We start from the raw sequence: 144,179 nt of genomic DNA, 5'->3' as shown, positions 1-144,179 counted from the left end.
GTGAAGTTGTTCTATGAAAGACACACCTTCATTCTAAGGCCTGGTCTACACTACGAGTTTAGGTCGAATTTAGCAGGGTTAAATTGAATTAAGCCTGGACATGTCCACACGACGAAGCCCTTTTTTTCGACTTAAAGGGCCCTTTAAACCGGTTTCTTTACTCCACCTCCGAGGGGATTAGCGCTAAAATCACCCTTTGCAGGTCGGATTTGGGGTAGTGTGGACGGAATTCAATGTTATTGGCCGCTGGAAGCTATCCCACAGTGCTTCATTGTGACCACTCTGGACAGCACTCTCAACTCAGATGCACTGACCAGGTAGACATGAAAAGCCCCGCAAACTTTTGAATTTCATTTCCTGTTTGCCCAGCATGGAGAGCACAGGTGACCCTGCAGAGCTCATCAGCACAGGTAACCATGATGGAGTCTCAGGATCGCAAAAGAGCTCCAGCATGGACAGAACGGGAGGTACGGGATCTGCTCGCCATATGGGGAGATGAATCAGTGCTAGCTGAACTCTGTAGCAGTAAACGAAATGGCAAAATATTAGAATAAGTCTCAAAGGCCATGAAGGACAGAGGCCATAACAGGGATGCACAGCAGTACCGCGTGAAAATTAAGGAGCTAAGGCAAGCCTACCACAAAGCCAGAGAGGCAAACAGAAGGTCTGGGGCAGAGCTGCAAACATGTCGCTTCTACGCGGAGCTGCATGCGATGCTAGGGGGTGCAGCCACCACTACCTCAACTGTGTGCTTTGACTCCATCAGTGGAGAATCACGCAACAGGGAAGCGGGTTCGGGGTACGAGGAAGACAGCTCACCGCAAGGAAGCGGAGAAACTGGTTTCCCCAACAGCCAGGATATGTTTATCACCCTGGACCTGGAACCAGTAACCCCCGAACTCACCCAAGGCGTGCTCCCAGACCTTGGGGGCACACAAGGGACCTCTGGTGAGTGTACCTTTGTAAATATTACACATGGTTTAAAAGCAAGTGTGTTTAATGATTAATTTCCCCTGGCAATCGCGGCCAGTACAGCTACTGGAAAAGTCTGTTAACGTGTATGGGGATGGAGTGGAAATCCTCCAGGGACATCTCCAGAAAGCTCTCCTTCATGTACTCCCAAAGCCTTTGCAAAAGGTTTCTGGGGAGGGCTGCCTTATCCCCTCCGCCATGGTAGGACACTTTACCACGCCAGGCCAGTAGCACGTAGTCTGGAATCATTGCATAACAAAGCATGGTAGCGTATGGTCCCGGTGTTTGCTGGCATGCAGACAACATCCATTCCTTATCTCTCTGTTATCCTCAGGAGAGTGATATCATTCACAATCACCTGGTTGAAATGGGGTGATTTTATTAAGGGGACATTCAGAGGTGCCCGTTCCTGCTCAGCTGAACAGAAATGTTCCCCACTGTTAGCCACGCAGTACAGGGGAGGGGTGAAGTGATCATCCCAGAGAATTGAGTGTGTGTGTGGGGGGGGTAGTTGGGTTTGTGCTGCATGTTAACCCAGAAACCGCTGCCCCTCCTTTTAAAATTGCAAACCCATTTTAAATGGCCAACCCAACGGGTGCTTGGTATGGGAAATGAGGGCGCTACTGTTTGAAACCATTCCCACATGTTAAGAAGGTTAAAAAAGCCAAAAGACTGTGGCTTACCATGGCTGCCTGCAAGCCGAAATCTGTTGCCTGGCACTGCGTGAGTGATCTCTCACACCAAACCGGCAGGTCCTCAATATAAGAGGAAAAATGCGACCTTGTAACGAAAGCACATGTGCTGTGTAATGTGAACAGCAAAATTTAACATGAAAGAGTGTACCCATTGTTCTCTAAAATGTCTTTTTAACCACCTCTCCCTTCTCTTCCACCAGCTGCAAATGTTTCTCCTTCACAGAGGCTAGTGAAGATTAGAAGGAGAAAACGGTGGACTCGGGATGATATGTTCTTGGAGCTCCAGATGTCTTCCCATGCTGAGAGAGCACAGCAGAATGCATGGAGGCAGTCAATGTCAGAGTGCAAAAAAGCACAATATGAATGAGAGGAGAGGTGGCAGACTGAATCGCGGGCTGAAGAGAGCAAGTGGCTGGCTGAAGAGGATAGGTGGCGTCAGCTTGTTGAGAGAAGACAAGAGTCGATGCTCCGGCTGCTGGACCATCAAACTGATATGCTCCAGCATATGGTTGAGCTGCAGGAAAGGCAGCAGAAGCAGAGATCGCCGCTACAGCCCCTGTGTAACCAACAGCCCTCCTCCCCAAGTTCCATAGCCTCCTCACCCAGACGCCCAAGAATGTGGTGGGGGGGCCTCTGGCCACCCAGTCACTCCACCCTAGATGAATGCCCGAGCATGAGAAGGTTGGACTTCAATAATAGTTAAAGTTTTAAACTGCAGTGTGTCCTTTTCCTTCCTTCCTCTCCCACCCATCCTGGGGGATAACTGCCAAGGAAGCCATAGTTGTGTGATGAATTAATAAAGAATGCATGAATGTGAAGTAACAATGACTTTATTGCCTCTGCAAGTGGAGCTCGAAGGGGGTGGGGAGGGTGGTTAGTTTACGGGGAAGTAAAGTGAACTGGGGGGGGCGGAGGGTTCATCAAGGAAAAACAAACAGAAGTTTCACACCGTAGCCTGGCCAGTCACAAAACTGGTTTTCAAAGCTTCTCTGATGTGCACCGTGCCCTGCTGTGATCTTCTAACTGCCCTGGTATCTGGCTGCACGTAATCAGTGGCCAAGTGATTTGCCTCAACCTCCCACCCCGCCATAAATGTCTTCCTCTTCCTCTTACAGATATTGTGGAGCGCACAGCAAGCAGCAATAACAATTGGAATATTGGCTTCGCTGAGGTCTATCCGAGTCAGTAAACTGCGCCAGAGTGCTTTTAAACATCCAAATGCACATTCCACCACCATTTGGCACTTGCTCAGCCTATAGTTGAACAGCTCCTGACTACTGTCCAGGCTGCCTGTGTACGGCTTCATGGCATTAAGGGATAGGCTGGGTCCCCAAGGATAACGATAGGCATTTCAACATCCCCAATGGTTATTTTTTGGTCCGGGAAGAAAGTCCCTTCCTCCAGCTTTTGAAACAGACCAGAGTTCCTGAAGACACGAGCATCATGTACCTTCCCAGCCATCCCACGTTGATATTAGTGAAACGTCGCTTGTGATCCACCAGGGCTTGCAGCAGCATTGAAAAGTACCCCTTGCAGTTTATGTACTCGGTGGCTTGGTGCTCCGGTAGGGATATGGGTTCCATCTATCGTCCCACCACAGTTTGGGAATCCCATTGCAGAAAAACCATCCACTATGACCAGCACATTTCCCAGATTCACTACCCTTGATATAGCAGGTCTTTGATTGTGGTGGCTACTTGGATCACAGCAGCCCCCACAGTAGAATTGCCCACTACAAATTGATTCCCGACCTACCAGTAGCTGTCTGGCGTTGCAAGCTTCCACAGGGCTATCGCCACTCACTTCTCAACTGTGAGGGCTGCTCTCATCCTGGTATTCTGGTGCTTCAGGGCAGGGGAAAGCAAGTCAAAGTTCCATGAAAGTGCTCTTATGCATGCGAAAGTTTCGCACTCACTGGGAAACGCCCCACACCTGCAACACGATGCAGTCCCCCCAGTCTGTGCTTGTTTCCCGGGCCCAGAATCAGCATTCCACGGCATGAACTTGCCCCAGTAACACCATGATTTGCACATTGCTGGGGCCTGTACTTTGTGAGAGGTCTATGTCCATGTCAATTTCCTCATCACTCTCGTCGCGGCGCTGCAATCGCCTCCGCGCCTGGTTTTGCTTTGGCATGTTCTGGCTCTGCATATACTCCAGGACAATGCGTGTGGTGTTCATAGTGCTCATAATTGTCGCGGTGATCTGAGCGGGCTCCATGATCCCAGTGCTATGGCGTCTGGGCTGAAAAAAGGCGCGAAACTATTGTCTGATGGAGGGAGGGAGGGAGGGGCGAGTGACAACATGGCTTACAGGTATAGGGAATTAAAATCAACAAAGGTGGCTGTGCATCAGGGAGAAACACAAACAACTGTCACACAGAATGGCCCCCCCAAAGATTTAACTCAAAACCCTGGTTTTAGCAGGCCATTGATTTCACGGAGGGAGGGGGAAGCAAATGAATACAGAACAAATCTGGTCCATCTATTTTTTACATCTTAAGCTGGCAGCAGATGGTGCAACATGACTGATAGCCATTGGCATCTTCTGGGTGCTTGGCAGAAGATGCTGTACTACGACTGCTAGCCATCATCGTCAAGATGGTTCAATAGGACTGCCGGCAGGACTGAGTCTCCAGGAGATAAAACATGTGTGCCCCGGTGCCTCTGATCAAACTCACTGAGGAATACGATGATGATGGATACCAGTCGTAATACACCATCTACTGCCAAAAGGCAAGGAGCTGCTGCTGTATAGCAATGCAGCCCCACGTCTGCCAGCACCCAGATAGCCGATGACGGCTACCAGTCATATTGCACCGTTTACTGCCAAAAGGCAATTAGCTTTTGCTGTGTAGCAATGCAGTACCATGTCTGCCGGCACCCAGATGACATATGGTGATGGTGAGCTGAGCTGAGCGGACTCCAAGCTTGCCATGGTATGTTGTCTGCACAGGTAACCCAGGTAAAAAGGCGCAAATCGATTGTCTGCCATTGTTCTGACGGAGGGGGAGGGGCCTGACGACATGTACCCAGAACCCCCCTGACACTGGTTCTGCATCATCAGGCATTGGGATCTCAACCCAGAATTCCAATGTGCAGTGGAGACTGCGGGAACTGTGGGATAGCTATCCACAGTGCAACGCTCCAGAAATCGAAGCTAGCCTCGGTACTGTGGATGCGGTCCGCCGACTTAATGCACTTAGAGCATTTTATGTGGGGGGACACACAGTTGACTGTATAAAACCGATTGCTATAAAACCGGCTTCTATAAATTCGACCTAATTTCGTAGTGTAGACATACCCTAAGAAGCTTAAATGGTGTATGGATGGTATGATATCTTGTAACCATTATATAGTGTGGATAATTCAAAAACTGCTCTGTGTAATAGCAAGAGTCTCATTAGTTGCCAATCCGCAAAGGTATGGTCACATTACACTTTTATACATTTGTTTTTCAGATGGAGTGTGCATTTGTGGAAACAGGAAAAAATGTTGTAAGTTACTTTAACAAAACCAAAGCAGGGGTGTGTGATTTTTTTTTCTTTGTTTTTGTGTTTTGTATTTTTGCTGTGTGGGAGGAAAGAGACAAAACCTGCTCTGCTTTTATTGTAAATTGTTTGCGTCAGTTTATACTATGTTTTTTTTCCTTCCCTTAAATAATTCTTTCAGTTTTTCATTTTGAGCCCAAGTCCAGGCCATCCACACTGTGTGATGGGTAGAGGCTGACAAGGTGGATATTTGTACAAAGAAGAAGCACAGAGTGGAACAACACACAGCTGGGTCCAAACAATTTAGCTATGATATGACACTCTAAAAAGCCCACTCAATTCCTAAACAGTGATCTGACAAAATCTTTTATGTCAAAGCCCCCTATGTGGAGATGACGGATAGGGGGAAAAATACCATTTGTTTGATGTGAAGGGGGGAAAATGAAAATTCAGTACCTTTCTGAAGGTATTTTTATAGCATACTGTATACTTACAACAAACTGCCATAACTCTTAGGGATAGCATTAAACATCTTCCCACTCTTTTAAATTAAGAGGATCACACATTAACATTTTAAGGGGAGATGGTACATTTTTAGAGCATGTGCCATCGACTCCAGTCTCAGTACATCATAATTCTCCACACACACACACACACTTGTGTTTTTTTTAAATAACAGAAATAGTAGGTGTGAGAGTCAAAAGAAATGGTGGTGGTGGTGGGAGACGTTAGGCTTTTTCTTAGTTATAAAGGCAGCCAGTGCACTATTGTTACATTTAACGGTTCTGAGTGGAAGGGTTCTCAGGTACAAAATGAATGGGAAATATTTTTGTAGGTTTTCAGTGGGAAAACTGTTACTTACAGTTCTACATGTTCGACTTGTAACTGAAAAGAGCCATGAAACATAAAAGTCCGGAATCCAGGTATTCTAGGACAAATCCAGAAGTAAATGTAAATGCATCCAAAGAAAGGCGTGTGTGTTGATATAGCATAGCCCTTCTTGTGGCACTTCCTTTGAGACACTTTTATATTTCCTCTCAACTCAATCATGTTTACTTCATCTCCCAGGTCCGAATCCTTGGCTGTGTCCAAGAAGGATACACCCAGGGCCCACTTTGTGGGGTGTAGAGGTGGCTTAATGCCATCATGCTGTGGCCAGACCTCTAGAATAGGCACAGGTTGCCAATGACCCCAAGAAGTTGACAAGGCAGTTAGGAGACAGCAAGGAGTAGAGATTTCCCAGCCATATCTGTGTTCCCTGGCTATGTGCTCTATCCAGGCTATCGGAAGGGTGAGTCATATAATACCACTAGAGGATCTTCTTACAGTGGGGTGAACCTCCCTTGACTGTCTGTGCTGGCTTTAGGGTCACAGCACTGCCCAGGATCTCGATTGTGATAGTCATTGCAGCTGCTGTTGAATAGCACTTGATCCTTTGCTTCCACTTACATTTCCACACAGAGAAACATGAAAATTCCGTGTCTAGTTTTTTCATCCCCTCACATGAGTGATTTTCCCAACACAAAGGGGAAAACACTTTGTGATAGGATGGTTCTGATTTTGGAATCTTCTAGTATGATCCACAAAAAAGACAAGCAGAGTGGAATGATTCTCCCACTGTATTAAGCAGGCAGTGATTGGCCCTTGGGAAGCTCTCAGTATATCCTCTTAAATGCCAGAGTGCACAGAAGATTACAGGACAAAAACTGATGTAAAGGTTTAAGCATTTCTCCATGGGACTGAAATACCTTTTATCCTAGAATTTTTCTTCACATAAAGTTACCCAAATTACTTTTGGGAATTCACTAAAACTGAAGCTTTCTCTCCTCCTTTGTAGCTTAAGCTAGCACTTGGCTGAATTTTTCCTGACAGTTCACCAGTATTTCTCTGGATTTATTGAAATGAACATGATTCTCAGTCACTTAACAGCAGTTGGCTTAATTTCTGTGGATAAAATCACGGTAGTGGGCTATAAATATATTGTGTATCCAGAAGCACAGTTTGTATTTTTAAATTTTTATTTTAAAGGCCAAAGATAAAGGCACTTTCTTTCTGGAGTTTGTACCTTAGGTGTAACATGTTTATTATGCTGAAAACAAAACACAAAGGTATCAGTCTCTGAATTAAGCAGGAATTGTATAAGGACTTCAAGGATCACACTACATAGAATGTTAACTTACGGATTAAACATGCAGACCATTTACTAAGGACCGTAGACAGTTAATCAATAATGTTTTGCCCTATTCACCTGAACTATCAGGTTTCAACGGGGAAAACAAAACCCACTCCTGCTTGTTGTATTACTTGATTCATAAAGTAAAATTTAAAAAAAGTAAAATTTGGATAGCTTTTAAATGAAGTTTATATAGCATGACTGCTGGCCATGTCTCTTAGGCTAAAAATTCAGATTCAGGATTCAGAGAGCTCCCTAATGATGTCTGGAAGTCAGAAACGTGCTGTCATCTTGTCAGATCTCACAAACCTGGGTAAGGCTAGGCAAATGTTTGAATGGGAGACCAATAGAGAATGCATAGGTGCTACAGGACACACTGATTTGCTAGATAGAATTTCCTTCTGAAGTTATTGAACCAATGATCTAATACCCTTTGAATTAGACATTAAACTGAGTGTCACTAAGAATCAGAAGGTAGGGATGATAACGCCAAGTTCCTGGCCAATTTCCAGCTAAGCAATTTACATTGTGCCTTCTCAAAATCCCCCTCCCGAGTTACACATGGGTTCAATATTCTTTGCTGCCTGTCTTTTTAAAAAACAAACAAACAAAAAACCTGGGTTGTTTGTTTGTTGTATGCTATGCTGCACTTCACCCCAGAGGTGGCTGTATTTCAGAGGTGTGAACTGATCCATGGCTACACTTCCTACCTTACCTCCAAAGGAGTTTTGAGGCTTAGTTAGGTAAGATACAATCTGACTCTCATTGGGATCAGTGTGAATCTTTTTCCTGACTTCAGTGGACGTTGGATGGGATTGCTAATGTTTTCAAAGCACTTTGAGACGCTCAGATGAAAAATGCTATTGAGAGTCAAAGTATTATTAATATGTACTTATTTTATTATAAAACAGGTTGATAGTGAAGGGATAATACTTGAATGTGATTGAGTATGGTTCATAGAGATGTTACAGTAAACACAGCTACTCTCAACAGCCTTTTCCTTTCAGTATTTTCACTTCTCTAAGTGAATGGAATGTCAATGTCTAGATTTTCTTTAAATGCATGTGTCATGCTGCAGCAAGTGTCCATTTTTCTTCAAGAAACAATGAAAACAATTCTTTACTCAAAAGAGAACAAGACAGAATAAGCCACTGAATATTGGTTTTGATACTTTTACCATTTTTTTTGTTCATTCTATAGGTCCAAAGTTCCTGCAAGCTATAGTATTTGATTAGAGAAACAAACTAAAGAAATGAGTTATGATTTTTTGTGCTAGTAAATCATATTTTAACACAATGGATTTTTATCACTTTCCTTTTTCATTTTTGATTTATCCTTTTCATTTTTTTTAATATAATACATTCTTTGGCTGAAGTTCACACTGAGAAAGCAGATCCACAATTCATAAAAGTTCACTAACGAATCCATTAGAAACAGATATAATTTGATAGTGGATATATACTGATTGTGTATATTGCTGATACAGAAGTATTCAGCATGTTACCATGAATGGCAACATGCTTGAAACATGCCATCTTTGATGGTGATTTGTAAAAATATCAGTGTTGTATTAGATTATCAGAGCACACTACTACACACTTGGGTAGTATCTTTTTAATTCCAGGATCTCTAAGTGCTTTGTAAACTTGGATGCTTTACAAATGGGAATAGTGATGAACATAATGATTAAGAGCATTTTTTTTTAAAGTCTTCACTGAAGTCATGTATGCAGAACAGCTCTTGAGATGGGTGAAAAGAGACTTCACCTTTCACTGAACATCAGGTATTGACCACTGCTGTGGGGAGGACATGAGACTTGATTGACCAATAGTATGATCTGGTATGATATTCTATGTTTATCCCCAGAAGATATCCTGCTTTTTCAGCTGATAGCATGACAGTCTTTCCAGGTTCTTTTTGCCACAGTGGCAACTTAGATGCCACCTGGGGAAGGTTTTTGAGTTTCCTATTTCCCTTGGGTTTTATGTTAACTTTTCCCATCTGGTAACTAAGAATTAGTGTTTCTACTCCGATACTATCCCACCCAGGATCAAACAGGTCACAAGGTACCTAATGTGAAACTGAAATTGATGACTCTGCACACATTTGTTTTCTCCCAAGAGCTCATACAAATGCATTTCTTAGAAGTGTTGCTCACTGGTACACTCTTTGGGCCAATCCATATCTCAGTGAACTTCAGTGGGAGCTGGATGGATCCCTTGCTGTTTTTAACCATGAGTTCTTATACATGAAAGCAGTATCCTCGCTCGAGCGGAAAACCTGCAACTACCTGCTGTGGAACAAGAATATTTTCTCTCTCGATAGTCCCTCTTTAGCAAGTATGTATAAGCATTGTCCCTTTAATTAATGATGGTAGTGTAGTTAGCATTAGTAATTACTCAAGAAAAGGAAGTTCTGCTTTATAATGAACAATGGATGTTGGCTGATTTTTTTTTTTTTAAATAGTATTATTCCCTCTTGTTCCACTCAACATGAAACTTCCATCTCTTAGAGCATTCCCCTTCACCTATGGGACAAGCAAACCAAGGTTTGGCTCTGCTGAATGTAGGAAGTGCTGTGCTCTAATAAGTAGGGCAGCTTTTTGCATTTTGTACTTCAATATGCTGTTTGCTGTTTTTTTTGACACTTGCCAGACTATGTGAAAACTTTCTACAATAAAAATGCATGTCCTATTTGCAAAGGAATGGCTCCTCCTAGAAAGAAAGTAAAGGGCAGCTAGTAAGAGCAAAAAACAGCCATGTCACAGTCAGACATCTAGTGCCAGAGAGACTATTTGGTGTAACTAACATGGCTGTATAGGTCCACTAAGGACTTTAGACCCTTAATTTTAACAGTAATTTAGAAGCCTTTTGTAGACTGGATTGAATGTACAAAAGGCTTTTTTACTGGTGGTGGTAAAGGTGAACTGTGGGGTTAATACACTTTTAAGAGCCAGAAAAATATCTACAGTGTAAATAGAAAAGTATTGGGCCAGATTCCTGGCCCTACCTAAGTCCTCTTTGTGCTGTTCCAGTAGCACAATTGAGACTTAAGGCTGCCAAAACAAACACCTGATGATTTCCCCCCCAGGTGCCTGAGGAGGGAGGCGACAGGGGCTAGTCTAAAGTGCCCATAGCTTTATATCACAGACCTCCCCCTGGGATGTAGGGGCCAGGTCTCTAAAATTATGCTAGTGGAAATGATCTGTAATCCAGAAAATTGAAACAATTGCCTCCCCCCACTTTGCTCACAGCTCAGGATCTAGCTGAAGATTTTTAGGGCTACACTTGTCAATCATGACAATGTTGAAGAATGAGAAGAGCTGGGCACTTCATATAGAAAATCACAAAGGGTCTGTGCATTCAAAAGTACAGCTCCAGAGGAGCTCAGCACTTCTGAAAAACAGGCCAACAATTCTTTCAAAGCTATACATTGTAGTCATCTAATTTACCATGAAAAGTCAGCCACTACTGTGGCAGGCAGGTAACATCCCACAGCTGAAGAGACCTAAGTCTCTTAGGCTAAGCAGTAAAGAAGAATCATGTCCAGTTGAAATGTTAGGAAGTAGGGAATGTAATAGCCAACTTGGAATTTTTCTCGTGACACCAAAATTATTAATTTTTCCCCTCTCATGAAATTTTTTTATGGTGGTTTTAATTCTCCACTAGTACAGTGTCCTAGCTTGCTGAGGGGCTTGTTCAATACTGTCACCTCAAGAAGAATACTGTATAATGAATCACCAGTATCTTTTCCTGAAACAAGTTATTCTCTAAATGTCACCCATGTAAGCACTGAGAAAGCTTAACTCTATTTAGCTTGTAAGAAAGATCACAGCTGGAAGTGGTACGGCTACATAAACAATCTGTTCTGTTCTGCTGCTAAATGTGATTTACAACTATCAACCCCAAACCATAGTAAATTCTGAGATTTCATATTGATCAACAGAGCAAATCTCATTTCAGATGTGAGCTGGCAATAGCTAATTCTTAGTGCCTAAAAACTAAATTAAAAATAACATGATTAGTGAAGTAGGCCCACTTTAATGATGCCACAATATAGATTCATAGCTTATCAGGCCAGAATGGACCACTGTGATCCATCTATTCTGATCTCTTGTGTAACACTGTCCATAGCACTTCCCTGAATTAACTTTTGTTTGAACTAGAGCAGATCTTTTAGAAAAATATCCAGTCTTATCTCCTACTTCCCCTCTCCACCCCCTCTTTCCTTCTAGTTTCTAGTCCTACACAAATCACAAGTAGAACTGGTCAGAAAATGGAAGTCTTCACAGAACATTTTCATATTTCTTCTAATTTTTCTATATTTTGCACAGATTATTCATGAAACTTTCTGCCATATTTTTAGTAAGCAAAAACTACTGTCTTTGAAAATAATTTTGACAAACTGGTAAAAAATAGGGCAGAACATTTTGTGGGAAAATTCAAGACTTTAATTATGTCCAAAACTCTTTCAAGAAAAGTTTTGTTTGATAAAAGATAATTTTTTGATTGGAAAAGCTGTTTGTGAAAAATTTTGACCAGCTGTAAAATACATGCTAATTTGCTGCAAACAAGAAATTTTTCATAAAATATTTTCACTATGCTATGGGATACTCAGCAAGACTTCAGATCTTCATTCATAACCTTATGTATATAACTGGGTCTTCATAGTTCAGATTCTCCAAGTTTCTGAATGAGGCTAGTCTCTGAAATCCAATGACCCAGACAGACATGTTGTATTTATTGAAGTTTTAGTTTTTGTAGAAAGATGAAAAGTTTCTGTTTGGTCCCCAGATCCACTAAAAACAAAGTCCAATAGCACTATATATTCCCTGGTATCGATAGGTTGTCAACTGATTTCCTTCCCCAGCACTCTTTCTTCCCCCTGGCCTAAATCCTCTCCTTTTGATCTGTAATTACATGAAATATTACTGTATGTTGCCAACAATAATGTAGCACCACAGAGAGTGTGTCCGTTCTCAAAATTCCAGGCCAGAGCCTTGGCACTAACATAGTTAAATAAGATGGGGCAGGGTCTGAGACAGCACCCTTTGCAAGTAAGCCAGTACAAAATCTCTGGTCAGACCCCTGGTACAGAGGCAATGAAATAAACCAACCAAAAATCCTGCTATAACTTTGAAGTTAGCATTATGTTAACACATATTATGCAGTTATTTTGTGTGAATGCAGTGAGAATAAATTAATTTAAATTTTTACACCACTCTCTAATATTACAGTGATGCCTCAAGATGAAAAGAAAACAGGATATAATGTCCTAAACAGTCCATAATCCTGGTGGGCCAGCTACTTCTAAATCCATAACTCTTTTCTCTCTCTCTCTGAATCTTTTAAATAGAGAGAGAAGGGTCTTGATCAAATTATCTTGTCTTTATTACAATAACACACATCCAGTTAGGAAACAGTAACAGTAATATGGGACTAAGGTAAGCAATAAATGAGGTAATAAAATGCTGAATAACACAGACACAGAAGAGCACTTTTCCTAAGATATCTGATGTCTGAAATTAGAATTGGTGACATTTCCAAATTTTGATTTTGTTTTTCAACAAAATTTTAATGATTTTCTTAATGAAAAACTTAAACAAAAAAAGCACTACATTTTTCACAATATAATTTTGATCAATGAGCTAAGTCATGAAAAACCAGACATGAAATCCTGCACCCACTGGAGTCAATGGCAAAAATCCCATTGACTTAAGCGGGGTCAGAATTTCACCCCCAAAACTCAGATCCTTCAGTCTGGCCAAGCTGTGCTTTGTGCAGGATGTGTGAGGTGGGGGCAAAGGTATCTTAAAACCATCTTTGCACTCCCCAGGCCTGTTAGAGCAGCTTTATGTCCCATTTCTGTTACAGAGTTCCTGAGATGGAACATATTGGGTGCCAAGGCTCTGGCCCAATGTCCATCTGTGGAGCAATTTTAGATCAGAAAAGATGATGCATCATTGACTAAATTATTAGTCAAAATCAGTGCACTCATCTCTGTACCTTTTATAATTCTTGCTCCTATGATTTGTAAGTTTCCATGTTTATTCCCTATAGAGAAAATAACTAAATTGACAGCTTGATATATGCCTGATAAAATTTTATCAAAGCTCACAATGTTCTTATTATCTTTTGGGATATTACGTGGCTGCAAAAATCCTTGTATAAAGGATTAAAAGCCTAAAAAAGTCCAAATGTAATAGCTTTAGGAATTATAGTTAATTGAATTAGTCTTTGATCTTGGGTACTAACTTTTTTTAAAAGAGGAGTTTAGCAGGCATGAACAGTACTTTTTCTGAACAAAGGCCTATTTCTCAACTAATTGCTAAGCATGAGTCCGGAATGCACCTGAACAATCATGTATATAGTGCCCTATATATATATATATATATTAGCAGTGGAGGCTGGAAAAGCCTCTAGAAAGTTTAACAGCAGCTTTCTAGTCCCCTTCCTATCAAGGAAACCACATTTGTAGGCAACCACTGCAAGAACTGAACAAGTTAGAACTTATCAATACTGCAGGTGAGTCAGCAGCTGTCTCCAAATCAATAGACAGCATTGGCAAGACATGCTGTAAGAAATGGCAAATACCGTGCTGGTCATCAACAGATTATTGCTATGGCCGCTATTCAAAACAGCTGACCCTCTGTACAGTGCCGTGTTGGTGTACCTAAAGAAACTGTCAAGGTAGTTCAAGTGAGTGTTAACAAACGGACAAAAAAAAAGAGAAGATGTTTCTTGAACAAAGGAGCGGAATGAAGAAAGTATAGCTAGCTAGAAGGCTTTTAAAATATGTGAAATTACTACTAAAGAGCTTGCTTACCTGGTGAGGGCAGGATAACTGGATGGGAATGGTGAACTTTCTATTGTCAGCAGATGGGGTCTGTGAGCATTGTTATTATTTAGATTACAACAGCATCTGGAAACCTGAGTTAGGTAAGGTCTGTATTGAGTCCAACGACTCTGAGGTGTAGTACTCCGAGTGTTCATTTGTAACTCTGTTACCATAAAGCTGCATGCTGGGGAGTCAGAGCAGAGAGAACCAGTTTTGTTTTTTTCCCCCAAGTCCTAATTTTTTAAAGCTGTTTTAGTCTACGTCCTTTTCCCACCATTATATTCACCCCAAAAAGATAAATGTCCTAATTTTACTCTCATTTATTTACACCAGAAGTATGGAGTTACTCTGCTGTAAAACTGGTGAAATGGAGAGGAGAGAATCAAGCTGTCTGTACTGTAATTTAGTGCATAGGAAGTAATGAACATACAAAAAGGTCTTTCTAGGTGCCTACAAAGCATGTTCTTGCAAATAACTTTGTCCTTAATTTTTGTTCTTTGTTGTTCAGGAAGGCTATAAAAAACATATTCACTGCTGAGTGAATAGAGTGACTCCCAAGCCCAAACATCTCTGACTGTCAGGTGGTGACATTTTATCTGAACAGGGTTACTATTACTGCAAAAGCAAGCACGAAAGGAATATTTAAAACTTGTTCTTAGATACTTGTGTTTGTCCAAGATTTGCTAGGATACCTGATGGTATCTTAGCAACTTTGACAACCTATTAAAGCATCCTTAATTATATTTCTCAACCATACACAGCTGCCTGTATCTCCAAGTATGTCTTTGCATGTGTATGTGTCTTTATGTGACAGTGAAATTTGCTAAATTCCTGTGCTGTTTGCCATGATAATTAGAGCAGTGAATAATTCAGACTCAGTAAGTCATCCAATGAATTTAGCCTCTCTATTCCACTTATTTAAAAATAGATCACTATATAACCAGACTAATTATTTTTAAATATTCAACAATTTTATTTATTGTCTGTGGATTGACTGCCAACAGTTCTTTCTGAAAACTGAATGTTTTTATAGTCTCTAAGCTTGCTGATTACTTGTGATTGGGCAGGTAAGTTACATGATGGTACTCTTTGTTCTCCAAATCAACAAAATGTACCTATTTTTTTTCCAGCAAAGCATGTATGTACACTCTTAAAGCTTAACATATATTTTAAATGCACTGCTGAATAGATATGGACTTGAGCATGTACCTTATTTTAATAATTTAAATAGTCCTAATCATCCTTCAATGGGAGTACTCAAATGAATAAAGTTAGACCGGTGCCTAAGTACCTTGCTGATTCCTGACCTTAATGTGACTTGTGCATGCAAATTTAACATTTGCTTATTGTGGATCATGTACACATATCTTTTTAAGCCCCTATTCTGTAAAAGTTATGGCAGTAAAACTCTATTCCATGAATATGCTGGGGAGGAGCAAACACAAGGGCATGAGCATGGCTGAAGCAAATTCATTTAAGCAGATATTCATGGCGGGTTTTTTTTTTCCTTCCAATGCTAGCCCAGACTTATTAATTGAAAGTGACAAAATCAGCAGAATTTTAGACCATTCCTATTATAGGATACCCACTCTATGTTAAGTACAAATGTTTGAAACTTAATTTGTAATCTCAATATAAATTGGAATATCAGTAAACATAAAGGGCTAAATTTAGCCCAGACATAAACAGGTACAACTCCCATTGACTGGTACCTGCCTACTTAAATGAGGCTGATGTACTTTCTAAATCAAGGGCATGTTTGTGGACTGTCACAGGGTGAAGTTGGGACTGGCATTACGACTGTGGAAACTACTCTGTCCGTCAGAGTAGAGGATTCTCCTTGGAATGGCTTTACTGCTGCACCATGGCCTTTGCTGGGAGGACTTCTCTCTCTCTCTTGGGTAGGGTAACTGGGTGTGAATTTGCCCCTTGAATAACTTTGATACAAACCCTCTGGGTTTCAGTCTTTCCATGTGGGGGAGGAAGTGAGATTGAAGGACCTGATCTAAACATGTCTTTGGTCATAGCTGATTTATCCTCCACTTGATAGAGGTGAAGAGCTCAGGATTGGCAAATGTAATAGGAGTGTATTTAGGAGAACAGACTCCCAAAAAAACCCAACCAAAAAAAAAACCACAACAACCCTGAGGTCCACCGTTGATGTTATTCTTTCATGGCCTAATAATAAGGTACAGATTTAGGTCCTGAAAGAAAAATCTGGAAACCATCAATCTAGTCCATTACCTATTATGCTGATACTAAAGATCATGGAACAGCTGCACAAAACAGTGTGCATCTGAAACTCCCGCCGACCCCCTTGTTGTATAACCTTTACATTCCTATCATTCAAGAATTAGAAACTCCTATAACAGGAAGCAGAGGTGTCTGTATGTCTAGGTCATGAACAGACCATCCGTTCATTTTTTTTTTACCCCCAACAAGGTCAGAGTTCCTGTCTAACCATATATTTAATAAAATGTGGGGAAAAAAAGCATATTTCAATATCTTGACACACAAAAAGTAACCACCAAAAAATAAGTCCCTATTACAATTTCTAATGCAAAATTAGAAAAGTAAACTAGTGAAACAAGAAGGGCTGTCACTTACGTTGGTCAAAAACCCTCAGGCTGAAAGGCAGTTCACCAAAACCAGAGAATCTCAATTTTCCACATGACAAGTTACCATCTCATTTATAATGATGTTTTAATCATAAGATATCCATCCTTTTTAAAAGGGCGGGGTGAGGGGAAGGAACACGCAGTTCTAATGGACAAGATTTGGAGAGAACAATTTTGTCCCTTCTTCCAGCTGACAGATATTGCTGTTGTATTGCAAAGTTTCATTTTAAGAGAGTTTTATAATAAATGTTTCCAATGTGAACTAGTGAACAGTAGTCCGCTGTGATTATCCTGCAGTTCATTACAATCATACTTCTAACTTACATTGCTGACATCCTATTTCTGAAATGTATTTGAACTGATTAAATTGTTCTTTTCTGATTAGAAGGGCCACATCAAACCAAACCCTTGAACAGATATCTTATAAAAATAGATGGCATGAAGTTTTATTAACTTCTTCAGAGGGCAAATATCTTCATAAATTAAACAAGTGCCAATAATGTTCCAAGTCTTTCCTGTTGTTTAGTGGAGGGGTGCTTAGGTCAGAAGTCTATACATGGTTTTTATCCTCGGGATCAGATTGTTGAAAAAAATCCCACATGTAGGAGGATGAGCAAACAAAGGAATGTGTTTTGTGCATGGTTTGGAAAGTTTAAATGTTTCAATTACATTTGCTGCAGGAAGCAGCCCTGAAATTTTGAGTAATAGAATACTGCAATAAGCAAACTTAATTGTATGCTATCCATGCAGTTCGTGTGAGTATTTAACATTCTCTCCAAGCAAATATATTAACATTAATTAAGCTATTGGATGAGATTTTCAAAAGCACCTATGCCATTTAGAAGCACAAGCCCCACTGAAAATCCCAACCATCACCTTTACATGTTTTTGATAACCTATTTGAGACAAATATCTAATGATACATTTCTGGGGAAAGTTTAACAGATATTGCCATATGACTTGCTCCAGATATTTTTTTCTTATTGTGCTTATTTTCTATTTTGCAGACATTGATTGTGTTATCAATCCTGAAATATGTTGATAATCTAAGTATTGGGATAACACAAACCACATCAGAGCACTGGTGAATTATCTGGGAAGGCTTTATGTAGCTCTAAATGAAGCTTGAATAATAAGTTTCAAGTAGAAAAATTTTGCTCAACATTCATCTTGATTCAAAATGAGGGTAGTGGCATTAATGACTATATCAAAACTGATTATTTCATATTTGCTATTCTAGTTGTGATTGGTCAAGTAAATCACATGGTACTGTTTCAGTTCTTGAATGGATGAGCATGCACACACTTGAGGTATGTTTACATGTGGATAAAAATCCTGCAGCTGGGCCAGGTCAGCTGCTCAGGATCTGAAAAAATGCTGTATAGACATCTGGGCTCAGGCTGGAGCCCAAGCTCTGGGACCTTGTGAGGTAGGAGGTCCCAAAGCTCAGGGTCCAGCATGAGTCTGAACATCTACCCAACAGTTTTTAGCCCCACAGCCCAAGCCCGAGTCAGCTGACCTGGGCCAGCCATGGCTGTGCAGTGGAGCTTTCATCCCTTTGTAGATGTACCCTTGGTGCACAAATATCTGTACATGCAAATGTAATGTGTGTTCATCTGTGAATCATGCACATATCTCTTTGAAATTCATTTAGTGTGACTGTGACAATAAAACACTATTGGATGAATATTTGCATTAAAAGGGAACACCGACAGGGCGTGTGCATGGCAAAAGCATATCCATTTACAAAGTCTAGAGAGCAGTCATGGATAATTCTACACTGTACATGTGCTAGTAATAAGTAAGAGAAATAGTGCAGAGTGGCAAACTTAAAATAATTGTGCTTGTTGAATGTAGAACCATTGTTCACATCGGTGAACATTTACTCACATGAGTAGATCTATTGGTGTCAATGGAAATACTTTTGTAAGTAAGTGTTTCACCAATGTTAATTGTTCTGCCAGAGGGCCCTGAATGACAAATGTAATAATACATGGCCTGAGCCTGGGACCTGACACTAACTCCTTTGTACAACTCCGGTGATGACATAGCATCCCTAAATCTTGCAGTCCCAGCCTACTGAGAATTCTCTGCATATGGGAATTCCTTTAATTCCTATCCCTATACATTTCAGGCCAAATTGGCTCAACTGACAGTCTTTTTCTGTGGCATTCATCTGGGTATTCCCTGAACATTTAAGTAAAAAGTCGTATTTCAGTAACACTCGTAAACTCACAACTATTCCCTCAATATTTAAAGTGAAAAATTCTTGTTCTTCAAATCCTCTGGAAAAGATGTCATTTAATTTATGATTGAGAAAGGATGGGTCTCACCATTGATATATATGTCTTTGATTCTCCTGTAGAAATGGAGCTGGTTAGAGTGATATGTGAACTGGTATTCAGGTTAACTGCATTGCAAAAGTCATTTCTCGTTCTAAAAGAGTGGGAAAAGTATTCAAAAGTTCAGTGGCTCTTCAGCAAAACAAAATTTGGGAAGTGCTTACATTAGAGTAAGTAGACGACAGTGCTTTGTCTACCTACAGCTGGCCTCAGGTTATTTTTAAGATTTTTAAATTAAGTTCTAAATATAACTGAATACTGTAATTTTTAAAATCAATGTCATTTTAACATGCGCCCAAACAACTTTGCTGGAAAAATGTTATGCCAGCCCTAAATACCATCACACACTTCCCTTAATTAGTTCTGTTTGCAAAATATTTAACAACTAACTATCCATGTGATTTTCAACCCATGACAGCTAATGGTACCAACTGAATTCATTTCCAGGCAAACACCTACAGTATATGAGGCAAACTAATGGACTAACACAGTACTCCCTTCTTAGGCAACTTTCACTTTAAATCATAGGGAATTTCACTGGAGAAGTAATAACATAATATATTAAGTTTGTATTTCAATAATTCAGCTGATGATTTCAAAGTGCTTCACCAAACATTAAGGATTATATTCACAGCACCCCTGTTAGGTGGGTGGTGTTATCCCCAGTTTAGAAAGTGAGAAGCTGAAGTGACTTGCCCATGATCACAAAGGGACTTGAGGGATAGAAGGGGTGAGATTCTGTGCTTCACCTCTAAGAGACAAGTGCAACCTGTAGACCACTTATAACAGACGTGCAAACTAATCTGATCTCCAAGCTAATTCTGATCTCTGGCACAATTGTTGGTGCTCTATTAGCAAATCACATAAACCTGCTGGTTATTTTATTTAGATACATGACACTCGCTAAAAAATTGGTCTGGTTTGAAAATACTACATGTATAGTGCCTTACATCCAGGGATCTGAAACTACTGTACAAGCATAGGATAACAAAGCTGAACCACATGGCTGAGGCAGAAAACCATGGATCCTGATCTCTTTGGATGTTAGGTAAAAGTCATTTGAAAGGGCCCTCCTTCAAGTATTGAGGGTAAATAAAGGAAGGAAAGATGGTCCAGTGATTGATACTAATCTGGGCATGCAGAGGACTTGGTTTAATTCTCTGGTCTGCCACAGACTTCCTGACTTAATCAAGTCACTTAATTTCTCTGTGCCTCAGTGTCCCATCTGTAAAATGGGTATAATACCATTCTCCTACCTCACAGGAGCACTGTGAGGAAAAGCACATTAAAGTGTGTAAGCTGCACAGGTACTGTTGCAATGGGAGGCTATACGTACCATAGATATTTCACCTATTGAGGAAATTAAGGCACAAAAAGGTTGACTGGCATTTTCAAAGGACTTTGAATGGGAGTTGAGCACCTAACTTTTTTAGGCCCCTTTGAAAATTCCTCTTAAGTGTGGAGAAGAACCTGAATCAAATCCAGGGATCCAAACATCCCCCAGGCTTTGGATCTGAATCTCAATCCAAATTTGGTCCTTTGGGCCTTTTCCTACTTCAGTGACCTGCCTGATATGTCACAGAAAATCACTGGCAGAGTTGGGTATAGGAATCGAGAGTCTTTATTGTAGCCAATAGATCACACTCATTAGTTATTTTTCAGATCTGGTTGATCATGGCTCTAGGACACTACATCTGGCTGAATGAGTTATTACTTTTAAGTTTGCTGAAATCCATAAATGTTGAATACTTCAGCAAACGATTTCTGATCTAGGAAAAACAAATGACATAGAATAATTGAACTTGTCTTTTCATTGTCTAGAAGCCTAGATTTCCTATAATTTTTGTGTTGATCTGAGCCAAGTTTTACTTTTTTTTTTTTTAATGTTGAATTTATCTCATGATGAATTCCAAAGAATCCAGGAGTTAGAACAGTTAATCTGGTCAATTTTTGTGAGGGAACTTTTCATTTTCTCATTTCTTTTTTTTGTTTTTAAGCGATGTTTGATTAATGACCCGTGATTTATTGGAGTACTGCATTAAAAACCCATTTAGCCATTTCTTTACAGGGAATTTGCCATGTGGGATATGAAATTGTAAGTAGTTGAAGTCCCTTGGGCCTAGTAGACATGATGATTTTATTAGAAATGTGCCGATTAGTGATTTTTATTTTCTACCTTTTTACAGCTGCTGAATAAGTGACCTCTTATCTGAAAGGAGCTTTTTGAGTCCACATTATAACGTTACCTAGGGAGGGTGAATAAATCTTTATAATGTTTATTGTTATTATAAACTAGTTATGTTATCTTTAGCCAATCTGATCCTAAAATGCAATGACTCACATTATTTTTGATCCTTAATACAGTTAGGCAACCAAACCTCCTGGGACAGAACAAGCTTGAAAAAAAGCCTTGATTCAGATTATCTCTATACTAATATCGTTGTTAAATGAGAAGCAGTACAAGGACCTGCAGTTTGCAGGCATCTAAGTGAGAAACAAGAAGATTTGTTGTATAGTGACTGTGTGTTTCTAATTAGTGGATTCATTTTCAGTTCATTGTGTATTTATCCAGAAATGTTGATGGACACTGGGCAGCCAAATGTGAGTCAGATGCATTCCACTGCTACTCAGCCTGTGGCTTGTTAGCTGTAGGACTCTCTCACACCAGTGTTGTTTGACTTTTGTTGAATTCCCCAAATCTGGTACATGTTGCCCTTGTTCTGTGCTGGGCACAGAATGAGTCCAATAACAGAGTCTGAGGAACGTTGACCAAATGAGCCAGCAAGGAGGAAGCTAACTGGAACTAGATTCCCTAGAAAGGGGAATAAAAGGAATTAGTGCCCCACATTCTCCAAGAGCCAAGAGGAGGAAAAAATCCCCTTCCTTCCCAGCACCAGGAAGAAAAACCTCTTTTGCTGGCCCAGAAGAGAGAGACTGAAACTTCCTCCCACCCAGAATGAAGGGAAGTTAGGAAGGGATTGGGTGGAAGGAAAGCAGGGCCAGCTCCAGGCACCAGCCAACCAAGCTCGTGCTTGGGGCGGCACCTGGTAAGGGGTGGCCAATCTTGGGGTGGCGCGGGGGGCAGCGTGGCGTGGTGCTTGGCGGGGGGGTGTTCGGTGGCGTGGCGCTCGGCGGGGGTTCAGCAGCTTGGTGGGGGTGTTCGGCAGCGCGGGGCTCCACGGGGAGGGGTTCGGCAGTGCTCCGCGTGGGGGGGGTGTTCAGCAGCGCGGTGCTCCGCGGTGGGGGCGGGGGTGTTCGGCGGCGTTCCACGGTGGGGGCGGGGGTGATCGGCGGCGCTCCGCGGGGTGGGGGGGTGTTCGGCGGTGCAGCGCTTGGTGGGAGTTCAGTAACTCGGCGGGCGTGTTCGGCGGCGCTCGGTGGGGGTTCAGTAGGGTTACCATCCGTCCGTATTTCCCCGGACATGTCTGGCTTTTGCGTCTCTAAATAGCCGTCCGGGAGGAATTGGTAACAAGGTTAAAATGTCCGGGGAGGTTTTCTCCCTCGCCTCCCTCCCTCCCTTCCATGCAGAGTGTGGCTGCTGATTGGGCGGCTAGGCCGATTGACCCACTCCCATTGGCCTCCAGCAGCCAGTGCCCTCCCCTGCTCCCCCCTCCCTCTCTCTGTAGTCCTGTGTAACACACAAACCAACCCACGTGGAGCCAGAATGGTAAGAGGAGTGGGTGGGGCAGTCAGGGAGCGGGGGAGTATTGGATGGGTCCCCAGCCTCCACCTGCCATCCCCCCTCTGCGCATCCCCCCCTCCGTAGGTCCCCCCTCCCTGTCTGCCTCTCCCTTGTCTGCATGTACTGCCAGAGCCAGCAGCAACTGCTGTCTGCTGCCCCCGGGTCCTAGTGCCCCCATCCACTAATGGGAAGACAGGCTGCCCTTACCCTGCCCTTCCACCCTAGCCCTGAGCCTCTCCAACACCCCAACCCCCCCAACCCCAGCCCTCATTCCCACACACCCTAATCCTCTGTTCCATCCCTGAGCCCCCTCCTGCATCATGAACCCCTCATCCCCAGACCCACAGCCCTCACCCCTGCATCCCCTCCTATCCCCAAACTCCCTCCCAATCCCCCTCCCCCTTCCCACACACCCCCTCTTGCCCTCAAACTTCCTCCCAAAGCCTGCACCCCCTCCCTTTGCACCGCCTCTCACCCCCAAACTCCATCCCAGAGCCTGCACCCCTCACCCCCTCCTGCACACCCACCCCCTGCCCCAGCCCGGAGCCTGCACCCAGCACCCAAACTCTATCCCAGAACCTGCACCCCTAATCCCCAGCCCAGGACCTGCACCCCAGACCTCCTCCCCCCACCCTACCCCAGAGCCTTAGGCAGGTGGGGTGGGGGGTTCTGGGCACCACTAAAATTTCTACAACCCTGCCACCCATGCGAGTGGATAAGGGTCAGGGCAGTCAGGGGGACAGGTAGGGTCCTGAGGGGGGCAGTTAGGGTAGGGGGTTCTCAGCAGGGGGCAGTCAGGGGACAAGAAGCAGGGGGGGTTGGGGTTCTGAGGGGAGCAGTCAGGGGGTGGGAAGTGGGAGGGAGTGGATGGGGCGGGGCGGGGCTGGGGCGGGGCTTCCCCCCCCAAGTGTCCTCTTTTTTGTTTGTGGAAATATGGTAACCCTAGGGTTCAGCAGCTCGGCAGGGGTGTTCGGCAGCGTGGAGGGGGGCGGGGGCTGTTCGGTGGTACGGTGCTCGGCGGGGGGGTTTCGGCAGCGCAGCACTCGGTGGGGGGGTTCGGCAGGGCAGGGCGGCACTGAGGGGGGTGTTACAGCGGGGCGGCACTTTTTTTTGCTGCTTGGGGTGGCAAAAAAGTTAGAGCCGGCCCTGAAGGAAAGACACCTCTCTTCCTCTCCGCTGGGTAAGAATGTCATGGTGTGATTATCTTGGGTCTCTCTGCTACTCCATCCTAAAACAAAGTGACTTCCAGTCGTTAAAGGGAGAATGGCATTGCACTAAATCTTTCAATAGTCAGTTTTCAGCAAAAAAGAAAAAAAAAGTGCTAGACAATGGGAGGAAAAGCTATAATTTATGTTCATCATCAGTGGCATCTTAACTGCATGTGTGCAAGAAGCCGTAGAAAGCTTTAGAAGGATCTGGTTTTTATGCAGCATTCATAGGATTATATGCAGTCTCCCTGTGACTTTCTTTTGAACCTTCACACAAGAAGAGAGATCCTCCAGTCTCAGGCCTCAATGTGCTTTAAGGGATAGTGCAGACACAGCAGGAGGGTGGCACACCAGCACATACCCAGTTTTGTAGGTCACTGGGATAGTAGGGCTAGCAGGCTGATACTTAGCTGGATAATATTTGGGTTTGCATCTGAATACAAACTAAAGACAAGGCCTCCTACAAATCACCGAAATGCAAATATCAGCCCATCCATTCTCCATATTAAACAGAATGGGCCAAATTATTTTTTACACCGAGACTGCTTTTCACTGCCCTGGCAATGTAAAGGGTCTTAAAGTGGACTTAATGTTTACACCCACTCATAGTCCCTTTACATTGCCACAGAAGTGTAAAGCAGCCTTAGTGCAAATGAGAATCAGACCCAATGCCTGATCAGTGAAATAGGAAAGTTCAAGAAGAGCTGGGTTTTAAGCAGCCCTAATAGGATGCGATGAAGTTTCCCTGAGATCTGGTGTTCTGTGTCAGGGACTGAGTGTGTGTCAGTCAGCACTGCTCTAAAGTCATGGTTGTCAAAGGCAAGTAAAGCACTAGAATGGGATGAATACAGCAAGAAAAGATTCATGACGTTTTTCTGACCCTTTTTATTCATGAGCATTCAAGTAAGCAAGTTTTTATTCACAAGAATGTTTGTTTTGTGGCAAGAAAAATGTCACAAATACTCCTGCAAATCTGTATTAATATGCAGACGTACTGGTATTCAAACAATTCAGTAAAAATCACAAGCTTTTCACAGGTAATTTGTGAACAGAAAAGAAGCTAAATTTCCTGAATAAATTTCTATGAGAAATGTTTGCCTTGCTCTGTTCTATACTCCGTAGGACTATTTACCTGGGGCTAAGTGGGCATTTAGCCAGGCTCATATTAGGTGGGGGTTAGGGTGTGGGAGGGGGTTCTGAACTGGGGCAGGGGGCTGGAGTGCAGGTGGGGGTGTGGGGAACAGGCTCTGGGAGGGAGTTTGGGTGTGGGAGGGGGTTCTGAGCAGGGGAAGGGAGTTGGTGTGTAGGAGGGGGTGCAGGCTTCGGGCAGTGCTGATCTCAGGCAGTTCCCGGGAAGCGGCGACATGTCCCTCTGGCTCTTAGGTGCAAGTATTGCCAGGAGGCCCCACAGGCGCTGCCCCCACATCTCCATTGGCTGCGGTTCCCCAGCAGTGCCTGCAGGTGGGGGCAGAAAGTGGATCCTCCCTGCCCACCCCTCTGACTAGAAGCCGGACATGTCGGCTGCCCAGGATCCACACAGAGCTGGGCAGGGAGCCTGCCAGCCCCACTGTGCCACCAACCAGACTTTTACCGTCCCGGTCAGTGGTGTTGACTGGAGTTGCCAGGGTCCCTTTTCCACCTGGTGTTCCGGTCCATAACCAGATACCTGGCAACCCTATTTTAGGCTGGTGTAAATCAGCTGAAACTGAGCATAGAACCAGCCCTAGCACTCCTTAAAGGTGCTTAATTCTGATAGCTAATGAAGACTAGAAAACACACTCTCAAAACTGGCTATGAGTAGATTCAGTGCAAATTTGTGTGTGTAGTTGCATTCTTTATTAATTTTCTGCATTCTGTTAACCTGTGACAAGTTTTGTAACATTCCAATTTCCTTGATTTTATATAATGAAGCACTGGGTGACATGCTGCACCCTGATATAACTTGGCACAATATTATTGAATTATTGAGCATGACTTAATCCTGCAAACAAGCATATGACTATGTTGGTGCATATAACCTATTGCAGTGGCTCTCAACCTTTCCAGATGACTGTACCCCTTCCAGGAGTCTGATTTGTCTTGCATACCCACAAGTTTCACCTCACTTAAAAACTACTTGCTTACAAAATCAGACATAAAAATTCAAGTGTCACAACCCACTACTACTGAAAGATTGCTTACTTGCTCACTTTTACCATATAATAAATCTATTAGAATATAAATATTGTACTTATATTTCAGTGTATTGTATGTAGAGTAGTATAAACAAGTTGTTGTCTGTATGAAATTTTAGTTTGTACTGAAATTGCTAGTACTTTTCATATAGCCTGTTGTAAAATTAGGCAAATATCTAGATGAGTAGATGTACCTCCTGGAAGTCCTCTGTGTACTCTCAGGGTTGTGTGTACCCCTGGCTGAGAACCACTGACCTATCCCACTGAAGTCAATGACACTGCTTACCTGGATCAAGTTAGTGAGGTGAATGTGTGTTTGCAGAGTCAGAAGCCGTGTCAATGTTTTTATTTTTTCATGGTGTAAATGCAGAGTAACTGTGTTTATGGCAATAGAATTATGATTTTTACACTGGTGTAGATCACAGCAGAATTTGCCCCATTGTTTTTAAACCCTTTCCCCTTAACATTTTGGTTTGGGTGCAGGAGATTGTGACAGTGAGCAATGAGTCAGGACTGGAAGAACATATTGGATGGGTATAGAAACTTCATTTTTGCCACAGATGTGGCAAATATTCTATCTAAGTGCACCGCACAATAATTCTGTTACACATACATTTCCAATTTGGAAGGCTGATGCTATGCAATAGTGAAGGTTTATGGAGGGGTTGTAAACAAAAAATGGAAAAAAAAGACAAGGGTTTACATTAATAAATGTAATGGGATGTGCTAGGAAGTGTGTGCAGTCTTTTCCTTAACTGCACTAAGTGCAGCAGACTTGAGATCACTTGGATTGTTCATTGCTGAACTTGGGCTTAGACTTGAGATGTAGAAAAGTTGGGATACAGAGCTGACAAAGTTTAATCATTAATTAAATAATCACAAATGGCTACAATAACTTTTTTCTACTTCCTATAATGTTAATAGATTGCTGTAGTGGCACTGATTCTGGGGGGGGGGGGGGGGATAACTCAGTGGTTTCAGCATTGGCCTGCTAAACCTAGGATTGTGAGTTTAATCCTTGAGGGGGGCCATTTAGAGATCAGGGCAAAAATATGTCTAGGGATTGGCCCTGCTTTGAGCAGGAGATTGGACTAGATGACCTCCTGAGGTCCCTTCTAACCCTGATATTCTATGATTCTCCTCATTTTTCTTCTGGTGTAAATCTGAACTAACGCAATTGAAGTTAATAAAGTTACAGTTTCTCTCTGTGTATCTGTTTGGTCCCAATCTCAATAGCATAGGAAAGCTTTCTTGCTCTTTCCCGTCTCCTCCTGTGAGATTCCACATGAACAGATTTAATTGTAAATGGATGAAGCTGCATGTTTGTGTTAGGGTTGCCATCTTTCTAACTGCACAACACTGAACACCCTAGCCCCTCCCCTTCCCAGAGTCCCTGCCCCCGCTCACTACCTTCCCCCTCCCTCAGTTGCTCGCTCTCCTCCACCTTCACTCACTTTCACAGGGGTTTGGGGTGCAGGAGAGGGTGAGGGATCTAACTGGGGGTGCAGGCTACAGGGTGGGTCAGAAATGAGGGGTTCAGGGTGGGGGACAGGGCTCAAGGCTGCGGCAGGGAGGGGGTACAGGCTCTGGGCTGGGGATGCAGGCTCTGAGGTGGGGCTGGGGATGAGGGGTTTTGGGTGCAGGAGGGGGCTCCAGGCTGGGGTGCTGGGGCTGAGGGATTCAAAGTGCAAGTGGTGGCTTCAGGTTAAGGAAGGGGTTGGGGTACAGGCTCTAGGGTGAGGACAGGGATGAGGGTTTGGGGGGGGGGTCATGGCTGGGGAAGAAGGGGTGGGGCTTGGAGTTGGGATCCGGGCTTACCTCAGGCGGCTACCAGTCAGTGGCACAGCAGGGCTAAGGCAGGCTCTCTGCCTGTCCTGGCTCCACACTGTGCCCTGGAAGTGGCAAGTAGGTCCGACTCCTAGGTGAGGATGTCCAGAAGGCTGTGTGCACTGCTCTTCCCCGCAGGCACCACCCCTAGCTCCCATTGACTGTGGTTCCCGGACAATGGGACTGCAGAGCTGCTGCTCGGGACGGGGACAGCGCGCTGAGCCCTATGGGGACCCCCCCAAGCCGAGGAGCTGGACCTGCTGGCCGCTTCCAGGGGTCAGTGCCATGCCAGGACAGCCAGGGAGCCTGCCTAAGATCCACAGCATGTCCAACTGGACTTTTAATGGCCCAGTCAGCGGTGCTGGGCGGAGATATCAGGGTCCCTTTTTGACCGGGTGTTTTGGTCGAAATCTGGACGCCTGGCAACCCTAGTTTATCTACATGTGTGTGAAAAGCTTATTGTGAGAAACTTAAGGCAGTATTTCAATGGGCTTTCAAATGGATCTTTAAGTGTGCAAATGGCAAAGCCATCATTATTCTTCTGGAATAAGTTGCATAGTCTGAGTCCTGTGTAAATTCTGTCTCCTGTACAAACAGCCTCCTCTACTGGTTGACAGTTTCATTGTTCCAGTGGTCCTTCGGTCTTGTCAGAGGTCTTCATTAATAGAGGGAGAAGTGATATTTCAGGTAGCCAGGTATACTCCCATTAAGGATATCAAGTATCAGGACTGAATTGGACCCTGAATTCAATGTGGAGCCAGTGCATAGCACTAAGTATTTGGATGGTGTGTTCATATGCCCTATATTGGGGGGAGAATAGCTCAGTGATTTGAGCATTGGCCTGCTAAATCCAGCATTGTGAGTTCAGTCCTTGAGGGGGCCATTTAGGGATCTGAGGCAAAAAAACAAAAACACAACACTGTCAGGGACAGTACTTAGTCCTGCTAGTGAAGGCAGGGGATTGGACTCAATGACCTTTCAAGGTCCCTTCCAGTTCTATAAGATAGGTACATCTCCGTATATATAAGCAGATGGGATCCTTTGTTCTGAACCAGTGAGTACATAATGAAACTGAATTAGAATCAGGTCCTGTCTATATCCCAAACACTGAAGTTTGTCAAAAACCTTCTTAGCATCCATCTACAGTTTTCCCAGTCATCACAGAGGTGGAAAACGGAACTCCCAGGTGGAACACCTCCCACTGTCAGGAAGAACCCCACCAAAGAAACACTCTGCCAAATGCCAGCTGGGTGTTCCTCAAGCCAGGGATAGGCTCTGAGGAGAGAAGCTGTTCTTCACAGAGGAAGGGGGAGAGGCACTCCCTTTACTTTACTCTCTGGTTCTATCCTTGGGGCTCTGTAACTTATTAATATACCTTGTCATTAGACAACTTGGATGCTGGACCTTCAACTGTGCTATTTTGATACTGGATCTTAAATGAGACTAAAGGTTTTTGGTTGAATGAATTTTATTTAGTCACTTGTTTAGTTTTATATCAAACCCTACGTTTTTATATGCCTTGCATGGTGTCAAGTATCAGGGGGTAGCCGTGTTAGTCTGTATCTACAAAAACAACAAGGAGTCTGGTGGCACCTTAAAGACTAACAGATTTATTTGGGCATAAGCTTTTGTGAGTAAAAACCTCACTTCTTCGGATGCATAGAGTGAAAGTTACAGATGCAGGCATTATATACTGACACATGGAGAGCAGGGAGTTACTTCACAAGTGGAGAACCAGTGTTGACAAGGCCAATTCAATCAGGGTGGATGTAGTCCACTCCCAATAATAGATGAGGAGGTGTCAATTCCAGGAGAGGAAAAGCTGCTTCTGTAGTGAGCCAGCCACTCCCAGTCCCTATTCAAGCCCAGATTAATGGTGTTGAATTTGCAAATGAATTTTAGTTCTGCTGTTTCTCTTTGAAGTCTGTTTCTGAAGTTTTTTTGTTCAATGATAGTGACTTTTAAATCTGTAATAGAATGACCAGGGAGATTGAAGTGTTCACTTACTGGCTTATGTATGTTACCATTCCTGATGTCCGATTTGTGTCCAAGTTAGCTCTGTAGTGAAGTCAAACACACTGAGGACCTGAATTTTATTTGACTTCCATGGTGTATAGCAGTGGTTCTCAAAGCCAGTCTGCCGCTTGTTCAGCGAAAGCCCCTGGCGGCCCAGGCCGGTTTGTTTACCTGCCACGTCCGCAGGTTCGGCTGATTGTGGTTCCCACTGGCCGCGGTTCACCGCTCCAGGCCAATGGGGGCTGCGGGAAGTGGCGCGGGCCAAGGGATGTGCTGGCCACCCTTCAATGAAGTTATGGTTGTTCCCACTGCACCCCTCTTCCCCCGCCACACAGGTAGTTACACCTGTTTTGGTTTGTTGTTTAAGGGCTGGCGAGTGCAGCCCCTAGAAGGTGAAGTCAGACTGGGCTAGGCACAAGAAAGATGTAGGTGTTCTGCCATGACTGTACCTCTGTACTTTCATGTGCTGCCATGGTTCAGCTCATGCATTTGAATGAAATTTGATATTAGATCAGATTTTAAAAATTATTTGAATTAAATCTGCCCTCTCCCCCCCCCCCCCCCCGAACAAACAATAATTTCCACTAAGCAGTGATTATTTTTTTGTTTTTTTTGTTTTTTGTTTTTTTCCCCCGGACTCTGGAAAATAACCTTTACTTATGAGAGAGATGCTGAAGTATTCAGAATTTTTTTGACTAGTCAGCAATCTTGTGTATGAACAAGTTCATGACCAGCATGGCTAGTTTTTAATCTATATGCAGTGTATAAAATAATAGTGACATCAGTTTTCTCTTTTTAAAATGTATGTTCTTATAACTGATTTTTATTGAAACTACTCCCTTCAGCTGTCTTGCTTGGGTAGTTTTTTCCTTTTTTTTTTTGTATCCATAATTGTTTTATTTCATCTTCAGGTGATATTTATAATTGTAATATCTGTACTGACACATGCAAATACATTTTTCTTTTGCAGATAGTTATGAATTCAAATTGAAGGTATTTGATCTGGAATTAGTAAAACATAATTAAAGTAATGTTAGTTAAATAATTGTCATACATATAGTTATTTTCAATCTCTTCATGTATTGATTTGAAGTAATCTAAATAAATAACACATTAAAATGTTCCATTCCAAAGATGCACATTAAAAATGCAAAGTAACTAGGGCAACAGAAATAAACTCAGCAGACACTCTATACCAGAAAGATGAGAAAAGACCCTATTTCACCTCAGAATACCTCTCCCAGCCTTCAGCTCACCCTCACCTGGGGAAAGAGATGAGCATTGCAGTATGCCTTGAAGGTCAACAGGTAGATGGGGAGGTGAGATAAGTGACTTCTGAAGTCTCTGGGCCCTAATGGAGGAGCACTCTTCTAGCAGCATTCTTTTTGCAGTTGATCGACCTCCACTGATGATAGTATGGGAAGAGAGGAAGTCTTTCAAAGGAGGGTAAACATCCTCCTCCTCATCCCATTTTATAGATGGAGAGACAAAGGCTTAGGGTGATCACCAGGACTAGCACCAACATCATCCTACTCCAATGTAATGTATATCTGAATTCTATAAGGGGGGTAGGTGTGTGTGCGCCCACTATAATTTACAGACGAGCCATTTGGAAGTAATATAAATACAGGCAAATCCCCTGGTTTGGCCAATCTATGAAGTCTACTTGCCAATAAGTGACGGTATATCAGGAAAAAGGTCACTATCTAAAGATATGTTATAGGTATCAGCCTGGGATGTTTCTTGGTCATTTTTACTACATTATGCTGCTGCTCGGTATTAGTGTATGCCATTGTATAGTACTACTCTTTTAAGAAGTTCTGGGATGCTGCGCTACCAAAGCAATGGCCCACCAATACATTTCTCTCTCCCTCCCCCACCTCCCCAAGGAGAAAGAAAAGAGAACCCATGGCCAGTGCTGCACTGTGCACACAGCCTACTTCACACACTGAGCCCCTATTTTTAGCTAGGAGATTTGCTCTTTTGATCAAGCCTCCAGCACAATGGTGCAATATTGAAGGGATATTTCCAGAAGACAAACTGCCTCCTGATATTTCTGAACAAAATGCAAATGCTAATCATGGAAGCTAATAGTCCAACTGTCTATGTTTAAATACCAACAGATAGTGTGCATCCTGGGCATTGCACTACCTGCAGAACTCTGATTCCTGGATCTTTACTTTGATGCATTTTTTAAAATCAAATACAGAGGCTAGATTGATGCTGTATTTCCTAGTGCTATGTTGCACTCAGTCATTAAAAGTAGACTTCCTTTGATTTTTAAGAACAGGTACAATTCTGCATATGGGGAGAAATAAAGACATTAAGCCAGATCTTCAACTGATATAAATTGTCAGAATGCAAATGAAGTGAGTAGATCTCTGATTTACACCAGCTAAAGGCCTAACACATTATTTGCACAAGAGCCTTTACTTCTCTATTTAAAGGTACTTCAGGTGAGGATAAGCAGATCCTTGTGCCATGAAGTTGTTCATCAGAATGTCATATGAATAGGGTTAACCTCCCCCTGATTGCTGATTCTGAACCCGTTTCCACTAGATGTCCAGAAAAATAAGAAACTAAATATTCTCAAGGGGAAAATGTTTCTTCTACACAAGCTGAAAGCTATGTTGCAAATAAACAATTATATTGCACACACTTTTAAAGCTGGAGCAGTGATGGCTGAAATAGGTAAGACTGTAGTGAAACTGCCATGTGCAAACCACAGAATCTCATAGCAGGTCACAATGTGTTCTAGTGGATCATTTATGGAAGGGGGAATCGGAAGATCTAACTTTTTCTGGATTTCCCAGCTACCAGAGTGGGGAGCTCTTGGCATCAAGGCTCCTCTTGGAGTACTGCTAGGGCCTGAGAGAAGGCTGCAGAGGGAGCTGGGAGGCAGTACAGCATTTCTGGGACTTGTGTGGATGGCCTGGGCCTTCAGCAAGAGCCATTCATATTGGGGGGGTGGGGAGGAGGTGAATCTATGGATTTTTGGAAGCTCTGTTCCCTATTCATTCTGCAGGGGAGCAGGACAAAAATCCACATCAGTCAGTTTCCTGTGTGGGGTTTTCTCGGATATTGTATTTAATAGATTTGGTATGGTTTTATCGTGTCTTCTCTATGCTATCCTTTTCTACTTGGAGGGCTTTTTGCAATGAGCCATTGTAATGTACCTAGACCAGCTTCTATACTACACACACAGGAAGGAAAGGCTATCAGGGAAAAGATAATTAGTAGGCTTAGGTATCTCAATTTCCATGTAGGAAAGAGGACATTCAAAAGTCAGGCATTCAAGGATCATAGAGTATGGGCTAGGGAAAAGGAAGAGATAGATGGAAGAAATAGGAGGTAGTAGATTTACAGAAGATCTCTAAGACAAGAAGTGGAATTTTATACTGGATTCAGGGAAAGACAAGAAAGCAGTGAATATATAATTTTTGCAGGTGGGGACATTTTTCAGTTATGAGCATGAGAGATTAGATAGCATATTTTGAATACGCTGATTTTTATTTGGGGCTCAGAGGGGCCATAAAGAAAGGCAGCCTCAGATGATGATGATTGATGGTGATGTTTTATTTCTAGTAGTGCCAACAGAAAAGCTTACATTGTGCAAAACTAGGCATAGCTTTGGTGGACAGGCAGATTCACAAGCTTCGGAGACATTGAAAACAAAGCTTCAGACTTATAAAGTGCTTCATGCTATATATGAGGTGCTGAGCAACATCTGTTTCCGTAAACGGAGTGAAGAGAACTCAGGACTTCCCAGCAGGCATCCAGCACCTTGCAGGATGAGGCACAGAGTGTATTCTTAAAAGAAATAAGAATAATTGTATATGTAACTGGCAGCTTGCCTGTATTGTACTTACATACTAACCATGTAACCCAGCCGATTGGGCAGGACTGTTGGTTATCTGATCAAGAGCTTTGTTATATTTAATTCCTTGTTACTTTTGTTGAAATCTCAGATGAAGTAACACTAGTCCACAAAATTTTTCTCATAGAATGAAGTTTTTATTGTTTTGTTTTGTTTTCCAAATTTTGTGTAAAACATTGAATAATTTTCTGCAGCCAGATCTTGATTTGGGACCATGGCCTAGTCCTATACATTTGGGGTAGAAATAGGGCATTGCAATTACCAGTCCATCCCAAGGTACGGTAGATGCCCACATTTCTGCCAACATATTTGCTATATTTTTAATTACTGGATTATTTTTTGGAATAAAGTATTCAACTTTACATGTTTATAATTCAAAATATAGTCACAACAGTATGTTCAAATCATAGTATGCAAAATGTGTCTCTACTACATGGTAGTTAACTGATGACTTTGAAATATGCAAGCAGGGAGTCTCATTTAGATAGACGGCACAAGAAGTAAGAGGTACCAGTGATGCTGTCTAGTGTATCCTAATCTTTTGAAAACAAAGCTTCAGTTTGCTTTGTACTTGATTGCATTATTTCCTGACAAATTTTGTGATCTGTAGTTATTTTACACTGCTACAACATTGAAACTCTTCACCCTTTAACATGTGCTCTTGAACTAATTGCTTTGAAGTTCCCAGAAGAATTACTCCAATGAAAAATAAATGGTACTAGCAAGACAAGTTCAGTGATATGAACAGCAAGGGCAATGAGTTGCATATACTGTGATCCTTGTAATATAGCAATCAAACTATTACATGCTAGAGAATTTATGTACAGTTAAGGCCATGCTACAACCTAATCTTTTTATGTCAGTTGGGATTTTGCACAAAGGTAGGGTAGAATATGATGCTAAATAACTTTAGCTGTCAGGTTATATGATTATAGCTGCGTGGTAAAATTGGGATGGTAGAGGTGAAAGGCTCCATTTCCCACTGTCAATCCCTAAGCCATCCAGTCTCACCATTTTACTTATTTATATGGGTACCCACTCTTCCACCACAAGTCAGATTTCTAAGCCTTGTACACGGTTTATTTAGTATTATGTGACAAGCTGAAATGAGTCTCTGCTCTTTCTGGAATGTTGTTATGAAACCAAACTTCATTTATCAACATATTGAACCACCCTGGTATATACCCACGTGCCAGTATATACAGATGTACTGCATTATAGCATATAGACCAGTTCAGTGAATACAAAAACTGCAATGAAGAGAGAAATAAAATATTGCAGCTTGTTTAGGTGCTGGCTTAACCTCCCTGCCCCCAAAATACATGTTCTCTCTAGAATTTGTTGCACTACAATAATTCTTCCATGCATATAGGGGTAGTAGACACCTGTATTGTCTTTCAGGCACATTGTACATTAGGGTTACCTGTGTTGATTTCTCTTGTGGATGGACGTAATTTGGGAAAATTAAATAAAAAACAAAGCACCAAATGTTGCTCTGTTATATCAGTTAATTACTCCCCGCAACTTTGTGTCCCATTCAAATTCACGCCCATTGCAAATCCATAGGTGTATTTGCATTCACAATTGAGGTTGTGGAATGCTGCGGAGTTATCTGGTTTCACTCGAGTGCAACATTGCTCTTTGCATAATATCTGATACAAACAAACTAACCTACCTTTCCCACATCACTCCTGTGTAACCTCAAAGCAATATTTATATAGACATTTACTTTAAAAGACAGTTTGCTTGAAGCATTCCACCTAGGGAAAATTGAAGTTATGAAGTGAAGCACACCTCCTGGACAAAGCTCCCTAATTGTTACCTGAGTTTGGAAAACTAGACTTTGCAATATTTCCTAAGGCGGAAATATTTTAAAAAGTGTTTTACTCGATAAAGAGCAGCCTGTGCTAGGTATTAAGCAGAGATAAACCTACTTCAGCCCTGGGACAGCACCACTAGGTAACTCTCAGACATTAGTAAATTCTGTATTTAAATTTCATTACAACATTTCTCTTTCTTTCTGTTGTCTATTTTTAGACTCCTTTTGTTCGTGTTCAATTCTATCCACTTCTTGTTCCATTTTGTTAAACCTCTCTATATTTTTTTCCATTAAAATTTTTAATTGTGTAACTATTGTAATTGGAACATGAAACATGTAAGCTGACATTTGAACCTTCAATGTTGAAGCGCATTATAAATTGGGCAAAACTTTCCCATCTCTATTTCTGACCATGTAAGATTACACAGGGAAACACATTCCCTTAAGTTTGTAAGAGTTAACTAAAACTTGCAGGTTTTCTGACTGTATCTTTAAACCATTTTATCTTTATTTTATTATGCCAGGAAGCATGGGAAGGCAAGGGAGTGCCAAATGTGTAAATGTATGCTTGTGGTTTAAAGACTGTTACTCTCTAAATACTGATTCATTAAACAGCCATCAACACAATACAAACAGTACAACAATATGATTTGCTAGTCCTTGTGGATGGATATAGATAATAGAGGGCTTAGTCATGAATCAGCCTACTCATTGAACTGTGTTCCTATGCATCATACACTGTTATCTCTGAAACAAACATGGTTGAAAGGTTGCATAGAATGAATGTTAGTTATTGTTGTAATTTAGAAATGAATATGGGGTTTTCTTTTTATTGTAGTGTAACTGTAGTTGCACAAATGACAAGGAATATGTTCTACTAAACCCAGTAGAGATATCCGGCACAATCTTCATTAAAGTGGGACAAAGACCACGCCATCTGCTACAACTAGTCCCAGCTCTCACTGGGTTTGTTTTCTCAGTAGCTCTTCCTGGTTAGAGCCACCTGTTCAATTTAATTATAAACACTTTCTTAAAATGTTGCACATTATGAGCTCTATTTCTCTCAAGCAATGGGGAACTAGGACAAAGAATCTGGTAAAATAAGTTGCATTCATGCTTGGGAGAGAATGGTTAGAAAAATTAAACAAAAGGAGGAACTAAATGAAATACAGTTTTCAAGAAAATGAAATTTCACCCAGGGTTTTTTTTTTTTTTCATCACAGATAGGAGACAAAAGGCCTCAGTCTGTTCTCACCGTTTACACCAGTCTAACTCCATCCAATAACTCAATGGAGTTATTTCTGAATTACACCAAGTGAGAGTGATGTAGGCACAAAACATTTTTTATCTGGTGTTGAACAGGTCACAATTTTTTCAGGTGCAAAATTATGAGCTAAAATATTTGAAAGTGCAACAGGTCACTAAGATCTGAAATGTGCCTGTGTATCAGAGACACTGAGGGAACTAAAGTGCAGGGAACAGTAACTGCAGATGTACAAATTGCATTCAGAGTTTGTGCACACAGATGAGAGTCTGCAAATTCAGCCTGAAATATTCTCTGTTCCTATTGGAGCTGGGCAAAACCTATTCAGCAGCATATAATAAATAAGGGACGTTTTCACCCTGAGACTGATTGTAATGTGCTGCTGCATAGAATAAACTGGCATGGGGAGCAAACTTTGAACTTAGCTCTGTTTGAGACCCCTGGCATTTGTTACTATTGCAAGTATATTTCTGGTTGCATTTTATTCTGTTTATTTGCGACAGCATATGTCAAGGCTAATTCTCCACTCTGGCACTTCGAGTGCAGAAGATGGGGGAGCCCTCAAGGATTCTAAAAATTAATACTGGCCACTGTACTTTTAATACTGTCCAATTAGATGGTGCCACCACCCAAGTTCAGAATCCCTTTGAGAGCCCCGGAAGGCGCACTTGGGAATTCCTTCCTGTGGGGTACCCTCAAGCCCTTTCACCCCCGCCCCCTGGGGAAGAGCTGAGAAAGAAGGGGGGGGGGGACAATAAACAAATAAACAAACAACATGTGCACAAACTTCTTATGACACAAAAATCCAATTCTGTTCTTAAAAAAGGTAAATTTTATTTTTTTTAAAAAGGGAAGAAAATATGTCTGGGAACTCAGGCAATTGCTAGATTTTAAAAGAGCAACTACCAGGATTAAGCACCAAGAATAGCTTTCTTGAGGTCCAGTTTAAAGATTACAAGCAAAACAAAAGCACTTGGGGTTAGCACAGAGGAATTCACAAGCTGTAAAGAAATAAAAGGGATAAACCTAATCGCATCTTCCTAGATGTTTCCTGGTCTACTAACATATCTGGGTTTTTAAATGAGAAGTTACTAGGTATGATACTGATGATTTTTTCATACCTGGACCAAGCTTCTTACAGCATAGCTCTGCCCTGTCTGCCTCTCCCCGGCAGAACAACCACAGACAGACAAAAGGGGAGTTGGTTTTCAATTTTAAAAAGTTCTAGCCTTCCCATTGGCTCCTTTGGCCAGGTGCCCATTCCCATACTTTTACCTATGCATAGCAGTGAGACATTTTAACCCTTTTCAGGTAGAGCAATTAGAGAACACCTACTAAGAGGGATTTTATAACTACTGGCTGGCGGGGTGCCCATAAAAGGGAGCTCTCCCCAGCCCTCCTTCATTTAGCACAGCATAGATTAAAAGATTATACTTATCTGGCTGTTCTATGGGACATACGTTAAGCCCATATGGTGGCTTTCCCTAAAGAGGAAGGGAACTTCAAGAAAATAAAATAAGAGGAGATCAGAAACTAATTCACATCTTAATTAAAGCTGGATTTTTAAAGGAGCCTAGAGGAGTTAGGCACCCATATTTACTTGAAATTCCCTTAGTTTCCTTTGCATATCTCATCCTATAATGATTCTTATCTTGGCTCGGCAAGAGTCCTATGGGAAAAAGCCAAGAATATCTACTCTGGATTCTGGAGGCTTTAATAAATATGTAATAATTAAGTTGTCATTCATAGATGGACTGGTTTTTTGTTTGTTTGTTTTTCAGGTACAACTTTGTGCCTATCTTTTGGTACCTGACTGTGCAGTAGAAAAATGTGAGTGTACTACCAGCTATTCAAGTAATTATAATTACTTGGTAACAAGATCTAGATGCCATTATCTCTACATTGTACCCAGTGCTTACTATTTCCTCCATGATATTCATATGAGTTCTGTATATGATATTATGTGATGAAGCTTAGGTGAAACATCTGTTTCACTGTGTATAAACTTTATGAAAAAGCTGAAAGTGAATGCAAAATTTAGAGAATGAGCTTTAAGAACTGTGGTGACTGTGATTATTAGGCTTCTAAACCATCTGTGCAGCAGAGTTCAAAATACTTGTCAGTAGATGTAGCTCACGTTAAAATTGGAGAATGATTTCAAGAATTAGGTGGCAGTGGATGTAATCTTTAAACAAGGACTCCTTCACCAGGATAACTCGATTCACTAGTGTTACTTTTTTTGTTATTCCGGTCCAATTAAAATGACTGGGTCTAGGCCACCATAGCAGTTCTGTGATTGCATAACTCCAGTAAAAGAGTGGTCAAACAGGCCCATTTAAGCTAATTAAGAAGATATATTAGTGTTACTACGTTTGGGAAAATATAAGACAGCCACTGTGCAATTTTGCCTATTTTCACCAAATTTTGTAACTTTACTATAATTTGGTGGATTTTCCTGTATGGATTTTGACCTCACATATGTACATTCATCTTCTATTGAAATTACATGTGCACACCCCTGTGCAGACTTTGCCTTTCCATTTGAAAATTGAGTGGAAATGGAATTGAAACATTTTTCAATAATCAATGTTTGGGGCTGAAATCTGCAGGTCTTTCTTTGACAAAATGCCAATTGTGCTTGTTTTGACTGCCTGCAGATGGGGGCATTATTTAAAAAAAAAAAAAAGAAAAGAAAATTGTAGCTGGACTGAGACACTGGAATTCTGGAAATAGAGAGTTGCTCCTGGATAACTTTATTGCTTGCTTCCCTTGATGTTTCTTCCATTGGTGCTCTTAATTGGTTACCTTTTCTAATGTGTCTTAAAGATAAGAAGCCTCCTCTAACATAAGTGTTTGATATTATCAATAATAGTATCATCATTAAGAATTATTCATTTGCAACAGGAGGAACTTGTTCAGAGCCCCATGTACAAAGGCCTCAATATTCAATAATGCTTTTCTTACCTTTGTTCTCTGCACATCATTCACGACAGTTTCATACAGTAATGAAGGACCACAGCAACTTCAAGAGTGAATGATTCCCTATTGATAACCCAGTGCTGCATATATACTTCATAAAAAGATTTGATTCTTTCTCTCTTCTAATCCATTCTGGAACAGTAATCTCAAGATGTTGCTGTTGTGAATCGTTCGTTTCCTTTTTTAATTACCTCTCCTATTACACTTAATAGCTATTTAGCTTCCTCTCCAGTCATGCTATAGCTATTGTTCTCTTTAACCCTAACACCTCCCTTTTGGGAACTGCTTTAATTTTCTTAGTACTGGGACTCTGTTCTCCATCTGCTGATTTCACTAGTAAATCAGATGTCAATGAAGGTTAGTGTAATAGGTCAAGCAGAGATAAGTCACCAGTTACTTACCATTGGTATTTCTATGAGTTGTGAGTTATCTTCCCCTGAATATGGCAAGAGAGAGAGTGTGTGTGGTACTACCCCTTACTATTGCCAATATCAGTAAATCTGAAACTGCAGTTGAACAGATATCGCTAATAAAATTTGGTTTTATCTGTTCATTGATCTAAAGACTGGATCCCAGTCAGTAAATGTACTGTGTACTTGTGTAAATGGAACTGGGTGTATTCTAAGCTCTATAAGCATTTTCTGCATTGCTATAAATCCCTCAAAAGAATCAGGGGGAAAAAGAGACCTTGGGTATTTCACTCTGAACAGCAAAGGGGTTAGTGGTAGAATGCTCTCAGTGAGGAGCACTCAGCTATGGAATAAACTTCCGACATTGGGCTGGAATATGCAGGATTGACTTTCAGGGCATGTTGTGAGATCTAAATTTCTGGACTGGGATCTGGGCTCTCAAAGAAGACGGAGTCTTAAAGTGGGGGAGACTGTGTATAGGGGGACTGGAGTTTCAGTGAGGAAAGTCCTTTTTTAAAAAATTGTATTGAAGTGGCAAATTTTTTTTTTGAAGGTTTTGATGTTGATTTTTCATAGTACCACTCTTTTTTTAGTACCCTCAAAGCTATCTACAGCAGAAGATTGGCACTTTTTAAAAGCACATTGTTACAAATATAAATAAATAACTCTTTACATGACTCTTGAATACATTAATATTGGAACAGCTAATTGAATAATATTCACAAGTATCCTCTTTGATAAATTTTCTACTTTACTTGCAAATGACTTAATAGACAATTTATTTTCTTCCCTCATTATTAGACCTAGCTCTGTAGGTGGCCAAATACTGTTCCTCACATACACTATACATAATTTTTCCCCAGAGAATTGGCAAGTGATTTATTCATATATACTTATTTAAAAAAATGCAAGTAGCTCTAATTGCTTAGTCCTCCAAACAGCAAAGCACTTATAAGCACATGCTTAACTTTAAATGCTTTCCTAAATCACTGCCTAGTGCTTTGATCCCACAACTGGCTTCACACTGGCAAACCCCTGCTACTGTGTAGAGTGCACTGAAATGTCCACAATAGGAAGAAAGCAGACCCATAATCACGTTGAAGTTCAGATTGCATTGTGTGCAGTAAGATTTTAACACCCATTAACTCTCACGTTAACACATTTTTAAACCCACTTTTTCCCCTATGATGGCAAAATCTGAATGGGCATAGGGATCTGCCCCTGCAGTGTCAGTTGCAGATCATCACCATGATACTGTGCCATTTCAAGTAATCATAAACATTAATCTAAGCTTGATCATCTCAAGTGCCATGGTATTGATCCTGCTTATGTTTTTCATAGAGGCAGATTATTTATTTTGAAAGAGAAGGATGAGACGACAAATATGGTGATACGTCTACATTTAGTAGTTTTGTTGTTGTTTTGTTTTTTAAATTCCCACACATTTGGTTTGGAGGGAAAATGAATAATTCAGTGCTTTGTTTTATTCTTTAAACACTGTACAATGCATACAAATTCAAACAAATTCCCACAAAAGAATGGCAGTAAGCCACCTGACATTATAAGGGAGAAAGATAACATTTAGAATCCTCAGAGTTTATCACCACTGTGTGACTCTCATATCTGAGACCATGAGAATTAAAATGGAAAAGCAAGGGCAACCTGAACTGCAAATCCAGAAGTGTTGATAAGTTAAACCTAATATTTCACCACAAATCATTATAGCCTTTTCAAAACAATAAACTTTGAAGAGTTCTGTGAGCCCCCCAAAGAGAATTTTTAAGTGCTATCCTTTTTTAGATGTTGTTTGGGATTTGTTCCAAGATCAGGCAGAGGGAATAGAGTCAGACTGATGGAAGGAAGAGACGGTTTGGTGCTAAAAATAAATAAAACACATTTTGACACTTTATCATAACATTGTGAAATAGTATACTTTGAAGTTGTTCATGAGCCTCAACAGATTTCTTGTATTGTATGTTCAAATTTGATATTTTTTTGTGTACCAAGACCAGTCAAGGGGATCTAATATTTTGTATCTATCTTGTGTTTTTAACTGTTTTGCTGGTCTAAGATTCTTTTTTTCTTGTGTTTTAGTTTCCCTTTATCTCTGCTCCTCCAGACCCTTGTCTTAACACAGTCAAGTTTTTTTCCAAACTTATGTCCCTCTATATACTTCCCACCTAATCTCTAATACAACACAGAATTGTTTTGAATAACAGCTTGAAATTCCTCATTAGAAAGATTGAACCACTTCTGCAGCTGCTGCCCACCAGAACCTGAATTCTGCACTTATAACTTCCATGGCAATTAAGCAACCACTAAAGGGTTTCTGCATGGGTTAATATGTGGCACGCATGTCCATGAGGGAAGTTCAGATATAAATGAAGAGTATTGCTATGCCCCATGTGCTTCAAATTAAGTAGTAGTCTATCCTACCATCATTAACATAATTATGTTTAAAAAGTGACTGAATAGCTCTGTGTGCAGTCACTGAGACCTGGAGTGTTACGGAACCCCTTATTTGCCGTCAATGCAGTGTGGTGTAGATCAAAGGAGTATTGCTCATCAGAGCATGTGTAATTTGTTCCAGACTAGTGTGTGTTTGAGTGATATGCTTCAGTCTCCTGCTCAATCTCCAGTGGCCCAGTCATTGAATTGGATATACAGTGACATCTGTTTAAATATATTTTCTATACAGTGAAGGACCTGCAGCCTGTGTCAATGCCACTGAGGGAAATCATGGACATTTCCATATAGTATATTAGTCCTCATAGAGAGGGATAATCTAGCATGAGCAGGATCCTACAGAAATCTCAAATAAAATGCAAAGCTTTTCTGCAGTCAGCAATGAATTTGCAACTATTATGATTACCTTCTCTTGCTATCTGCCTGAGGTTTTTTTGTTCTTTCAAGGAATTATAATGCCTCTGCAACTCAGAGCTAGTTGACAAATATCTGTTTGTTAGCTTCAGTACATTGATATAGCTTTTGCCAGCCTGAAATCAAATGGGCAGTTTGTGTGTGTGTGCTCTCTCTGGCATGACAATTATAGTGAAGAAGTAAAAAGGTAGGTTTCCTTTATTTCTGTAGTACCGTGAGGAGAAAAAATTGTGGACCAGATCCTCAGCCAGTGTAAATCAGCACAGCTCCATTGACTTCACTTTACGTATGCCCTTTTACACTAGTGGAGAATCTGGTGTATATTTGCTAGAGAGAAGAGTTAACATGGCTCAGATGGATATGTGGATATGGAGTTTTTAATGTCTATCTTTTCCAAATAGTCTTCTGTAACTCTAGCACTTAGTCATATTTGCTTTCTATGTACTTATCACTCACTATGATTTATTTTCCACCAGTGTGGAGCAAATAGAAAGAAAAGAATCAAGCTACACACTCAATAATCTCATAGGCAATACCAAAGAATTATTGCAGTGTTTCTGTAGCATAGTAAAAAGGGTATACTGTTGATTTATTGCAATAGCATTATAATATTCTCAGTGTTTTCTGTGCAGTTTTTATATATCCTAACATTTAGTTGGCTTCTAGAATAGATAGCTACTGAGCTGTACGTAGTGTGTCTATGGTCTTGTCTACACAGGAGTGATTTGGGGGTTTAACCTGAGGTCTAAATTTAAACCAATATAGTTTTACAATATAACCTCCCCACTGCCATGTAGACGCAATTTTACCAAAATAAGAGTATCCACATAAAGCAATATATTGGTATAACGATATCTGTATCACTGGCAAAAGTTGCCCATATAGGCAAGGCCAATATTAGATTTATACTGCTACTCATCACCTTAGTATCTGAGTGTCTGCCATGTAAAATCAGTAGTAAATAGCAAAGTCCCTAGTGGACTTCATGTAGTCTCTTGTTCACCTCCTTTTTTGAGGTTAAAAACTCTGCTTTGGGTGGAGTTTATTTTCTGTTTGTTGGATTGGATTTATTGACTTGTTTACAGATTTTTAACAGTTTTGGGGGACAGGAATATATGTTTTGGATGGATGGGTTTGTCATTGGAGTGAGTGTAATACTTGCTATGGCAAGTCTATTTTGCAGGGCGTGGTTTTGCACCATCCCCTAAAAATGGTGACTGACTTTCAACTCCTTTGGAAGTTCATTCCACAGCCCTATCCCATCAACCAAGAAAGTGTTGTGACCTGGTGTGACATTGAGAGACCAGGTCTCAGCTCATGCTGAGGCTGTAGGTATCAGAACTGACATAGCTGGAAACCAGACCAGCTCATCTATATGATGACGATGTTCAAGATAAGTGTTAGACTTTTAAGGATGTATTTACTGTTTAGACCAGGGGTCAGCAACTGGTGTGCTGAGTCTTCACTTATTCACTTTAACTTAAGGTTTTGCGTGCCGGTAATACATTTTAACGTTTTTTAGAAGGTCTGTATAAGTCTATAATATATAACTAAACTATTGTTGTATGTAAAGTAAACAAGGTTTTCAAAATGTTTAAGAAGCTTAATTTAAAATTAAATTAAAATGCTGATCCTACGCCGCCAGCCTGCTCAGCCCACTTCCAGCCTGGGGTTCTGTTCACCTAGTTTGGCAGCGGGCTGAGCGGGGCCTGCGGGCCCCCAGCTGGCAAGGGGCCGGCAGCCGGGAACCCAGACTGGGGGTGCAGGTGGGAATGTGGGGGGGATGCAGGAGCTCCCGTTTGGTTCTCAGGGTGGGTGTGGGGATGTGGAGGGGGTAAGAGTCAGGGAATGGGGTGTGGGGGGGCTGGGTATGTGTGGGGGTGCAGTAGTCAGAATGGGGGCTGGAGGTGTGTGAGGGAGTGCAGGGGTCAGGGCAGACAGAGGGCTGGGTGTGGGGGGGGGGTTCATGGGTCAGGGCAGAAGGTTGGGTGTGGGGGGGGGTGCAGGAGTCAGAACGGGGGCTGGAGGTGGTGTGAGGGGGTGCAGGGATCAGGGCAGAAGGCTGGGTGTGTGGCGGGGGTTCATGGGTCAGGGCAGGGGGCAGGGTGAGTGTGGGGGGGTTCAGGGGTCAGGGCAGAGGGCTGGGGTGCTCTGCTCATGGGGGTGCTCACAGCAGGGGGCTGCAAGGGATATGCCCTATCCCCACCCCTTTCCCCAGGGCCCCGTTCCCACCTCTTCTCTGCCTCCTCCCCGGAGCAGCGAGCATGCTGCGGCTTGGCTCTGCTCCCCCTACCCCTTCCCCTCGCAAGGGCGGTTAGCTGATTGGCGGCAGGTAGAGGGAGAGGGGAGGGGCAGGAAAGCACCATGCTGGGGGAAGAAGCGAGGGGAGGGGGGAGCTTGGCTGCCGGCATGACCAAGCTTCTGCCTCCTGCCCCCGCAGGAGAAATTGGTGGGCAGGGGGGCTGACTGGGCCAGGACCCCATCAGGCAGCAGCATGCCATCAAAAATCAGCTTGTGTACCATCTTTGGCATGCATGCTGCAGGTTGCCGACCCCTGGTTTAGACTCTGTAAAATGCTTGTAAATTGCTGCATGCATTAATCTCATTTGTAATGTCTGTATCCCATGCTTTAAGTAATATGTAATTTTGGTATTATAACTGTAAAAATGCCTGCTCTGAAATTGTGAATCAAGGCAGGAGGAGGGATTGCTCTGCCCATCAAGGATGACTGAAAACTAAATGGGCTATTGTGGAACATCACCATACAGAGTCTTGGTTAATGGCCCCCTCACACCTGTGAAGGTGCTATGTGCAAGAAAGCCCATCCCATCAGCTTGAATGCTGGAAGAAACATGGACACAAGAAAATTTTCTATCCCTCTTTGCTGTTTGGACTCTCCTAGGGATGGAGCTAGGAAACAAAAGCAGAGATCCCCAGGGTCAACCTGGGATAACCCTAAAATACTTTCAATGCTGGCAGATTACTACATCTGTCAACTTTTGGAACCATAGACTGTCACTCATTTGTATATATATGGAATCTTCTTTACCCTGTAAATAACTCTTTAGTTACTTTATTATAGGACTGGCTACAAGCATTGTCTTTGGTGTGAGATCTGAGCTACAAATTGACCTACGGTAAGTGACTGGTCTCTTGGGTCTGGAAGCAACCTGTATCTTTTGTGATCTTTGGTGTTTGGCAACCAACTGTCACTCAGTCCAGCTTGCTGATTGGCAAGGTAGACTGGAGTTCCCTGGGGGACTGTCTGTGACTCCATGGTAAGACTATTCTAGTGCTTCCGGAATTCACATTTGTTACTGGGTTGGTGAAATCTATTTATAGAACATATCACCCCTGTGGGGTGTCTGCCCTGCTTCTTGACAGTCTGCCCTGAGGTTGGCACACTCAGTCATGAACCACTGCAGGCATCATGACATTGGCTCTCCCGTACTTTGTCCTGGGTTTTCTGATTTGTGTTTTGGCATCCAGTTCTTTTTCCCAAGTGGTCACAGTTTAGTTATAACACAACCAATGTATGAGTAGTTTTAAATGATACCTTCAGTGCCGTACTCACTTGCATTTGTCAACACTCAATTTCAAATGCCATCATATTGCCAGTTCATCAACCTTTTTTAGGTCTCTGTGGAATTCCTCAGCGTTGTCTCTAATCTTGACTAACCAAAATGTGTCATCTAGAAATCATGCAGTGTCACTGTTCACCTCCTTTTATAGATCATTGATGAATTTTTCATGCAAGACCACACCAGTACGGACCTTTGTAACATTCAACTGTCAACCTATTGTAAATGTAAACTTTATTCTACCACATGATGATTTATTATATTTCCTCCTTTTTAATTAATTTTCCCCACATCAGATGTCAACATCAAGATTTATAAATATTGAATTGATTAGAAAGTGCCAAAAGCATAGAACACATGCCCCCAATTTCCAGTAACACTTTATCTTTTGTTAACTTATATGGGATAAGACAAACTGAGCTCCTGTTACCTCTTGGGCAATGAACAAGAATTTTTACAGACAAAATATGTGCTAGTGTTAATTGGAGATTTCATCCCACACGAGTTCAAGGTGACTCATATATGCACATAAAATTGTATATTCTTCTAATTTATCCACTTTCAATTGGTTATGAGCTCAATTAACACAGTAATTAATGACTTAAGTACAAGTCTGACAACATCACTAGCTAATTAATGTTCTAATTTGTATCAATACTTAAAAGATAAATTTTCAATTTTGCCTGGGAAACAGTAGCTTTTTTTTTTTTTTTGTGGCTCTCTTTTAAAAACTGGATCCTGTTTCATTAAATCTTGTAATTGTATGTGTCCACGGGGTTTTGTCAATAATTAATATTTCATGGCAAGGGAACATTGACAAGGGAAAAGTTTTATATTACCTCTATGGTCAGCAACTGGATGTACTTAGCTGGAGGATGTGATATAACTCTTATAGTAAGGAACAATAGGTATGCAAATCAAAGGACATTCACCTTGATTTCAGAGTGGTAGCTGTGTTAGTCTGTATTAGCAAAAACAATGAGGAGTTCTTGTGGCACCTTAGAGACTAACACATTTATTTGGGCATAAGCTTTCGTGGGCTAGAACCCACTTCATCAGATGCATGAAGTGAAAAATACAGGAGCAGGTATAAATACATGAAAGGATGGGGGTTGCTTTACCAAGCCTGAGGTCAGTCTAACAAGATAAATCAATTAACAGCAGGATACCAAGGGAGGAAAAGTAACATTTGAAGTGGTAAGAGAGTGGCCCATTAGAGACTCTTGACAAAAAGGTGTGAGTAACAGTAGGGAGAAATTAGTACTGGGGAAATTACATCACATGATCCATTGTCTACAGCCAAGCTCTAAGATAAAACCGCATTTGCTCCGATCCCTCAGATAGAGACAAACACCTACAGAACCTCTATCAAGCATTCTTAAAACTCCAATACAAACCTGGTGAAGTGAAGAAACAGATTGACAGAGCCAGAAGGGTACCGAGAAGTCACCTACTACAAGACAGGCCCAACAAAGAAAGTAACAGAACGCCACTAGCCGTCACCTACAGCCCCCAATTAAAACCTCTCCAGCGCATCATCAAGGATCTAAAAACCTATCCTGAAGGACGATCCCTCACTCTCACAGGGAGACAGGCCAGTCCTCACCTACAGGCAGCCCCCCAACCTGAAACAAATACTCACCAGCAACTACACACCACACAACAAAAGCACCAACCCAAGAACCAAACCCAGCTACAAACCCCAGTGCCAACTCTGTCCACATATCTATTCAAGGAACACCATCATAAGACCTATCCATATCAGCCACACCATCCGGGGCTCATTCACTTGGACATCTACCAATGTGATATATGCTATCATGTGCCAGCAATGCCCCTCTGTCATGTACGTTGGCCAAACTGGACAGTCTCTACGCAAAAGAATAAATGGACACAAATCTGACATCAGGAATCCTAACATTCAAAAACCAGTAGGAGAACACTTCAATCTCTCTGGTCACTCAATAACAAATCTAAAAGTGGCAATTCTTCAACAAAAAAACTTCAAAAACAGACTCCAATGTGAAGCTGCAGAATTGGAATTAATTTGCAAACTGGATACCATCAGATTAGGCCTGAATAAAGACTGGGAGTGGTTGGGTCACTACAAAACCTAAACTTAATTTCCCCAATACTAATTTCTCCCTACTGTTACTCACACCTTCTTGTCAACTGTCTGTAATGGGCCACTCTCTTACCACTTCAAATGTTATTTTTCCTCCCTTGGTATCCTGCTGTTAATTGATTTATCTTGTTAGACTGACCTCAGGCTTGGTAAAGCAACCCCCATCCTTTCATGTATTTATACCTGCTCCTGTATTTTTCACTTCATGCATCCGATGAAGTGGGTTCTATCCCACGAAAGCTTATGCCCAAATAAATGTGTTAGTCTCTAAGGTGCCACAAGAACTCCTCATTGTGTTTTCACCTTGATTAGTGAGGAGTGTCTAAAGAAGTGGATATCAAGAGGGCTTTCCAGTGCTTGGCTTGGCAACAGGATGGTGGGGGAACTCCCAGGGAAAGAGGAAACATAACCTTTATATCAGAAACAGACTTATACATTTCCTCCAGACTGAACTCCTAAGCAAGCCCTCATCTGGGGAAATTTCAACATCATCTCACCCTAATATGAAAATGAACTCTAGTAGTTGAGACTTGATCCCAGTAGGATTTCTGTCTGAGTAAGGAATTCAGGATTTGGTCTTTTAATACTATGATTGTTAGTGTTGAGGTGGTTTTATTTACATTTGCAAAGTGTTTGGAGGGTACTGCATTGTCAGTGGTGGTCTTTCTGCAGAGATCCAAAACACCTAGTTGTTTGTTCAAAAAGGGGCTTACATGTCTTCACTGTGGGTGTTTGGGAAGCAAATGGAACTGAGGTTTTGATGCCTTCACTTAATTCAGGCAATTTTAAGGAATAAGAAGTGTTGTTGTTTTTTTTAAAGGATCTAATTTTTATGTATGTTTCTGTGGTCTTAGCCAACAACATTCTCTTCCACTGAGAATGACATTTCCTTACAACATGATCCTGGAATTAACAAGGGGGAAATTTTCATAGCTTTGTGAAATTTCAGTCTACTATGGCTATTTTAGATACATTTTATCTGAATATTGCATTACCATTTTAAAATAATGGCATATTCACTATGCTTCTAACATAGGCGAATGTTTTAATATCTGTAATAGTTTCAATATATGCCTTATATATTCTGATGCAGCATACAAAAATATGAAAATTAAAAAGCACAAAACTTTAATTAAAAACACTATATTGCTTTCTGAAAAATTGCAAGTATTATAAATTTTACAACTGTTAAAAGAATCATCCTTGAATTATTCAATACTAGTACAAGTTTTTATGCTCTGTGTAGAACTGTCTGTTCTGATACAGTATTTTTATAGTTGTTTGACACTTTTTTATGAAAAAGAATAAAAGATGTGAAGCTGATCCATGATGTCAATTTTTTTATCATGTCCAAACAACTTTCTGGCTGTTCATGTTTTTAAATCAAAGTATTCTAGGTTGTTTATTATTATTTATTTAAAACCCTGACCAGAAATAATTGGTTGAATTCAATTTTACACATGGTTATGTCTGGCAAAAGGGGGTGAAAGACTTATTGTTGTGTTGAAAATTTTGTTTTGATATGAGCATATCAATGAACAGATCATTTTGTTTTCTTTATTCTGGTTTGTATTAAGTAGAGAGAGATCTACTACTAAATTCACTTATGAATAACTGCAGTGGTAATTTCAGATACCATGGGCATAAGCATAAACTGAGAGACTTGTATATAAGATGTGTGTTTCTGAGCATGTCAATAACACAAAAAGTAGCCACGTGCAATTATAGCACATAGAAGTGTGAACCAACACTCAATTTGAGGCCCTAACAATATACTATAAAATACCCTGAACTGATGAGTTATCTCTAACCTGATTTTATGGTTATTCTGTTTTGGGTTCCTATTTTTTAGTTGCTAATAACAACAATATTGTGGCTGTAGGTTACAGTATATGCATCATAACTTTGTCATATATTTCCTGTAACAGTTCCTTGTTAAATTTCAATAATCTTGTAGTATTTAGATTTTCTATCACAAATTATATTATTTTATGGAGTAGGGGTGGGATTCCCCAAAAGGACTTGGGCATTGTAATGCTGAGCGTCACAGTGCCTAACTTTTAAGTACCTAGAAAAATCACAGGATCAACACTGTGTGATCCACAAAGTCAAGTCAGATGCTTAGGAACATATAAAATCAATGGGGGGAGAGAGGTATGTTAGAATGTCATCCACAAAACTCAGCACACAAGGTGCTGAAGCTAGCTGATGGGAAAAGCTAAGACCATTATGCCCTAAGCCGTGCCTCCCTATAGCATGGACTTAAGCACCTAGCTCCGTGTAGCAATGCACAAATGGGAACTCCCTGCCTGGAGTCAGGTGGCTTAGGTGCCTAAGATATTGCTTGAGGGAATGAGTTACATGCTTGCCTCACTCAACACGGAGGAGGAGGTTCCCCTTTATAATGTTTAGCTCAATGGTTACAGAACTCTTCTGAGGTTGGAGGCCCCTGTTCAAATCCTTTCTCCTCTTCCAGCAAGAGAGAAAAAATTGAACCTGTGTTTCCCACATCCCAGGCAAGTGCTGTACCACTGGGCTAAAAATTGTAAAGTGGGCCACCACTGCCACCTCTGGATGGGTTTTGAACAGGACCCAATTCAGTAAGCGGACAGAGCACACCTACCAAACTGGGCATTGTACGAGACTTAGGTGGCTGAACGCCTACCTTCCTCTGGTTCATGATTCAATCTAGGGCTTAGATTGTCTAGAGGGAGGCATTGCGTGTGTGCCCAGAGGCAGGAACGTGGGCACTTAGAGCCCTTTTGTCCTGAAAACAAAAGTGCTGAGTTTGTTTAGGCACCTAAAGGGTTCAGTGGGAGTTTGGTGGATTGCAGTGGAGCCAAAACCAGGCAAGCTGGACTTAATGATGGCTGGTTGCTATAAACCAAAGATAATAAAATATTCAGGTTGCTCCCAGTATCAAGAGACCAGTCACTTACTCCAGGTCAATTTGTACCTTAGATCTCATACCAAAGGCAATGCTTGTAGTCAATCCCATAATAAATTATCTGAGGATATATTATCTAACAAAATAAATGAGTTTATTACAAAGTTAAAGCAGACAAACGCATCTGTGTGTGTGTGTGTGTGTGTGTGTGTGTGTGTGTGTGTGTGTGCATATACACATGTGCACACACAGTCTACGGTATCAAAAAGTGACAGAGTTGTAATAATCTGTCAGCTCTGAATGTCTTTTAGGGATAGCTGAGGTTGACCCAAGGGATCTCTACTTCTGCATCATAGCTCCGGCCCCGTGAGAGTCCAAACAGCAAAAGATGAAAATTTTCTTTGTCAGCTAATTTTATTTCCTTCTTCAAGAATACAAGCTGATGGGACAAGCCCTTTTACATGTAGCCTCTTCAAGGCTGTAAGGGGGCAATTAACAAAGTCTTTGTATTGTGATGGCCCATTTCATTTTGATACACCTTCTAAGCAAGAGATGATCCATTCTGACTGGGTTCACAGTTTCAGAACATACATGTTTGTACAGTTACAGAGCAAAAACTTAAATATTACTTTATAGTATGTGATAAAGATACTTATAAATGAGATAAATGCATACAGCAACTTACAAGCATTTCATAAAGGTTATAAGTCCAATACCCATTTTAACCATACTAACAGTAACACAGAGGTGAAAGTCTGGTTTCCAGCAATGAATTTAATGCTGGGCTGAGACCTAAGGAGCTGGTACCTGGTCTGCCAGTGTCTCAGTTCAAATCAGTGGAGGATCTGGTTCCATAATTGTGCCATAGCACTTGAAAGCTAGTGTGCATCTATCATGGTAACAACTTTCATATGAGATCTGTGCATCAGACCTTATTTTCATACTATGGATCACATCCTGCTCACCTTACCCCTATAAACACTCCCATGGTCTGGGAATTTGACCCCTGATGATGTCTTGTATTATACAGAATCATGTCTACTGCATAACTTTCCCCAACAGTTTCCTTAGGTGAATTGGTACATTTCTTACACTGTGAAAGAAGGAATTAAAAAAGTTAATGTCACAGTCTTGCTATCCCTGGAAGTTATGGTGGCTCTTCCATATTAGAACGAGTACTTACCTTTCGCTATAATCATACTGCCTCTCAGTGCATCTTGCTCCTTCTTACTTCACAACATGACAACACATGCTCAGTGTTTCATGTGGTATGTGAATATACAGAGATTAAGCCTGTAGTCATTACTCAAGCAAAACACCCTTTATCTTCAGTAAGTAAAATCTGAGACTATGGTCCTTAGATTGCAGCAGATCATGGATTCCCCTTTTTTTTTTTTTTTTTTTTTTTGGTTTATCACATATGACAACTTCTCTAAAATAACTTCTATATAAGAAAAGTGTACGAGTCTGCTCAGTTGGGGGGGGGGGGGGAATCATTCACTTTTTGATCCAATAGAGCTCTATCCTATTGGGAGTGCAATAGAAACAATTACAAATAGAATGACAAAATGCACCTGCAAGAGAAATTGGCCAAAATAAGTGTTAAACTGTACTCTCCTTTCCCTTCTGAATGAGACAGAGAACTGACTTGAAAAACACAAAGTCAATATGGTTGCCAGCAAATTCGAGAGATGAATTTCCCAGTTTCTACGACAGTCCTGAAAAATATTTCTGGTCTAATGGTAATGCTTTGAGTTGGATTTAGAGTGTTGATTTTTGTCAAGTAGATATTTAAGGGTTTTACAGTTAAGATTGCTAAGGCTATTTAGATCTTTCAGTCAGCAGAGCTCGACTGTTTTAGGTGAGTGGATGTTCTATTAAAGGTTCTGGGCAATATGTGTCACAAGAGTGGACAATGGCTTTATTAAGTCATCTAAAGTTATCTCTTTCTTCTGTATAACCTAAGGATTTAGCATTTTCAAAAGTGGATGTTGACCTAACTCTGCTTACATTGAAATCAATGATAAAACTCTTGTCTTCAATGGGATCAGTTAAACCAATGCTGAAATCTTCTGAAAATCCCAATCTTATACCATGTTCATCAGCTTGGCATTTAAAATCCTTAGGGGAGGTGGGGGAGAGAGGGGCGAATCAGCAGGCTGATTTTTCTTTTCCAGGTATGATGGTTGATTGCTTAGAGTTCATATAATGTTGATTCCTTGGAGCTCATAAAATGTGAGATTCAGACACATGTGAAAAGTATTAGAATATGTAAAGAGTATTTGGCAGTAGCATTATCAGGATAGGTTTTTGATAAAGAATATGTTGATATAACATACAATTTTTTAAAAATTATTTTTAATGTTTAAAGTTACTGTACATATTTTGCCCAGATACAGGAATACAATATAAACCATATAATGCTGCTATATAAAGACAGATATTAAACTTAATTGAAATACTAATATGCAGCTATGATCTAAACAATTTCTATATTATTCGTCCTCTCCCCTACTTGCCTCTCATGCAAAAATATTATAATAATAAGTGTTGGTTGCAACATATATAAAATATTTCAGCCCTATCATCTTGTGAAGTAGAGGTGCATTGAGGTGTACCATCACATTAATCATGCAGTTCTATAAATCAGATCAGTCCACAACATCAAAGCTGTAATTTTTCTCTCTTGAGGCTTCAAAAAATAAAAATCCCTTCATAAACACTTTTTCTATATATAAATCTGTAAGGGACTGCTGTAAGAGACCTTATTGATTTGGTGTATTTATCTCTATGGATGCTGTTGCAATTCTAAATTGCCACAATATTATTACAATAAAAGCTGTAATTTAATGTAGATATTGTTGATTCTATAATAATTGCCTATTTGACTGTCACGCTTGGGTAAAATAACTAAAAAAAAAAAAGTTTTCATAATTCTGGAGTGTCTAAACAAACATTAGTGTCCCCAAGATGTCCTGTTCTGTGTGCAGATGGATAGCTGTGCTCCATACAAGATTGAGCCCTAGGGCCAGCTTCTGATCTCAGCCACAACAGGTGTTGTGTGTGTATGTGCAGTGCTGAATCGAGGGCTTATAATCAGGGCTTGTCTAAACAGTAAATTACTGTGTGGCAAGCTAGAGTGTGAATGTACAGCCCACCAAGTTGCTGTGCAGTAACTCACTGTATGGACACTGCTACAGTGCAAGGAAAGTCCTTCCTGCACTATATCAGTGTCCACAAACAGTGTTGCCCCTTATCTGAGGAAACAGGAGTCTCTGGATTCTACTGTGTTTGAGCTATGCATAGTTGCTGAGGTGGGAGGTTCGCTTAGGGAAAGAAGATGGCAGTGGCAGGAGCCTGCTGCAATCTCCTTTCACCAGGAAGCAGAGGCTAACATGAACCCTCGAAAAGGTGGGATTGACCAAGACAAGGAACTTGTGCAGGCCTGCTGAGGAATGTTCTGATCTAAGAACCACTGAAATAGAAAGGCTTCCATTGACTTAAATGACCACTCAGTCAGGCCCTCAATGCACTGTTTCAGCAATCTTAGCTAGTTTAGGTCTAGTCACACACAAGAGCAGACTCCTCAACCTCCAAGCAAAAAACACTGAGTACCACAATGTTGTCTACCCTCCCTCAAGATGAATCCTTCTGTAGAGTGCTGAGGACTCACTAGATGCAGAGAGATATAATTTACATTCATCTGCATCATCTTCAGTGAATGTTAACCCATTTCTTTAAAGTGAATTTAGAAACTTAGGTTCATTTGCTTTAATACTGGTGTGGTAGGGAAAGTGGAATCTTTGCATCCATAGCAAATCTTTCAATAATCATTCTCCTGTAATATTGTTAGTTGATAAGCATTTAAAACTGTGAATTGCTTTCCTTCCTCTTTGAAAGCATAATGTTTATTAAAGTTACTCACGGTTTTAAGAGTTTTATACTGATGTTTTAGAAATTTGATTTGATTTAATTTGAACACATTTGTGACAAATGAAGGGGGAGAGTGGTAACTCCCTTTTATGGACCAGCTAGCTAGTTATCTATGAAATCCCTTTTAGTAGCTCTTCTCTACTTGCTTTACCTGTAAAGGATTAAAAGTCTCACTGTGATTGAAAGGTTAAAAGAAGTGGCCAAAAGAGCCAATGAGGAGGCTAGAACTTTTTAAAATCGAAACAGGACCCCCCTTTTGTCGGTCTGTTGTTTGTTCTCGGGGAGAAGCAGACATAGTGCAACTAGACTGTAAAAAACTTGGGGCCAGGTATGAAAAAGCATCGGTATCATACCTAGAAACTACTCATTTGAAAACCCAGATATGTAAGTAGATCAGGAAATGTCTAGGAAGACGTGAATAGGTTTCTCTCTCTTTATTTCTTTATGGCTTGTGGACTCCTCTGTGCTAACCCCAAATGCTTTTGTTTTATTTGTAACCTTTAAGCTGGACCTCAAGAACGTTATCCTTGATGCCTAATCCTTGTAAGTGTTTTTTTTAATCTAGCAATAGCCTGAGTTTCCAGATGTATTTTTGTTTTTAATAAAGTTTACCTTTTTGAAAAACAGGATTGATTTTTGTGTGTGTGTGTCCTAAGAGGTTTGTGCACATGTTTAATTAGCTGGAGGCAACAGCTGATTTCCTTTGTTTTTTTTTTTCCTCAGCTTTTCCCCAGGGGATGAGGAGGGGTGAAAGGGCTTGAGGGTACCCCACAGGAAGGAATTCCCAAATGCGCCTTCCTGGGTCCTAAAAGGGGTTTTGCACTTGGGTGGTGGCAGCATCTACCCATCCAAGATCAGAGAAAAGCTGTAACCTGGGGAGTTTAATACAAGCCTGGAGTGGCCAGTATTAATTTTTAGAATCCTCACGGCCCCACCCCCACCCCCATTCAGCACTCAAAGTGCCAGAGTGGGGAATCAGCCTTGACAACATTCAAAGAAAATAGAATCAAATTGAAATTGGTAATTAAGCAAATTAAAAGAAAAAATACCTTTCAGGAATATTTATGGTGAAATAATATAATTTACATGCAAATGTCACTGTCAATGATGTCAATAAAAGGATTTGCTTTTACAGGATTTATAACTAAAGAGGCTTATTTCCACAAGACTTATGGTGTCATTGATGCAAGGAGATGTAGTTTTGTTTAGTAGTCACCAAATGGTGTACAATTGTACAAGGTTTACTTCATGTTAATTGAATAGTTGCAACATTATTGCATCTGTAATTACTTAACTCAAACCAAATGGCAATAGATAATCTTTTGCTACTGAAGCATGGAGGATTTTTTACAGCATAATTTTATGCATGTTATGACTTCTTTGGAAAGAGTACTTGTTTGGTGCATATGTGATCATTTAGGGTTACAGTGATTCCGAGAGTGGTTCCCAAAGACACAGGAGTTGCTGCCAAAGTGCCACCAAAGAGGAAGAGAGGGACTGAAGGACCCGCCGCCGAATTGCCGCCGCAGACCCAGACATGCCACCCCAATAACGGATGGAGTGCCGCCCCTTTCTATTGACTGCCCCAGGCACTTGCTTCCTTCGCTGGTGCCTGGAGCCGGCCCTGATTGACTGCCTGCTAGGAGGAACTCCCAGATCTTTCCAATTGCCATCTAGAGTGGGACAATTTGGAGTCCTCTTAAGCAATGACAGGAGCAGGGTGGCAGGTCACAAACTGGCAAGACACCTTTTTCATATACCACATGCTGGATGATGACAGGAAAAAACTCCATACTGGTAAAACTGTGTACAAGCTCTTCATTAAAACAACCATTTACAGCAGAGACTACTAAACAAAACAATCTCCTTGCATCACTGGCACCATTAATGGGTTTTAGTGGCTGGCAACAAGGGTTACCAATTTTGGTTGGAAGTATTCTGAAGGTTTCATCACATGACATAATTTCTAATTAAACATTAATCTGTAATTCCTGGAGGCTCCAGGACAATCCTGGAGGGTTGGCAACCTTACTGGCAACCGGCATAGCACTTGGAAGGAGAAGTGCCGGAGGGAAGGAGGGAAGAGTTTGGAGGAAGTACAAGGAAGTCAGCTGGAATTCAAGCCATGTGAATACAGACTGACTTCCTGGTGCCTCCTCCAAACCCTTTTCTCAGCGCCAACGTCAACCGAAACCTTCACCTCACATATAGATCTGGAGGCTTGCTCTGGCTTTCATTTCCATGCAATCTTGAACCTACTCCACTGAGCGTGCTCTTCTGCCAGATGCAGCTCAGTGGAGGAAGGTGGCTGCAGTTGCTTGTACCAGTGTCACTTGTGGAATATTGGGTCAGTTCTGCTGATTGATATGTTCTCTGTCTCTCCCTGCCCAATCCCCACCCAGGTTCTGGGGCGGGGAGAAGAGGAAAGTAGACAGGCAGCAGTTCTTGCTCTGTGCATTGCCCGGGTATCCTGCACAGGGAGGTAAGGTGGAAGTGCTTGTTCCTTCTTACACCCCTGCACACACAGTCTAGGTCAGAATCTAGCTCTTATGGAGTATTACATGCAGACTAAAGACTGCAGAATATCACTGCAGCAAATTATTTCCTGTAAGAAACATAACCCTCAGTCAAAGCTGTCAGTCTCCTGCAAGATAAACTACAGCTATTAGGGCAAATACGATCGGACGTTGTTTTTACTGCAGTAACTGAATTTAAACTGGAGGCATACTAAAATAAAATGTGTTCTTTGTATATGAATTAAGAGCAGCCTTAAGCGAAAATAACTCCTTTAGACAACATATAACCAATTAATTCTGCTCAACAGTTTAAAGTAGTGCCTGACTGTTGTAAATTTTCCTTTCAAGGCCTATACATTCCACATATGCCCCAGGAATACATGTGGACTAAGATTTTTAAAGTGCCTGAGGGTTGAGATGCACAACAGTCACTTAAAGAAATGGGTTACGCATCTAAATCTCCAAAACACTTTTGAAAAATTTACCCTGGTCTCCTTCCCTGAAATGGTGTTTCTGTCTGAGTGCCCAGCTGAAAATTGTATGTTTTTCTTTCCCCATCCCTCTGACTTTTTTAAAATATTTTTGTTAATGGAGTTTGGAGGGAAAAAAATCACAATGGTTGTAATTAGCAGTGAATTGACTTTGGCCATGAACATTCAAGCAATTGAGTTTACCTTTAATGAAAGCAAGTGACTTGAATATTTTGCAGAGGGAATGGTATTTTATATAGGATGGAATGCTATTGGATTCAGTCATGGCAAAAATACCCCCCAAACCTCTCTCCAGTGTTGTGGCATGGACAGTGAGCCACACAACAGTCTAACCCTTTGCAATTCGGGTTGCACATATGTCTGTGTGTACGTGTACATGTATTACTCAATATCGAGCTCACTTGCTGCCTGCATCAGGGGCAGTTCAGAGAGGTATCTCCCAGCGGAAGCAGTGGCTGAATTTCTGCCTTAGTCTGCCATGACTTCAACCCCACCTTTGGGGTGTCCTGAATTACAAAGCGAGCCTGTGAGGGAATCCTCATGTAGGGAATCCAAGGGCTGCAATTGTGCCTGACCACTGCACAGAGATGAAAGCAGTAGGTATTTCTTGTGGTCTCCCTTCCTCATATGCTACTTTTGAACAGCCAGGTAAAATCTTGGCCAGAATGAGCACAGGTTCAATATGGAGCAGCTACTACTGACAGGAACGTAGTGACAATTCTGTTTTACAGGATAATACAGTTTTTGAAGAAAAGCTAAGGTTTGCTGCTGCTTTTGCAAGAAAAATCTAAAAGAACAGATGACTATGTCAACAAGGGCCAAAGGATAAGCAGCTCTGGAGTCTAGGGGTGGATTCAGTGTATGGAATCAGTATTTTAAACTTTTGTTCATTTTGTTTTTCATTGCAGTAGTTTTATCAGTAGCAACAATATGCCAGACCTTGCTGAACTGAGTAGCCCTGAAAGGAACATTGGGTTCATGCAATTCAGCAGAGCAATCTATAGATGCTTCAGTCAAGAGGAAATAGTGTGGAAGAGAAAGGAAAGGGGAAAGGAGTGGATCAATTTTAGTACTGGGACTAACATTGTCAAAGGATGATAGACGTGTTGTGTAGGCTTAGGAAAAAAAATGACTTTTTAAATATTTCCCAAAGATCTGTATCAGTTTTCAGTACCACTATATAGGCTTCTAAAGGAGAACTGTGTCATCAGCATAAGTCAGTTACAGCATGGCCCATACTATATAACTTCTGTAGGGTTCTACATAACTAATATTGTGCACCAAACAATGGGTGCAAATTTGTCACTTATGTTAACAGCCTTCTACTTCATCCCACAACTAAGAATGATTGTTTACAAGAATATTGATATTCATTTCCCTGGGGTGGGTTGCGGGGTGTGTGTGTGTGTGTGTGTGAGAGAGAGAGAGAGAGAGAGAGAGAGAGAGAGAGAGAGAGATTGGGTCATGGACACTTAAAAGTTATAAACCTTAATAAATAAATAGACTTTACTATTAAATAAACCTGGATACAAAATTTCAAAGTCTGTATTAGTTATGATTCAGATCGGATATTATTCTTTCAAAGTTTAGGATTTCCTAAACATCCATGAATTATTGTCCTATAAAACTATGAATTTACTAATACTGATAAAGTTATATCTAGGTAATTGTATTTGGTCCTGAAATACTGTAAAGAATGAAGCTAGCTATTCTAAGCAATAAATTGCATATACTTCCTATATTTAATACAGGAATGAACACAGAACTGGAACAGGGTACCCCTCATCTTCACTGGACTCCAAGAACAGACACAATTAAATGAACCAGATGAGCTCTCACACCCTTCATGCAATTATTGTGTGTGTATGCACTAAGAAAAAATGACATTAAAACTCTGCATATTACTCATAGCCCACATTTCCCAAGGAAATGTACCTCAGGCAAGGCCTGTTTAGCTCAGGAAAGAGATGTAAAATTTCTAAATATTCGTAATCTCGTTTGTTTGCTACCTCTCCCTAAATTCCCTACCTCTCCCTGAGAAATAAAAAACCCCAGTAACTTCTTCAAACCCTGCTCTTGACTATAACTATTATTTGGATCAAGTGAATGGAAAGAATGTGATATGATTTATGTGAACACTTACAACAAATCAATACAGCTAGAATTCCAGATGCTCGAACTCCAGTTATGGAGTACTTAGAATTACTCCTGAGCAGTACATAGAGCAAACAAACAAACAAAATAAAGTATCACAACTCTGGAAAAATGTGTTCAGTAAACTTGTATAATGAATGCAGGCAAGGAAATCCTCACCTGCATGTTCACAATATTTACTGTGTGAGTTATTCACACAGCTGGTTCCGGTCATTTAACAGTTCATTTTACCACTGGAAGTGTATTAATGTTCAGTTGTATAGAATTACTGTAGATTAGAAGGGAAGGGGAATAATTACTATATTGATGGTTAATACAGAATGGACTAGAAACCCCAGCTGAGGCCAGTAGGGATGATATTCATGGAGTGATATGGACAAGCAGTTTGTTTGGCCAGTGATGAACCACAGTTGCTCAGCCCCTTAGTGGATGGGGACAGCCTGATTCAGAAACAGATTAGTTTTAATTTCAGTTTTAGTTCTGAGTCGAGGAAGTCCATGATTAACTCCTCCTCACAAAGGGAATCTTTGCACTGCTGTGGGATCTAATACATGGGTCAGGCAGAGATCCAGTCTGGCGCTTACTACTGAGAGCCAGCCAAGACCTCTGCAGGACTCCGGAGCTGGGAGAGGATCCTGCTCCACCCACGGGTAAAGTTTCAGTAACTTTGGCTTAATCTGGCCAGTATTCCCAGTTCTTGTCTCCAGACTCATCCCCAGAGTACCATGTGCCTGGAAAGGTGCCAGAGAGGGAGCATGGGATTGGGTTGCCAGGTGTCCGGTTTTTAACTGGAACACCCGGTCAAAAAGGGACTCTCCCCAGTCTGGTGAAAATGAGCGAGTGAGTGAGGGTGGGAGAAAGCAAGCGACGGAAGGAGGGGGGATGGAGTGAGTGGGGCGGAGCCTTGTAGAAAGGGCAGGGCAAAGGTGTTCAGTTTTGTGCAATTAGAAAGATGGCAACCCTAGTTAGTAGGAGTTGGAAAATATGTTAATATTTCAGTTCTTCTTTCTTAACACTAACCCTTTCCTTCCCAGATCCTGTTTTCCTGCTCCCAATTAAGTCCCCCTTTGTTCTATTGTGTTTTTGGGTGTCTCATTTCCTTGTTGTGGGTTTGTGTAAATGTACTTTGTTTCTTGTGTACTGGGTTTTATAAACCTTGCCAGCAGGAGTAGCATTATTCTTGTGTCTCAGGCACAGTGAGGAGTTGCCTTGAGTGGAGGTAATAGGCATTACAACCTCCCCACCCCCCCCGCATCACCAAAACAATACCCACCCACTCAAGTAGCAAGCCAGGAAGAAGGTTTGAGCCACACCTCAGGATAGGGGCTACATTTGGAATATTACAAATACTTTCAACACTATTTATTTTAAAAAAAAATTAATGAAGGAAGATTATATAAACACAGGTCCCTAAAGATGCTGCTTACTGGTTAGTTGCCTATTGGCAAAAAATAATTAGTTATTAGTGAATGTCTTCTGTTCGTTATTGCAGTGCTGTATAAACATATGAATTTACTCATATGTAATGACAGATATATTTCTCTTCTGCTGTTGCATATGATATACGATACTCATTTCTGTCTGACTCCCTCTGCCGACATATTCTTCTGCACCCAGTTCAGCTAAATTCAGAAAGCAGAAGTTAATGTAAAGCTCTTCTGTAATTCATCAACCCTAAAAAGTAATAGAAGTTGCATGTGCAAGTGTGAATCATGAGACATTAATTGGTTCACTGATTCTCAATCTTTTTACCACAGTCCTTCTTTTATCAAAGGGGTGAGAGTCAAGATGCGAATTGCCAGCCATTTCCTGTTACTATCTTAAGAACAAGGAGAGGCAGCCAGGGAGAAGCATGCATTTCTGTAAACATCAATCTGAAATTATCACCCACACATTAGCAGAGGAGTAGAAGGGAGTTCAAAAGCCAGCCTGAAAAACATGATTTGATGTTCTTTTAAATCTTACTCTCTGGGCCAATCTCATGATTTTTGGGTGACTGACTCATACTGTTTGATCTCTGGGCGTTGGTAATACTGCATATACATGTGCGTGTGGCTGTGTAATATGGGCACCATAGCCTGTACAAGGAGCTATGAGCTGCCTAAAAAAACCCCAGCTTCCTTCGGTGTCAGCTCTTTGTTTTTTTGGTTTTGTAAATCCTGCTTCAATGATTTTGCAGAAATAATCAGAGTGGATTTCAACTGTGCCAAATGTCCAAGTGTGAGGGATCCTGAGGAACTGCACCATGCCGAGGGAGCTCAGGCAGGAGCTTGCTGCTTCTCCATGTCAAGAGGTACAGCTCACTACCCTGGTCAGTCCTGCCTTTTCAGGACTCACAGGACAACCTTTTCTCTGACTCCAAGAGAGTAGGGTGTGAGCAGACTCTGTGCTGCCTTGAGCACTAGGTCTACTACAGTGTTTAGTCCCTACATGAGCAGCCTGGGCAGGGGAGGTGATTACAAAAGATCCTGGTGCCTGTTCCTACAGTAATATGGTGCAGACATTATTTGTTGGTAGTAACCATGCTGCGAATAATTCATTATTGTTAATCAAACAGACTCCAGGTCTTTAAATAAACAGCCCATTTAGATACAGTGAGATATTCCCTTTAGTAGAATTATCTCACTAAGAAGTCCGTTGTAAGGTAAAATAGTTAATTTGAATAACATATTCCAAGGGGACTCTAATACTATATATTTGCCTTGTTAAATTTCTGTTATGGGCTTTCAACAGATGTCTTAAGTAGATGTCCCATTATTAAAGAGATTATTAGACAGATTAAGTCCAGCTCTTCTCTCTGCTTTTAAATTGAACAGGATGAAATAAGTGAATGGATTTAATACATGCAAATTTTCCTGTATGTCTATTATAGCAGAAACAGGATTATTTAGGAAAACAGGTCATAAATAATTATACACAGACACTGTAATCCAAGATGCTTCTGTTTAGTGGATATTTAATCTGTTAATATAGTTCCTCAAAATACAGATGCAATGCTTTCTGTGACATTGAAAATTGGATCCACAATTAAAGGGGTTCTCAGTTCTTAGAATCATCCATACGGTATGTAGGTGTCAGTGTTCTGTACATTTCTACAGTAGATGTCTCTGAAGTCACTCTGTTGAAATTAAATGGTGCTGCTGTAATGGAATGTTTTCTGTGTATTGAAATAACTCTGTAGGCAAAGAGCTCTGGTTAGAGGGGCTGTGTTCTTGGAGGTGATACTGGCTATACCAGGGATCGGCAACGTATAGCCCAGGGGTCGGCAACGTTTGGCACGTGGCTCGCCAGGGTAAGCACCCTGGCGGGCCGGGCCAGTTTTATTTACCTGGTGATGCAGCAGGTTCGGCCGATCGCGGCCCCCACTGGCCGTGGTTCGCCGTCCCGGGCCAATAGGGGCAGCGAGAAGCCACGGCCAGCACATCGCTTGCCTGCGCCGCTTCTCGCCGCCCCCATTGGCCCGGGACGGCGAACCGCGGCCAATGGGAGCCGTGATTGGCCAAACCTGCTGCGTCAGCGGGTAAATAAAACTGGCCCGGCCCACCAGGGTACTTACCCTGGCGAGCCACGTGCCGAACGTTGCCGACCCCTGGGCTATACGTACTTAACTATGATGACTATGCTGTCTATCTCTTTTCAGCCATACTCTGTAAAGCCTTGAACATTTTTCTGTCAATATAAAACGTATTTTGCATTATCAGGAGTTACCAGTAAAATTCTCACACAATAATTCATTAAACTGGAATTAGTTTTATGCATATGGATAATTTAAGAGAAAGAAATTGCTAATGTCGAAAATATCTATAAAATGTATTAAATATATTTTTAAAACTTTGGTAAGCTGCAGAATTGCATATTTTAAGTTAAATTAAAAAAAGTTGTTAGAGATGCACAGTTATAGGTATCCATATACCCTTAACTCTGCCCTTGCCAGACAACCCAAAGAACAGTTAGAAACTCCAAAACTATCTTAAAATTGCAGAAAACTGGGACAGTGACAGCATTTCCAACAGTCCTGGGTTTTGTGGGACTGTCTTGTTTTGACCCACAAACCCCTTTGTCCTAGCTGAAGCAGCTCCTGTCCCACAGGATTGGCTGTGCTCTGTTCTCTGCTTGCTCTATGCCTCCCACTCCCTGAGGTCAGGACCCATCCTGCTTAAGTTTAGTTACTTGAAATGTTGCGAGGTATGCAGTGTGCTTGTGTGGGGGGATTGCTAGGAAATTCAGAAACACTCAATGCAGTTTCCTCAATTTTGCAAGTTTTAAAGATTTTTCTACACAAGTATTTGTATTGTGCATTTTCTTTCCCCTTTTCCTATGGAAGACAGCTCTTTCAGAGTACACCTCCTTTTCTTCCATCAAGTTTTGCTGCTCCACCTACTGGTAGGATATCTAAGAGCCCCAGAAGTTCTTCAGCCAGGCACTTCTGCTTCTCTTATTTCAGATGCTTTCTGGCATCATTTAACTAGGCAGAGAGAAGGGGAAATCTGTGGGAGTAGCATTTATCTAATCCATGGAGAAGGAGAGGAGGGAGCATTCTTCCCTTGCTTATAGTAGAGGAAGAAAAGCTGTGCTGCCTTTTGCTTCAAACCATGCAGATATGCTTTCCCATCTATTGAGTGTATTATGTGTGATTCATCTCTAATTTGGCCATGACTTCAAACCTGAGAGAGGATCACACATGACACATCAGGTGGACTGATTTCGTGTTGGCAGTCAAGGCAGTGTGGTCATCTGGGAGTTGTTTTAGAAAGAAAACTAATTACAACTGCTCGCCTTTTAAAGTTTCTCTGCTTCCTTCTGTACCTGAGACGCTCTGGTGAGATTCTGAAAACAACCAGCAGCTTCACAAACCTGCCAAATGCAACATACCTTTGATGATACTGTCTCTGTGACAGGCAGCCAGCATGGTAAAAAACAGACCTTTGCCAACCTTCTTTTTATTTTCAATATATATTGAGCTCTCAGATCAGTCAAGTTCTAGGGCCTTGGAAATAAGTTTCCTCTTTGTCGGTATCTAGTATCAGGCTACTATTTCTTGTCTGAATTTGGCATTCAGCCATCCCTACAACGTTATGGTCTCAAGTGGAAACTACCACAATGGTAATGTCTCACACTTGTCCCAGTGGATTTTGTGTCCTGACAATGTACTAAATCCTCAAGAGACCCAGCTGAGTTCTCCGGTGCTGTAAGCAACAACATACTATTTGTGTGCTAAAGTATGTTTTTTATCGTGTTGCCTATATTATACTGTTCAGCCTTCACAGCTGCCAATCTATGACAGGTGCAACCATGTGTGACAAATAACTAAATCATGGAACACCTGTGTTTTGTTATACATTGCACCGTAACTGACAGATTATAATTGTTTTAACTATACCACCTGCTTTTATATATTTCGTTGTTTGAATCAGTTGAAACAGCTGCATAAAAAGAGAAATAGAAAAACAAATTCCATCATATGGAATCAGAAAGTCTCACCACCTAGGTTAGCAGTAGCATCAACCCTGAAGCTAATGCAACACAGACCTCTACCATTTCAACTGAAAAAATAAACATCTTGTATAGTGTGTGACACATGCTTTGCTGTGGGTTATACATCTATTTACTACAGCAGTTGAATATTGTGGACCAGGATTCCTGGATTCTGTTCTGGCCCCTACAATAGCAGAGTTTCCTAGTGCTTACAGCAGTGGTGCCCAAACTTTTTCTGTTGCACTCCCTCTTACCAGTAATGGAATCTGTCCGCACCCTTCCCCCCTCCATTACTGCATAGCCAAGGCTTCCTCAGCTGTGGAGCTTGGGCTGAAGGTGGAGCTGGGGGCAGAACTGACCTGGGGACGGAGAGGGAATAAGGGTAGAGCTGGTCTTGGGACAGAGCAGGGCTGGCTGGTGGTCCCTCCCTGCCCTTCATGGGGGCTGTCCCCATACCCCCCCACACACAAACATTCCTCTGTGCCCCCTAGTGGGGTGCACCCCACAGTTTGGGGCCACTCACTTAGAGCAAGCATCTGGGTGTCATATATCCTGGGTTCTTTTTCTGGCATTGGGAGAGGAGTCTGGTATAGCAGTTAGAACAATGATTACAGACACAGGATAACCATATACCTAGATCTAGCATTCTTGTTCTGAAAAGCAGTATGACTGTGAGTGGGTCTGTCATATTAGACACATTGATCCTATTCCTATTTCTACAAGAATCATCCACTTGTAGGACTGGACGGGACCTCAAGAGGTCTTTTAATCCAGTCCCCTGCACTCAAGGCTGGACTAAGTATGGTATCACCATACATGCATGGTATCACTATGCAAACTGTCAAAGTAGGGAGAGAAGTACCTGCATCTGTCCTGGGGTATGGAGTATGAGGCCATGCTTAATAGTAGGGGTTTGAAGTTCACAGAAATATGAACAGCAGTAAGTGCCAGCTCAATGGTGAGCTTTGTACTGATACAGATGCCCAGCTCAGTGTACCTTTCCTTAACCTAAAGGATATTTAGAAAGAGAATACGTGTGCATCGCTCTCTACCTCCCCCACTCCCCACCTTGGTGTCTGAAGAATCCAGCTTGTTGGTGCAATAGGACAATGGAGGCTTATGCATCCAAAATGCCAAATGTACTATGAAATCTAGGACACTTGAGAGGTCTGATTCATTCTCATATTCTTGATGGTATGAGTCAATCTGACTGACAAAGCTAATGGGCCCAATGACAAAATAAATAAAAGAGAAAATGAGCACCCTTCTGTCAAGTACTTGAAGGAACAATGAAAGGCACACCATATTACATAGTACAACTGTCATAAGGTTTTGTACAAAGCAACGCTGTCTTTTAACCAAGAATGGAACTAACATTATATACTTTTTAAGATGTTGAAATTATAGTTCTTTTCCTCCCTATGAAAATCCGGAAGGGAACATTCCACTCTCAGCATGGAGTGCTTAATGCCCAAATCCCTGCAGTTCCCAATTCACTACTGTATTTACTACTTGTGTGCATAGCCAATTGAGCATCATGGACACAGAAACTTTGCTGACTCTGTGTGTTGTAGGAGTCAGACAAACCCACTATTATCTTTGGCAAGAGTTTTATATGAAATAATCCTTTAAAGACTCAGCATGTTTGTTTTCTCCTCTCACAACCACCGATTACTGACAAATCAGCATATCTAGTAAGTGATATAGAACTATTCTTTGGGATATACCAGCATGACAAAAGTTATAGTTTGTCACAATTCTCTTCGGGAGTATTCAGTTTGCACCCTTATAGGAACGGGGAATATATGTAATACTATGGAGAACCTGTGCCTCGGCCAAAAGGAAACATTTGCTTGTGATCTGATAATATTTGCAACTTTCCAACAGAAGTCGCTACTAAATTAGTAGAGTTTTGCATTAACTGCTTCTTAGGAGATATTGTTTGTTGTACTTGCAGTGGACAAAGTTCTTTAAAATTGAACGTTTAAATCTGGCCAGTTATTTCATGTGGTGGAAGAAGTCCTTCCGTATATATAAAACATACTCAATCACACATGTGTTAGTCTATCGGGAAAAACTTCTTGGGTTGGATTCACAAAAGGACTTAGATATCTAACTTCCACTTAGGCTCCAGTCCCCCACTGGGATTCACAGAAGACCCACTCAGCTGTCCCCAAACACCCTGTAGGACCAAAAATTGCTTATCACTTAGGCACTTACGTTTCTCCTCTGAGCATGTACACTACAGTCCCACTTCAGGTGTCTGGACGTCTAAGTTCCAGAGCACTTCACAAACTGAGAGAAGATAGGCATGCTCCCTAATGAATCACTTGTGGGGCCCAATCTGGTAAGTATGCTCAGAGCTTGCCTACTGGATCAAGCCTCTATATATGAGCTTACACAAAACAAATAGTGGGTGGAATAGAGGCAGGCCACCCTCATAACTTTTAGCCCAGTGGCTGGGGTACTTAACTGGGATGTGGGGAGACCACCAGTTCAAATCCCCTCTATACCAGAAGGGGAGAAGGATTTTGAAATGGGATCTGGCACCTCTTAGCTGAATGCCCTAGCCATGCAGCAAAAGGGTATTCTGATGTGGAGTTCCCTCAGTCTCTTCTGTTGATGGTGTTCCACTATATGGATAGTCATTGGAGTGGGAGGACTGGATCTTCGGTCTCCCATCTCCCTAGTGAGTGCCCTAACTAGCAGACAACAGTCATTTGCTTGCTTCCTTGCTTTCTCTGGCCCAATGGTAGGCTAGATGAATCAAGGCAAAATTCTATGCCCTGTATTATGCATGTTAGACTACATGATCATAATGGTTCCTTCTGGCCTTAAAGTCTATGAATTCTTATAGAGTCCAATTCTGTTGGAAGTTCGTTCTTTCAGAATTTTAGAAAAATTAGGTTCTGTCTTGTTTTGTTTTTTTATTAGAACTAAAAACTGGCATCCTACTTACTAACCATGTAGTTACACGCTATTGCGACAGTTGAACCAAATTTCGGTTAGCTTAGCTGTTATTTCCATTAGGGTAGAATCATTCTAACATGGTTTGTGGGGCTACGCATACATTTGATAGTTCTGAATTCTTTAGTTAAAGGTTTCAGATTATTGAAATACTAACTCTGAATTGTTCTGAGGTACAACATATAAAAGATTCTCTCAAAACTAAATTGAGGGTTTCAAAATATTGCCTTTTTTGCTGAGTCGGTAATTACAGACATACCCCCAAAGCACTGGGGATTATGACAGTGAAATATGAATACATTTACGTGAATGTTGTGATAGTGACAATTAGAATTGTATTCACATTTAAAAAAAAAAACCTTCTAAGACACTCTCCTATTAATTGCCATAGAAAATGCAAAGCAGTTGTACCATAAAGCCTTAAAATGTATGGCCTATAGTAATGTCAACTCCCAACATTATGCAACCTACCTCAAAATATCATAGCATGTCTGGGCCCTACTGTTATCTATTTAGAACTATAAAAATAATGCTCAGAGCACTCAGATTTCATAGAGCAGGAATCAATCTGAAGCTTAAAATGTACAAACTGGAACTTAGTGTTTTACACTTCTGCAACCCATAAAAGGTCTAAGATAGAACAACTGGTGAAAGTGCCATTTCCTAATGAGAGCCATTTTTTTGTGATTGACCCATGATTATTGATAAACACTATCTTATAAGTATGATTTCGCCACTGAGAAACAGCTAGGATTGATTATAAGCCCTACTTATAGTTTTAAGCTATCATTATATGTGAAATTAGTGCTCATGGAACCCCTGGCAAGCATCAGACTTCATTGTGCTGTGAGTCAAGTAACAAAGAAATCAATCCCTGCTCCAGAGAACTCCAAGCTAATCATAGGAACCAAACCACAATATTTTGTCACTGTATAAAAGAATGGTAGAATACATGTGGTAGAATGGCCATAGAGTGTGATACTTGTAAAGTTTCAGTGACAAGAATTTGGGATGGGTATATTGCTTATATTATATATATATTCAGGTGGCAAAGTTATGCTAAATAGAAATTACTAAAACTTCATATACCACACCACACTAATATGAATATGCTACATAATTTTAAACTATTTTAAAAATGTTTTATTTAAAAGAAAAATCAAATCTTTCTTTGTATCCTATAGACTTTAACAGAAATGAATACTATTAGTACTGAATTCTATAAGAAGGTTAAAAAAAATCTATAGAAAAGTTATCCTTCTGTATTAAAGTATAAATGTTTTAGAATAATTTCTGAATTACTCCTATGAAATTCTATCTATAGGTTTCTTCTGTAAGGAGTAGACTTTCTCAAGTCAGTTGTCCAGTTGTTGAGGGGGAAAGATAGCTATTGATATAGTTTACAAATCTCTATATAATTAATAACTAAAATAGTTTTTTTCTATCTATAATATCAGGTCCTTAAAATTGCAACGATATCTTAATCTTCCGGGACTGGAGCCAAGTGCCCAAGAGAAAGTATCCCTCCATCTAAAGCTTAAATGTCAAGTCCTAATAGGTTGTAAGAAACTAGATATTAAACTCATCACTGGTGCACCATTGAATACATAGGACTGGAAGGAACTTCTAGAGTCATCAAGTCCAGTCCACTGCTATTGCAGACAACCCTGTCTTATACTTCCCTTCTTGGCTATAGCTTGGCTAGAGTCCCCTCTCATGCTGTTGTAGGGGAAGTGTTGCTATGAGTGCATCTAGTGTTAAGCATCAGCCTAAGCCAGTAGTCACCAACCAGTATACTGCAATCAACTGGTTGATCGTGGAGCCTCTGACAGTTAAGCTCAGTCTCAGTCCTTGAGACCAAATGTCAGAGGCTCCAAGATCGACCAGTCCATCGCGATCTAGGGTTGCCAACCCTCCAGCAGTTAACTGCCAGCAGTTAACTGTCTGGCAGCATAGCAGGGCTAAGGCAGGCTCCCTACCTGCCCTGGCCCTGCGCCGCTCCCGGAAGCAGCTGGCATGTCCCACAGCAGCTCCTGGAGGGGAGGGAGTGGGCAGGGGGTCTTCTGCAGGCACCGCCCCCAAAGCTTCCATTTTCCGGGAATGGGGAACCACAGCCAATGGGAGCTGCAGGGGTGGTGCCAGTGCGTGGATCCACGTGACCCCTCTCCCCCCAACAGCCAATGCTGGACATGCTGGCCACTTCCAGGAGTGGCGCAGGGCCAGGGCAGGCAGGGAGCCTGCCTTAGCATCAGTGCACTGCCAACAGGGAGCCACCTGAGGTAAGTGGTGCCTAGCTTTAGCCCGCACCCCAACCCCCTACCCTGGCACTGAACCCCCTCGTGCACCCAAACTCCCTCCCAGAGCCCACATCCTGCACCCCCCATACCCTCCTCCTGCACCCAGCACCCCAACCCCCTCCCAGAGCTTGCACCCCACATCCCCTCCTGCATCCCAACCCTCTCCCAGAGCCTGTACCCTGCACCTCATTCTCCTGCCACATCCCTGAGCCCACTCCTGCACTCAAACTCCCTCCCAGAGCCCACACCTTGAATCCCCACCTGCATCCCAACCTCCTGCCCCAGGCTCAGCCCGGATCCCCTCCCACTCCCTGAATCCCTCAGGCTCATCCCAGAGCCTGTCCCCACTCCTGCACCCAACCCCCGTTCCAGCCCAGTGAAAGTGAGGGAGAGCAAGAGACAGAGGGAGGTGGGATGGCGTGAGCGGGGCGGGGCCTCAGAGAAGGGGCAAGTCGGGGGTGTGACCTCAGGGCAGGGGGCGGGGCAAGGATGTTTGTGTGATTACTGTTATTTCTACATTTTCTTGGAGGTAGATCCGGGGTTGCACTTAAATTCAAAAGTGATCTTATGCTTAAAAATGTTGGAGACTACTGTCCTAAGCACTTTCCGTATGCGCATAAGGGTGAAAGTGGCCTTTCCATTCCAGAAAAGTGGGGAGAATCACCCTGAATGCCCCCCCGCCCCCCCACACCAGTCTGTTACTTGCTATGAATAATGGAACTGCTGAGCACTCGCAGTTTATACATTTCTCTCAGGTTCTTGTAGAGCTTATAAACTCCACAGACACAGAGGTCTCTGAAGGCACATTCTGCAGACTACTTGAAGTCTGGAGCCAAACTGGAAGGATTCAAGGACTTTCTGATCCTCTGCAGTTGAGCTCAGCAGTTCCACTCCTGCAATTAGGAGGAAGAAGAGATCAGCACATCTGCTATTTCCCCACCTTCCAAACCATTTGGGAATTCTGGTATGCACAGTAGTTCGGCTTTATCCTCACTCCACCAGACCTGCTGTGATTCACTCCCTTGCAAGCTCAGTGAGCAGTAGTCGCAGCAGACACTTCTTACCAATCCTGTGATGTAAGTACTAGTTATATGTGGACTGTGCTAGATACAGTACAGAATCCTTGGATAGCAGCACCGCATTCAATTTAGTGCCATTTAATAATCTTATGAAGAAATTGTATCAGTACCAACATTAAAATACAATAGCATGGATAAGAAATTGAGTGACAAAGAAGGATCAGAGTTTAATCATTAATAGTAAGTCCTCCACAGAGAGTCAGCATTGGTACCCATCTTAAATATAATTTGGTTGTACTGACAACATGTACTGAAGCTGTGAAAAGCAGAAGGTTACCAAGCCTACAGGATGCTAGACCTGGAATGACAAAAGCAGTAGGCTGTATGTGATGAGGTGAGGGTCAGTACTGTACTCCTCAATAGAAAATACAACTGGAGAGTGAAATAAACAGTGTATATTGAGATTGGAAGGTGCCCTATTGCAAAGCATTGATTCTGTAAATAGACACAATGTGGGCCCACAATTCAAAACAATTGAGGAAAAACAGCCAATGCTATCATTTTTGGATGTATCATGGTTGCAGCTGACAATGAAACCTTATCTTTAGGTTGCCTGACACTTCCCCATTATAAAAAATTCTTGTGACTTTTTTTTTTAAAGACGCTCTAATAACTCCATTATTTAGAGAGAGTCTGTAAAATTCAGCAAGGAGCCTGAGAGATGCATTTTGCTAGTCCCATGAAATTCCATTCAGAGTTGTCCCAGTTGTAAACTGCTGAAAACTGCCATCTAACATTGTGCTTTGCATGGTACATCCTGAGTGTGGCAAGACATTCAAACCCATGAACATTTTAAAGCCCTGTGCATGCACTGCACCCTGCTGCCTCACTTCAGCATATGCTTATACCACATCAAATGACCATACCCCTAGACTGAGACTGGGGGAAACTGAGTCACAGGTCTGGAGTGGAAATTGATGCAGAGGCACAATAGGTGGAGAGAGGTACACAATCCTTATATAAAGATGTTCAAGAGTGTCCTCCCCCAGGAAATGTTTCCAGAATACCTAATACTGAGTTCAAGCTGGTACCTTTGGGAGTTGTTTTTTAGAAGTATTTTTATGCACTTCAGGGATAAGCTGTCTCTGCTTGAAATGATTTAGCAGTGTCCAGAGGAGAAATTAATTCCCTCCAAGGCAGGAAGATCACCCCAAAGAGCCCTCCAATTGGATGGTTCAATTTTAATTAGAGGTTCCCTCAGAGACCTCTGCAGCATCCTTGGGTCAGTGGGCCTGCAATTTGTGGATCTGCTGGCCACAAGCCTTGTATGTGTCTCTTCCATTTATTTAAAGAGAGATCCCTACACCTTGGTCAGACCCCAAGTGTGAGTGGTGAGTGGGATGGGGGGAGAGAAATTGTGTAGCACAGGAAACATTACATGATGTCCTCTGCTGCCAAAGAATTCCTCTACCCAGGGGACATCTTCCACTAGCTAGATTCACCAGGAATAATGGCTGCTTTGCCCAATGAACTCATACAAAGCTGCCATAGCACTGTCTAAAATGTGAGCCATAGTCTATATTATTATTTTATGTTACCTTTTACTATAATGGCATAACTGATATAAATTATAAGCTGTAGTGGGGGACTGTAGTAGTGACTGCAGCCTGTCTTCTTCACTCTGTGTGTGTGTTGGGGAGATTTAATCACACTTCTTATTTATCCTAAACCAAAGCCCTTTACTCAAGCTTTTCACAGTCAGTCAATATCTCATCCTTAGTGTATAATTGTGCAATATACAGGACAACTATCTAGATGACATAGGTGGTCTATTCTGACCTGAGTTCAGATTCTTGTCATATAAACACTAATGGGCTATACTGGAATCTTGAAGAACAATGGGTGAGCCCTCCACAAACAAGTGAAACATTAATTCAAACAAAGAAAAAATGTGAGAGAATAAATTTGGTAGCACTAGTACACGAGTACTCAGCAGGGGATATAGAATCAATGTGCTGTAACTGAAAACAGGAGTATGTTTTTTGTAATGAATACCTGCACATTCAAATTGAAGAAGTGACCATGTTATATTAATCTAAATAGCTATGCACTGAGATCAGATTTTGTGAATATTTTGTTCCTGTTTACAAGCTTAATATTGTGATGATCATGCATTGAATTGACCTAGGTATTTAAACACACATTGAGATATGTATGGGGGGTGGCAGGGAAGGAATGCACCATGCTGCAACTCAAAGGCTTGGGGTTTTTGGACTGGCAAGAAAAAATGGGTAGTCGCTCCTTTAAGGGTCTCTCCCCCTCTCTTGGGGTTGACAGAAGGAAAGTGCTGGTAGGGGAAAGAATCACCTGAGCTGGTAGGATGGTAGCTTGTGGGCCTCAGGTAAGTCATTGGCCCTTGTGCACCCAGAACCTGTCCTGACACCTCATATAGTGAGGAAACCATCCCCTTTCCCTCTCAACCCCTTAATGCTCATATGAAGGGAGGGTATCAAGGGATGAGGATAGTCTGTGAAGGGATGAGGGGCTGATGGGAATGGTGGAAATGGTTAAGGAAGGAATCGTGACCTGCACTGTATGTGGTATTGCCAGTTAGTTCCCCGATGGACAATGTGACCCATACACTTTTGTCAGCTGCTACCAGCACTTGACTATAGGTTGCTTTAAAGTGTATTGGGACTGGGGCTGGTGTAGAACTGGTCCTGGGATCAGGGAGCTGAAACCACCTCTGCCTCTCAGCTTACCTCAGTGGAAACTGGGCACAGCTGAGAATCTAGCCCCATAACTCTGGGTTAGATCAGTTAACTGTCTAATCAATTCACAGAAGGGGCTCCCTCTTCCACCTCAGACACATGCCTATTTGGGGATCTATATGAAAGGGTGTAAAACCAAGCAGCACACTTTTTTAAGATTGCATCATTTTATACTGGCACAATAGGCTAAAACAATTCCTTTTAAACTGCAACGCCAAGACAGAACAAATTGGGTTAAGGATGAAATTAAGCCTTCCTTTCTGTGGCCTGACAAATATATAATATTTAATACTGACAGCATATGAGTAGAGCATTAGTGTAAAATGCTGTATGCAGTATTGACTGCATTAGAGGATCATTCAGAGTGTCTTTTCTGTACAACTTAAATGTATATCCATCCAAAGAAGCAATTCAAAGCCCATTGTTCCCAATCTCACTCTTTCACTGCTGTATATTTTACCGGCATGGACCCATGAAATTAAACACACTTCTAATATTCTTAAATGAAATAGTAAATCTCTCTGATCTTTACTTGTAGTTATAAAATGGAACCCCTACTGTTCGATATATTTTCACACCCTCTGAATACAGTTAAAGTTGTACTTATTAGCACACTTCACTGTTGAACCACAGTACTAGCACTTGCTCACTCTTTAATAAATGGAAGTACATTCTACATCTCCAAAGTGTCATGCCTATAATTTATCTAACTAGACACACTTTCATTATCCATCAAGATTTGATGGCAGCTTTTAAAATTAGAACCATTAGAATATCTTCCAAGTTTCCTTTCATATATACCTTTTCCTGTTGGCTCATTCATCCTTGTTCACGTCTCAGAAATTAAATGTTCAACTGATTTGTCTTGCCCTTCGCTTTAAATGTGACCGTCTGCTGTAAAATTAATTTGATATCTTTTCTATTACCCCTGCATACCACAGCAGCTTATTTGTTGGACCTCCTCTAAGCATGTAATAAGTCAGAGGTTGCGGCTATTTTTAAAAAAAATATATTGTGGGAACCAAAGAATGTAGATTGTTATGAGCACTCATGTCAAAAACATTCAGAATCCTTTATTGTTTTATCTTTAAAAATGTCTATTGATCATAAGCAATGACCTACAGATTTCTTATAGAAAAGAATATGGTAGGACTTTCCATAAGACTTCCCACAGTCTGTTGAACTGGTTTAATAACTACTCTCTACACATATCTTTAATATTTTTAGAGGAGTCACTTTAAATGAGTATTAATGAATCAGTATTTAGTGATTGTACCTGAAATGATTATTATCAAGGGGATGCTGATATTTTCTCTTTTGTTACATCACTTTTCAAGGTCTGATTCTTTGTATACAGAGCCTAAGGTTGCTGGACAAGTTCAAGTAGTAATGATTGATTCTCTGGTTGGTTTGTAAGTTCACTTAGAAAATTTGGGGCTAAAACAGCCTATTAAATTTATGCCCGCCATTTAATTTTATTTTGTTATGTCTAGTTGTTTGCTCTGTTTTGCTTCTCCGCCCGTGGTCAAAGTGCAGCCAGCCACTTCTGGGCATGGAACACAGCTACGATTCTATAAGGCAAGATTTTAGAGGAAGTGAAATATCCGAAGTAAAAACAAAAAAGACTTTAAGTAGGCTAGTTCTAAGGCAGCCAGAACCTTGTCCAGAACCTTGAGATTAACCCTCCACTCCTAAACGAATACACCAATAAAACATTTGACAATATGCATACAACATAAACTGTATGAGGCATCCCCAGTGTCAAATAGGGGCCAACTTGTGGCTGGCCCTGCTGTGATTGTGTCTTCCAAACCAGCCACTCCCAGTTGCAGTCCCTGTGGGTATAGGGAAAACCTGTAATAAATAATGGGACTAAAGCACATTCTTCAATTTGCACACATGCTAAAGTGTTTTGCTGAACTGGATCCTAAATGAAATAATCCGAATTACACTTTCAATCAGGAAATAGCAATAGGGATTACTCTGGGTAGTAAAGTTAGGCACATAAGTATTTGTAGGATTAAGGCATGTGTGTCTGACACTTTCTTAGCATGGTCAGGACTGTGAGACAGTGTTACCCCCCGCCCCCACCTCATGGGGTGAGAGACTTGCTAGTGCTAAAATTGTGTGTCAGCTCACTCACACTCACAGTCAGTCACCAAACAAATTCCTCAAGGCTCTGCCAGCCCTCACTTGCCTTGCAGGTGAACACTTCATGTATCCCAGCCCCCATACAGTCCAGGAGCATTCCCCTATAGCATCCAGCCCCCATCACTGGACACTCACAATAATTACCAGGTGCACTGCTCCCAAGGGAATACTACACAGACATCACCGGGTTTGAGTCAACTGAATATCAGCTCCAGTACAACAACATAGCACTCTAATCTATTTACAGTGAAAGCAAGTATAAATTCATTATCACAGTTTAAGATTTTCAGAGATTGTGAGCAAGGGTAATAAGAACAAAATGATATAAATAAAACAAAAGTATAACTTTAACAAACTAACCTCATCTAACGCACCTACTCACCTGGGTCCTTTCTTGCTGCATTTCAACCGAGGTTTGTTGAGATCCTGTTTTCATAGCCATAACCACACGTCCTTGTTACCTCTTCAAGTGCATGATAAAAGTGGGGTCTGGTGCCTTATTATATCCCAAAGACCCTTGTTCTTGTGTGGAGTGTCAGAATGACTACCAGTGTTTTCCTTTCTGGGGTGCTGGCTCTAACATGTCTCCCATCAACCTGTCTCGTTCACTTTCTCCCTCTGTCTGTAGACCTGTTTTTTTCTGTTGATTTTTACATGTAATTTGGGCTTCCTTTGTTTGGCTTTACAATGCTTATTTTACATCAGAGATCTGGGGGGATAGGTGATTCCACATCTTTTTGCCTTGCAAAACCAGCTTGTCAGGGATGCATATTCAATCTAAACATATTTTCAATACATACATCTTCTTAAATGTCACCTGTACACATCATGCAATGATTAGGAGGATCAGCGTGATGTATGCCTCCATAATACACCTCGCATGACCCTTTTTGCCTAAATACCATCAAAGCAGTGCGTGGGTGTAATGAGTTTATCAGGCCTATTACAGAACAGTGAACTTCTTTGCCAGCTGGCAACTAAGGATATTTAGGTAACAGTGTATATACCTCATTCTTCCTTCATTTATATACCTTTAATCCCATTGACTTGAAAGGGATTCTGGGATCCTTGATCCTTAGTCAGTAGCAATTTGAAATGTGCAATATTTATATGAATTATTGCTGGCTTTTCGGCAATAGTACAGCTACAGTGTAATGCAATACTGTAGATTCCTCTTAATAAAAGTGATGTTTTATTTCATTCATATGAGAAATAGAAAAGCCAATCAGAGTTTAAAGAACAAATTTTAATAAAATCTCATAAAATTTAGTGTTGATGGCAGCTGCACACAATTAGCTACTTTAAATGAGGCTGAGTTACAACAAAATCCATTTGTCAGCTAAAATCCAGTATGGGGATTCTTTCTGTGGTTTGAGGAATAGAGTGAGAAATTCCTTGGAATATTTCCTGAAAATAAAGGGTCATGGGCTAGTCCCAAATGTCCAGTAAGGTTTGCCACACTCTTTTAGAATTAATTTGATTAGTACAATCCAAAAGGGAAAGATTATCTAAAAACTTACTCTAACATATACAAAATCAACTCTGCCTACATAGACTTCAAATATATGGGTGCCATCCAGAGGGGGTGTGGAGAAGAAAGGGGCTCTAAATTCATCTCCCAACCCTGGGCTAAGCTGCACAGGCCCTTTGCTCCACATCTGCAGCCCCTGCATGCCTAGATCTGCATAAATGGGGGTATGGAGTTAAAGTCCATCCCTGTTGTGGCCTTCAAATTAGTTTACGGAGGCCCAATGTGGAGATCCTTTTTGACAGTCAAAGCTTCTTTGTAAAAAGAACAGGAGTACTTGTTGCACCTTAGAGACTAACACATTTATTTGAGCATAAGCTTTCGTGCGCTACAGCCCACTTCTTCAGATGCATAGAATAGAACATATAGTAAGGATATATATATATATATACACATACAGAACATGAAAAGGTGGAAGTAGCCATATCAACTCTAAGAGGCTAATTAATTAAGATGAGCCATAATCAGCAGGAGGAAAAAAAAACTTTTGTGGTGATAATCAAGATAGGCCATTGCAGACAGTTGACAAGAGGTGTGAGGATTCTTAACATGGGGGAATAGATTAAATCTGTGTAATGACTCAGCCATTCCCAGTCTCTATTCAAACCTAAGTTAATGGTATCTAGTTTGCATATTAATTCAAGTTTAGCAGTTTCTCGTTGGAGTCTGGTTTTGAAGCTTTTCTGTTGCAAATGTGCCACCTTTAAGTCTATTACTGAGTGACCAGAGAGGTTGAAGAGTTCTCCTACTGGGTTTTGAATGTTATGATTCCTGATGTCAGATTTGTGTCAATTTAGTCTTTTGCGTAGAGGCTGTCCGGTTTGGCCAATGTGCATGGCAGAGGGGCATTGCTGACACTTGATGGCAGCTTCTTTGTGGTGTCCCAACCAGCAGATCTGTAGCACAGTCCCTATGTGGGGCATAAATGCTTGATCTTGCATCCTTTAAGTAAATATTAGCTTCACTGAGACTAGTATCAGGCTCTAAGTGAGAAGAGAACTTTGCACTGACCCTGTGTACCTTGGGTGGATTTCACCATAAAAGATCAGAGAAGGAAAAGCTAGAACAGCCTTTCTTTGAATGAACTATGTTTGACAGACAATGATAAGATGCATGAGACTAGTACAGATCACCCAGCAATTGTTGAAGGTGATGTGATTGATAATGGATCCAGAAAGCTGCACAGACATTTCAGAACCAAGATCACCTGTCTAAATTCAAGATGATTGACATTGCCAATAATTATGTTGGTTACCCCTTGTGGGTGTCACATCTCTTATCAGAAAGACTCAATGACTTGTCATTTATTTTAAGTTTTAGTGCTAGAAACCCTGTCAAAGGTTTGGGCCTTTTGTCATTTCCTTCAAGTTGGGATGCTTGGGAGATTTATTAAGGGCCTTGTTTAATGATGCATGCACAGCTGTTTACAAGAGAGTCACTCAAATGTCAAAAATATGCTGAAGCATAGCTGTAAAACCAATGGGCTGATTTTTTTTTCATAATGGGTTGCTTCACACTAGAGTAAATGAGGGTTTTAGCTGCCTTTTATTTAAACCAGGACACTCCATACTCAATAGCTTGGCATCGTTAAATAACAATGCATTTCATTTGTATCAATTTGGAAATCGAGGTGGCTCTAATTAGTCACTAATATGTGGTCATGACAAATTAGTGCTGTTTATTGTTGTGCTTATTATGTGTGATTTATGCATGCTGTGCTTTGGAGAGATGAAGAGGTTTGACTGAACCATTGTTTATTTTATTTCTATTTGTGTCTCTTAAAGATAATTGTGAATGAGTGCAGTGTTCATGAAAGTGAAGGACTAATGATATTGACTGGAGCAAAGAAAGATGGAGTTAGGTGCTGTGCAAACTTTCCAGATAATCCTGATGGAGCACTTCAGTCTTTCTCTTTAGCCCTTCTTTTTTTCTTCTCTCCTTTTTGACATGACACTGCCAGTTTAATTATGCTAAACTTTGTATAGTATGTGCTAGGGATAAATATCCATTCAGAGGCAGGATGAGGCCATCATACTTGTTTTCACTTGTAAACAAATTGCTTTCTAATTTGCCTTTACTGAGTGAGTGAATTTGATTGCCTTAAGAAAATATATTTGAGCTCTGCAAAATATTCCTAATGGAACCCCAAGCCATGTGAAACTTACCACTTTGGGGGTTTGTTACAAGTGTAAGTCTTAGATCTTGTTGAAAATACTCCCTGGATAAAGATCCAGTTTTGGATGAACATAGGCATGTTGCATCATAATAATGGGAAACAGTAAGTTTTTACTGATTTACGAGCAAAAACAAGTGAAACTCCATGGTTCTGACTGAGTTTTCGGTTCGTTTGTGTCTGAATCTGAGTTAAACTTGAGCTGTATGTTGCCACCTGGAGCAGGAATGAAGAAAATGTTCTCATGAACTCCTGCAGAGTGAAAGCACAGAGTTCCATGTAACTCTGGTATCTGCTGCCCCTCACACAGAAACGTATTTGTCAGAAAATTTATTATTGGCTGTAATTTGGTCCTGTTGTGACAGGTCTTGTGGATGACTTAATCCCTTTAGGGTAACAGAACGCTGTCAGCCATATTTGCTTGACCTTTGTATGTGTGCATGGGAGGGGAGACACAGGCACCTCTTGCTCATTGTGGCCCTGGGTTGATTTGGGGAATCTATGTACAGTTTATGAATTCTGACTGGTGCCTTGAAGTTGTTATGAAATTGTTGGACTGCTTCAATGGCTGTGCTGCAAGGGCTGTAGCGCGACTCTCCCAGATCATGGCCAGTGGTCGATAGTTAGACCTTGGTTACCCATTCAGATGGGCCATAAATACAATATCCTAGTGAGTGTCCAGCAGAGGGGAGCTCTACTAGGGCTCGGTGGGTGTTATAGACCACCATGCAGAGGCAAAGAAGAGTCCCAACTAGCTCTGTCTGCATGTTGCATCTGATGTGCAAGTTGTACCAAAAAGGGCACTGAGGCAGGCATGTTACAGTCTTTCTCCCTATTCCTATGCTGGCTGGCCATGATGGGAGCTTTGGGAACCTTTTTGCTTCTGTGTCGTTCCTATTGTAGGCAAGTGCCTTAATTAGCAGGCTCTAGCTTTGGGATTTTGTAATTATTTATTTTATTTTGTTTTTATTTATTTCAGTATAAATCATAGCTAAAAAGCCTCCCCAAGGCTCGAAGTGTCCTAACATCCGATTACCAATACATGCTAATTTTAAGTAGCCATTAATATGATCAGTGGAACTCAGCCAGCCAACCACCTGCAAAAGTTTTTTCTGCCACTTTATCATTATGGGAAACATCATCCTTAGCCTTCTCCAAATCCCTATTGAACAGGTGACTTTTGCAGAGTGCCTGGAAGGTCACAAAATTCAGACTGTTTCGGACAAGGGGGAGCAAGTTCCAGGTCTCAGAGAAGGTCCTGCACAAACTGTCCTCTCTCCTTTATTGTGAGGAAGCCCCAGCTTGAGTGCTCCTGCTGACCATAGTATGGCACGGGGAGAGAGAGGCCATCCCTCAGATAGGCTAGTACCTGGACATTTAGGGCTTTATGGGTCACCACCTTAAACCCCAGGAGACCAGGGTAGCCAGTGCAAATCCTGGATTCTGCCTTGTGTCCACTGAGGTATGGCTACACTGCAATGTAAGCCCAAGCTTGAGCCTGGGCTGAAGCCTAATCCCCTTGCATCTACATTGCAATTATGTTAACCCAGGGCTTGGATCCAGAGTTCTAGGACTCTGTAGGGCTGGAAGGTGTGAGTTCAAGTTAAGCCGGGACCCAGAGTTTGAGCCTTATTTTTTTGCCGTGTAGAAACAAGTCCTGCTTGACTCAGTCCAGGGAATCAGCTAGAAATATCCCACAATTCCATGGGACAACTTCCTTAGTCCTCCCTATCCCAACAATCTGCAATCCAGTTTACTGAAAATGGAAGCCACCCTCCCTTTGTGAAGGGCAGCATCTCAGGTCAGCGTTAACACATTCGAAGAAGTGGGCTGTAGTCCACGAAAGCTTATGCTCTAATAAATTTGTTAGTCTCTAAGGTGCCACAAGTACTCCTGTTCATTTTACGGATACAGACTAACACGGCTGCTACTCTGAAACAGTCTTTTCTGATCACTGCTCTGCAAGCACACTATCAGAGCACATCCTGAGTTTGCAGTGGAGAGTGAACTGATCAGGCTGTGTGCAAAACAAATTGCTTCCTGGTAACATGCAGGGTGGGCAGTAAAGTTTTCTCACAGTGCAGCACGATTCTACATCTAAAATGGCCACATTTTTGGTGGTGGACACAGCGCTAGGGACTCTGGGTTATGGTTACTTTGACTCCAGTCTGCATACTGTAGTGTGAATGCCAGAGCCCTAGGTTCAAGCCTGGGTTTGAAAAGTCTTAACACAAAGTTAAAATACAATATAAATGCTCAAATTCAGGGTTTCCTATTATGGGTCAGCTGACTTGAGTCCCACTAATCCTGGGTTTACATTGCAGTGTAAACATGCTCAGGGAGCACAAGGAAGCCATTGTGTTCTCTACCAGCTTCAGTCTCCAAATGTGTAGTCCCATGCAAAGTACATTGCAATAGTCTAATACTGATGGGTAACAGAGGCAAGGCCTGCACCTGACAGGAAAAGCTTCAACCTGCTAGCCAGATACAGACAGTGAAGTCTGATTGGGCCACTGCTGTAATAATATTATCAGACAGACAGTGGGAGTCTAAAATCACCCCAAATTGTGAATCCTAAACTGCAGAAACTGGATACAACATACTACATTCAGATTAGTTTCTACCTTACCTTTTAATTTCCAGGGTTGTGACAATATGAACTGGGCTGTTCACTTTCTTGTTTGCAATGTTTTGTGTGAATGACTGTACCATCGCAACCTGAAGATTGCCTATCACTCATTGGTTTACCTTTCTGAACTGTGAAGTTTTTCACTAATCACAAAAATTGAAACCCTTTGAATAGCTTCTTAGTCGAAATTAGGACTGCAGGCCTATTTATGTAAATTTTATGGATTTAGAACAATCTCATGGAGTAAAATAAGTATGTCTGGTAACAAAACTGTACTATGCAGAGATTGGTTTATCTCTTGTCTCTTGTTGATTGCTAATAGAACTCTTTTATGTTCTGAATTCACATCACAAAGCTATTATTTTGACAGGTCTTAGATGAAATACACTCAAAATGTTTTTTTCCTTAAAGAAAGTAAGTTACAAAAACCAGATTTATTCTTTGCCTTGCTCATAAGTTTCAGACCCATCACAAATCCCCTTTTATCTGATTTCAGATTGTGTTGGTTGTCACTCAGTCTCTTACAGAAGTTTGGCTAGAATTTTGGTTTGTCAATTTATACAGTTAAAAAAAATATAAAAGAACATAAGAGAATTTCCAACATTTCAAGGTTTGAAGAACTATACAATGCTAAGATATGTCAAAAAACAAAACAAAAAAACCCTCTTGTTTACTATGCAACTTGAAATAAGGACTTAGCCTTATTTTGGATATCAGGAAATGGCACTGTTTCTCGTGTGTCTGTAACCACTGCAGTGTGTTTTATAAAGGACACACAAAAGCAATAAAATGTAATGCCAGTATCTGAAGTGGATTTTTCTTTAGTGTCTGCGAGTGAGAAATGGACATCAAGTAGGACAATTTCTGCCAAACTTGTGAAATGTACAGAAAAATGGGTTGTCCTTCATTCAGCAAACTAGATAGCCTAAAAGCCTACATTACATATGATACATCTTCATAGGATTGCAGAATAATTCAGAAAAAAGGAAATGGTGTTGCTTACTGAAACAAAGCAAGCATTTACTCATTGATTGGTTTGTTTTTAACTTATTTGCTTATGTTTTTCATAAAAGGCAAATTATGATGGTGTTTTTGAACCACCAGTAGTATAAATATACATCTACATAGTATATTTCTATTTCTGTATGAATTACATCTGGAAACAGAATGTTTCTGATATTTTCGGGGGTGGTGAATGGAAGATTGTGATTTGCCTGGGAATACACAAAATTCTGCTTGTGTTCTCTATGGTGTGTGGTGGGGCGGCTGCCCCACGCCCAGAAAGTGTGGGCTGCGGCAGGCCCAGGCGCCTGCGTATTCCAGCAGCCAACGAGAGAAGGGCTTGTTGCTAGCCAATCAGAGAACAGATTGGAGCCAGCCATTCAGGGCCCAGCTCAGCCATATAAAAGACTGCTCAGGGAGAGAGCAGTCAGTCTGTCCCAGGCCTTCAGAGGGGAAGGTCTGTCTCCAGAGTGGGGAGGCCAGCACCATGGACAGCGCAGTGCAGGCCAGCCTTGGAGAGCGGGAGAAGGTCCTACTCCGTAGCCTGCCAGGCGGCCGGCCTTGTAGGAAAGGACCTAGCAGGAAGGAGAGCCATTGGGGAAGCGGTCCAGAGGAGCAGTCAGAGGAGGAAGGAGAAGGAGGACAGCAAGGCTGTCGCTAGAGGGCCTCTGGACCGGGACTCAGAGTAGTGGGCGGGCCTGGGTCCTCCCCTTCTCCCCTTCTTGTTCCCTTTGGCCATACACTCAGCTATAAGCCGCAGGGAGCGGCCAGCCGGAACCACGCCAGATCCTGGACTGTAGGGATCAGACTTAAAGGTGTGGGACTGTTGATCACACCCCCTGCCCCCGGAAGGGGGCACGAATAGACAGAAGGACACTGTTGGAGGGCAGTGTTCCAGAAAGAGGACCCTGTGTGTCGGGAGCACAGCGGGTCCACACGCCTACCCCTGGCGGGACAACAGATGGGACACCACCAGAAGGAGGTGCTCTACTGGATCGAACCGATTCCCTGAGACGACCAGTAGGAGACTCTGAGGTGGTGAGTCCCAACCCTGTCACACGTGGTACCAGAAGTGGGGAACTGATCCGGACCTGTTAAAAGGTCCAGAGTGTGGGGGTTGCGTCGGGAGCATCCCGCTGACCCCCAAGATAGAGGCCGAGAAGCTCCTGAAGTGGATGCTGGAAAAGCAACAAGAGCAGTCAGCCCAGCAGCAACAGCAGCAGGTGCACATGCTGCAACAAATGACTAGCCAACAGCAACTGCTGATGACTCCGCACCAAGAGCACCAGCAGCAGCTCCTCCAGGAGTTGGCTGCCCAGCAGAGGGCGCAGCAGGAACACCTGGTACAACAGATGGCCGCGCTATTACGCCCGGCGGGAGGCACCTCTGCCACACCCATGGGGACCGGACTTGGGGATACCTTGGAGGCACTACCAGTACGCCTCACCAAGATGGGGCCTGAGGACGACCCAGAAGCATTTTTGGTGACGTTTGAGCTGGTGGTGACCGCTGCCCGGTGGCCCTCAGAACATTGGGACACCTTGCTAGCCCCCTATTTGACGGGGCAAGCTCAGGCCGCATACTGTAGCCTCGACCCCTGGGAAGCCCTCGAGTACACCCGAGTGAAGGCGGCCATCCTGGACCATACCGGCATTAGCCCGGAGACCTACCGACAGCGCCTCCGCAAGGAACAGTACCCCCTGGGGGCCCGTCCCCGCGCCGTGGCCCAATGCATCCGAGACCACTGCTGGAAGTGGTTGGACCCGGAAGGCTTGACGGGACCCCAGGTGGCGGAGATGGTGGCCCTAGAACAGTTCACCCAGGTCCTGCCCCCGGGAGGAAGGGCCTGGGTACGACGGCATAGACCGGCCACCTTGTCAGCAGCAGTGGCCTTGATGGAAGACTACTTATCTGCCGAGGGGGCTGAGGTGCCACCCCGAGCAGCAGGGAACCTTGGTCGCAAGGGCGGGACAGAGAAGGGGAACCTCCGCAGGTTGGGACCCTCCAAACCACTGGTAGGCAACTGCCATGGACCTCCGAGGCCCCCCCACCCCGAGCCCAGACACAAGTTACCACAGGTGATGATTTGGAGGGAGCATCAGCCCCCCCCGGAGCGAGCAGGCCCCCTTGGGGGAGGCCCAGGGCCAGCCGAGGCTCGAGAGAGATGCTGGGGTTGCGGACAAGAAGGACATTTTCCCATGTTGTCTTCAGCTGGCTAAAGAAGGAGCCTTTCCACCCCCCACCCCCCCAGGATACTTGAAGGAGACTGAAACAAAGGACAGTAACTACAGGGGGTGTGAGTGATTGCTGGACCCAGGCTAAAAGGAGCTTAGCCTGTAAAAGGGAGCACTCTGGAACTGGTGAGGAAATTATCTGTATTCAGTTTGATTAGGCATAGATCTGCGCATTTTATTTTATTTTGCTTGGTGACTTACTTTGTTCTGTCTGTTACTACTTTGAACCACTTAAATCCTACTGTCTGTATTTAATAAAATCACTTTCTATTTAGTAATTCACTCAGAGTATGTATTAATACCTGGGGGAGCAAACAACTGTGCATATCTCTCTATCAGTGTTATAGAGGGCGAACAATTTATGAGTTTGCCCTGCATAAAGCTTATTGCAGGGTAAAACGGATTTATCTGGGTTTAGACCCCACTGGGAGTTGGGCATCTGAGTGCTAAAGACAAGCACTCTACTGTGAGCTGTTTTCAGGTAAACTTGCAGCTTTGGGACAAGTGATTCAGACCCTGGATCTGTGTCTGGAGCCAAACAGGAGTGTGTGACGTTGTGCAGTCTATATGGTTTTATAAAAACTTGATAATAAGTCAATATAATGTAACTGAGATAGTTTTAGAGAAAATACGGTAATAAGTGAATGTAACGTAACTGGGATATGCCTCATGCAAAAGGTCTCTTGTAAGGTATCATTACAAAGTTTATAATCTACTGAGTATGATCATCTGATTTGTATAAATGTACCACTCTTGTATCTAAAACTAGAAATATAAAATGTAACTCTGAGGGCCTATTGTAATTGTGTAAAGTGTGGACCATTAATGATGGTTTGGAATCTTGATGACTCCCATTGTCTGCAGATGGCTGTATTTACCTGTAAGTCTTCCTGTATATGTGTGTGCTGGCAAGTGAGTAATGAAGTCTTGCAGTGACATGTGATCATGTCACCTGAACTGGAATCCATCTTTAACCTAGTGCTTTTCCAGTGAGGGGGGGTGGAAAACCAGAAAGACAAAGAGTTCCCGCCTTATGCAAAAGATATATAAAGGGGGGAAGAGAACAGAGAGAGAGAGGAGCCATCATGAAGAATCCCCTAGCTACCACCTGAGCTGCAACAAGAGCTGTACCAGGGGAAAGAATTGTGCCCAGGCCTGGAAGGTGTCCAGTCTGAGAAAAAACTTACTGAAGCATCTCTGAGGGTGAGATTATCTGTATTCAGTTTGATTAGGCATAGATTTGCGCATTTTATTTTATTTTGCTTGGTGACTTACTTTGTTCTGTCTACTTTGAACCACTTAAATCCTACTGTCTGTATTTAATAAAAGCACTTTCTATTTAGTAATTCACTCAGAGTATGTATTAATACCTGGGGGAGCAAACAACTGTGCATATCTCTCTATCAGTGTTATAGAGGGTGAACAATTTATGAGTTTGCCCTGCATAAACTTTATGCAGGGTAAAACGGATTTATCTGGGTTTAGACCCCATTGGGAGTTGGGCATCTGAGTGCTAAAGACAAGCACTCTACTGTGAGCTGTTTTCGGGTAAACTTGCAGCTTTGGGGACAAGTGATTCAGACCCTGGATCTGTGTCTGGAGCCAAACAGGAGTGTCTGGCTCAGCAAGACAGGGTGCTGGAGTCCTGAGCTGGCAGGAAAACAGAAGCAGGGGTAGTCTTTGCACATCGGGTGGCAGCTCCCAAGGGGGTTTCTGTGATCCAACCCGTCACACAAGTTACCACAGGTGATGATTTGGAGGGAGCATCAGCCCCCCCGGAGCGAGCAGGCCCCCTTGGGGGAGGCCCAGGGCCAGCCGAGGCTCGAGAGAGATGCTGGGGTTGCGGACAAGAAGGACATTTTTGACGAGATTGCCCTTTTATGGACTGCAGCTACGGGCAAGCCTGGGTGGCCGGACGAAGGGCTCGGAGGAGAGGGATAGGAAGTCTGGTAGTCCCTGTCCGGGTCGAGGGGACCCCCACAAACGGCCTCGTAGACTCGGGGTGCAGTCAGACCCTCATCCGAGAGGGGCTGGTCCCGAACCTTAATCTTTCGGGGCCCCCAATCCACCTGTAGTGTGTGCATGGGGACATCCGCCCGTACCCCACAGCCTGGGTTAAAATAGGAGTAGGCTGCCGAGAGGAGGGTCTCTGGGTAGGAGTGGCCCCCAGGCTGGCCTACCCAGTGGTGCTGGGACGAGATTGGCCGGGCTTCAGGGAGGTTCTCCTGAGGTACCAGTCACCCGAACCACGACCCGACAGGACTAAGGCGCCTAGAACAGGACTGCTCGGGTGCAGTCCAAGGAGTGACCCCGGCGAGGGGACCTCCATAACCCAGGACACCCCCGTGGATCATCCTGGAGATAGGCCCCGTTCAGTGGAGAATGCCCAAGCAAAACTAGAGCGGGACGGCAACTTCTTACAGGAACAACGAGAAGACCCGACCCTAAGCAGAGCCTGGGAGCAGGTCACCAACCCCGACGCCGAGGGGGACATGATGCCATGGCCTCCACAGGGCCCCCACTTTGAAATATGGCGGGACCACCTGTACCGCATAGCGCAGGAACCCCAGACCCGAGAGACGTTCCGTCAGATGTTGGTCCCACGGAGACTGCGATCCAGCCTCCTCCAACTAGCCCATGCGAACCCTTGGGCGGGACACCTGGGACGCGAGAAGACCCTACAGAGGGTAGCTCGCCATTTTTTCTGGCCAGGCATACACCGAGAGGTGGGGGACTTTTGTGCATTGTGCCCAGAATGCCAGGGAGCCGGGTCGAAAGGGGTAGCCCGTGCGCCCCTGGTACCCATGCCTGTCGTTGGGGTAGCCTTTGAGCAGATTGGGATGGACCTTGTTGGCCCCCTCGAACGAAGTAAGACAGGGAACCGTTTCATCCTAGTGGTGGTGGATTATGCACCAACCATCGCGAATGAACTAGTGAAGATTTTCGCCCGGGTTGGGATACCTGGGGAAATATTGACTGATCAGGGCACGAACGTGTCTTCCAAATTGATAGCAGAGCTATGTCACCTCCTCCACATACGGATTATCTGGACATCGGTATACCATCCGCAGACCGATGGCCTGGTAGAACGATTCAATGAAACGCTAAAAGCTATGCTGCGGAAGTTTGTAGAGGAGGACCCCTCGCATTGGGACACCTTGTTGCCGGCCTTATTATTCGCTATAAGAGAGGTACCACAGGCCTTGACGGGGTTCTCGCCCTTCAAGCTCTTATACCGGAGACAGCCCAGGGGGATATTGGACCTTCTGAAGGAGGAGTGGGAAGCCCAGGAAACACGGGTCCTCGGAACCACGCAATATGTGCTACATCTCCGGAAGCGACTTCAAACATTAGGGGCCTTCGCCCGGGAAAACTTGGAACATGTTCCAGGCATGCCAGGAACGCCTCTATAACCGTGGGACTAGAGGGAGGAAATTCAGCCCAGGCAATCGGGTGCTGCTCCTACTGCCCTCAGCGGAGTCGAAACTCCTGGCCGAATGGCAGGGCCCCTATGAAGTAATCCAACGAGTGGGGCCGGTTGACTACGAAGTCAGACTACCAGGACGATGTAAGGAGACTCGCATTTACCATGTCAATCTTCTGAAGGCCTGGAAAACTCGGGAAGCCCTGTTTATTGGCCCGTCCACCCCAGACTCGGAACTTAGACCCCTAGCAGGAGATCTTCCCCACCCCAGACCGGCCACGTTGGGGGTCAGGCCTCAATCCCAGACAGAGAGGGCACTTACAACGGTTGGTGGAGGAATTTCCGGATGTTTTATCTGCCCGCCCCGGGCCGGACGACTCTAATGAGTCATCATATCGCCACCGACCAAAGAGGGTGAGGGACAACCACCGACCGTTACCCAAGAGAATGTGGGATATGGTCCAACAGGAGGTGGAGACGATGTTGGAGATGGGAATAGTGGAGGAATCAACGAGCGAGTGGTGTAGCCCTATCGTCTTAGTCCCGAAGCCAGACGGGATGACCCGGTTTTGCATCGACTTCAGAAAGGTCAACACTATCTCCCGCTTCGACGCGTACCCAATGCTGAAGGTGGATGAATTGTTGGAGCGCCTTGGGGGAGCCAGGTATCTGTCAACCATAGACCTAACTAAAGGATACTGGCAAATCCCCCTCACGCCAAACTCCCGTGCAAAGACGGCCTTCCACACCCCTTTTGGCCTCTTCTAGTTCATAACCATGCCATTCAGGTTACACGGAGCAGCGACTACGTTTCAGCGCTTGATGAACAAGGTCCTCCAACCTCACAACCAATACGCGGCGGCCTACATAGATGATATTGTAGTTTACAGCCTCGACTGGGAGAGCCACCTACACCACCTGGCAGAGGTGTTACAGGCCCTCAGAGCGGCCGGCCTAACGGCTAACCCGGCAAAATGCCACCTAGGGCAAGAAGAAGTGACCTACCTGGGATACACGGTAGGAGGGGGGAAACTAACGCCCCTGATGAGCAAGGTACAAGCACTCAAAGACGTACCCATCCCCAAGACGAAGAAGCAAGTGCATCAGTTTTTAGGATTAGCTGGGTACTACTGCTGTTTTGTGCCGGATTTTGCATCCATAGCCGCCCCCCGTCAGATCTGACAAAGAATTCTCAGCCCCGACAGGCACAATGGTCCGAACAATGTGAGAGAGCCTTTGCCACATTAAAGGAATGGCTCACTCGAGAACCTGTCCTACGACACCCCCAACTTCACGAAGGAGTTTATACTTCAAACGGACGCATCCGAAGTGGGTTTGGGTGCAGTACTCTCCCAAGAAATAGACAGGGAAGAGCATCCAGTACTATACCTAAGTCGTAAGCTGTTTCCCCGGGAAAAACCTTTTTCGACAATAGAGAAAGAGGCTCTAGCGGTACGGTGGGCTATCGACGCCCTACGTTACTACCTGCTGGGAAATAGTTTTAAGTTGATCACAGACCACACCCCTTTGCGATGGATCCACAGCATGAAGGACACAAACTCTAGAATTATGCGGTGGTACCTCTCCCTCCAGCCTTACGACTTCTGTGTGTTTCACTGCTCGGGTAAGGCCCATACTAATGCAGATTTCTTCTCCAGGCTGGGGGGAGGAGGGCGAGGAAACAGACCGAGATGGGGGTTCCTTGGCACAGGGGGAGGTTTGCGAGGGGGCAGCCAGGCCCCAACCCAACTACAGAGGCACCAGGCAGGTAGCCCTGACGGCAGAGGACTCGTCCCGCTCGTACTGGGTATGCTCCAAGTGCAGAGAGTGTGAAAGGAGAGAGCATAACCCAGCCCAGACAGGCAGCCGTATGGGAAGGACCTATCCGGGAAGCTCCGGTGGAGGACCAGCCCGCACTCCTGAGGCCGCCAGGAACCGGGCGGGACTTCTCCAGGTCGGGGTGGAGCCTCACGGTGGGAGGAATCAGAAGAGGCAGCGAACTTCGAGCCCCATGGGGATTCAGAAGACCTGTGGGACACCCCAGCATCCGAACTGATAGGAAGCAGTCTAAGGGGAGTGACGGACTGGTATGTCGGACCCGGTAAGCCTCAGCGTGTTTTGGTGGGACACCCCCGCTGAGACGGTGACTAGGCCGTGTTGCCCTGTGACAAGGGCTAATTTCCCGGACTTTGGGCCAGGAGGCCTTTTTGCCCTAGGATGAGAGCTAACTTCCTATACTTTGGCCAGTAGGCCATGTTGCCCTGTGACAAGGGCTAATTTCCTAGACCTGAGCCAGTAAGCCAGGCTGCCTTGGGATGAAGGCTAATTTCCTGGCTCTAGGCCATTAGGGCGGTTAGGACCTCCCCCCCCCCCCGGGTTCTTAACGGGGAGGGTGTGTGGTGGGGTGGCTGCCCCACGCCCGGAGAGTGTGGGCTGCGGCAGGCCCGGGTGCCTGCGTATTCTGGCAGCCAACGAGAGAAGGGCTTGTTGCGAGCCAATCAGAGAACAGATTGGGGCCAGCCATTCAGGGCCCAGCTCAGCCATATAAAAGACTGCTCAGGGAGAGAGCAGTCAGTCTGTCCCAGGCCTTCAGAGGGGAAGGTCTGTCTCCAGAGTGGGGAGGCCAGCACCACGGACAGCGCAGTGCAGGCCAGCCTTGGAGAGCGGGAGAAGGTCCTACTCCGTAGCCTGCCAGGCGGCCGGCCTTGTAGGAAAGGACCTAGCGGGAAGGAGGGCCGTTGGGGAAGCGGTCCAGAGGAGCAGTCAGAGGAGGAAGGAGAAGGAGGACAGCAAGGCTGTCACTAGAGGGCCTCTGGACTGGGACTCAGAGTAGTGGGTGGGCCTGGGTCCCCCCCCTTCTCCCCTTCTTGTTCCCTTTGGCCATACACTCAGCTATAGGCCGCAGGGAGCGGCCAGCCGGAACCACGCCAAATCCTGGACTGTAGGGATTGGATTTAAAGGTGTGGGACTGTTGATCACCCCTTCGGAAGGGGGCGCGAATAGACAGAAGGACGCTGTCAGAGGGCAGTGTTCCAGAAAGAGGACCCTGTGCGTCGGGAGCACAGTGGGTCCATACGCCAACCCCTGGCGGGACGACAGATGGGACACCACCAGAAGGAGGTGCTCTACTGGATCGAACCGATTCCCCGAGATGACCAGTAGGAGACTCTGAGGTGGTGAGTCCCAACCCTGTCATAAGGAGCAATAGGCTGCAAGAGCTGCCCCCATGATCCCTTCAGTCATTCTGCCCTATAGTGGATCTGAGAAACTCTCCCATTGCTCATTCTAATTCTCCCCAACCCCTGAAGTCACACACGTACCTCAAAGGAGCGAGGATAGGATTTTCCCTTTAACACAGTGATGTTATCCTACAGAGTGAAAGGGTTAGGAATGATAATAGAAACACTGTGTGTGTGTGTGTGTGTGTGTGTGTGTGTGTGTGTGTGTGTGTGTGTGTGTGAATTAGAGGGAGAATGGGAGCAATGGAGAGAGCTTTACAATAGTCAGTATTTCAGGAGAATATTAATTCATGAAACAAGGCAGCATTTTCTTAAGCATTTTCTGTTCTCGGTGCACATCGTGAAATTACCCAAAGGGCAGACACTGCTCTGGTGTACAGATCTGAAGAAGAGGTCACTCCCACCTCCTACAAAGCCTTGGTATCATGGTGGTGACTCTCTCTCTGATGCAGGAGGGCTCAGTGAAGCTTTATCTGGTGCCTTTGAACATTACACCACACTCTGCCAGAAGGAGGGTTATTCAAGGGCACCGATATGCATTCTCCTCTCCTCACAACTCAGATGAATGCACTGTTTCTATAATGCTCACAAGTCCTTTCGGGTTTGGGAGCTGATATTCAAGCTCAAAACAAGAATTCAGATTTCTGGCATAAAGCTCCTTAACCAGCTCTCTATACCAGATTTAGTCCCAATGATGAGATGTGTTATGACAGCTAGGTTCTAAATTCCCACCCCCATGAATCAGTGGAGATATGGGGATTTTTTTAAAGTTAACTTCTTTACTTTCAAGATAAATAATTCAGAGGTGGGGTCACTAACGCAGGTTAGTGGACAGCTACCACAGGTATGTGTGTTATAAGTATTACGTAGATTCTCTTTTCTGTGGACCCTATCAGGAGGTCTTTTTGTGTTTAAAATCAAGAAGAATTTGGCTGACTATGGACCACAGGGTACGTATCTCCGAGTTATACAGCTATTTAATAGTCCATGATTTACTGAAGCCAGGTCCTGATACTTATAACTGACACTGTGTAGTATGTGACCCAACCACTAGTCCTATTTGATTTCAAACTGGTTTAACAATAAGCTATTCACCATAACTAATCACATCAGAATCTTGGTCTGAATATTTAGCAACCACGTTTTTAAGTCTCAGTCATTTTCTTGATTGTTTATCAAAAGTGTTTAAGAGCAGTATTAGTCTTGTCTTTGTTTGAATGGGAGGAATGACCTGTTTTTACAGAGTCTAACATCCAATCAGCCATTTAAAAAATGCATGGATATAGTAAATAGGAGAAAAGAAATAATGTATGGTATACAGTTAGAGTAGAGAGTAATAAAGTAGGGTTTATTTCCAATTGTAAAAAGGAATTACCCATAACTCACAAGAGGGAAGGTTAAAAGCTTCTTTTATTCTCTAATTTCAAGACAAAAACTAGAGTACAACAAAATTTATAAAAGCCTCCTTTTACCATTAAACACATCTTATTGCTTTGTTAGTCAGTGATGTTTATTTTTTAATTGGGACAAATATAATTTTACTGCAATGATGTTCTTGATTGGAATTTAAGGAAATTTGGATTTGGAGTGTGAAATATGCAAGCAGATACTTAACAAAAGAAAGATTAATGTGTCTATGAAGTGTGTGTGTTTATGGTGCATACCAAAATAAGACATACTGCTGCCTGCCATGTAAGGGAACTGAGAGGATTGTGGTATTAACATTTCACGAGGGAATTTGAGTCCACAAAAATACACACATGCACACACTATCTCCACCACATACTTTGTGGAATGCATAGCATAATTTCATATTTTGATGCTCTCTGGAAAATATTATAACCCTAGTAAAGCAGCAAGGAAATTAATGTGTTTCTGTTTTCTTGCTCTATTGTTATTTTCTTATTTATTTTCACACCTAACATTCCATGAAAAGATAGCTGCCTCTTTCCGGCACTTGAAAGTAATATTAAACAAATAAATCATATCTAACTAGAAACAAATGTTGAAATGTGAGGCAAATGCATTTGAGGTGAAGTAGATCATATTTATTATTTAGCATAAACAGCTATGATGAAATGGATGTAATGAGGCTGATTCTGCTCTGTTACATCAATATAACCTGAACTCCATATTACTCTGGTGTGAAACTGGTGTTACTTGCTTTCAGTGGATCAAACCAGCTAAAGGAAAAATCAGATACAGCTTTGCATTTATTTAGTAGCATTTAGGGTGCAGATTTGTTTGAAAAGGATAAAATAGAATGAAATGATAGCTTTGAATATGTTTGTGTACATGATCTCCTCTGCTGATTTTACACCAATGTAATTTCAATGGACTGATTTCTTGGTTTGCATTGGACTGAGATTGGAATAAAGATCAGTATATTAAATAGACAGTTTTGATTCTAAATGTGGCCTTTAAACAACAAATGACTGATTAAATTAGAGGGGATCGTCTTTGTTATTTATAGTGAAAAGTTAATGAAGACCCCTTTCCAGTTATTAATTAAGTCAACAGTTAACTCAGAATTTGTCCCTAAAGGTAACTTTTATTACTTATTACAGCTCTACCCCAATATAACGCGACCCGACATAACACGAATTCGGATATAATGTGGTAAAGCAGTGCTCCGGGGGGGGGAGGAGGGAGCGCACACTCCAGCTGATCAAAGCAAGTTCGATATAACGCGGTTTCACCTATAACACAGTAAGATTTTTGGACTCCCAAGGACAGCGTTCTATCGGGGTAGAGGTGTAGTTACATTTATCCATTTAGTACATATTTATTAGTTATCATAGTTATTTCTTTGTTTAGTACTGGCTAGGTGCTTGATACTGGATAGAATGAAGCCTCCCTTTAATTTCTTTGGTATTTGACTCCATTTATGGATCATTATAGTCCTGTTTGTGACTGGCCATAACACAGCTGCACAGTGGAGTAACCGCCTTGCCCACCTCTCACCTTGAGTGTGCAGTGAAGAACAAGGGCTGCATGCCTGGTACTCCCAAAGCAAGTGGGTGGCAAGGGAGTAGAAGATAGCCAGAGTTTTAGTTTCATGCTCCCAAGATGCAAGGCAGCAGGCCTGAGCTAGTTCAGGAGTGAGAATCCACTTTACCTAGCACTTATTTGTAAAAGCTCAGAACAGAACACTGAGGGAAAAAAGGCAAAGGGTCCTCTGGAATCTTCCTTCCATATCATCCCTTGAAAACTAGCTTTCTCCATTGTACCAAAGCAACTTTATTTCTCGAGGTAACATAACATGCAGCTCAGTTCTCTTGTCTCACACGCACAGTATGGTACATTTATGATTCCATCTACAAAGAGTTTGCAGTAATGAACTCATCATGTTGTTTTGCTAATTTAACACTTCATGTAACACTGAAGTGCCACCCCAATTGAATAAAGTAAATTTTATACTATTTGTTATTATTGCTCTTAGTATTATTAAGCAATCATAATGAAATCATCTACACTTAGTCATTAACGTAAAAAGAGAAAGATCTGATTTAGAATTGGAAAAAGAATAACCGACCGGCTGCATCCATCAATGTTTGATCATTAACTTCGGTGAAGCAGCACTGACTGATGAAAGCCAGGCTCTGACTGAGCATTCCACTGCCATCTGTTGATGAACTAAGGAGAAGAGACCTCAGGAGCAAACCATATTTGCATGGACACACCTACTCTGTCTAGGTGATCAGTAGATAGACATGCTTTTGCCAGACTGATCAATTTTGTCTGTTTTACAATAGTCATACAACTTTAGTCATACAACAAGGATAACAACACTGTCATCCCTTCATCAAAGACTAAAGGGCAGCAGAACTATACGTAAGTCCTAATTGAGGTGCTCACCCTAAAATGAGCCTCACTTTCTGTGAGGTACCAAGGCATAGGCAGTTTGGCCTTGTGGTGATAGCTGGGCTTGGCATGGTAGCTGCTGAGTAGGAATTGGCAGAATCTCTAGATCTAGGCTCAGTAAGGAATAGTTGGCATCCGGGTTAGGCCAGGGTCAGAGACCACAGATCAGAGGTAGTACAAGGTTGGGGTTGGAAACCTTAGAATTGGGCTGGGGTCAGAGACCAGAGACAAGGTGAGGTCTGGAATTGCAGAAGGCCAGATGTGTGTGGTGTTGCCCAGACAACTTACTTGATCACTCTCCAGAGTTAAATAAGGTGCCTGGTCAATCAGAGGGCAGCAGGGTACTATCACTCTGGGTCCCTTGGGTGGTACTTCCTGTAGTGCCTAGTCTCCACAGTGCTCCCTGGTTGTGGCTCTGCATGGCCTCCTGGTAGCAGTCTGGGAACATGAGCCATTCCAGGCTCTGCAGACCAGATTCTAGTCCACTGACCATTATATTTGCTAAGGAGTGGGTAGTGATGCTAAATCCAAGTGAAATTCAAAAGGAAATGGGGACAGGTGTTCCTGTCTGGGGGGTGTGGACTCTCTTTAAAGAATCCTAGATACCATTTGACCCTCTTCCATCAGTGCTGAAAGATAGAGCTGACCAGATTCAATGTAGAGCCCTGGTTTCTGATCACTAGAGCTGAAATGACTGATAAGTTGGTCTAGGGGGCTGAACTTTAGACCTGGTGTGGGAATAGTGTTGCAGAGGTTCAAGCAACTGCAGAAATAGTGAGGTTCTCCACTAGTCAGTGAAACCACTAAGAATTGAAATCACTAAGCTGTGCTAGATAGTGGAACCTCAGAATGTGGCATTGCAGCTAGAAGCAGAGGTGACAGCAAGTGGCGGTGGTCGTAGCAAGCAGTGGCAAAGGTGGCAGCAGCAGCCTTGAGCAGCACCAGCGGTGGAGGCATTGCTTGACACTCCCTGTTCCTTCAGGAGTGGAAGGTAAATGAACATGATTGTGACCTTGAATTCTGGGACTTTGCTGAGTTCGGACAACCAAGTGTGAACAGGGTGAAGCAGAGGGAACAGGAGAGTAGCATATTACAGGGACATTAGACTATTAGACTTTCACGCCACAAGGTGGGAAACTGGCAAAGGTACTGCCCAAGATATTTTGGGACAGATAATTTAGTTATTGTTTACTTTTCAGTTGTTTTGTGTTCCTTCTGCTCTTAAAAAACATTGTCTTTTGTCATGCACAAAATCAGTGCTTTTGAATGAAGAAGTATTGTCTCTTAAAGGCATCCAAAGTGGTGTTTACTTTCCCAGATTTCTGGGTGGAGATTCGAGCCAGTTCTATCGTGTAATTTTAAGAGAAGCCCTAGATATGGAACTTGGCTCTTGTAGGTGCGGACCTCATCTGGCAGACAGGTTACAGTTATATTATCTGAGGATCTGGTCATGTAGAGGTTACTAATGAATGAAATCTCAATGGAGCCATGCTGATTTACACCAACTAAGGATCTTTTCTTATTATATTTTCTAGAGCTAAATGAATATCACAGAAAAAATGTTTGAGTATTGAGTTGAATTCCAAAATGAATTTGTATCAGCCACACTCGTGTCCTTTTATGCTGGCTTTCAATTTTCTCATAGCAGGAAGCGAGTTTTATTTGCTTGAATTCTTGGGAAAAGTGAAGATTAATCTGACTTACTTGAGGACTTGCCAAGAGTAGGTTTAATTCTCATTTACACTGGTGTAATCAGGAAGAAGCCTTCGGAAATCGGTGTAATTACACTGGTGAGAAGAGAATCAGGCTGGTGGTTAGAAGTAGCATATAACGAGGAGTCCTTGTGGTACCTTAGTGACTAACAAATTTATGTGGGGATAAGCTTTTGTGGGCTATAACCCATTTCATCAGATGCATGGAGTGAAAAATACAAATTACAAAAAGTAACTTTCCCTCTGTTGATATTCATCCTTCTTGTCAACTGTTGGGAATGGGCCACATTCACCCTGATTGAATTGGTCTTGTTAGCACTGACATCCCCCCCACACTTGGTAAGGCAACTCCCATCTTTTCATGTGCTGTATATTTATACCTACCTACTGTATTTTTCAATCCATGCATCTGATGAAGTGGGTTATAGCCCATGAAAGCTTATGCCCAAATAAATTTGCCACAAGGACTCCTCATTGTTTTTGCTGATATGGACTAACATGGCTACCCCTCTGAAAAAAGGTTCCCAAAGTCCCTCACCAAACACTGCCACAGACGGGTCAAAGATGTATTTACATGAACCAGTCTAGGATCTGTCTGCACCATTCATAATAGGACTGTATGTAAAAGCAATTATTTTCTGGCAATAGCTGGGGTGATTACATAAAATTACAGGACAATAAATGTGGGACACATCTTTTGTAAAAGATGGAACATTACTTGGCATTTCCCACAGCTACTTGCCAGAACCCTGGAACAAAGATGATGGTGGTGGTTAAATGAATGAATAAACAATCAAAGGACCGAACCCTTTACAGCTAGAACTTTGAAACTATCATCAGGCACCAAAAGGGCATTATCTTTTTTTTCTAGGAATTATGCCTCCAGCACTGTGTGTGCAAGAAAGGCAAAGATTTAGGGCTAGATGTTTCGACCCCTTAAGGCAGCTTTATGGTGAACCAGGAATGAAACAAAGGTTCACAGTGACTTTTATTTTTGTAGCCTAAGCCTAGGCTTATTAGGCATAAGTTTCAGATGTTTTCTTTTATGGGTTTTTTTTTGGGGGGGGGGCGTGGGGGGCGTGGAGGAAGGTGGATTTTCTCAGGATGAATATATTTGTATTTAGGGAAACTTGTTTTTAAATGTTTTCACCTACCCATGAGAGAAAATCTGTATTAAAGTCCAGGTACCACCCTGCTAAACTAGAGCTGCTTTGTGCAGGTGTAGCATCATTTGAGCTCTTGCTTATGGGAGGTTAATGAAGCATACATTAAGGATCAGGCGTTGGGGGGGCGGGCATTGGCTTAAATTAACAAAAAACATTCAGAGCACAGATGGAATAACTTGTTTCCAAATAAACAGTGCAGAGTGGCATATGATTTTGATTGGATTATGGATATATTTTTTTTGAATGTGGGACACTCCATATGTAGAAATGTACAAATGCATGAAGAAACAAATAAATAGACTAAATACTGGAAAACAATCCTTGGGCAAAGAGAAATGTAGTTGATATGTAACTCAGATGCCATTCAAGACCAGCTTCAAAACATTAAACAATGTTCAGGCACATTATGTTATAGAATGTTTTTTTCCTTGGGGAAAAAAAAGCCAACAACATAGCACTGTTAGGTTTGTATAGATCAGAGCTACCCTAGGTCGAGGAGAATCAGGTTTCATTTATTTAACACTAAGGGGTACATTTTCAGTATGCTGCTTAGGGACTTTGTTGCTTGGCTCCCATTGGTGTTAATGGGAGTCATGTAGCTAAATTCTCATGCATCTTTCAGAAATGTGCCCCTTTAAGCCAGCCGAGGTACTTCAGAGTGAGTGAAAACACTTTAACCAGGTGAAGTTTCACAACCACTCCACAGGTGAGAAGCGAAAAGGCTGTAAAATGCTTTTATTTTGAATCACTCTGCGCCAAAGAAATAACACTTTGTGTGTGTATGTGTGTCTGTGTCTGTGTAAGATTTAAACATAATCTTTTATGGAAAGCACTGCCTGAAACCTGCTGAGTTGCCAATAAGCATATATATCATTACAATTCATTCTTGCTGAGTCTTGGTCTTTCTTATTCCTGATGGACAGTTGAAGTTCCTGTCTTGGATCAAAGTTCTTCCTCAGCCTATTTATATTTTTACAGCATTTCGTTTTGTTTTGTTCTGAACGACACTTATGCCACTTTGCATTCCACAGACTTATTTTGAAAAGCTGATTTGGATGTTTTCTTTCATATAATACACACGTATCCTGGCATGCAAACACCTCTCTTCTCTTGCGGATATTCTTGCTGTGCTATGGGACTTACATTAGCTTTCAGTTTATTTCAGATTTGTCTTCAACCTATATGTAAGTGGGGCCCTGGACACGTCAGAAATCACTTCTTCCCTCATTTGATACTATGGAAGCTGAGATCAGCTGGATGCTTAAATCAACAACATTGTGCTTTAGTGTGAGGGACATTTTCAATGAGGGCTCCTAATTTGGACATTTGCTTCCCTAACTGGTTCCCTGATTTTGTAAGCCTTCTGGTCATGCAGCCAGATCAGATTTCTGAAGCTCTTCTGTGGTGAGGGGTAGAGATAGGACTTAGGCCTCGTCTACACTACGAGAGTAGTTCGATTTTACTTAAATCGAATTTTTGGAATCGATATTGCAAAGTCGAACGTGTGTGTCCACACTAAGGACAGTAATTCGACTTTGTGAGTCCACACTAACGGGGAAAGCATCGACATTGGAAGCTGTGCACTGTGGGCAGCTATCCCACAGTTCCCGGAGTCCCCGCTGCCCATTGGAATTCTGGGTGGAGCCGCAAATGCCTTCTGGGTAAAAAAAATGTGTCCAGGGTGCTTTTGGGTAACTGTCGTCATCCGTCCATCACTCCCGCCCTCCCTCCCTGAAAGCGCCGGCGGGAAATCAGTTCACGCACTTTTCTAGTCAGTGACAGCGCGGACGCCACAGCACTGCGAGCATGGAGCACACTGCGACCATCGCTGCAGTTGTGGCCGCTCTCAACGCCTCGCAGCTTATCATACACCTTTCCCTGAGGCAGATGCAGATAAGTCAGGCGAGGAGGCTACGTCACCGCGGTGATGGCCTGAAGTCTGAGAGTAGCACAGACCTCTCAGAAAGCAGGGGACCCAGCGCCGAGGACATCACGGTCACAATGGGTCATGTTGATGCTGTGGAACGGCGATTCTGGGCACGGGAAACAAGCACTGAGTGGTGGGACCGCATAGTGCTGCAGGTCTGGGATGAATCCCAGTGGCTGCGAAACTTTCGCATGCGGAAGGGAACTTTCCTGGAACTTTGTGAGTTGCTGTCCCCTGCCCTGAAGCGCAATGACACCCGGATGCGAGTAGCCCTGACTGTCCAGAAGCGAGTGGCCATAGCCCTCTGGAAGCTTGCAACGCCAGACAGCTACCGGTCAGTCGCGAACCAGTTTGGGGTGGGCAAATCTACTGTGGGGGTTGTTGTGATGCAAGTAGCCAAGGCAATCGTTGATGTACTGCTGCCAAAGGTAGTGACCCTGGGAAACGTGGAGGCGATCATAGATGGCTTCGCAGCGATGGGATTCCCAAACTGCGGTGGGGCCATAGATGGAACTCACATCCCTATCCTGGCACCGGACCACCAGGCCAGCCAGTACATTAACAGAAAGGGCTACTTTTCCATGGTGCTGCAAACACTGGTGGACCACAGGGGACGTTTTACCAACATCTACGTCGGATGGCCGGGCAAGGTTCATGACGCTCGTGTTTTCAGGAACTCTGGTCTGTTTAGACGGCTGCAGCAAGGTATTTACTTCCCGGACCACAAAATAACTGTTGGGGATGTGGAGATGCCTATAGTCATCCTCGGGGACCCAGCCTACCCGCTAATGCCCTGGCTCATGAAGCCCTATACTGGCGCCCTGGACACTGAAAAAGAACTCTTCAACTACCGGCTGAGCAAGTGCAGAATGGTGGTGGAGTGTGCTTTTGGCCGTCTCAAGGGGAGATGGAGAAGCTTGCTGACTCGCTGTGATCTCAGCGAAACCAATATCCCCATTGTTATAGCAGCTTGCTGTGTGCTCCACAATCTCTGTGAGAGCAAGGGGAAGACCTTTATGGCGGGGTGGGAGGTTGAGGAAAATAGCCTGGCTTCTGATTACGCACAGCCAGACAGCCGGGCGATTAGAAGAGACCAGCGGGACGCGCTGTGCATCCGGGAGGCTTTGAAAGCTAGGTTCCTGAGTGAGCAGGGTAACCTGTGACTGTAAAGTTTGTGTACAGAGAAGCCGAACCTGCCCCCGTTTCTTTACCCAGTTAATGTTGACTATCCTCTCCAGTTACATACCCCCTTCTCCCCCCTTCCAACACACGTTTCGAAATAAAATCAGTTCTACTTTGTTAATGAACACCGTTTTCTTTACTACTGTTTTCGCGGGAATTTTTTAAAACTGGGACGCGGATTGTGGTGCGGAGCGGGTGTAGTGTAGTGACGCAAAGAAAGCTTCTAAACTCAAGTATTGACAGGCTCTGCTGTGGTGGGCTGGTTCTTTCAACGGAGCCTGTCACCCCTCCTGATCGGGACTGTGTGTATGGGGGGGCTATGTGACTTTGTGGCAGGGGGAGGACGGTTACAGATCTCCTGCTGTGTGGCTCTGTGATCCTGCATAAGGACCGCCGCTTAAGATCTGTAACTGCCCTCCCCCGCCACAAAGTCACAGAGCAACCCACCCCCCACTACAGAACATGAAAACCACCTCCCAGACTGACCAGGGCAACTAGTCACTGCACTGTGTATGTGCCCTGCTGCTGTACCTGCCCCCGCCTATGTACCCTGCCAAAGGTGACTGTCCTGTCCAATTACCATCCCCCTTTCCCCCCCTCCTCCAAAAGAACATGATGGAAACATTAGTTAACAGAAACATATTTTTTATTATCAACTACACATGGAACTGGGAGGTGAAACTTGGACGGGGGCTTGTGTCAGGCGGGAAGGAAAGAACTTGTCAAATTTTGGGGAATGAGAGCCTTCTGCTACTAGAGCTCTCTGCAGGGGTGGAGTGAGAGTTTGCGTGGACTCTGCCGCCTCTCCTTCTGTGCACTTTGGGTGAGGGGGGTATGGGACTTGGTGGCGGGGGAGGGCGGTTAGAGATGGACTGCAGTGGGGCTCTGTCCTCCTGCCTCCGTTCCTGCAGAACATCCACAAGGCGCCGGAGCGTGTCCGTTTGCTCCCTCAGTAGTCCAAGCAGGGTTTGAGTCGCCTGCTGGTCTTCCTGCCGCCACCTCTCCTCCCGATCCATGTTTGCTTGCTGCATTTGGGACAAGTTCTCCCGCCACTGGGTCTGCTGTGCTGCCTGGGCTCGGGAGCAGGCCATAAGCTCTGAGAACATGTCCTCCCGTGTCCTCTTCTTCCTATGCCTAATCCTCGCTAGCCTCTGGGAGTGTGATGCCAGGCTAGGTTGTGAGACAGTCGCAGATGGGGCTGTGGGAATGGGAAAAAGGGAGTGAATTCCTCAGAAAGATAAATGTAGTTGTGAACAAAGAACATAGTCTTTCTCTGTGAACAAGACCATGCACAGCACCTATCACATGCGCACTCAGCACAAGGTCGAATTCTCGGCCTTCGCATTCAGTGCCTGGGGTCTTGCACAGCACATTTGAGAACCGTGTCAGGACAACGGAATTTCTGTTGCAGGCAGACATGGTAAGCCGTAGACTCGTGGCAGCTTAAAACTTTAATATTAGCAATGGCCTCATTTCACATTGAAATCAATGTCGGTCCCTGCTGCCAGCAATCCGGCAAGCAGGAACTCTGCTCCTGTCCCACACCCTCGCGGCTGTCCCCGGGAACGATCCCTTTCGGCTGCCCCTCTCCCGCCTCCACCGCGTGGCTGCAAACCAGCGGTTACAGTTCTGTAAAGGAACGGTAAAGCAGTCCCAACACTAACATTCCCCTACCTCATTCAAAGCAGGTCACCATGAGCGACATCACCCTCATGAGGATCTCTGACAGTGAGAAAGAGAGAATGCTCCGGGAAAGCCTCCAAAGACCAGGGCCGTATGCCGCCCTGCTGTGCAGAGCAATGATTCCCGAGTACTTGCTTGTCTCGTGGCGCGGCAACGTGTCGTACTACGGAGGACCCAATAAGGTCGCTCTCCCCAGGAACCTAATGCAACGGATTTCCAATTACCTCCAGGAGAGCTTCCTCGAGATGTCACAGGAGGATTTCTGCTCCATCCCTGGACATATAGACCGCATTTTACTCTAGCTGCTGTAGCAGTGACTAAACAGTAGAGCGGCTTGGGCAGGACAATCATGCAAAACTGGACATTGCTAGATTTTTTTTTCAATAGTTGCACTGCCCATGACTGAACCGTTAAGCGCCTAGGGCAAACTAATCATGAGAAACCCATTTTTTTAATTGTTAATATTCCTGTTCTGTTAAAAATAAATGTTTAGATGTTTACAACACTTACTGGCTGATCCTTCCCCAGATTCTGTGTCCGGGGTAACGGCTGGGGACGGTTGGTAGGGGATCTCTGTAAGGGTGATGAAGAGATCCTGGCTGTCGGGGAAACCAGCGTTGTGAGTGCTGTCGACTGCCTCGTCCACCTCTTCCCCGTCCGCTAACATGTCCGAGGATCCGGCCGTGGACAATATCCCATCCTCAGAGTCCACGGTCACTGGTGGGGTAGTGGTGGCGGCCGCACCTAGGATGGAATGCAGTGCCTCGTAGAAACGGGATGTCTGGGGATGGGATCCGGAGCGTCCGTTTGCCTCTTTGGTCTTCTGGTAGCCTTGTCTCAGCTCCTTGATTTTCACGCGGCACTGCGTTGCATCCCGGCTGTATCCTCTCTCTGACATGTCTTTAGAGATCTTCTCGTAGATCTTTGCATTCCGTTTCTTGGAGCGCAGCTCGGAAAGCACGGACTCATCACCCCACACAGCGATGAGATCCAAGACTTCCCGATCAGTCCATGCTGGGGCCCTCTTTCTATTCTGAGATTGCACGGCCATCACTGCTGGAGAGCTCTGCATCATTGCCAGTGCTGCTGAGCTCGCCACAATGTCCAGACAGGAAATGAGATTCAAACTGGCCAGACAGGAAAAGGAATTCAAATTCAAATTTTCCCGGGGCTTTTCCTGTGTGGCTGTTCAGAGCATCCGAGCTCGTACTGCTGTCCAGAGCGTCAACAGAGTGGTGCACTGTGGGATAGCTCCCGGAGCTATTAGCGTCGATTTCCATCCACACCTAGCCTAATTCGACATGGCCATGTCGAATTTAGCGCTACTCCCCTCGTCGGGGAGGAGTACAGAAGTCGAATTTAAGAGACCTCTAAGTCGAACTAAATACCTTCGCGGTGTGGACGGGTGCAGGGTTAATTCGATGTAACGGCGCTAACTTCGACATAAACGCCTAGTGTAGACCAGGCCTGAGTGAATGTGAGTGGAAACTGGGAGAGATTTTATTTTTGTGGGAATTGGGAAAGGTGTTTTGTTTTGGACAGCCTGGATTATTTTATTGTATAGGTTTTTTTATCTGCACGGTGTCTATGTACAGTATCTGTCTATATACATTTAGATAACTTTAGGGCTAGTGACCTAAAACTGTAAATGAATATATTTAATATGCACATGTAGATAACTCGCTTGCATGTTGCATCCCTTCAAATGCATTTTAATTTTATAGACTAGATTGTCGGCTCTTTTGGGCAAGAGCCATCTTTTTTGTTCTGTGTTTGTCAGTGCCTAGCACAACGGGGCCTGGTCTGTGAGTTGGGCTTCTACATGCCACCATAAAAATAATAGAAAATTTTATTTTTTGTTTAAAGGAAATCTTAAATTCTTCAGAAACTGCTGAGCTGATCAGTTCTAATGAGATTTTTTTCACCTACTGCCCTCATTAGATGAGTGGCAAATATCCAGCTTTAGTTTTATTTTCCTAGCCTTTAACTAGGAAATCTGTGTGACAAGGGAACAGGAATAGAGGTGGATGAAGTAGGTGAGAAGTGAGATTGGCATACAGCAGCAATGTTGGAGCTATCTGCAAACACCGTACACTAACTGCCCACTGTCCCAGTTTGGCCAGGAGCATTCTGAGTTTTGTGAACTTAGCCCAAGCAACTTTAGCCCTGAAACTTTGTACTAGCACTGCCAAAGCATGGGGGCTGTCAGACTCAGAACACAGCAGCCCCCCTCCCACCAGTTCATATCCTCCCCACACCATGGCAGCTGGCTCAGCTGCAGCAGCAACTCCCAATGCTGTCTCCTCCCATTGAAGCCAAGGAGTATCTGGCACTGATGGAGGTTTGGGGAAGGAGATTTGTCCAGGTGAAGCTGGGGGAACTCAAAGGCTCGGAAGGTGGAGGCATGAGGGTTGGGGGGGGGGGGGAAAATGAGAGCAGAAAGGAAGTCACAGTTGTTTGCTGGGGTCAGAGAAGATACCTGGTGTGGGGAGAAAGGCCAAGGAGTATTTTTGAGGAGGGGCAAGTGTTTCGAGGGATGATTTACAAATAGGTCTGAGCATTGCTGGGGGGTGGGCGGGTGGGCGTGTTATGTGTATTCTGATTGATCTTTAATTAGCATTTTCTTGCTCCTCTACAAAAAAATCTATCCTATGGGACAGTGTCTGCTTTAATTTACACCTTCCCCACAAACTCCCATTGGCTGCCTTTCCTGCAGCACAATTCAGACCAGGTGAACAGGAGGCTGAGCCACTCCCTGCATTTGTTCTACCTATCTCTAGTGTTGAGAGGACTGTCCTATGTGTACTTTGAATCTGTCAGAAAGCTACATTTTCATGATCCTTTTCTGGAAGAATAGATGCAAAATATTCTTTATATGCAGGTAAGATTCAGTTAGGGAAGAAGCTCCCAGGCATTCCAATATCAGTAACCCTCAGGAAGAATATAGCTGTATGTAACAACGTCATAAAATCATTTTCTTTAGGAATGCAGCTGATAAAAAACACATGCACGCTAGCACATAAGGGTAGAATGTGATTCAAAGGAATCCTTTTTGATAACAAACATGTAAAAAAAATCTTGAACATCAAGCATTATAGACCCTGATATTAATTCTTCTGTCAAAGTCTTCAGATGATTTTTGTAAGTCCCCTGCTCCCTGTGTCATTGTTAATATAATTCTCATAGCTCCAGTTGTTGTAAGGATGAATTTATGAAGTGTCAAAGTCATTTCAAATAAACACTTTTAGTTCTTCTACATTATGAACCTGATAAAAGTTGCATCTCCCTGTGTATGTTGAACAATCCTGTTTCCAACATATACCGGTATCTCTAAAGCTTTTAAAATGATTTTTCTTGGATTGCTTCACACACAGTAAACCAGGAGAGGGAAATAAGTGAATTTAAATTAAAAAGAGAGGATTCAGTGCAATAAAGAGAGAGAGAGACTAGAACAATAGTACATGAGAACTAATGGACAAGTAAACGAGAAATAGGAAATAGTGTATCTTCATAAAAATCTAATTCACATTGCTAAAAGGGTATCTGCCACCAATTATAAATGATAGTCGTGACATTATATTCCACTAATTCTTGTCATATCAACATTGACTAAGAATTACATCTTACCGATATTGTGCTTGTAATGGGGAATACATAACTTCTGGAGATGATTGTGAATAATTTAATAATGTGACACAATGCTTCATTTTTGTCCTTTTTAAAGATTTTAACCTTGCAACATCAATGGCAGTAAGATAAATTTATATATCAATTTGCGTTTGCACTTTCAAAGGAAGTAAAGTGATGTAAAAAGGCATGGAAGTAGATCAGTTTTTCATTTGAGTTAACCTGTGAATGGGGTATCCCTTTTTTTTTTCTAGTGCAGTTTTCCCCCCCTTTTTTTTGCTGTAAGTGGGCAGTCGTTTCCATTCAAGGAAACTTGAATTCAGCAATGTAGGATAGTAAAGGTCAAAATTAGAGCTTTTGTGTTGCAACCGATTTGCAGGGGTTGAATTTTGGGCAAAACCCTCTTCTCTGGGAGTCCACATAGTTAACACATGTTCATCCCACCTGATTCTGCTCCCATGTGAAAAAGAGGGTTTGGGAGTAGTTTGAGACTAGTAACAACTACCAAACTAGACAAAGGAGAAGAGCAGGATAAAAACGGGTACTAACAGTAATCCACTATAAAGAGTTAGTTTCATTTATTTTCCAAGAGTCAAATAGCAAAACTTAGGGACAGACACAGCTACTGTAGCAAAAGCACAATGTATGGATGAAATACTCAGGGTAGTAACATTGTGTATGGTGATATTGCCTGTATTGTGCAAAAACTTATTTATATTACTATACTCCTCTTCTAGCCAATCACCAGAACTGGTTCTTATGCTGTATATTCTTCTTCCAGTAAATGATGACTAAGGCTTCAGATGATTGATCAGGAAATCAAAGAGGCAACTGTATCTTTGCTATTTTAACATAATTCGGATGGAGATTTATCTCTTCACTTCTGTGTGGTCAGGAAATGGGACGTGACTTCCACTGCATGACTAGAGATTGTGGTCAGGTCAGGCCACTTAGCTTGTTTCAAAAGATGATGATGTCACCACTTATTTCATTACAGGGGAAATTACCATTGTTGCAAAACAGTTATGCAGATTTTTCAACTCAGGTACAAACTTATTCTGATAAAACATTTAGGTCACACTCCACCATCATGAATATTATATCTTTCTCACACACACATTGTATTAAAATCACAAACATGTATATGTAATACTTGCATGTATGTATACATCCATTCACAAATATATTTTAAAACATATCTAAGAAAAAATATAGAGTATATATACGTTATATAAATACAAACACACAGGTGTACATGTAGTGTATATTATAATTTTGGAAACTATAGCGTAAACATGTTTTTTGCTCATTTTTCAGTTTTCCTTTGATGAAAATGTTAATTATATTGTCAATCACAATCAAAGTACTTGCACTTCCAAAGTACTTTCAGAGTAGACTCATTCTTAATGAGCCCACCTATAACTTCTCATTCAAATCATAAAGTAATATGTGAACAGAGGTCATATTTTCCTCTGAAATAGATGGAATTGCATTTTTAGAAGGGTGAAAAAATAAAAACAGCAGGCATTTAATTGTGGCTGCTATAACAGTTTGTTATCCTTCTCAGAATTTCTGATGTACATTGTAGGTTCCTGGATGTGGTGGAATATATTTCAAATGAGAAACATATTTTATGCTGACATCCCTAAATATCTGAGATTTTAGTTCAGTAGCATTTTCCTTTGTTAAAAACAAAATGAATGATAACTAGGCAATATTCAGGCCTTTCAGGAGATATAAATAAACACAAACATTAATACATTAATCTTTGACTATTTTCTTGAAAAGAACATGAAGTGATTTCCTCCCACTCCATATAAACACAGGTTTTTACATACACCCCCCCTCCAATAATAAAAGTTGAATTGCTCCATTTTCACTGTGTTGAGCAAGCTCTTATGCCAGTGAGGCTGTTGTGTCCTGAACACAATGGGCCAGATTTTCTGCCTGCTCTCCTTCAACATTACAAAGAAGCAGCATTCCATTTTTCTTACCGGGAATTTCCTCAATGTGAGGGAGACCCCAGCTGGTGTACCCATGTTCTTACACCTTTCCATTCCCAGCACAGGCTTAGCAAGCATGACATGCTCAGAGTGGAGAGGGAGCATGGCCGGAACACGTTGCTTTCCTGCTATACCCAGATGGCTTATTGGGAGCAGTTACCAGCTGGCAGAGTTTAGGGGAGCCTTCTTGTGCAAAATCAGCCTGAGAATCGGAGCCAGAAGAAGCTTCCTGATTGCACTGGCATTGCAACCATCCTCTAAAGGAAAACATCACTGGGCTTTTGACTCTACAAACCTGCCCTTGTCAATCACAGAGCCTTCAGATCCACTCATTGCCCCTTTTTGGTATACATAGTCCAACTGACATTTAAAGGAGTGCAAAATGTTCTTTGTGTACAAAAAATAGTTGTAAGAAAACTGCAAAATTACACTAAAGCCCCATTATTTTCTAAGAATGGTATGGGGGGTTGCTACTGTGCTTTTGCTGGGTCTAATGGGAGCGACAGAGCTAACAGCACACACATCTCTTTAAAATTGTACTACTGACACCATGACAAAGTTCATTTACAGGGAGAAATAGCCATTTTTGCCTTTTGACAATTCATGGAAATACTTACAATTGTGCAAACCTATCAGTTCTCACTTTGCATCTTGTGAGGCACTTTGACACTATGAAGTCCTTTGACCACTTTATTGTGTCACACTCTGGTCTGTTGAATATACAAGGGTGTGTCTGATAGACTTATACAACTGGCAAACAGAGATAAATGCATTTAGACTCATAGACTCATAGACATTAAGGTCAGAAGGGACCATTATGATCATCTGGTCTGACCCCCTGCATGCTGCAGGCCGCAAGACCCTTCCCTGGACTCTACCGTTGAAGTCCCCAATCCTGTGTTTTAGTGACTTCAATCGGCTGAGACCCTCCTGCTAGTGATCCCTGCCCCATGCTGCGGAGGAAGGCGAAAAACCTCCAGAGGCTCAGCCAATCTACCCTGGAGGAAAATTCCTTCCTGACCCCAAATATGGCGATCAGTAATACCCCGAGCATATAGGCAAGAGTCTCTAGCCTGACCCTTGTTGGCCATTATGCTGTTCATGTACCATTGCTTGGTTTTCCTTGGCTACTATGTTTTATCATTAAACCATTCCCTCCATAAACTTATCCAACTTAATCTTAAAACCAGACAGGTCCGTCGCCCCAACCGTTTCCCTCGGAAGGCCGTTCCAATATTTCACCCCTCTGATGGTCAGAAACCTTCGTCTAATTTCAAGCCTAAACTTCCCCCCGGCCAGTTTGTATCCATTCGTTCTCGTGTCCACATTAGTACTAAACTGGAATAATTCCTCTCCCTCCCTTGTATTAACCCCTCTGATATATTTAAAGATAGCAATCATATCCCCCCTCAGCCTTCGCTTTGTCAGACTAAACAACCCAAGCTCCTCTAATCTCTTTTCATACGACAGGTTTTCCATTCCTCTGATCATCTTAGTCGCCCTTCTCTGCACCCGTTCCAGTTTGAGTTCATCTTTTTTAAACATTGGAGACCAGAACTGCACACAGTACTCCAAATGAGGTCTCACCAGCGCCTTATACAACGGAAGCAGGACCTCCCTATCTCTATTAGATATACCTCGCCTAATACATCCCAAGACCGCATTGGCTTTTTTCACCGCCACGTCACATTGCCGACTCATAGTCATCCTGTGGTCCACAAGGACCCCTAGGTCCTTCTCCTCTTCCGTTACTTCTAACCAATGCGTCCCCATCTTGTAACTAAAATTGTTATTATTCGTCCCCAAGTGCATCACCTTACACTTTTTACTATTAAATTTCATCCTATTTCTGATACTCCAATTCACAAGCTCATTCAAGTCTCCCTGCAGAGTATCCCTATCCTCCTCCGAGTTTGCAACTCCTCCCACCTTCGTATCATCCGCAAACTTTATCAGCCCACTCTTGCAATCGGTCCCGAGGTCAGTTATAAATAGATTAAATAAGATGGGTCCCAAAACCGAACCTTGAGGCACTCCACTAGTAACCTCCCTCCAACCCGACAATTCACCCTTTAATATGACCCGCTGCCTTCTCCCCATTAACCAATTCCCTATCCACCTCTGGATTTTCATATCGATCCCCATGTTTTTCATTTTAACCAATAGTTCCTCATGGGGTACTGTATCAAACGCTTTACTGAAATCCAGGTATATTAGGTCCACCGCATTTCCCTTATCTAATAAGTCCGTTACTTTCTCAAAGAAGGAGATCAGATTCGTTTGGCACGATCTGCCCTTCGTAAAACCATGCTGTAATTTATCGCATTTGCCATTAACTTCAAGGTCCTCAACTAGTTTCTCTTTCAGAATCTTCTCCAGCACTTTGCACACTACTGATGTTAAACTAACAGGCCTATAGTTACCCGGGTCACTTTTTTTCCCTTTCTTGAAAATAGGAACCACATTGGCTATTCTCCAGTCTAACGGGACTACCCCCGAGTTTACAGATTCATTAAATATAGTCGCTAATGGGCCTGCTATTTCCCGCGCCAATTCCTTCAATATTCTCGGATGAAGATCGTCCGGTCCACCCGACTTAGTCCCATTAAGGCGTTCTAGTTTTGTTTCTACCTCGGATGCGGTAATCCCCCATCCCGTATGCCCCTCTGTAACTGTGCTAGTATCCCTAATACCTTCATTGGCCTCATTAAACACCGATGCAAAATATTCATTGAGATATTGCGCCATGCCTAGATTATCTTTAATCTCCTCTCCGGCTATAGTCTTCAGCGGTCCCACTTCTTCTTTCTTTGCTTTCTTCCTATTTATATGGCTGTAAAACCTCTTACTATTACTTTTAATTCCCCTCGCTAAGTCCAACTCTTCCCGGCCTTTGGCCTTTCTCACTCTATCTCTACATTCTCTGACTTCACTAAGGTAAGTTTCCTTACTGATCCCTCCACTCTTCCACTCTTTGTACGCTTTCTGTTTTTTCCTAATTGCCCCTTTCAGCCGGTCGCTCATCCAGCTCGGTCTAAGTCTCTTGCTTAGTAATCTTTTTCCCTTTTTGGGGATACAGGCCTCTGACAGCTCTTGCATCTTTAACTTAAAGTAATCCCAGGCTTCTTCTGCCTTTAGGTGCCTTAATACGTTTGCCCAATCCACTTCCCTTACCAGTCCCCTTAATTTGTTAAAATTGGCCATTTTAAAATTATAAACCCTAGTCTTTGACTTAATTCTGGTACTCTTTCCATTTAGTTTAAAGCGAATTAGCTCATGATCACTGGAGCCCAAGTTGTCCCCCACTACCACTTCCTCAACAAGGTCCTCACTACTTACCAGAATCAAATCTAAAATGGCCTCCCCCCTCGTCGGCTCAGCTACCACTTGATAAAGGAATTGATCCGCAAGCACATCTAGGAACATCTGAGCCCTATTATTGCTACTAGCGTTTGTTCCCCAATCTATATCCGGGAAGTTAAAGTCCCCCATAATTACACAGTTTCTATTAGTATTTACCTCCCTTAATACATTAAACAATTCCTTATCCATATCCTGGGTCGATCCCGGCGGTCTATAGCACACCCCAAGCACTATCCCCGGAGAGGCTCTAGTAGTACTTTTACCCAGCTTGAGTATCGCCCAGACGGACTCTGTGTTATCTATTCCATCCACTATTATTTCTTTACAGCTTATTTCACTATTGACATACAATGCCACCCCCCCACCTTTACCTTTATCCCGGTCTTTCCTAAACAGCGCATACCCCTCCATACCTGCATTCCAGTCGTGACCGCCATTCCACCACGTTTCAGTTATTCCTACGATACCCGGTTTCAATTCTCGGACCAAGAGCTCCAATTCCTCCATTTTATTACCCAGGCTTCTCGCATTGGTGTACAAACAGCCTAATGTATGTCGTTTAGCCTGTCTCCCATTACTAGCACTGTATGTTGCGGGCCTCTTTGTGTTCGTCCCCCCTGTCCCTCCTATGTCCAATCTCATCTCCCTGGCTATGTCTCCTCTTATTACACTCAGCTTTTCAATACCGGAAACTGGCGTGGAGATTAACTGTGCATCTCCCAACCATCTCCCCAAACTTCCTAGTTTAAAGCTCTTTTGATAAGATGAGCCAGCCTCCCTCCCAGAAGTCTATTTCCTTCCCTACTCAGGTGAAGCCCATCCCGCGAGAACAGGTGTCTGTCCCCGAAAGCCTCCCAGTGGCCATACATCCCAAAGCCCTCCTTATAGCACCACTCCCTTAGCCAACTATTTATCCTCACAATCCTATCAGCCCTTTGCTGCCCTTCCCTCGGAACAGGCAGAATCCCACTAAAGATAACCTGAGCCTCTATCTCCTTGAGAGTCTTCCCCAGCCTGGCATAATCTCCCTTGATTCTCTCTAACGAGAACCTAGCCGTGTCATTCGTTCCTACATGAAGGATTATCAAGGGGTTCTTACCTGCTCCTTTTAGGATCCTTTTCAACCGCAGGTCCACATCGCGTATCTTTGCACCCGGTAGACAGCACACCCTTCTGTTCTCCGGGTCCGCCCTGGTCACAGGCCTGTCCAATCTCCTCAGTAAAGAATCTCCAATTACATACACCTGCCGTCGCCTGGCAACAGTGCGATCTAGTAATCTAGTCTCCGATCCCTCTAGTCCTGACCTGTGTCTGCTCCTATCTTCCCTTATGCTCCCCCTTATGCCTTCCTGTATCCTCTGGTGGCCCATAATTGGTGCTGTCTCCATCAACTCCTCCCCCCTCTCTCTCGGACTAGCAGCTCTTCTCTTCTTCCTCACCCTCCCACCTTCAGTCACCACCTTCTGCCCCTCTACCTCGTTATCCAAACACTCAAACCTATTCCTGAGTTCTATTCCCCCCTCACTGGCCCTCCTTTTCCTTGGCCTACTTCTCACAGTCACATGCTTCCACTTCCCTGGATCTCCTCCTTCCATTCCCCTCTTGCTGTCATCTACTACTGCCTCCTCCTGCACCCTAGAGGCTTCCCCTTCAGCCCCGCCTTGCCCATCCTCCATCAGCTGCTCGAACCCCCACCTAAACTCCACCAGGGTCTCTACCTGCATCTCCAGCCCCTTAATCTTTTCCTCCAGTAACACTATAAGGCGACACTTCATACACACATACCTTTGTTCCGGGTCTCCTGCCAGGACTATATACATACCACAGCTTCCACATGCAGCCATCTGCATTCTGTCTGCTGCTGCTGCTTCTTGGCTCATGGCTGCTGCAGTCTCTGCCCACAGCACCTGGGGACACAGAGCACACGACACACCCCGCCCTCCTGCCTCCCCGTTTACCTCCCCCTGCAAACTCCCTCTCAAACTCCCCTGTTAGCCGCCCTGTTGGCTGCCGCTGCCTGGCTGGGCGGCCGCTTTTATGGGCCCCTTGATCAGCCAAGCCCCGCCCCCTGCTCAGGGCTCGGCGTCCGTCCCAGCACCCAGCCCCTGCTGGCCCCTACAAACAAACACACAAGAACACCCAAGAACACACAGGACAGATGCAAATACAGGTACCTTCTCCTCCAATGAGAACTCCCTCTCAAACTCCCCTGTTAGCCGCCCTGTTGGCTGCCGCTGCTCGCAGCTGTACCGCTGCCTGGCTGGGCGGCCGCTTTTATGGGCCCCTTGATCAGCCAAGCCCCGCCCCCTGCTCAGGGCTCGGCGTCCGTCCCAGCACCCAGCCCCTGCCAGCCCCTACAAACAAACACACAAGAACACCCAAGAACACACAGGACAGATGCAAATACAGGTACCTTCTCCTCCAATTTCTGTGAGAAGGAGTGGGATCTAGTTGTTCAAGCAAGAGACTGGCAGTCAAGAAGTGTGTAAAAGTTTCACAGCGGAACTTTGGAACAAGTTGACACTCCAAACTTGAATCTGATGCTGGGGTGTTACACCTATAAAGAAAAGACACTGTTTCAGATTTGTGGAATTCCTGCAAACTGAAGCAGTCTGGTGTCTCTCACCCCTAATCACAAAGGGCTCTGTTCATTCACACTTACTTACTGAGCAATACTTTACTCTGCTGATTTCAGTCTGATTACTCAAAGAGTAAGTTGCTACTGGAGGTAGATTCCACACAGCATGACACATGTGGTCCTATCACCATTGCTTCTGGAGTGAGACTAGAGCATTTCTGCTGTCCCAGGGCCAGCATGATAGTCTGGCCTTTGTTATCTGGGCCCCGTTAGAATTCTCTGAGGGATAATAATGTGTTATAGCATCTCTGAATCCCAGCAAACAGACATGCTCTTTGTGGGGCACCTTCTAATTCAAATAGGGCAAATAATGTGCATCAACTCTTCACAAACTAAAGGCCTTAGTTACAACACAAAGGTAATACGTTATATGATTAATATGGGAATTTGAAAAATGCATTACAAATAGATGTTTCAGACTGCAGGAATTATCTTTCCTCTTTTCCTCCCCAGACGTGCTATGTCTGGTACAGTGTGATGTTATGCTGCAATTTGCAATGAATGTTCATGAACAGCAAATATATACAAATTGTGAAATGTGTTTACTTGAAAGAGGTGTCAGCCATGCTTTCTGAAACTTGTCCTTATTGCTGCCTAGAAAGAGAAATAATTAAGACAGGTTATATGGACTTTGTAATATCTTTCACTGTAGAGCTCTATGTCCAGGGTTCAAAAACATAATAGTAACTACCTGACAATGAAGGATAAACATCTAGTATCTCATATTTAATGGAAATTTGTAGGTGATCCACCATCTAATAATATATCAGTTGAAATAAACTGCACATTGGCTTCTACCGAGGTAGAAGCATCCCCCCTTTCTACTTTTTTGTTTTTTTTAAATCTGTACTGTCAGATACTTAGCTGCTGTAAATTGACACAGCTCCAGTGTCCTTAATAGAACTATGCCAATTTACACCCGCTGAGAATCTGGACCATACTCATTAGTGGCTTCTATTATGTTTTTGTTTTTTCCCTGGTTTATTCAATGATATAGAGAGCTGTATAGCACAGGAGAGATGTTAAGCTACATGATGTTAAGCTACATGAAATGTTCTGTTCTCTCATAGAAAATGTCTATTCTTTTCCTCAATAATTTAATTTGTGTTTTATTTTCCTGTTAGTGTACGCAAAAAGCAGCTTTCTCTTTCCATAACAGAAATTGCTTTTCACTGTGGTGAATGCCCAACTTCAATGCCACTTGCTGAGCGGAAGGCTGTCTTCTGCAGGGAAAAATCTCAGTTGAAAAAGGTTGCAGAGCCTAATTTATGAGAACGTGTCAATGTAACTAATTGCAACATGAATGAGTAGCGATGCTCATTATGTGCAACCTAATGCTGAGTATCCTTGCTGACTATGGCATCATATCTCAGTTGTGGCAGTAATATCTCAAACCCTTTTTTTCACTGGTGGACAGAACAATATATTAAATGTTGCTTCAGAGTAAGTGGCATAAATGGTTCCAAAACATGAATACTAGAAAATTAATGTTTATTCCATTTAAAAAATAGATCTGCTTTTAAGCATGTATTTTCACACTGGTCATAATTTTTGTCAGTTTATTTCCATCTGCTTCTAATTTCAGTACAATATGTCAGTGATACCTTTCTATTATACCCCTTAGACATTTTTTCTATGTACTTCCTCAGCCTCCTGGGAGAAAAGGCAACACAATTCAGGCTTTCTCAGGGGAGAATTGAGATGCAGCTGGTTGCACTGTGCTGGTACTTCAGTTACAATACTAATGAACACATGTTTCTCAGGAGATATCAGCATGGTTTGGGGGCGGGGGAGTGAAAATGAAACAAAATTGCCAAGGAAATGTCAGCTTGTCCTGTTGCTTTAGAGTTAAACCTAAATACAAATAATTGTAAAGCAGCGTTTTTCAAACTTTTTGAGCTGAGTCCCCACTTTGAGTTACAATTCTTGTCTGCAGCCCCTTCCCCCAGCCCTGATTAAAAATAGACACATGCAAAAGTATACTTGATAGCATACTCAGAAACCTAACAGAAACCTTAACACAGCTTTAATTAAATTACCTACACCTGTAAGTTTCATATACATAGGCATGGTCTACACTACAAAGTTAGATCGACATATGCCACATTAGGTCGAGTTAATAATGTATTTGTTTACGCTACTGAGTCCTTTCCGCTGACCTAAAGGGCTGGTAAAGTTGACTTCTGTACTCCACCTCTGTGAGAGACGTAGCTCGTCAGTCGACATCCATGCGTCAACGTGGGGATAGTGTCGACAAGGCGCTGTGTAATTTGAATGAATTGGCCTCCAGGAGGTGTCCCACAGTGTTCCACTGTGACTTCTCTGGAGAGCACTTTCAATTCCACTGCACTTCAGCCAGATACACAGGAAACAGCCACTCACCTGTTAAAGCCCTAGGAACTTTTGAATTTTCATTTCCTGTTTGAGAGGCATGGAGAGCTCATCAGCTCAGCTGACAGTGGATGCTCAAGGCCACAATCGTGCTCCAGCATGGAGCACACAGGAGGTAGTGGATCTTATTGCGGGGAGAAGAGTCTGTGCAGGCAGAGCTCTGAACCAGAAGAAGAAATGCTGACATCTATGCCAAAATCATGCAGGGCATGGGGGAGAAGGGCTATACCAGGGACACACAGCAGTGCCACGTGAAAATAAAGGGGCTTCATCAAGCATACCAGAAGACAAGGGAGGCAAATAGTCACTCTGGTTCGGAGCCATAGACATGCCACTTCTATGAGGAGCAGCATGCAATTCTCAGTGGCGACCCACCACTACCCCAAAATGCTCCCTGAATACCATCCAGGAGCACCGAGCGACCTCAGGCAACAATGAGGAGGACATTGTTGATGAGGAAGAGGAGGAGGAGACTACGTGGCAGGCAAGCACAGGATCCATTCTCCCTGACAACCAAGAACTTTTTTTTAACAGTGGAGCACATCCCTTCACAGGACCAATTGTCGGTGGAGCGTGATGCTGGTGAAGGCACCTCTGGTGAGTACACATTTTCAATCAAACTGTAGGGGTTACATGCTATTATTTTTAATGTGGAATCTGAATAAAAAAATTGGGATAGAAGTTATCGATGGCCACTCCAGCTATGCAGAGGGTTCTCTCTGGAAAAGACTGTTTTTGTGCCCAGGGATGGCTGAGAATCCTTCCTTGAGATCTCTAGGAAGCTTTCATGGAGATACTCTGCAATCCTTTGCAGAAGGTTTCTGGGATGGGCTGCCTTATTTCGTCCACCACAGTAGGACATCTTCCCATGCTACTTCAGTATTAACTCTTCTGGCATCATTGTGGTACCTAGCATTGCAGCATAAGGACCAGGTCTGTACCCAGATGCTTGCAGCATCTGCTCCCTTTCTGCCTCTTTTACTCTCAGGAGAGTAATATTACATATGGTCACCTAGGGGAAATGCAGAAAGTTTTAAATGCTAGCCCTTAAACCACAAGCAATTTGACAATAATCCACCCCTGTTTGGTGAATTCTAGGCCACACAACCACACTTTCCCAAGTGTGCCCTGGTTGTGATTGGAAGGGATCACCATGTATTGCAGCCAGCATTTAGAAAAAAAAAAGGGGGGGTGCTTCCTGTTCATCTCCCTTCCACCCCAACTCAGTGCCACTTTAGAAACAATCAAACTATTTGTAGGGCTTTATGCTTGTGCTGGTCCTCAATCACCATCCAGGTTGCTATGGGAAAGGGGGTTGTGCTGAGGTTGCAACCATTGATCCCAAGGATGTCTTAACAAAAGCTGCAGCACAAGACCTCTCACCCATGCCTTGTGGCTTTACTCAGCATGGCTGTAGCAACAAACTGACTCATGTAGTACCCAGCAGTTCTGCTTAAGTTCTAGCTTTCAGGGAAGTGCACAGAGGGGTGTTTCTTTTAAAAAAGATTTAAACTTGCACCAGAAACAATGTATGCATTGTCAATGTTACCCTTGTGCTTTGTATTCTTTATAGCTGAAACTTTGTCCTTAGGTGCATCCTCCATGCCGGGACAGAGACCTTCCCAGATTAGAAGGTGGAAAAAGAAGACTCTGGAGGACATGTTCAATGAGTTAATGCATACCTCTGAGAATGTCAAGGTGGAGCTCAGCACATGGAGGACTGCACTTTCGGAGAGCCTGCACAATGACCGTGACAACAGAAGAGCATGCAGGGAACACAAACATGACATGCAGGATGAGATGGTATGGATTATGAGGTAGATAACGGACATGTTGAGGTTCAAGAAAGGCAGCTGGATGCTAGAAGCCCACTGCAGCCTATGCTAAACCTGCTAACATCATCACCAAGTTCCATTCTCCTCTCCCAGATGTCCTAGGATCTGGGGCCGGGGGGTGGAAGTGGAGTCCAGTATCCCTTGAACTCAACTCCAGGAGCAGAAGGCGCATATTCCTACTCCTTTGATTGTTATTGCAGTGCAATTGTAAGCAAGCTGTCCTTGTTTCCTCCCCCTCCCCCCAGTGTTATCAGCTCTTTTGCCCCAGGTTATCTTACTTTTCTTTGCTGTCTGTGTTTGTGAGCATAATAAAAATTAATGGATTGAGAAGAAAAGGCTCTTTATTCATTCAGCACACAGTGGTTAGCAGGGGAGTACATGCAATGAAGCTAGGTAAAGAACAACACACATAAGTGTCACATTACTGTGGGTCATTGATGAAACAAGTTTTCAAAGGCTCATGGAGACACAACATGTCTTGATTGCTCTTCTTATTGCCTGGTGTCTGGCTACTCAAAATTGGCTGCCAGGCGATCTGCCTCCTCCTCCCACCCACCCTGCTGGAAACTTTTCTCCCTTTGTTTCACAGATATTATGGAGAACACAGTATGCAGCAACAACATTGCTTTCACTGAGGTCTAACCTAGTAAGCAAACTACACCAGCAGGCTTTTAAATGTCCAAAGGCACATTCCACCACCATTCTGCACTTGCTTAGCCTATGGTTCAGCTGCTCCTTACTGCTGTCCAGGTTTCCTGTGGACGGCTTCATGAGCCATGGGAACAAGGGGTAGGCTGGGTCTCCCAGTATCATGATTAGCATTTCACCATTACCAGTGGTTATTTAGCAGTGTGGAAAGAAAGTTCCTGCTTGCAGCTTTCTGAACAGACCAGTGTTCCCAAAGATGTGTTTGTCATGCACCTTTCCTGACCACCCTAAGTTGATGGTGAAATGGCCCCTGTGATCCACCAGCACTTGCAACACCATTGAGAAGTACCCCTTTCAATTTATGTACTCTTTGGCAAGGTAGTCTGGGGATATGCGTTCTATCGCTCCATTGCAGTTAGGGAACCACACTGTGGCAAAACCATCCACTATGTCATGCACGTTTCCCAGAGTTTCTACCCTTCTTAGCAGAAGTCTATTGCTTGCCCTGGCAACTTGGATCACAGCAGACCCCACAGTAGATTTACCCACTCCTAATTGATTCCGCTATGACCGGTAGCAGTCTGATGTTGCAAGCTTCCACAGATCTAGCGCCACTCACTTCTCAACTGTCAGAGCAGCTCTCATTTTAGTATTATTGCCTTTCAGGGCTGGGGAAAGCTCTTTGCACATGTTCCATGAAAGTGGCCTTGTGCATTCGAAAGTTCTTCAGCCACTGCTCATCATCCCATAGCTGCATAACTATGCAGTCCCACCAGTCAGTGCTTGTATCCCGTGACCAGAAGCGGTGCTCCACTGTGTCAAACTGATGTGCAACTGTTGCCAGCATCTGCAAATTGCTTTACTCCATTGCTTCCAGCAGGGATGCTTGCTTGGCATCACATTGTTCCATGTGATGGCTCCTACTTTGGCTGAACAAATACTGCAGGATAAGGCATGAGGTATTTGTGATGCTCACAACAACAGTGTACAGCTGAGTGTGGTCCATGCTTGCCATGCTATGGCATCTGCGTGGGTAATTCAGGCTTAGGAAAAAAGGCACGGAAAAGCTTGGTTTGTTTGCCATTGATTTCAGGGAGTGAGGGAAATGCATCATGGGAGGCTAATGCCATGTTCCCATAACCACCCATGCAAATATTTTGGTCCCATGAGGCATTGGGAACCCAACTTGACATTCCACTCGGCTCTATGCCTGTGGGATAGCTACCCATAGGCCAGCACTCCATGAGTCAATGCAAGCCCTGCTAGTGAGGATGTGCTCCGCCGACACAATGTGCATCGTGGAGATATGCAGAATCAACTTGCTTAAATCAGAGGCTCAATGTTGACTTAAATAAAATCAACCTAATTTTGTAGTGTAGACATATCTACAAGGACTTACCAATGGTCCAGCTAAGGCTTCCTCAGCAGCAGGCTGCTTGTAACTTGAAGCCAGGCTGCACCCCTAGGGCAGAACCAATACCTGCCTCTCTGTCCCTCCTCCCTAGGGTGGGGGAAGGTACATGTGACAATCTCTGGGGGTGAAGCCAGGGCTGGGCGCGCAGGCTGCCAGGAGTAGAAATCAGCACAGCCGCGTTGGATGTTGACACTGACTCACAGGCTGGGGTGGAGTCAGGGCCGGCTCCAGGCACCAGCTCAGCAAGCAGATGTTTGGGGTGGCCAACGGAGAGGGGCGGCATGTCCGGCTCTTTGGCGGCAATTTGGCAGCGGGTCCCTCACTCCCTCTTGCCGCCGAAGAATGAAGCGGCAGCAGTAGAGCTGCCGCCCAAGTGCCACAATTGCAATCGTGGCGTTTTTTTGTTTTGTTTTGTTTTTGTTTTGCTGTTTGGGGTGGCAAAAACCCTGGAGCTGGCTCTGGATGGAGTTAGCGCTCCCTTCCAGCTCCCCATAGGGGCTGGCACGAGCCACCTGGCATTACCACTCACCCCCCTGGGGTGGGGGGTGCCCCACAGTTGAAAACTTTTGTTGTAAAGTCTAAGTGATGGAATTTTTTTCATGGGGTATCAAAGTGCTAGCACTACTAATTTCAACACCGTGCTACTCTTTGGACTTGGAGATTAAAGTCCCATATCCTATAAAGCCATGGAGCACTATTGTGGGTGTTCAGTAGATTTTAGGCGTCACTCAGCACCTGGTAGCATCAAACTGTAAGTGCCATATTCTACTATAGATTTTTTTACACAGGTGTCCCATTTGTTTCAGTGGAAGTTCCATGATGGTAGGTTGTAAGTATATTCAATCATTTTCCACATATATCTCTTACCTGTGTCTTAAAATATTTTACATGGTCCTAATAATATTTAAAATATTCAAAAACCCACATAAAGATGTGTAGATGGCCTTGTGTTTATCTTTTAAGCACCCTCACCCACCATTTGTTTTCTTTCATATTACAAGGGTTGTAAGGCAAAAGGAGAATATTCTCCTGCAAATAAAAGCTGGCTCTTGCAATACAGTGACTGATGCAGGAAGGATTATACTGCATTCCCAAAGATTGACTGTGCAATGAGAACCAATTTTTGTAACATTCTGTATTCACATCATTCTCTTAAAAATGTGACCAGTACAGTAAGTATAATGATAACAAAAATGATCTCTACAAGGCATATATGGGCTATACTTTGAAATACAACCAGGTTACAATCTGACAGACATCTCTAGATGTAGTTGGGCAGGAATAAATAAAGAGGGATGCAGTAGGTCAGAATGAACATGGAGGTTCAGGAAACAGATTGTTGCATTGATGCCATCCTGAATAAAAATGCATACATACATCGGACCACAAGTTATTTCTGATGAATTCCCATTTTTTTTAGGATGGAAAGGGTCCTTTTCCCTTTCTTTCTAGTCATCTAAGACATGCACTCAGCAGCCTTATTACTGAAAAAACTATAGTGTTAGCTATAGCCTCTTGGAGGGAAGCTAGTATGATATTTACAAATCAGGGTTATAGAAATGTAGAATGGATGTGCCATACTCCTCTGTTCCTTGGATGTTTCAAAGGCAAAGCTCCTTTTAATAGAGTTTCTGAAAGGTGCCTTCAAAGCCACTGCAGCAAAATCAACTTCTTAAAAGTGTTCTTGTATTTTAGCACATTTTTCCCCTCGAACAATCAAATGAGATAGTGGGTGTGGTACCAATGAAAAGACTGAGCCCTTATTTCACAAAGTGTGCAATACCTTGCAGGATGCGTCCTTAACATTGTGCAATACCACCTGTGTGCCTTGAAAAAATCTCAGGATGGTATCTCTCTGCCTTATCAGCTTTCCATCTGTTTTTTCCTCCCATCTGAAAACATTTCTCTTGTGCCTTGTCCATTTTTTCTCTCATATATTACTACCTGTTTTAACTTTGTAACTGTATTTTTTTAACTCTGTAAAGTGCTAGGGATGCAGTTTGTACGAAAGAACCACTATTGTACTGCACGTAGTTTAAACCAAGACATGTTACATTGTGACTTTGTATAACTCCTAGAGCCATTCAGACATAGATAGAGAATACTTTATTACAGAAGAGAAGTGATATATCAACCTCAAAACTCTTGCTGTGGATAAGCTTTCAAAAGTGTGGCTGCTTAGCTGAACGTCATTAGACTGAAAATCAGCCTGGAAATCTCATCAGAACAGACTCTCATGAAATTGTCAATATTTGATTGATTTTGGGCAGATTAGAAATAGCACATATATAAGAAATGTCAATCCAAATACAAGTTTGATTATAGATTACGGAGAACATGACAATGACACCAAAGATATCTTCCACATGGAAAAAAAATCGAATTTACCATTTTATTGTTGGTGTCACACAGTGTAATTAAATTAATACAATATAGTTTATGCATGGCCGATTCCGATGCCATGTTGAAAGGAGTCAGATGGCTATCTCAGCTGCCTATGTAACTGGTGAGAAGTTCAGTTTGCTCTTTGGTAGGTTTTGTTTCTGTTTTTTGACTCACTCTGCACAAGTGTTCTGATACTGCACTAAAACATGTTACACCCCTTGTGACTTTTCTCACAGTGTGTGCATTCAACTTCTATTGGCTTCAGTGGAGATTCAGGTCACTTACCATTTCCCAAAATCAAGATTTGATTTTTCAGCAAAAAAATCACTCTGTCTTTCACTCACTCAACTTGGAGAGATCCCTCCAAGAGAGCTCTGCAGGTGTATGGTTTTATGGGTGTTTAGGAAAAGGATTGGAAGGGAAAGAAACAGTGAGGCATTATTCTGTTCCATTGCATGTTCCCAACAGATGTCTGAGTGTTAGCTAATGTGCATTAGACGCATCCTTGTTCATAGTGGGAATAGCTATAACAACATCTGGATCCCCTAATGTGATTAGTAACTTCAGCTGTGTCATCTCATAATGTGATCTCTGACGCGGTTGGGTTGGCAATTACATGGATGTGAGACCTTCAGGGAAACCCGGATCCTTTAAAATGTGCTGCTGGTGATTCAGCTGGCAGCAATTCTCCGGCAAGTCAACAATTAACACAGTGTTCCAGTATAGTGATATGGGCCCTGGTGTTAACTGGAGATGCTGAAGAACAAAGTATTTACTGCTGTGGTTATTAAGAATAAATATATTTTAAATAACATAAATAAAATTCAACTAATGTATCACTTTTCAGTAACATTTCAAGTGTTAGCCTGGGCATCCTGGCAAAATTCCCACTAATTACATTCAGCTAACCTACCAGTAATAACTCATCTTCAGTGTCAGTTGGACAAAAGATAGCCTTCACTTTCTCTTCTGAGTCATTAGGTAGTGTATGGTGATAATTTAAAGGCAGCTACTTTCCACCTGAAAGACTACTGCATTTCAGTGATGGGTGAAAACTGCTTCTTGGCTTTTCAGATTTATTGAGCATTTTGAGAATGTTTGAATGAAAACAAAGATGGGCTTAAACTGCAAAGTCTGGATCTGCATCTGAATGCCCCCAACATTTAGAGGTGCTCATCATTCAGTGTTTGCTGCTGGTCCCAAACTTAATGATGGCACAAACCAAGTTCAAAATTAGATTGGAACTTTCCCATAGTTCATCTCTAGATGAAAAGTGCTATATAAACGACAACATTATTATACTTCAATATTAGAGACTTAGTAACACAGATGAGGAAAAATAAATACTAAACTTCTGTATTTCCCTTTCTGGTATCTAATTTATGTTCCAAGACTTACTCCAATATCACACAATAAAATAGAAGGGTTTTTCTGAAGCATGCACACAGAACCAGCTTAAGCCACAGAGGACAGAATGACTTTTTTTTTTAAAAAATTACCTAGTAATGGAAGGATCCCATTTGATTTACAAATTATTTAAGGAAAGGCACATTAATGCAAGCCTGCAGAGCACAAACATTCCCCCAAATCCCATGGTGAGTTTATTACAAAGTTGAGGAAGGTAGAAGAAAAAGGAATGATATTCATAAAGGGGGAAATATTTGAGTTATTTCTGCTTGCACTGGGTGCAAAATGTAAGAAATTTTACTGTACTCTAAGGTAGGTAGACCTTAGCCTTTTTTTCAACTGCATGATCCTGCATGAACTCAATATATTTACCTTTGATGTCCTCTTCTGCTAAAGAACTAGTAGAAACATAGCAATGAAAGTAAGATGAATCAGGGAAACTGTCAGTGTTCTGGTATCCCTCTCATTTACAGTTTGGTGGTTCCACAGAGAAGTACTTGAGGACTGAATCCAGAGAGTTCCATGTGGACCTGGGGTTGAATCCTTCCCCCAAGGTCACAGCACACTTGCATGTGAGCTCCATTTACATGGAGTGCAATCCCCTACACAGGTATTTGGTTACTTGGACACATCCTTAGATCCAGCCTACTCTGCTCCTAATAGCTGTGCAAGAAGGCATGGATCAAACATCTGAGCATTAGTGCTTCACATTGTACTGTGGGAGCTGCACATTCAAAAGCACTGCCCCGCAGCACAGCATGACTGTTGATTCTAGTACCTTTCAAGCATCTATCCACAATTCTGTAGTGGGAAGCCAAGATTTGACCCTAAGAAAGTTAATGTGACCTTCTACTCACTATTTCCCTGTAAACAATTATGGAAACAATGGCCTATCACTCAGCAAAGACCATTTCTAGTTTATAACTTAACCCATTAGCTGGCAAATAAAAACAAATCAATCTGTGTGTTAGATATGGAAAACTAAAATGTGCAAATGGGCAAATACCTTATTCATTCTAAACAATTGAATTAGATTTCACTTAACTTTACAACCACCGCAAGCCTTCAGGCATCGGGTGAGTCATGTCTAATCTTCTGGAACCCACTGGCCACAGAGTAGGACTAAAAGGCAGATGCTCTCAAGCAGATGCATGATTTTCCTTACTAGACCATTGGCTTTCCCCCAATAAGCTCCATTTTTCTTTGTGACCTTGCTAGAACAGAGAGCGCTCTAAGGCCCCAAGCACATGTAAAGTCTCTACAGAGAACACTCAAAAGTCTATTATATCTAACACTAACAAATCCCCCGATTAAAGCAATTAAACTGCAAAGACTTGTAGACAACTCACATGGATGTCTTTTTCCCTGCTTCAAAGGGAAAGTGCTCAGGCAGCAAAGTAAAAATCAGAGGAAAACAGAAGGTCTTGTGCTAAGCATACCACACCATACAAAGCCCACTGGCTGTGGAGCAGATACTTAGCCTGCCCAAAATAATATGTACGGAGTAACCCCAATCCATATCCCTCAGTTAACCAAAGGCTGGTCAGACCCTCTGACAACAACACTTGGTATGAATTGCAGCCCCTTCTTATCCAAGCCCTAGAGATTGTATGTCAAGACTTTTATGGCAAAATGCAGGACATACAGACCCTCTGTACCAATATTCTGCTGGAACCCAAGTGGTATAAAAAAGAACAAGAAAATAGAGTTGCTGGCAGTTTTGGTCTTGCAGTGGGTAATGCAAAATGTGTCACTTTCTTTTTTTAATAACACAGCCCACACACTACCCAGCATATTTCCACAGCTTGTCCCTCCCCAGTTCTGTTTGCTGCTTCAAGATCCTCTCTAAAAATAAAAATCCTGTTCAATTGAAAATCCATGTTTGTTTATATATTAACCAATAGTTTTGCTGGTTACTCAGACTTACTGGTTAGTGGTTATACATTATAGTGAAGCTGCACACAGGCTAGAATGCTTTCTTTTTTTAAAGAGACTGATCTAATTTTCACTGTATCTGCCAGATTTTCCTTTCTTTTCTTCCAATTATATTGCTGTCTCCTCTTGCTCACAGGGGGGCAGAAGCTTTGCTGATGTAAACTAGCACCACTCTGTTGACTTCAATGGAGCTAGGCCAATTTATAGCAGGGGATCTATCCTCTTTTACTTACTCCACCCTCTCCATCACTCCCTGCCACCAGGCCTCATTCTTCTCTCACTTCAGTGTAATTCTGGAGTTGCACCATTGCCCCTATGCACTCCTTGGGGGTCCATCTGGGTCACAAAATCTGTAGCCTGATCTATAGTTTATGTATTATTTATACGGTTTACTTAAGAATTTCCAATTATCACTTTGAGGGTTGACAGGTTCTTGTCCCAAGATCAGGCCCAGGAATATTAAAATTACTATATAGTTGGGAACCCCGATGTGTACAATTGCAACACTCACACTATCGGAACACTTCTATATTTACAAAACTTTATTAATACGTTTAGTGAAGTCACAAACACTCCAACTCAGTAAGGTGGATGGAGAGAATACAGAAAGTACATCTGGACATCCACGCTTGCACAATCCTTGCAGAACAGGGGTGGCTAACAGGGAGTTTTGCAAGGGAGTTTGGAAGGGGAGCAGAAAGGGGGCGAGGGTCCCTTGCCGGTTCTATCTGTTTCTCTTTATTCCCCTTAATACCTATAAACCAACTACATTCAAAACTTCTTGCTTAAACAACCCTTTCAGCAGACAGGGGGCTGCAGATGGGAGTTTGACAGAGGGAGGCTTACGATGGTTAGGAAGACCCGCAACACCTGTGCCAGCACTGCTTCTGTCTCCTCCACCTGTGCCTGTAGCCAGACAGAGTGCCTGAGCATGGATGCTTCTACCCAGATCCTGGTGTGGTTTTGCAGAGACTGAAACTTGCAATTTCCACTTACTGATATCCAGGCTGGGGGGACCAGCCAATGTGAGAGGTGCCTGCTGGTGGAATCTCTCAGGCAGCAGGTGGGAGAGCTACAGGAGGAGGTGGCTAGGTTGAGGAGCATCCGAATCCACGAGCAATTCCTCGACAGTGTCCATGTGGAGACAGCTGAGGTAGCTGTCCCAGTACACGGGACTGCTGATACACCACTGGTGGAGGAGGAGATGGCTCAGGGTGGACACTGGCAGCTGGTTTCTTCTGGCAGCAGGCAGTGCTCCACCCCTGCTCCGAACCCTCCTGCCGTGGTAATAGGTAACCGTTATGCTCTTCTTGATACAGGAAAGAAAGAATCACCCCTATAGTAAAGGAGGAGACGCCTCATACCCCTAAGGCTGGGAGGTCTGCTGCCACCACTGCGAATAGGAAACGTAGGGTAGTGGTGGTCGGAGACTCTCTGCTGAGGGGGACGGAGGTGCCCATCTGTCGCCCTGACATTTCATCTCGGGAGGTATGCTGCCTGCCGGGAGCCCGTATCCGAGACGTTACGGAGGCATTGTCGAGGATTATCCAGCCCTCTGACTACTACCCCATGCTACTCATCCATGTGGGCACAAATGATACTGCGCGGTGTGACACTGAGCGGATCAAGAGTGACTACAGGGCTCTGGGAGTACGGGTGAAGGAGTTTGGAGCGCAGGTGGTATTCTCTTCAATTCTTCCTGTCAAAGGTAGGGGCCCGGGCAGAGACAGATGCATCATGGAGGTGAATGCCTGGCTGCAAAGATGGTGTCGCCAGGTGGGCTTTGGCTTCCTAGACCACGGGATGCTATTTGAGGAAGGACTGCTAGGCAGAGATGGCGTTCACCTTTCGAGGAGGGGAAAGACCCTATTTGGACACAGACTGGCTAACCTAGTGAGGAGGGCTTTAAACTAGATTCGATGGGGACAGGTGAGCAAAGCCCACAGGTAAGTGGGGAACATGGAGACCGGGGAGATGGGTCGGAAACGAGAGGGAGCGTGGGCTATATTGGCAGAGAGAAAGGAGGGTCAGGACAAAACTGGGAGGAAAGATCAAACCAGTATCTTAGATGCCTATATACAAATGCGAGAAGTATGGGGAATAAGCAGGAAGAACTGAAAGTGCTAATAAATAAATACAACTATGACATTGTTGGCATCACTGAAACTTGGTGGGATAATACACATGATTGGAATGTTGGTGTGGATGGGTACAGCTTGCTCAGGAAGGATAGACAGGGGAAAAAGGGAGGAGGTGTTGCCTTATATATTAAAAATGTACACACTTGGACTGAGGTAGAGATGGACATAGGAGATGGAAGTGTTGAGAGTCTCTGGGTTAGGCTAAAAGGGGTAAAAAACAAGGGAGATGTCATGCTAGGAGTCTACTACAGGCCACCTAACCAGGTGGGAGAGGTGGATGAGGCTTTTTTTAAGCAACTAACAAAATCATCCAAAGCCCAAGATTTGGTGGTGATGGGGGACTTCAACTATCCGGATATATGTTGGGAAAATAACACAGCGGGGCACAGACTATCCAACAAATTCTTGGACTGCATTGCAGACAACTTTTTATTTCAAAAGGTTGAAAAAGCTACTAGGGGGGAAACTGTTCTAGACTTGATTTTAACAAATAGGGAGGAACTCGAGAATTTGAAAGTAGAAGGCAGCCTGGATGAAAGTGATCATGAAATCATAGAGTTTGCAATTCTAAGGAAGGGTAGAAGGGAGAACAGCAAAATAGAGGCAATGGATTTCAGGAAGGCGGATTTTGGTAAGCTCAGAGAGCTGATAGGTAAGGTCCCATGGGAATCAAGACTGAGGGGAAACACAACTGAGGAGAGTTGGCAGTTTTTCAAAGGGACACTATTAAGGGCCCAAAAACAAGCTATTCCGCTGGTTAGGAAAGATAGAAAATGTGGCAAAAGACCACCTTGGCTTAACCACGAGATCTTGCATGATCTAAAAAATAAAAAGGAGTCATATAAAAAATGGAACTAGGACAGATTACAAAGGATGGATATAGGCAAACAACACAGGAATGCAGGGGCAAGATTAGAAAGGAAAAGGCACAGAATGAGCTCAAACTAGCTACAGGAATAAAGGGAAACAAGAAGACTTTTTATCAATACATTAGAAGCAAGAGGAAGACCAAAGATAGGGTAGGCCCACTGCTTAGTGAAGAGGGAGAAACAGTAACAGGAAACTTGGAAATGGCAGAGATGCTTAATGACTTCTTTGTTTTGGTCTTCACCGAGAAGTCTGAAGGAATGTCTAACATAGTGAATGCTAATGGGAAGGGGGTAGGTTTAGCAGATAAAATAAAAAAAGAACAAGTTAAAAATCACTTAGAAAAGTTAGATGCCTGCAAGTCACCAGGGCCTGAGGAAATGCATCCTAGAATACTCAAGGAGCTAATAGAGGAGGTATCTGAGCCTCTAGCTATTATCTTTGGAAAATCATGGGAGACGGGAGAGATTCCAGAAGACTGGAAAAGGGCAAATATAGTGCCCATCTATAAAAAGGGAAATAAAAACAACCCAGGAAACTACAGACCAGTTAGTTTAACTTCTGTGCCAGGGAAGATAATGGAGCAAGTAATTAAGGAAATAATCTGCAAACGCTTGGAAGGTGGTAAGGTGATAGGGAACAGCCAGCATGGATTTGTGAAGAACAAATCATGTCAAACCAATCTGATAGCTTTCTTTGATAGGATAACGAGCCTTGTGGATAAGGGTGAAGCTGTGGATTGTAGAGATGCATAGCTCCCGAATCGCCAGTCCACAGGCGCGGCAAACTGCTCCCATGGCTACGAGGCAGGAGTGACCTTCAATCCAGCGTTTGTGTTTGGGAAACTTATTTGGCTGATTTGATTGTACCCTCGCAGCTGGTGTTCACGCGCTCAAGAGATGGGTTCGTTATCTTATGTGCATGTATACTGCCTGGCTCTTCTATGCGCAAGAATGTAACCACTAAGAAGAGTTGTAAACAAAGTAAGGAGAGAAATAAAAACCCCAGGAAAAGTTTTCCTGGGAGGCTTTTTGCAAGAGGCTTGTAAAGCTCTCTAGCTACCACAGACCTGGCGTTCTGTTTCCTTTCCTGCGTCGTCACCACAGCTGGTGACCCCGACGTGATACCCCTCTACTCACCGGCTGGATACGCCGAGCGCGCCCGCGGCTGTTTGCCGCCCCTTATTCGTGAGTATGGGGGGGAAACTTTCCAGTGCCCAGAAGGAGCACGCAAGAGAGTTACAAGAGATTATACGACAGCGATCATGTGTCGCTGTCCCGGTCGCTCATATTGAGGACCTCCTAAGGGAAATAGATCGCCAGTGCCCCTGGTATCCAGACTGCGGGTCATTGCAGCTTTTTGATTGGATACAGATTGGGATCACCTTGTATAGTAAACCCCGTGCCCCAGTTCAGTGCCTGCTGCTCTGGCAGCGTTGTAAGGAGGCACTGGAGGGGATCGGCCCCAACAGCCCCAAGCCGGTCCCCCTTTTGCCCCCAGGTGATGAGCCACCCCCCTCCTGCCCACAGCTGACCCTCCCTGCGCCGCCGCCCGTGGCGGCGCCCCCCTGCCTACCGGTCGGGCAGGGGGGCGCTGTCGCCGCGGCGGTGCGGCAAGCGCGTGAGGCCGGTCTCTTGACCGATGAGGAATCCAAGTGTGGGTTCGAGGCGTTTCCCGTCTCTTGGCGGGATAATGGAAATGGGGGGCAGATAGTGGACTGGGAGGCTCTCCCCTACTCAGTTCTGCGCGAGCTCCGCAAGGCAGTTCGTGAGACCGGGGTGCGGTCCACTTTCACCCTGGGGATCTTGGAAGGTGTGTCAAACGGTTACTTCTTGCTCCCCCAAGATTGGAAAGACATGTGTCGCATGGTGCTGTCTCCCGCGCAATACGTTGTGTGGGATAGCGAGTACCAGCGAGAGGCGCTTGCAGCAGCAGCGCAAGGTGGGGGGGCTTATCTTGCTGAGCAGTTATATGGCACAGGGCAGTTTTCGAGCATCCCCGAGCAGGCGGCGGGCACGCCCCGGGTAGCTTTTCCCATCATTGGCCAGTGTGTCCGTCGCGCGTTCCGCAGGGTCCCCGCTGCAGGCGAGTCCTCTAAGTCCTTTGCGGTTACTCGGCAGGGTGCCACCGAACCATTCCACCAGTTTATTGACCGCCTCCAAGAGGCAGTCCAGAGGCAGATTGATAACCCGCAAGCCCAGACTGAACTAATGATAAAATTGGCTTACGAAAATGCCAATGCAGACTGCCGCCGTGCCATGCAGGCAGTGGTCGGGCGCCCCGGGTATACCCTGGCAGAATTGCTGCAGGCGTGTGCTGACGTAGGCACTCAGACCCATCAGATGGCCCTGCTGGCAGCTGCCCTGCACAAGGGGCAGAAGCCTCAGGGGAACTGCTTTAACTGCCAGAAGCCCGGACATTTTTGGCGGGAGTGTCGGGCCCCTGCGGGGGGCATGTGTAAAAACAAACCCAAGCCCCGGACAGACCAGAGGCCCCGCACGCTGTGTCCGAAATGCAAAAAGGGCTACCATTGGGCTGCGCAGTGTCGCTTGGCCGGGGGTGACAGCCGGGTCTTGGCTGCTAACCGAGACAACCCCCCGGGAAACTAGTAGGCGGGCCTGCGACCAGCCCGAGACCCAAGGCCGCGCCCCTCTCCGTGCACGACGCCCCCGCCGCCACAAGGGGCAGTGCGGGGATTGACCTTGTTAATCAGGAAAATATGGATATCACTCTCCCCGGGGAGGTCCTCCTCATGCCGTCCCAGATTCAGGGCCCGCTGCCGGAGGGCATGGTGGGCCTTGTCCTACCCCGCTCGTCCGCCAGCAAGCAGGGCCTGTTTGTGGTGCCTGGGGTGGTGGATTCGGACTATGGTGGAATTATCCATGTTCAACTGTGGAGTCATCTCCCGAAACGGCTGTTTCAGGGAGATGCCTGGGCGCAACTCATACTTGTGCCCTACTCCCTTCCGGCAGGGGGAAGAAACGTTCCCCGAACCGGAGGCTTCGGGTCCACCGACCAGCGCACTATTCACCCACAAGTGGCAGCAGTTGTTAAAGACATTGGAGCACCCCAACCCAAACGCATTTACTGCCTCAACGATCAGCCGTTCGAGGGTGTTATCGACTCTGGGGCAGACATTACCGTCATTGCCGCTGCGCAGTGGCCCGCCCATTGGCCCACAGAGCAGGCTCCGGCAGTTTGGGGTGTGGGCGGGGCACAGGACTCACAACGAAGTGCCCGATGGTTGGAGGTTAGGGCGCCCCAAGGCATCCGCCGCGCCCGTATCCGGCCTATCATTCTCCCCGTCCACCTCAACCTGTGGGGCCGTGATTTATTGACACAGTTCACTGCCACCATCCATATCAATGATTAGGCATACGGCCCTCCCCCTCCGTTGGCTCACTGACGAACCCGTATGGGTTGCGCAGTGGCCGCTTCCTTTAGAAAAGCTGGAGGCCCTCCAGCACTTGGTTAATGACCAGCTGAAGGCAGGACGTTTGGAGGAGTCCACTAGCCCCTTTAATACCCCCGTGTTTGTGATTAAAAAGAAATCTGGCAAGTGGCGCCTCCTGCAGGACCTTCGCGCCATTAACAAAATTATACAGCCTATGCAGTGTGGTACCCCTGCAGTGTGGTACCCCTAATCCCAACCTTATTCCCTGTGATTACCGGTTATTTGTAATAGATTTAAAGGATTGTTTTTTTACCATCCCCTTGCACCCTGAGGACCGGGTGCACTTTGCCTTCACTGTTCCGGTTTTGAATCACTCCCAGCCCACTCCACGCTATCAGTGGAATGTGCTCCCTCAAGGCATGTTGAATAGCCCCACCTTGTGTCAGCATTTTGTTGCGCAGGCCCTACGGCCCTTCCGCGCAGCACACCCAGATGCCTTAATTTACCACTACATGGATGACATCCTGGTGGCTCACCCCGTCCTCCCTGATGACTGGCTGGACGAACTGCGCCACCAGCTTGCGGCGTGTGGCCTGGTTGTGGCACCGGACAAGATCCAGCGTCAGCCACCCTTTTTGTATCTTGGTCACCGCATGCTCCAGTCATATGCCCGTCCAGTTTGTCCCGAGTTGGTATTGCCCAACCCTCTTACGTTTGTACAGCTTCAACAGTTATTGGGGTCCCTTAATTGGATTCGTCCTTTTTGCCCTCTGACTACCTCCATGCTGTCCCCTCTTTTTTCTGGCCTTCGGCAGGGCCGTCTCCCCGGAGATATCATTCCCGTTTCCCAGGAACAGCGCCAAGCGGTCACCCTCATTAACCAGACCCTGGCCCAGGTGTGGGTCGACCGCCGAGAAAGGGAACAGCCCCTTTTTGCCATTTTGCTTCCCACACTCTCACAACCGACAGCTGTCCTCGCCCAGGAGGGGGCGGCAGCGCGTCTTCGTTTAATTGAATGGATTTATTTGACCCACTCCCCTCCGCATACTATTCAGACACTCCCTCAACAGGCCGCAGAGCTGATTTTTAAAGTGCGAGAACGGTCCCGTACCCTCTTGGGTTGGGACCCCGTTGCCATTATTGTCCCCATCCCGGCTAAAGACTGGGAACGCACTGTCTCTTGCAGTGCCACCCTCCAATTGTCTCTTGCTGACTATGTTGGGGAAGTTAAATATCACATTCCCCCTGACCCCCGTCTTTCATTCCTACAACAACGTTGCCTTCACCTCCGGCCGTCCTTGTCAACCGTCCCCATTAAGGATGCACTTACCCTTTTTACGGACGGCGGCCCAACACGAGGTGCGGTCAGCTGGCAGGTGCAAGGCACTTGGCAAGTCCGCTTTACCCTGCCTCAGCGCTCCCCACAGCGCGCAGAGTTGGCTGCTGTCATCCTGGCCTGCCGATGCTTCCAGGATGACCCTTTTAATTTGATTACTGACAGTCTTTATGTTACTAATGTTCTTAAGTCTCTTCCAGGTTCCTATGTGTCGCCCTCCTGTGATGACAATTTGTTGGCCCTTTTTCTTACCCTGCAACAGCTCCTTTCCTCCCGCTCTAGCCCACTGTTTGTGGCACACATTCGCAGTCACACCACACTACCGGGCCTATTAACAGAAGGCAACACGGTGGCCGACCAGGCGGTCAAATCGGTGGCCTCAATTTTTTCCTCCCCAATCGAAAGCCACGCCTTTTTTCATCAATCCGCCAAGGCCCTTGCCAAGCAGTTCACTCTCCCATTGTATCAGGCGCAGGCCATTGTTCGCCAGTGTGACCTTTGCGCTTCTCTCTCCAATAGCCCGGAGGTAGGGGTTAACCCTCGTGGAACCTCGGCCAACCAGCTCTGGCAAATGGATGTTACACATTTCCCTCCCTTTGCCCCCTGGCAGTATCTTCACGTGTGTGTAGATACCTTTTCCCATTATGTGTGGGTCACCCCCCAGAAGGGTGAGGCCTCTCGTCATGTTATTAATCACATGATTCGCGCTATGGCAATCATGGGTCACCCATCCCATCTTAAGACCGACAACGGCCCCGCCTACTGTAGCTCGGCCTTTGCCTCCTTCTGTACCACGTGGGACATTGTCCACACGTTTGGTATCCCGTATAACCCCACAGGCCAGGCCATTGTGGAACGAGCCAATCGTGCGCTCAAACAAGCCCTGGTCCGCCAAAAACAGAAAGGGGGGATTCCCGTAGGCCTTCCTCCCCGCCAGGAATGGCTGGCTGCAGTGCTTTTTACCCTGAATCATTTGAATTTGACTGACAACTACTCTGCAGCAGAATGTCATTTTCGCAGCTACCAGGCCTTGCCCCGCCCCTTTGTTAAATATCGCAAGGCCCCAGACCCTCAGTGGCATGGCCCAGTGCCCCTTATAACGTGGGGACGAGGGCATGCTGCCGTTTCTCTTCCTACAGGTCCGTTGTGGGTCCCAGCGCGTAACGTCCGCCCGTGGCACGGCGATGGCCTAGCACCAGAGACTATCGAACCCCATTCCACAGTTCAACCTACATCTGCAGGATCCCGAGCGTCCTCGCCAGCGCCCCCCGCGGGGGCCCCCGCAGCGCATAACCTGGGGACAGGTTAAAGCCCTTTCATTGCAGGCCGAGCAGCTGCAAGTGCAGCAGCAGCTAGAACCTACCGCAGAAAATTACCTTGTGACATTGTTAGCTTGCCTTAATGCTAATTCACTCCTTATTTTGTGTGTATTGGGGAGTTTCCTGTTGGCCCCTAGCTGCCAAGGCGAACCCCAGATGGAGCAGCGGCTGCAGTTTAACACCTGGGTCCACCTGGCAGAAGTATTAAATCAATCTGATTTCTGCCTGGCCGTTGCCCCGGAAATGCAAGGTCTGTTAAGTACCTGCCTTGTTCCTGTCTGTAAACCACCCAGCAACATCTGGGGTGTGAGACAGTGAAAGAAATGTGCTGTTTTAAGCTTGCTGATAATAGTTTTGTATGCAATAGCAAATTGATATGCTGAAATGCTATGCTTAAGTCATCCGCCAAGACGTTTTTCTTCCTTGGTAGGATTATATTTAGTTATAGCCACCCTTAGAGTGGATGAAGACCCTTTTATAGTATGGGGTCCTAGTTTTGATGTTTGACGTTTTACTTTGCTGCTTTGTTTAATGTATACCCAATCTAGTGGCATTGTGTATGCTACCCTGCGAGAGTGTTTTGTTTAAACACCGCATTTATAAAATAAAACAGGGGGAGATGTAGAGATGCATAGCTCCCGAATCGCCAGTCCACAGGCGCGGCAAACTGCTCCCATGGCTACGAGGCAGGAGTGACCTTCAATCCAGCGTTTGTGTTTGGGAAACTTATTTGGCTGATTTGATTGTACCCTCGCAGCTGGTGTTCACGCGCTCAAGAGATGGGTTCGTTATCTTATGTGCATGTATACTGCCTGGCTCTTCTATGCGCAAGAATGTAACCACTAAGAAGAGTTGTAAACAAAGTAAGGAGAGAAATAAAAACCCCAGGAAAAGTTTTCCTGGGAGGCTTTTTGCAAGAGGCTTGTAAAGCTCTCTAGCTACCACAGACCTGGCGTTCTGTTTCCTTTCCTGCGTCGTCACCACAGCGGATGTGGTGTACCTAGACTTTAGTAAGGCATTTGATACGGTCTCGCATGATATTCTTATCGATAAACTAGGCAAATACAATTTAGATGGCGCTACTGTAAGGTGGGTGCATAACTGGCTGGATAACCATACTCAGAGAGTTGTTATTAATGGTTCCCAATCCTGCTGGAAAGGCATAACGAGTGGGGTACCGCAGGGGTCTGTTTTGGGACCGGCTCTGTTCAATATCTTCATCAACGACTTAGATATTGGCATAGAAAGTACGCTTATTAAGTTTGCAGATGATACCAAACTGGGAGGGATTGCAACTGCTTTGGAGGACAGGGTCATAATTCAAAATGATCTGGACAAATTGGAGAAATGGGCTGAGGTAAACAGGATGAAGTTTAACAAAGACAAATGCAAAGTGCTCCACTTAGGAAGAAAAAATCAGTTTCACACATATAGAATGGGAAGAGACTGTCTAGGAAGGAGTACGGCAGAAAGGGATCTAGGGGTTATAGTGGACCACAAGCTAAATATGAGTCAACAGTGTGATGCTGTTGCAAAAAAAGCAAACATGATTCTGGGATGTATTAACAGGTGTGTTGTGAGCAAGACACGAGAAGTCATTCTTCTGCTCTACTCTGCTCTGGTTAGGCCTCAGCTGGAGTATTGTGTCCAGTTCTGGGCACCACATTTTAAAAAAGATGTGGAGAAACTGGAAAGGGTCCAGAGAAGAGCAACAAGGATGATTAAAGGTCTTGAGAACATGACCTATGAAGGAAGGCTGAAAGAATTGGGTTTGTTTAGTTTGGAAAAGAGAAGACTGAGAGGGGACATGATAGCAGTTTTCAGGTATTTAAAAGGGTATCATAAGGAGGAGGGAGAAAACTTGTTCACCTTAGCCTCTAAGGATGGAACAAGAAGCAATGGGTTTAAACTGCAGCAAGGGAGGTCTAGGTTGGACATTAGGAAAAAGTTCCTAACTGTCAGGGTGGTTAAACACTGGAATAAATTGCCTAGGGAGGTTGTGGAATCTCCATCTCTGGAGATATTTAAGAGTAGGTTAGATAAATGTCTATCAGGGATGGTCTAGACAGTATTTGGTCCTGCCATGCGGGCAGGGGACTGGACTCGATGACCTCTCAAGGTCCCTTCCAGTCCTAGAATCTATGAATCTATGAAATGTTAGCCATTATCTTCCTCATCACCATCACTAGTGGCCCTTATTCTGGCACTTCCCAAGGGCTACATCTTTCATTCCTAACCCCACACACTGTGATGCAACTTTTCCTTATTTCTATTTCTTCACCCTACTAATGTTGAAGTGCCCTTCTCCTATAAATTAGTATATTAATGATCTCAACTTATTATCACATACGTCAATTCATTGGCATGGCACTTTTGTGGTCAGATATCTATGGATGTTTTTTCAAAAAGTTTCCAAAAGCTGGTGTTGACTCATGTTTCTATAACTGGCTGGTGTTGTTATGGACAAACTTCCCCCTTCACACACTATTTCCAGTTTGCCAAAACTTAGGGGTAGATCATTTATCTGTGCCAAAGTTCATAAGCCTCAAGCCTTATGCTAACTATTGAAGTCAATGTCTTACAGGTACAGGTCTGTAGGTTCCTTGCATTATTACTGAATATAATAAAGGCAAGTTCTAGCCCTATGGGTCACAGAATTCAGTAGAATTATAAGAGAGTAGAATCAGACTCCTTGTATGTAAGGAGTTAGAGAAGGCCGGGCCTAATGTTCCCCTGATATTGGGAAGATGAGAAGAGGGAGAAACTTTTCTCAGAGTTTCTCACACATCTTTCTCTCCTGGGGATTCTTAGGAACTTCACAGAGTGGGAAGGGTTGTAGGATCCCAGGTGTCCATAGGGTAAACAGTGAAACCAGGTGTATACCTGGTCATACGGGGGATAACCTGCCAGTGTGCACCCATTCCAGGCCCACTCTCCTCTACTGCAATACAGGTCCTTCAGGAAAGATTACTGCCATTAACTGAATCTTTTTGGCTGCACAGTTAATTCCTCTCCTGGCAGGCAGGAGAGGGGCTGAAGCCAAGTTAATGCTGCTTTGAGCAGCTGCCATACGAACATGCCAAAGTGAGACTATATCAGCAGTGGGAGCCTGTGGCTTCCTCTCCTCATCAATTCTACATGGCTAAGGGTTTGTTGGTATGGCAGACTTTTCCAGCTATAGTTGCACCGGTATAACCATAGTGGATTAATTCCCCTATTTGGACAAGTGTAAGAGAGTAGATTAATTCCCCTATTTGGACAATCTTGTTCCAGAATTTGAGTGGATTTTTTCCTGTTTAGCTTCCTAAGTGACATAAACTAAACCAGAAAAGGCATTCTTATACCTCAATAAGAGTGTTCATGTGGAGAGTTATACCGATATAACTTCAGTGGTTTAAGTTCACTTGGTATAACTTCCCCAGGTAGACCAGCCCTAAGGCTCTGTATGTACAGCCACTGGTGTACGGCTGGATAGTGGGAACCTGAGGAACAGCCACTCAGACTACAATTATGACAGCCTAACAGTATCCTGCAATATTTGGATAAACTGTATGGACCTAAGAGAAACATTACTGAATTAAGTGTAACACCTTTTGGGGTCCAATTGTCTGTGTTATTGTGAAATTGTTGGTAAATTTGGGATGCAAATATAATTCCTCCGGTTATCAGCCCTTTGAAGGCACCCGCAGCCCGGTTTGCATATACTAGTTCAAACTGGATCTCTGGGGATCAACAGAAAAAGGATTTTTTTGGATAAATCGCCTGCTTTTAAACAGACTCCGGGATGTCTTCTTGATCCACCAAATGCACAGGACCCGTTGTCCAGGGAGGATCCAGTCTTTAGGAAAGGGTTGGAAGTACTGGGTCTCCTGAATCCCCATAACACTGTGTGCATGTTCTGAGCTGGAGCATGAAACAATAAGGAAACTCCTTGGGTGAGGTTTTAAGGGCTGCTTCTTCCAGAGCCCATGTTCGGGTTGGCGTGATCTCTGGTGAGGTTATTGGCATGTGTGTACGTTCTTCTATTATTTTTAATATGTTTTGTCCATAGTACTTTTACGTTAAGAATAAAATAGGCTTGTATAGGAAGAGGTGCGTGGTACCTTGTAACTCTGGGCAATTACTCTGTTATTAATCTCTCTGAATAGAAAGGCAGAGTTTCTTGCTGGGATATCATAGTACAGTTAGGGACTAAAGTGGGCTGGAAATGGCCTGATCAGAAGGGAGTGAAGTGTCTTTCTCCACCCATGGAGATGATGGTTAGGAGAGCCTGAAGCCTAGAGTGGGTGCCCTTGCTGGACCACAGAGGGGGAATACAGGTGCAGTTGTCCTGATCTGGGACAGTTATCACTAAGAGAAAAGGGGGTGTTCTGCGCTTGTTCACTAACTCAAGGTGAGGATCCTAGAGCAGTTTGTCTTTAACTCGACCTGCTAACTCATGTGAAAACAACATACTGCCCTGTCTTCTCTAGGATTTACCTCGCTAGCTAACTCATGATAAGAACACACCTTTTTTCCTAGTGTTGACACAGCCTCAACCTTTGTCTACACTGAAAAACTGAATTGTTGTAATTAATTAATGTTAGTAAGCATCTTTACAAACACACCATCATGCACCCCTTTGTATGTAGTGAAGACAAAGACAGTCATAATTGTTTGCAACTGCTAGGCCTACTTGCTATGGAGGGGATTCCACAGGCTCCAGGAGAAGAGGGAACACACAGTAGAGATGCTACTTCTGTTGAATTCCCTCACCCCTTGTGCATGGCTTCTTTTAACCCACCACAGAAGAGATGGGGGGAATTGTTTATGAAATGGACTTGTACTGTAAATATTCATTATTGTTATTATTTAATATTAATTTAGCATTTGTATAATCATAGTGCCTAGGAGCCGCAGTTATCAACCAAAATCCTGTTAGGTGCTGTAGAGAAACAAAACAAAGAGCTTACAATCTAAGACAAGAGACAACAGGGGGATACAGTTAGGCTGGTGGGCAGTACACTGAAGTGGTCTCACCACACCAGCAAGCTGTCAAGTGTTTTTTGGGCTCCACAGTACAGGAGAGTTTTCAGGAGAGATTTGAAGATGAATAATGCAGGTGTTTATGAAAAGCACCTCCCGAGCGTGAGGGACAGATTCAGAGAAAGCAGATACTTGATTGAAAATTTAAGAAGTGGACAATGAAGACTGACATTATGGGCCAACTGAAAGCAAGAGTTGACCTTTCTATGAGAGATGTGTAGGGATGGGATAGGTTCTGCAGTGCCTTGAAAGGGAAGACAAGTAGCTTATCACAATAGCGAAGTTTTAGTTACTTTATTGTACAGCCTTAATACTGGCAATGTAGCCTCTTGTCCTTACTCCTTCATAAGCACTGCAAGTCTGTGATGCCATGCAATGTAAAATTCTTAACAATGGGACTATTTTTATTCTTTCCAACTTTAATAATAAAAAATATTCTTTAGTTTGGGTGAAAAGGTTTTATGACCAAGAGCTCTGTAATAAGGAAGCTATAGCTTCGGGTTTACATCTATACGTAATTCTCTCTGCAGTATGTTGTCAAGTTATGTAAAATCATGAAATTACATTTTGTTAAGTCGCTATTTGAAAAGCTGGATTTTATTTGCTCTATTTTCCTAAGTGTCTTAATAAATTCCTTTTTGTGCAAATTGAGGTCATTTGGCTTACCTAACTGGAAAGCTGTTTAATTACTAAAAACTGCGCAAAAAAATTGATGATGTTTCTAGGACTAAGATGAGGTTGCAAAGAATTTAGCCATAATAAGAATCTGTGCTACTGAGCCCTGTCTCATACATTGTAGGGAATTGATATTTAAATCAATGAAGACAATGCTATTTTCTGCATTCAGAGCTATATGTTGTCAGGATTTATTCCCGGAATCACTGCTACATTATAAAAGCTTCAAGTAGCAAAACACAGTGCAAACACACGTGCTTCTGAATTTGTCTTTGATGTCTGCCACTTTTAAGGATGCCCAACTTGGATGGCAGACTTTTCACTTGGGGAGGGTACATCTCTGCTTTGAAACCTTTTTTAAAACACTTGCTTTTCCAGTGAGT

Source organism: Malaclemys terrapin, chromosome 9 (assembly GCF_027887155.1).
Source record: "Malaclemys terrapin pileata isolate rMalTer1 chromosome 9, rMalTer1.hap1, whole genome shotgun sequence".
NCBI classification, from domain to species: domain Eukaryota; kingdom Metazoa; phylum Chordata; order Testudines; family Emydidae; genus Malaclemys; species Malaclemys terrapin.
This window is presented reverse-complemented; position numbering follows the sequence as displayed.